We start from the raw sequence: 119319 nt of genomic DNA on the forward strand, positions 1-119319 counted from the left end.
GCCATTAAACGTAAATGTAGCAATCTCCTTGGCTTTGTCTTCTCTCGTGCTCACATGTTAAGAGTTGCACCTAGTTCAGAAATCAAGATAGAAAAGCACAAAAAGTGTGCATTCTTCACTAAATCCTGCCCCCTAGTGGTAAATGGAAATAGGAATTGGGTATGATCGCTATGCAATGGATATGGCTACATGTTTTTGGATGAGCATGTACAATAGTACAATAGTTTTAAATCTTAGGTAATTATCTATCCCAAAACAAATATGTTGTGTATTATATTACATTTGCTTGGTTGCCAAAAGCCAAGGTGAAAAAAACAACAACTAAATAATTCTGTAGATTTCAGTTAAAGGCCCAATATACTGTACAGTATGTCCTCAAATCTATTTAATAAATAGTTAGCAATAAGGCAAACTATATTCCAATAACAGACACTGTAAGGGTTCACCTTATTCATTCATTGTGATGATTTTGAGTATGAAAACAAATGAACCACATGGATCTGCCTCTAAAAAAATTAAATAACATCAAATATGAAGAGGTTACCAAAGAAAATTGGCCCTTACAGGCAACTATAGGTGGAAGCTAAAGCGTAAACTTCATAGTGGAACTGTTTTGAGCTTTGAACACACGGTGTGTAATCATTGTGAAATTCTTATTTATTTAGTATACTCATAAACCATCCAGACCTGCAGGGGGCGCTGAATACTTACATTTCAGGGAGACATGTAGACTTTAACTCATTTCATTAACCCAATTAAAATAATCCAATCATATAATGTAATATTTACAAGGCACATCCTCTCTTTAAAGTCATTTGGTTGTATAGAAAACATGAGAGGATCTTTGTCTCCTCCGCAGCCGTTCTGAAACTGAAATGCTCGTAATTTACTCTTTCTGCAAGTCTATGACATTATGCAGTGTGTGTGTGTCTCATTTTTCCACTGGCATTTAATCATGGGTACTAAAACTTCCCACAACTGAGAGTAACCTCGCTGCCACTGGTGTTAAGAATAAGCGTGCCTTTCAGGGATTTTCAGTGAACGGATGTTTACCCAGAGCCTGAATCACAGGAGAGAATGTGAAGTATGTTGAGAATCTGTGAAAAACATGCCTGAGGTGTCTGGATGTCTGTTGAATCCACACATATTTTCACTCTGAGCATCAAAACAGAATAAAAACATGAAGAGAGTTAAGGGGAATAATAGTAAGTTGAAAAGGGGGGGGGGGGAGGGGGGGGGGGGGTTGCATTCATCATTACATGTATTTTATCAATGCTCCTATTCAAGTTTGCTTGAAAACACAATTTTCTTATGTTAGCAATTTTTTTTTAAACGTTGTATTTACATTGCTGGCTCTCCTGTTTGTCAACACAGTAAATCAACATGATCCCTGGTGTCACCTCTTCCTCAGAATGCCCCCGTTGTGAGAGGAGGGTTGAGCATTGTCATCCAGGAGAGACAGATGCCAGCACGCTGTGTGGGAGACGGCTTGAAAGAGTGCCAGCGTAAACACCCCCAGACCACATGTTCTCCCAGGGCAGAGGGGCTGGCCTCTTTCCAGGCACATCTGCACACAATCCCTCAGCTTTTAGCAAGCCAGCCAAGGAGACAGAGAGGAGGCAAAGGAGAGAGAGAGAGAGAGAGAGAGAAGAGTTCCCAGACAGGGAGAACCTGCTTCCTCTCTTACAGTGGTGTCAATGATGAAAGTGATGACATCGGCGTGAAACAATAAAAAGCAGGATCACGAGGTTCTTCTCCCTGTCTGCAAAGTTAAGAAAAAAAAATGCTGTGTGTGTGTGTGAGGGCTGAGCGCCACCTTTGGAACCGTATACGTCTATATCACGCCACTATAGACTCACATGCCAAGGTCTGAGAGAAGATGTATTGCTCCATAAATCAAGCTCTTGACTCTCACACAGCCTCGCTCTGCATCTGCACTGCATGCATGAAATACACCGCGGCTGTGATTGTTCAACAAATTTAATTCTGGCATGCTCGTTCTCTTGAAAAAAAAAAAAAGCATCATCCCAGCTCATACTATGCCTAAAATGTGAATATAAATGTTCTCCCATCTGTCTGACGTCTCTAACAGCTTCTCTTGGTGGCTGCCTTTCAGTTTGCTAGTAAAGTGAGGCTTTGTGCATGTTTTCACAGAGAGGTAATTACTGAGCAAGCTATGCTGACAACACCTGAGGAATGTGGAGCATGCACCAGCAGCCTGTGTTCTCCTAACCCCCCTCATCACTCACCCCAACTTACTTCTTCCCCCATCTGTAGGCATCCCCCACACAACCCACTAGCCAGAGCCCCGGTCCAACATAAAGTTTAGCATGACATTTTTACAGGCGTCTTAGATTTGTAGATAATGCAGTTATGCAGCGTTCTTTTCTGTGATATTTTGGTTGTTCTACCAGAAAACATACCTCAGGTCTAGATTAATCTAGATTAAACTGCTCTATCAACAGTTTTCTACTGTAGTGTACAGTTGCAATCACATCAGATTCATTTTTTTTATCCGTTAGTGGAGGAAACACCATCCAAAAACCCACAGCTCCCAACGGGCCCCATATGCCTGTTACTGGTGAATTCACAGTGTGTGTTGGCTGTGTCACTCCCCAAACTGTCCTTGAGCTGTGTGGAACTCACAGCTCATCTGGCTTAACACGCACACACATATCAAAACGTTGCATAGATTGAAATGGGGGAGTGTACAACTCTGGGTGACCTAATTGTGGGCTGAAAATGGACCACGAGAAAAAAAGAAAACGTCAATATCCAGCCGGAGTGAATGATGGCCATGCAGAATAATGTTGTGTTGATGCAAATGGCACCAATGCATCAAGTTTTGACATTGTGTGAATGTATGCGAGTGAATGACAGAGAGATAGAGGGAGAGAGACAGATAGAGGTTATGAATTCAGCTTAAGCTCTCCGGTCTGTCTGACAAGACCAGGACGGAATCCCACGTGCATCTAGATGAACATAAGCACAGTGTGTATGCCCTCTGTCTTTCTATGCTGCTGAATTGTGCAGTTGTGTCTGTAATAAAGCTAGTTCTGATTATGCAAATGCCATGGCGAGAAAAAAACACACTGTATGGCTGAATGAACAATTGCATATGTTTTCCACACACTTGGGGTTAATCAGTCAGGGTACGCAAGACGAGACAAAGGGGTCAGGGGATTTAGTTGCCAAGCAACTTCTGTTGATAATAACTCTGTTTTTATTCATATGATGAGACTCTTCAACATCTAATTGGCGACAACTGACGAAAAAGCAGAGGGATGCAAGATCATTTCTGACTTGGTTATACAGTTCTCGGAGGTTGTGTTTTCGGTTCAGTTTGTCAGCAAGGCTTACTGAAGAGACGACTGGCCCAATGTTCATGACACTTTCTAGAAGGATGAAGCATGGACCAAGGAAGATCCCATTACATTCTGGATCCGAATCACAGTGCAGAAACGCAAATTACGTTTCCCTTTCGCTCTGTGCCCTTCTAGTTTACATCAGGAGTTCATTGTAAATTTGGGTCCGACCAAGAAACATGGAAATGTGGAAATTAGTAGAGCTGCAGTCATCCCCTAACATTATATAAGAAGTGTTGAAGAAGTAAATTAAAAGCTGAGTGCAGCATTTTAAACTCCACAGTATCACAGGCAAATAGAATACCATCAGGTATATGTTCAGGAAAGCAGCTTTTCACCGACATAAACATGTCCGGCGTATACAACTAGTTTTCACCAAAAGTAGCGTAATACAACAAACTTAGGACATTTAATTCTACTTTTGTCTCTTATCATATTAGATGTTACTACAGAGAGAATGAATTGAAACTACACTACTGTTCTGATATGTTGAGGGATTCATCAATAATCACAGCGACATAATCTGTGTACGCTGAACATTTAAACCTCTTTGCCTATTTTCTCCACGTCTTTCATTTTTTTTAAATGTATTCTTTATTTAAAGGCAATACTCTATCTCATAGCGCTCCCCTGTTACTCACTGGATAATGGATAGCCAGGCGAAAAGAGCTGCTAACTAAGGGGAAATGTGTTAAGTGCACCATAATGGTCTACATGCTGATTCAAAGCTTTTCCACCTTTAGGAGATACATCTGCTTTGTTTGTTTAAAAGGACCAAAATAGAAAAGAATGCCAGTGTTGGCTTCAACCAGATATTCAGATTTAGCTTTGTTTTACCTTTAAAATTGTATTTATAGTTAAAAGTGCTTTGATGCTAAACATATGCAAAGATTGTCCAGACAAAGTCATAAGGATGTGACATTAAAATATGTAAAATAACATGGTTTGATCATTTTGATGACTTGTGGATGAATGGTGACCAGGCCTCTGTAGAGCCAGATTTGCTTTGGTGCCTTCCTCCACACCTTGACTGAAAGGAACAGTGTGTAGCATTTAGGGGGATCTACACACAACAATGAAATATAATATTGCAAATATATATATAATGATTTCTTTAGTGTATTATCATCTGAAAATAAGAATCGTTGTCATTTTGTGACCTAAGAAGGAGCCTTTTATATCTACATGAGTGGGTCCTCTTCACGGAGCCAGCCACCATGTTTCTACAGTAGCCCAGAATGGACAAACCAAACACTGGCTCTACATAGGGCCATTCGCCTCGTCTAGGGCCACCGTAGTTCTACACACTTGGCACACAGGAGAAGTTTCAATTGGTTGCAATCTGCAACCTCACCACTAGATGCCAACAAATCCTACACTGCACCTCTAACAAATTTAAAGTGTCCCCCAGATAAACTCAAACTGGAAGGGTTTTAATCAATTTCTGGAGCTGAACCTGTGTCTATGCTTGGAGCAACATAAAGATCACAGACAAAAACTGAGAAATAAGGCATTGGCTGAAAATATAAAAGTTGTCGTTTATGGCCGATTCAATAAAACTAGGGTGAAGTAGTTTATTTACACATCATTACGACATTTTGGAGAAATTAAAACTCTGTATACCTTCTGCATTTATATTTGTATAAAAAAAACATTTTCTCCGAAAACAATTTCCCAGATAGTTTAGTTGTTCCGTTAACTTGCCTTTAACTACAGCTTGGAGACAGGTTCTTACTTTTCCAATAAAACAATAAATAAATCAAAGGAATTAGGGAAGATTTGCCACATGAGGATATAGAGTCGCAGTGAGTCATGTCTGTTTCCTTTTCACTTGTGCTATATTGCCTTGAGGGAGGAAAAATGTATGCGTTTGCCACTATATTATTTGCTCCAAGGTTATCATATGTGTTTATTCATCTATCTGTAAAATGTATGCGTTTACATCTATATTCTTTTGGTTCTGAGTTTGTATTATACGTTTGCTCAGGTAATCTTTATAATCTTACTTTCATACTCTTTTGTATCAAACTCAGTTCATGCCCCGGCATAGTCATATAGTCACAGACATAGGATTAGTCACTGGATTCATATATTTCATGAGGCCTAAAAATAGGTATAGGGTCCAGTTGAGACCGGCAGCATGTCACCCCCATGATGTCCCCAGGCAACAGGATGCCCTTTGTGTATAGGCCCCGGGACCAGACTGTCAGGCGCATCTTGGGTCTCTATGACCGTCGGAAGGCTGTGATGATGTAGCCAGAAGTTTGGCAGGAGCATAAATTAAGAAGAAGGGAGGGGGGGGGGGGGGACTGAGACAAAGCCGGGGAAAGATTTAAAGCCACCATCCAAGCAGCACATAGGCCCATACATAGTAGATGTATAGATACTGGACATTGGACTGCATTCCTGTTGAGTTAGCATGACCACAGGATCAGAGATCAGTAGGATCCTCTGACAGGTGTCCCTTATGATATTTATTAATTAGTGAACCAACTGTATATCTCATTGGCCCAGATGTCCCCCACCCCCCAGGGGAAACAGGATCCAAAAAACCGTTATGAATCCCTACTTTATTCATGATGAACGAAATTACTGTTTTAGAGGAACATTTAGAGCTGATGAGTAAAGGGGGGGGGGGGGGGGGGGGGGGGGGGGGGTGGTATAAAGTAAGTTACAATTCTTTGTTTTAGTCAGTTGAGTCCAGACAACTCAATTTGCTTGTATTCTGTAGTACAAATGAATCTGCGTGAACTGAAGAAACTTCAATCTCTCTTGTGTTCTGTGGGTGTTCCTTACTGAGTTCCTGGTTAGTGAGAATCCTGTGGTACCTCACCACGAGTCAGATAGCAAATAAGTATTAAGCCTTTAGATATTGAGGTTAAATGAACTTCGAAGTCCAAATCCTACAGGGTTACATGGATGAGCACTTTTATATTTCTTGCAAAACTATCTTGGTATGTATCTCCTTATTATGCTATAATGGTTGTACAGGGGGGCCTGTGGACATGACATCCTGAGATGAAGTGAGCTATCATACAGCCAGAGTGTCGTGAGTGGAGCACATCAGAGCGCCGGGAGGACCGACTCCCAATCACCACCGCTGCTCTCTGGCTGAATCTCCCTGGCTGACGTCAGCTGACTGCCTCGGCTCTCCGCTCCTCCGGACACAGCGCCGCGCAAACATGCTGCTCTCTGTGCCGCCACGGACAGGATTCAACCCGTACAACGGCTACACCGGCAAACACATCAAGAAGGTAAATAACAACACCGCATCCCACTTCTACCCTCTCTATTCCCGTAAACAGTGAGTGATTTCTCGACGCGGTGTTGCTCCGAGTCCTTCAGTTAAAAGCTGCTCGGCTGTTTAAGCTGCAGTGCCCTTGAAAGTGGATCACAGGCGACGTTTAAAACTCTCTGTCGCAACCTTTGCTGTCGGCTTTTTGATGTTGTTGCTGAATTGTTACAAACATTGTTACATTGTTACCTGTAGATTACTACAACAGTTTGCTTTGGCTTTTTGTTTCCCCCTGATACGGTCGCTGTTCCCTTCCTATACCTAGCCTGCACGCAGAGAGCAGCTTATAAATGCGCTGTAGATGCTCGTTAGGCTGCGAACAAGATCATAAAAGATAGATTTTATTCGACTTTACTGTACATTGGTGGGGGTTGTATCAACTGTGTAATGTTTCGGGGATGTTTTCATTGAATTAACCACAAGTTAGCAAAGTTTTTTTTTCCTCTTTTACGCGTAGCGATATGCCCCACCCCTTCAGTCCTACGAATGGTGACTGAGATGGTTTTTGCATGGCACTATGCAAAAGATGAAAGTTACAGCGCCCATGTAATATTACTAATGAAGATGGATGTGTTTGAATGGGATGTGCAGATTAGTTCTAAAGCAATGACAACAGAGCTGGAACAATATATAAGGTCTCGTATTGATTAACTTGTCTTTTCATATGAATAATTCATGGGGTGACATTGTTCAACCTCCCTTTCTGTGCAGACTGTCTAGATTGATTTTATTTTGTTCTGAGACATGGAAATTACAGGATTACACAGAACTGTTTTTAAGCAACAGTGAGTTAGTCAGGTCTAGGATTTGAAGCATTTTGTGTGATTCCTCATTTTTAAACTATTAGGATTTCTGCCCAAAATGTGTCCCAAGTGAAGTCGAAGCCTGACTCTCTGCATTTCTTGAGTAACGTTTCAACAAAGCTGAAACAGAATACCTCCCTCCTTCCCCGAGTTATTCCATTCCCTGCCTCGCGGCTGGCAGGAATTCAGATTGCTCATTTAAATGACCTGGAATGCCTGGAATCCTGGATTCAGACAATGTGCTAATTTCAGAGGGGGGGGGGGGGGGGGGGCTCTGCAAACTCAACATTTTCCTTAAAAGAAGATATGCTTCTTTTTTTAGCACGTTTGGCATTGTTAGAGCGTCAAAGTCACACAGAGGGACGACTTGTAAATCCAACGTCAAATGGTAACCCCTGTTCAATGTCTTTACCAACGGGAAAAGGGCGGAGAAAAGAAAAGGATTAAGAGATTTCGCCCCCCCCCCCCCCCCCCCCCCCCCCCCCTTTCCTCTGCTTTCGATTAACTCCCCCTGTCTTTTTTTCTTCCTCCCCTGTGTGTTTCACATACCTTGATTCCTTGTCTGTCAGTGGTTCAGTTCACATGGAAAAGAGAGCCTGAACATTCTTCCTGCTCCCTTCAGGGTACATGATACCTGTTGAAAACAGACTATTTTAACCATCTGTTCACGTTTCTGGTGTTTTTTAATGAAACTGGACTGAGGCAGGAGAAGGAGAGCACGGAGAAGTCTCACCTTTTAGCCACAAGACACCACGGATTTTCATCACTTTTCTTATTTGGTTCTTCCCACCGTACACTGTTTTTCTTGCGGCTGCAAAAATATAATATGTAGAGATTTTGTCTGTTCCACTATGATCTTTTCCACGGTGCCTTTTAAAGTTTCTTCAGCCAAGCAGGTAGGACTCCACACTTCATTTGATTCAAGATTTGTAAACATACTTGTTGCATAACATCAATAATGAATAGAGGTTATGACTTTGACAGTTCATTTGTGCATTATTGAAATGATACTGTATTGTAATGAAAAGTACCAATATATTGATAATTATAAGCAAAATGCATTTTATTTTGGAACTTATTCAAATAATGAATATGTTTGACACTTTTAATAAGGAATATAGTCATGTTTCTGTGGGCTTTGGAGGCAACTATATGCTTCTCTTGCGATACAGATGAATGACTTCACGAAATGTGAAGATTTGTTAGATTTTCCAACATTATCAGCTTCACAAAAGGTTTGTGTTGCCAGAATGATGTAGCAGAATGACTCACATCTCTGCTATTACTACAGAATTAAAGGCATACATCCAGCCTCACTTGGCACTATTGTTCTCTCTCGGATGAGAAAGTCGCCTGGACTCCCTACGGGCATCACCTCTGCTTCCTCTATCTGTAATTATCTCATCAGTCTTCAGCTGCTGCCTTGAGCTGCTTTCTCTGCATCACCTTGTTGGCAATTTACTGTAGTTCTGCTTCTTGCAAAACTATAATAATAATACATTGAGGCAATTTACCTTACTGCAACTATAACTGCGTACTAATTGGGGTGCGAGGACTGTATATATGTCCAGCTTCTCTGTACAGGAAGTAGCAGTAGTATGAGTGTCTGTAAGCAACTGAGCATAGATTTTTTTTCATTGGCAGGCTAGGATTAAATTGTTATTATATACTGTAGAAATAAATGCCTTCATCATGTAAGTTGTAAATGTGTGTATGTTGTATGTACACAGGAGGATTTCCTTTATTTATCAGTTCCCACAGAGCTGTGATGCCCCAGGAATGTAGTTCAATTTAACAATGACTGCTCGGACTCTAATCTTAAACCAAAACTTGTCCCCCACAACCCCTGTCCACTTCAAGGAAAGAAACACAAACATGTGTGCATTTCAGAGGCATGTAAAGAATGCTCCAAAAATGACGCTGATGCAATAGGGAACAGTGTAACAAGATTATGTGGGTGGCTGTCGACTGAAGAGTAACAAGTAGGAAGGAAATCAGTAACATGTCAGGAGGTCAGGTTTGGGGCACAGCCTAACTGAGCACATTATGCAACCTTACAAGTAAAAAAAAAAAACGAGAATTGTAATCCCACATCATGTTTATTTTCACTTCTTGTCATACTTTCCAAGCTTCCTTTTCTTACTGTATGCGTGTTGTTCTGAATGCATATTTGTTTGGCGTTACCTTACGTTGGTGTCAAAACACCTGGTGCTAGTGCTGGAGCAGATGTGGAGTAGGTGTGGATCTGACTCACTGCCATCTTTTTCTCAGAAGGAGCCTCGTAGAGCAGTCTTAATGAGACACTATACCTTCTGACTTGAGAGCACATGAGAGGGATTAGTGTTTTCCGCTAACAAGCTCAGATCCTAATTAGACAGGCCCCACTAGCCAGGCTTGGGGCAGGACTCGTTCTCTCCTGTCAGATCCCTCCTGATAGTCTGTGCGGGCCGCCTACAGTGAAGGCAAGGGAAAGCACAGGAAGAGGCTGTGATTTTAGAAAAACAAACAGTGTACTATTGATGCTTAAGAAGAGAGGGAGATTAGAGAGGAGGACCGAGATGAATGGGCCCTGTGAGTCACTGTGATTTTCTCAGCTTGACTAAAAAGACGGAATAAGTTCTGAGGGCTGATTCCTAGACAGTTTGGAAAACTTGAGGCAGATGGGTAGCGTGCATACAATAAAGCTGGCAAAGGAATCATTGGTGTTGCTATACTCATGTCAGTAGCGTATGAAAATATGTTGCTATATTACGCAGGTTTACAACGTATACGTTAGAAGAGCTATTAGAGTACACATTTGTCCTGTATTGAGGGTTTGGCTAGAAATGGCTTTATACTAACAAGGGTATATTACATTTATGTTTCACGCATACATCATCATATATGCTTAGTATGCATCTTTAATAATATGTCCTACCTGTAGATCAGACATCATGTAATGTTGCAGACATTACACTGAAAACATTGTATGAAATAAATAATCATAATAAAATAAATTTAAAACTCACTTTAAACATTCAAATATTAGTTTTAGTTTTGTGAAATGTCATGTTCCCTCATATTTTTGTGTTTCTGGAATTACACTTGTAGCTGGTTAGAACAGATCCACCGCAGAGAGATATAGAGGTCATAATTGGCTTGATTCGAGCAGTCTTTTGACAACTCTCGCTCTGTTAATAAGCTGGTGGTCCAGTGCTGACCTTGTGGTGGTAAACAAGTCATCCCATTGTTCCCTGAGGCCGAGCCTGCTGACCCTAACTAATCAAACAGTTCCTCCTCTGCTAGCAGTGGTAGCAACACCAAAGTCAGACTAAGCTGACATTATACTTCCATACCAATTTGATTTATTGCATGGTCCTACTAGTATCGATAGATTTTTCAAAATGCAATCATTGAAAACAGCTGTTGGATAAAATAATGTTTATGAGCACATCTACATTTAAGGTCCCTTATCACTGCCTTATATGTGGGTACATTTATGCTGATGAACATCGTGGCTCAGCCAATAACATGCTCATTGCATGCATGCATTGATGTGAGCGGAGTCTCTGCATACTGCTCCTTTCATGCTTACACATCCTTGAGCAGTGTACAGTGGCACTGAACTAGCAGCTCATGAAATACCAGATGGGACGTTTAGGTCCAAGTGCATAAATCACAGCATATTCAATTACATAGTTGATATATGCAGTCATCTGAGAGATTGTGGCAAAGATATATGACCTTAAAAGCATCTTCCCTTAATAAGTCAGTTTATCCAAATCTAAAAAAAAACTAAAAAACATTTGCCGCTATGCCATTCAGATAGTTAAGGCTTTGAGATGTTTGCCACCACCCCAAGACAATACTGGTGAATGGGATTTGTTTTTTGCTGCTCAAAGCACCGGAAAAAAATATATTTGAAAAAGCCAATATAAAAGTTTCTGTCCTAAAGAATGTTGTGGTAACCATACAACCACCATAGATCGCCCTGTGAACAGTTTTGATTGGAACTGTTTCAAATACTCCCAGTAAAAACTGCAGCATAAAAGCCTCTCATGCAGCAGCTTGAAGCTCAGCCACTTAAATCTAACCAGTTTTAATGTGATACGCTTGGGTTGTACATTTAAATGGGCTCACTTGCCTTCACAAGATCACAAGATATGTAATATTGAAGGTAAGTTCTCAACATTTACAGTTAAACCAACAGGTATACTGTGTTTTGTAGACAACTTGTAACAGATCTCCATGATAACAGTGTACCGCAGGCTTGTTCTTGCAAACCAATATATATTGTCTAAAGTCCACGATGACATTAAAAAAGGGTGTATGATTGTCTTAAGGAATTAATTAATAACAGCTAATCTTTGAAGATAATACATTTTATAACATTGACTATAGGGCCACCATTAATGTATCTCCTGTCCAAGCAGGGTGTAGGGACTAAATTGTTGCTGGCTGCTTGTAGATGAGAGTGATTGATTTTAACAGTAAAGGTTTGAAGTATCTGTATAACCTTGTAGCTGGTGATTTCTTAGGATTCCCATCTCTGCTAAACCAGGGCATACTCAGAGCCTGTAGTACATTGTCTACACATCCCACCCTCTCTGTATAAATTACCTTTTAATGAATGTGTGCATTTTTGTTTTGCACATTCTGCTACAGTAGACTACATTTTGTATTTCTCATATTTCTCTTTGGATGTACGAATAACATAATAGTCATGTATTATTTCACTTACTTGTTCTGTGCATATAGAAAATGTTGGTATATTTTCCTTCATATCCATCTTTTGTATTTTCCATCTCAGTCAGCCATTGTTTCTCAAGTTGTGACTAATTGTGTCTTTTAATTGACTTTCTCATCAAACGCCCGTAGTTTGAGCAAGCCACTTAGTCGACCATTAACAAAAGCACAAAATCTAACCATTCTCTTTTTTGTGGAGCAGACGTATGTGTCCCCCTCCAACCATCAGATGGCTCCTCCAAGCCCCAACAACATCAACAATAGCAACACCACCACCACCACCTCCATCAGCAATGGCAGCAGCAGCAGCAGTGGGGGAGAGCAGCTGAGCAAAACCAACTTGTACATCCGTGGCCTCCACCCAGGAACCACAGACCAGGATCTGGTTAAACTCTGTCAGCCGTAAGTTACCCAAAGACCCATTGCTCCAACTTCAACATATGTACTCAATAAATCTCTCTTTGGCTGCTCACTGTGCAAATGAACCAGGTTGCAGTTGCAGAGTAGATTTAGATAGAACAGAGTGTTGGGTTCATGGATAGACAGGCGATGACTGGCTGTCTGAATTCATCAAGGATTGCATGACTACGTATACTTGCATGACTTCCTTACACTTGAAATGGACATTAATGCTGAAGCACACCGTAGCAGGTATTTCTGGAGCAGAGAAGAGGGCCACATTTTCATCCACATGTTGTTTAAGGCCCATCATTTCATTTAGTGGCCCTGTGGAAAAACAAACTATAATTTTGGCAGCAAACTAAGACCTTTCACTTTGGCACAGCTAAGCACAGACTTTCCAACAACTAGGTACAGAATGTTTAGTCTCCCTCTCTCACGCTAATTCTGTCTGTGCGTCTCCTCTTGCTTCTTCTTCGACTTTTGACCTACATGAGTTACTGCTCCTCTGTGCCTTTGTCTTGTAGATTATCATCAAACATGTGATGACAATGCTATCCTTCTTCAAAGTCATATTCTGCACTATAAATAATACTCCATGTTGCTCATCAGTGTGAGTGTGAGTCTTTGGAAACTCTGTTGTGGGCAGCATGCAGTCAGACATCAAACAACAGCCTCATCTAATCCATCTGATATGTTTGTTAGGCCTGCAGTAGAAGACATCAAAACGAGTAGGGCTGAGATGAATGGTCTGCGTTCACTTAATTGAATTGTGGAGCCTGGTGATGAGGACCAGAAGAGAGGAGTGAGAGAAAACGAGGGAAAACGAGAGCGATTGAATAAGGGAGAGAGGGAGGGAGGGGCCTGCTGTTTTACAGCTGTCTGGAAGATATGGCTCACATGAGGCTGCCCAACCCTACAGGAAACGGCGAGCCCAGGGGAAAGGGAAAGACAAACAAGGGCAATGGCATGAAAGAGGAGGGGGGGGGGGGGGGGGGGGGGGGGGGGAGAAAATCAGGGGGGTGAATGGAGTTCAGGGTGTGTGTGTATGTGTTAGGTGGTGTTCTGTGGGGGTAGTTCTCATATTTCTGCTTTCACAGAGCAGATAAAATCACTGCATGAAATTTGTCTTTTAGCAGAACACATTAAGGCCAGTGTAATTCTCAGTTAAACTGGACTGAGAGAAGATACTGTATCCGATGATAGTTAATAGGGGACATGCTTTTCTTGACTATGTAAAACAGTAGGAAGACAAGTCGGGTAGGGAATTTGACTTAACTCAAGTTTGAACAGCAAATGTGTGCATAGTATCAGGACACCCCACTCCCAAAGCTCCCCTCCCCCACAGTTGTTGTATGCACGCTCTGAAGTGTTCTGTGTAGGGAGCGAGTGATGAGAGGACGGGATGGGGGTTGGTTCTCCATCTCCGGCCCCTGCAGTTGTCTCTCTGGGTGCTTTGTTGCTGCTCTGGTTCTCGCCCTGGTCCGTTTCTGGTGGTTGACCATGGATGGACATCAGGCTGGGCTATGCTGTGCTCTCTCACACATGGCTGAGGCTCCAGCCCCTCTTTTCGCTCTGCATCACATAGTCCAAGACCTCTGAGGCGCAAATCAGTAAACGGGTATCTCAAGTGTGTAAGCAGGGGAGTGCAGCAAGTAGAACTCACAGCTTAAATGTTCGTCATAATGTTGGTCATAGACTGGTGGGATTGCTGTGTGCCCACAGTAATAATGCATATGGAAATATAGGAGGAAAGTGTTTTATCTAGTGGCATCTGATGGCATCTCATTGCTTAGAATCAGAAATGCGCTGTATTACAATTGGATAGACATAACTCAAGTAAAATCTGTGTATTCAATACAACATGTGTCAATAACTTATAATTGGTGTATATTCTCATAAAAACGTAATAATCTTCACGGGTGACCTATGGCCACTTTGGTAGAATAATAAAGATGTAAAGATTGTTATATAAGTAGCTCTTCTAGCCTGGGTGAAATGTGGCAGTGGTGCAGTGTAACGCTGTCTAGAGAGAAGCTGGTTAGTAGAATGAGAGTATGGCTGGGAGCCAGCATTGGACAGGACAGCCAAGGAGAGGCATATCAGATTACACTGCATGCACATGCCTGGAGAGATGGGAACCGATTGACACTCTGCCGCACACCAGCATTTGCCTGCCGCATTTGCCTGAGCCAGGCACCATTCTATGCATATGCAGTGTCTATAGCTGGCCAGCTGGATAGATTTTGTATTGATAGTACATTGTGAATTAATCTGAAAATGCAGCAGAGACATTTATGTTTACCATATTGTCACTTCACGTTGGATTCCCCTTGAGTTACGATCCCTATTGACATCTGTGTAAAAGCAGGAGTGGGTAAGATATGGGAAATCTATAGTTCTTTCCACTGTGCACAAACCCACTGGACATTGTGCTTATAATTAGGGGCCAGCCAGCAGTTTGGTGACCAGTTATATTATTATTATTATTTCTAGGAAATCTGCCTTGCATGAAACCATGAATGAAAATATACCAAACTTTGCACATAGGTAACTTCCTCAACTGGCTTTGTGGGCTATTGTCCTGATAGTGGGGCTACAGCAACTGTCTAAAGTTTAAAACATTACAAATTCATAACATACACATGCTAGCACTTTGCAACTTTCACCAAAATGTAGGCCCAAGTGAGCAGAAATGCCCAGATGCTTCCAGCATGACGGGAATTACGAAGTCCATCAATGTTTTTCTCAAAAACTGTTAAACAAATGTAACCTATCTCCTCCCAAACGTGCCAGCCTGCATCTTCAGACTTGAATCGATCAATTAAACATCAAAATCTTTAAGTGTAAATAGTAATGTACGTAGCTACTGCGAATTTGATAAATCTCCAATGTTCATGAAAATAATTTACAAAATGTTGAGGTCACGGCATCAACATGTAAGTCTCACAATTTCATCTCAAAAACTGCATTTTGTTTTTACAGTATTTTGAATTTTATCCTGGTGTAAACCACTGCAGCCAATGGAAATAGAGCAGCTTTCAACATCAGTTAAGGAGCAATCAATCTTTGTCATAACAGATTGCAGCCACCTCTATGGATGAAATATGCAAATTCTCAGAATTCTGTCTTGATCATTTTGGGCACTAGTTTGAAATATGCAACCTTTCGCGATTTCCTAAATCATAGTGTAAAGTAGATATTTGAGACCTGGTTTAGGCAAAATGAACGTACTAATGCCTCCTATAGTAGACAAAAAAACACGTGACTTAGGTTTTATGATAATGGACCCTCCTGTAGTTCTCATTTGTCTTCCTCCTTTTAGTTTTTCATCTTCCTCCTTCTTTCTTAGTGCTGTGCAGCAGCTCTAATTTAATTTATGCCTCCCCCCTCTCTAAAGATTTCCCTACACACCATTTATTATCAGATGGCATAATTGTATTCAGTGTCATTGCAGTGAATCTATCAGGTGAGTTATAATTCAGTCATCATGGAGCACAATCCACAAGGGTGTGTTCAGCTTAGAGAGAAACCACATTGCCTCAGCAATGTCACAATGCCAATATTGAATTTAAACAAGTCATTACAAACACATTACAAAGTGCAGGAAAGGATGATCCTCGAGTGTAAACCTCACTGTTTTTCAGGTACGGGAAAATTGTATCCACCAAGGCCATCCTGGACAAGACCACCAACAAGTGCAAAGGTGAGGCGTCTGGTTGAAAGTAACTGTTGAGCAGAAGTTAAAAGATCAGTTCATAGAGAAATGACTCAAAAGTATCAACAGTATTATGAGTCTTTGACCTTCATCTTGACTTGTAACATGAGCTCAAAATATAAAAATTTATATTGTACAATTGTAACTAAAAACATCTGTCCTTCATGGAAAAGCACAGTCCAAACCCAACTGGCTGTCTCTTCACATTCAAACACTACTACTACTATGAGAGCTTCATGAGATCAAATTAAATGCTTGTGTCCATATCTCATTGTCATAACGTGTAGCCTATATGTCATGCTGGATGTCTCCGTCCCTGCAGGCTATGGCTTTGTTGACTTTGACAGTCCGTCCTCAGCTCAGAAGGCAGTGACAGCGCTGAAGGCGGGTGGAGTGCAGGCTCAGATGGCCAAGGTAAGAACCCCACTTAAGATCAATATTCACTGGTTTCATTTCTTGTGACTTGGTGTCAGATTTCGTCAAATTGTTTATCAGAGTTAAATTCTCAGCTCATGGGAAAAAAACTTAAGACATTTTAACAGTGACTCAGCAAAAAGTTGAATGATGAATTATTAATTACAAATTAAATGTTGAATTATTAACCTTGCAGCAGAAAGGTTGGTGCTATGCCTTAACTGCTTCTTATACATTTCTTTTTTAAAGCTGCGGCAAGCTTTTTCTCTGTCCTGCTTTCTCCCCAGGTTTTTTTCTCCCCATGTTGTCATGTTATATGAGTCACGGTTGAGGAATATAAGCCAATTAAGCCTCAGCTTGTGTGTGCGTACATATTAGCTAGGCAGTGCTCTGGGTGTGTGCTTAAATCAGTGTATTTATGGGTATTAATGCACTGTCGAATATGTGTGTGCACAAACAAGAGTGCAGAGAAACATGCGTGTACATGTGTGTACATGCGTGCATGATGTGTGTGATGTGCTTCTTAGTGGTGTCGGTGTTGAGGGAGTGTGTCCCAGGGCCTTCTCCCTGAGCTCCCCATACAAAGGCCCTGTCTGTTCTCCCTGGTGGCATCTGACTCAGTGTCTGAGCAGCTCCCCAGTCAGCGGGGCCCTGTGCCCAGCCACCCGCCCTGTCAACACACACACACACACACACACACACTATCACACATGCACTTCACCAGCCTTGCCCCTACCAGGTTATGATACACTCACAAGCCACGCACACCACCAACACCAAGCTGATCTCTCGTAAACTGGATCAGTAACACTCATACAGCTCCTTGCTCACAGAATAACTTGATTTCACTCCGGGTTTACTACTTTGTGTTTGCATCAGATTTCTCTCTGACTCATTCTGACTCATTGGCGGTTTAAATCCGCAGCAGGTCTCCTCTGCTCGCTCTCATGGGTCCGAGCTTCATCTCGAGTTCGCACTGCTGTGGAGGAGGAAGAGGAGAAGGGAGGTGAAGGAGAAATCACCTTCACCACAGGTCACAGCGATTGCACATGCATTATTCATGGCATGGAAATTAATTCACACTGCATTTACAGGTTTTTAATCGCATCTACACTCTGAGATAATGAATATGCAAAATGGTTAGAGGGTGATACAGATCGGTTATCTTACAAGATGCTGTTGGCCGAATTTAATTTGTCTGACGGGAGGCCAAAAAAAAGAATATAAGACGCCTACAAAATAGTTGACAATAGTTGATAAACTGTGGCACTTTAAGAGTTTCTTTCAGGTTTGTTACTAATAATTTCAAATTCAGATTGCCAAAAACTGCATAATTTGTCTGATTTATGCAAGCCAGCAGAGCCGGCCTCTGTAGCTGCATTCAAGGTCGGGATTACCACATGAATATTACTGCTTGAATGCAAGCGACATGTTATTACAATGACCTAGGAAAAAGGATGATAATGTTTGCATGGGGACAATGATAGCACAATGCTTTAGATGTTCTTCAGATCATTTTCAAAGGTCCAAATTGTCTCTGCCGTGATTCTGCACAGAGCTAGAGCACATAATCATTTCAGATCATCCATGAATAGAGAGCCATTTAAAATGTAATTAGGCTTTGATATCCCCTTACCTGGATCCTGCGCTTTCATTCTCCTAAGAGGCTAGTCTCACACAATGGGCCTGTCGTCTACCCTTCTGGTAATATCGTATGGGTGATGGAGTATGAGAGAGGAGCGTGAAGAGAGAAAGGAACGAGTTGGAAGAGACAGAAATAGGGAGTCAGAATGAGAGAGAAATTCAGTTGAAGTCCAGCCAGAATACCATCTCATCATCTCTGAATATCTCTTTTCTTCTTTGCCCTCATCCGTGCAGCTCACGCCAAAACGAAATCCACCCTTTACTTCAAACCCGATTCCCTCTCTGTCAGACTGTTTTTTAACTGTCTAATGTCCTGCAACTGCCACCCTTCCAAATATCAGGCACCTTCAACACCCTGTATGATCCTCTCATACTGTTGCTGGCAGCTTTTGAGTGTCTCTGTAGATTTTTGGAGGGCTCCTGACATCATAAGTCTGCCCCACATACTCGTTCATTAATCCTCTCGTGGCTTCTCACCTTTCAGCAACAGGAGCAGGACCCCACCAACTTATACATCTCCAATCTGCCGATGTCCATGGACGAGCAGGAGCTGGAGAGCATGCTGAAGCCCTTCAGCCAGGCCATTTCCACTCGCATCCTCCGTGACGCCAACGGGACCAGCCGAGGCGTGGGCTTTGCCAGGTATAAGCTTTGATTATTTAGTTACTCGTATTAGGGCAACGGGGCGAAAAGTGATTAGTGATGGCCTCATGTGCTTTAAAGAAAATATCTAGTTGCACAAATCTCAGTATTAATCTTGGTGAGAGAGCCCTCTGGTGGCCAGCGCAGGTAGAACATCCTCACCTGTAAATATGAGCACACAGCATGATACCTTGTAACCTGCTACAGTGATTGTTATTAATAAACATTTATTGTGAAATTTTCCTATAGGATGGAGTCAACCGAGAAATGTGAAGCCATCATCCAACATTTTAATGGGAAATATATCAAGACTCCACCTGGAGTTCCAGGTGAGGTGTTTGAGATGGCATCTTGTTTGATTATCTGTTGAGGAAAAGAACATTTTAAGTTGATAATACTGACTATATATCTTCATATAAAGTAATATTGTCTTACTGGTCCAGTGCCACCAGAGCCCCTGTTGTGTAAATTTGCTGATGGAGGCCAGAAAAAGCGTCAGAGCCAAGGAAAATATCTGCAGAACGGCCGGCCCTGGACGAGAGATGGGGAGAGTGTGAGTTTATTTGTGTCCGATTGACTTCTTTGAACATGCTTTATTATGCAACATTGCATGTGATCAGCCTCCTCTTGACACAGTCCTTTGTCTCTTTTCTCCAGGGAGGAATGACCCTTACATATGACCCCACCACAGCCTTACAGAATGGGTCAGTACTACCACTCTGACAAATCCCTTGTACAGCCAGAGGGAGTGTGATCATGTTGTGGTCTGGTGACTGATAACTCTGTGTCTCTTTCTGTAGGTTCTACTCCTCTCCATACAGCATTGGCCCAAACCGGATGATGGGGCCGACCTCCCTCTCCCCTTACATGCATTCCCCTATGTCCACCTACCAGGTAGTTCAGACCCTCAAAGCTTAGGTGTTATGTAGTTAAGACGCTAAACTGTGACAGACTGGAGTTTAATCAAGCCCAGGCCTGCTGTCGCACACCTATAATTTGTGAAACATTAGTTGCCAAATGTTTTAAATCTAAAAATAAAACGGCTAACTTTATGTCTCATCTATTTATGGTATGGTATGTTATGAAATATGTGTGTCTTTCTTGATCATGCAGGTACACAACCCATCCTGGTTACATCATCAGTCATACATCATGCCGCCCACAGTGAGTGACTTCAATCTTAAAGCAGTTGGCTCTCCTTCCTGTTGTTGTTGCAGGAGATGCCTTTCTCTCTATATTCTGCTGCCTTCACAATCCGTCTGACTGACTAACAGTCTCTTTGTTTTAATGGCCACTGCTTTATGTTATTTTAAGTATTATTATTATTATTTATTATTATTCTTTTTTTAATAGGGAGCAGTCTTGACGCCAGGAATGGACCACACCATGTCCATCCAGCCGACCTCCATGATGGGGCCCCTGGCGCAGCAGCTCAGCCACCTCTCCATGGGCAGCAGTGGCACAGTCAGTAGAAAGCGGAACATTTAGCATTCAGCCGTGATTGATGTCGAGCACTTCATTTGACCAGTCTATGATTGGGTAATGCAAGAAGATACAAAGGGAGAGAGAGTTTATTCACTGCTTTTAAGGATATGCCGAATCCTTTTTGTGGAGATAACTAGACTTTTATTTGGGCAAGTTGGGTAAATCAACAGAGTGAGAAGAACCGAATGGGATGTTCTTCTTCAGTTGCTGGTCCCCTTTGTAATTTAGGCTGATAGACATATAAGTGTAATTTCACATATACTTCTTGTCTAGTGCAGCTTTATGTAACAGTGTTATTGTTGTTATAGCTGTCATGTCTTAATGAAATCTCCACTCTCCTGCAGTACATGCCTGCAAACACATCTATGCAGGGGACCTACATCCCCCAGTACACCCAAGTGCCTGCCACCAACATGTCAGTTGAGGTAAAGACCTCTGTTTTCTCTCACTAGAGCAGTTTAAATCAATGTTATGTGAAGCAGTCACTCATGGATTCTAATCGCTGCTGCCTCCCTCGCAGGAAAGTGCCGTCCAACCACCTGTTGCCATAGAGACACCCACAGAACACACGACCTACACCTACCAGCATAACAAGTGAAGAGGTGGGTTGTGGTTATTGTTTTGTGTCTCTTAACGTGCATACATCTGCTACTACAAACACATCATCCTCATCATACATCACCTTACTGCGTAGGTGCAGGAGCAGCTCTTGTTTCTAATTGGCTGGTCTTGTCGCCTTGTGTCAGATCTTCCTCTGGAGCCGGAGTGACTCTCAAAGCGCTGAAACTCGGCACGGTCGACCATGCTCGTAAAGGCACCGGACACTCGGGAGGAACGCGGACTGTTACACAGAAAGGACAAAAAATAAATAAAAAAAGATATTTTCTACAAACTCATGTTTTACAATAAACTCTTTTACTCCAACAACCAAGGCTGGAGGATGGCAGGCAAATGGAAGAATGGAAGAACAGAACGAGGAGCATCTATTTTGATAACAGTCAAGTCACACACAGACACACACTACATATGTTGACATTTCTTTTATTTTCTAATACTGTTCCGGGGAGCTACAATGAAACCATGAAAAAATACTTCAACACCATGTTTTATTTTGAGTCATGTTTTTTTCCATCTTTTTGTAAGAGACACTGATTTTGCTTCACTTTTTTGTCTGATACTTTCAGGCTTTGAAAACCTGCCTTTTTGTACATAGTTTTTTGTTTTTGCGTGTTTCTAGCTTCATGTGTCCTAGTTTGATTGATTGGTGCAAATATTTAAGTGCAGGACTCGAAAGGCTCAAAGAACAACAGACAGACAGGGGGCAGCAAGTTTATCAGGTATGAAACCTACCTGAAGCGGTAACGCTTCTTTTTTGGCACTTGACTCTCAAATAATTTATAGTTCCAAACAATCTCGACAAAGCTTGAGACAATCAGAAGATAACAAAGAAGAGGAAATGTAGAGATGGTTAAAGAGAGGACTTCGTTAAAAGACCTAAATAGATTTAAAGCATTCCAGAGATTATTATCAGAAAGTTCTAAATATTTGTTCACGTTGCTCCACTTGATGAAATCCGAAGTTGCTAGACAGGGATCACATCTCACACAGAGCTGCCTGTAAATAAGAGATTTAAATGCATTTAGGCTTTCTTTTGATTTCCTTTTATCAGTGTAGTAATGCTTCAGTTATTTTAATAACAATATTTTACCAAATTGTCTGAACATAGCAATGTATGTATTGCTGTGTTTTTTGGTTTTCCCTCATGAACTTTTTCATAACAGGGGAAGCTGAATCTCCACTGCATCCCAAAATACATTTCTGAAGCGAGAAGTAGATGTTGTTGTTAGAAGTATGAAGTTGTTATTACATAGACATTGAGATCAACTGGTAAAGCTCGGCTCTGTCCTGTTATATCTTCAGAAAACACTATCAAGGTTTATTAAGGCCAGTACACAGATGCTTTAATACTGACCATTTTTTTGTTTGCATCTACTTCTGTATTTCTGTTTTTCACCCTCATTTTACATTTCTTATTTAAAGGTTTCATTAAGTTGTTTGTTTTTGTTAATTCAGTTTTAATACTTTTTAAGATTGATCCTATTTTTCAAAGATGTTTTGTTTTTATTTTTGATCGTGTGTTGTGTGCCTCAAATAGTGAGAAATAGATGTTTGCAACTGTTTTTGAAATAGTGATTTGTTTGTATGTTTGCTTAGTTCTCTAGTTCTGGTTTCAGTCTTGACGTCAAAGAGGCTTTAATGTTGGTTTGTTTTGTGCTTTTTCTTTTACAGACATCTCAGTTCTGTCTGTGTCACACATGATCATGGATTCATTATGTATGTTAGGTTCAGATGCATTGTTACAGAGTTGTGCCCCAAGCAGTTGGGAACAACGTAAGATAAAGTATATGTGCAAACCTTGACTTACCTCATCCTGCCAGAGAAATGTAGATTCAGTTTGTGTATAAGGTTCACAGGCAATAACCAACTTCAGCAGGTCCCATGGCCGTTCACAGCTGGTACTGTGTCCACATCCTTTAACTCTTCCGTCCAATGCTCGGAAAACCCGCCCAAGGTCTGACGATCTATGCAATTAATTTATTATCCTTATAAACGCAATACTACAGATATCAAAGAGACACCTCGCAACATTACTTAACATTCTGGCTTTATCTTTTATTATACATATACGTTGAGATATTTGTTGTTTTTTTTCTCTGGCTGACACATTCATCTATGGTTCATTGATTGTTCGTAAAAATTGCTGCATTAAAAGGGAACTATTTCATACCAAAATGTAGTTGTTAATATGACTGTAAAAATTTGGCAGGTGTGCTTTAATTGAACGAAGGCAGGTATGGCCACTCGACTACCCAGCTGTTATTTTACATGGACACCGTAGGTTTGTACTAGATGTAATTCACCATTCCATCCAGTTCCAGTTGTTGTGTTTGTTGCTTTCTTGGTTCACACGGTTTTATTTCCAGGACCAAATTAAACTTCACAGAAATGCCTTAGATTTGAGAGGGATAGTGAAGTGCTACTCAGATTTGTTTGGCTTGTTTTTTGTTTTGTTCTTGCACTGCTAATGTTGAAGATTGTATTGTCATCTCAAACTACTCTGAACATAGATCTATCAAGCAAAGACATCTCTATCGGACTATCTTGTGTTCCATTGTTTCTGTCCAAAACATTGAAGAAAAAGTGAATGGTGGCTTCTTGAGTCGAACAAACTATTGCTGCTAATGTTGGATTGAGTATTTAGAAATCTTGTCGCTGAAGGTCATTGAATATATCAAGTCACTTCTTAACTCATGTTCAGAGATGTCTGCGCAGTCTGTTGGTTTTGTTCAGTAAATGTCTGTCTGTGCCATGATGCAGGTCTTTGTCAATTTCATAAGAAAACCCCTACAGCTATTAAAGGTTTAACTTGGTTTGATTTGGAACTTGTCATCTTTTAAATACATTTTTTCACTGTGGTGTGTTTGCTTTTTGTTACACAAGGGACCATCTGCAGGTTTATACTTTGTAAAACAGATAATGCACTTCAAATAAGCCAACACACATCCAGGTTCTCTCATGTTTATCAAACCCAACTGATTTTGAGGTAATACACAAGTAACAGTCACAATACATGAGAATGTATTTCTAAAACGGACTTAAATCTAGATTTTTAAAAAAAACATAGGAATTCCATAAAGAAAAGGTATTTTACACTGTTCAAGAGGCTGTATATGTTTTAAGTATGTACAAAGTTAAAAATATATTGAATATGCCCAAAAGTTGCTGCAAAACAAAAGACTCTGAAATACATAAAATAGATTTTGAACCTTAATTTACAATCTTTTATCAAGACTAACATCCGTTGGTTTTTTTACCCTCCTGTTTTAGAACGTAACTAAGACCGTTTTTTCACACTTGCAAGTACGTGTGTGGCAGGTAAAACTTCCTATTTCCGTTATAAACCATACTCTGAGACAAGGCATGAAGACGCTTTAGGCCTTTTAATCAAACAAATTACAAAAATAGTCGTTTTAGCTGAAATGTTCGTACTATGGGAAAAAAATAAATAAATAAAGTTCTGCGCCCAAATACTAAGACAGGTTTTTAAGACTAGAAGCCATTCATACTTCAGTTTTCATAGTGAAGTTTATTTTCCTTTTATCGTACCAAGAGTATCAAACATGGACAGCGACACTGAAAAGTATTACCGTCGTTATAAAAATGAAGCAGCAGAAAGCGCTCGTGTCCCTGCAAGACAAGAACATGTAAACTTGGCGTGTCTGCATTGAACACCACATCGCAGAAGTCAGTACAAGCCCGACTTGAAAAACAGTTCTGGCTCGGCCATACAAAACATGCAGTGTTCCAGCTGCTAAACTGATGCTCCACGGGTGCCCCAAAAAACACCAACGTGGAGTAGAGGTCTGGGAGGCAGTGCTTGGTGCTCCGGCAACATCCCATCAGCTGAGATCAGCTGAGAGCTTGATTGACGGTAGAGGATGCAGAGTAGCAGAGCTGGTTCCTGATCTGATGAGCTGGTGTGCAAGTCTTTCCCAAAACAGGACTACTGTCAGTAGATCCTTCTGTCGAGCGTAGCTCAGCCGTCGTTACGACTCGTATTCCCAACATCGCGAGCCGACTACACAAGCCTACAACAGCTTATGGTTCAGAATCTCCCAAACCATCCGTTTTCTGAAGTAGGGCATGTGGTGCTGTGGAGTAAAGAGAAGTCATGCAAGACATTTGTAGGCCACTATCACGATGATATGCAGATTAATCTGCGCTTGTGATTACCTGTGTGAACGTGATGGGCTTGTCTTTGGTAATGTAATCTGCATATTTGCATGTGAACATTCCACAGTCACTACCATTCATCTGCTGTGGGATTTCCTGAAAGCAAAAAAAAGGGGGGGGGGGGGGGGGGGGGGAGACAAGATGTTATTGGACATTCCATGATGCAAAACATATCTGTACAGGTCTGACAGGATATTTTATTAACAACAATGACTATCTAATTACTGCTTGGACTTTGCTTTGAAAATTCTATCACATTTTAGAGTGGATTTCTTCCTACATAAGCATACAGCATCATGAGAAATGTTGTTATTGAGAATGCAATAGCATTATTAATAGATTGATATTTCACATGCATCACTGCTCCAACGACCTAGCTCACTTGTGAAAGTAACACAAAGCAACATTGTGAATTATACTGTTCTGTTAATGAGAAACGCAGTAAATTATGAAACCAAGACAAACCAAAATTGGTCACTTGACGGATGTGCCAGTGAAAGAACAGAGGCTTTATGTCACAGATGATTTATATTTATGGAGGTACTACTTGCTCCTAGAACTTTCTGCTGATAATGGAAACCCATCCAAAAATTCAAAACACATGCAGTTTCATGACAACAATGAAAACAGACTACTTCATGCTAACCGCCCTCATGTGTTTTGGACTTACATTGCGCTTTTTGCTGTGCAGAGTCCAGCCTACGGTATTCAGTTCTTTGCCCTTCTTGTCCTTACTTTCCTGTTGCAGGTATTTACTGGGGGAGAAAGTGAATTACTTTCTATACACTTTGATGGCTCATAAAATTATTTAGCAGGAGTTGCATGTACCTCTCTAAATATACATCCCATTCAACAAACAAACACATCGGATACTGAAACTCACAACAACATTCTGCATGCTTCATCGTTGTTTCCTCCCATAGAATCAAAGTAAATGACAGCCTTTTTCCGGAAATCCACCACCTAAGAGAAAGAGTTGCACAATAAAAAAAAACTGCAACATAAACTCCAAAGATTGCTACTTCCAAGTTTGCAATTACGGTGATTAAGACTTACAGAGAGGCACCAGTGCACCCCCAGGTGGACAGGAACCAGCAGGACGTCTTTAGAAAAGATGTCCATCTTCTTGGTCCAGCGGCGGACAGCAGAGTAGCCATTGCTGCGCAGCTTTGGGTAGAAAAAAGTGTTGAACGTATTGACTGATGGCAGGCCGGGGTCCTTGCTGCGCTCCACCAGCAGGTTCATGTAAAAGTTGATCACCTTCGAGATTAAGGAGGGAGAGTTTCAATTAACTGTACGACTCAGTTGTGTGACGATTATTCCATGCACAATATTACCACGGTCAAGTATTTCTTTGAACATTGTGATGAATACATAATCAAAACAGGGGTGTGGGAGTCTGGTGCTAAACGAATGCCCGCTGATCATTCACAGATCTGTGACCGTGAGGATCATTTACACCCACCTCATCATTGAGCCAGTTCAGGTTGCTGAGGGTCTGCAGGTCTTTGCGTGTAAGGCTGAGACCAAAACCTTCACTTAAAACTTCATGGTTCCCTCCTCTCAGCCCCTTGTTCACCTCAGCCTCCATCTCCTGATCAGAAAGAGACAGCACACAAATATTAACCTTTATTTTCATTAGATATCAATTTGTTCCAGCTTGACAGCCGGCAGAAACAAAAACAAAATGTGTTTTATTGTAAATAAAATGTTTTATTTTTAAATCTAATATTTAAATTGTTTCTGGTCTTATTGTTTTCAACCAAAGCATGGGACTAAAACGTGTGGAGAAAAAGAAACTATCTGGTCTAAACTTAAAGGCCAAGTTTGTTGTTTATATTCATTATAGTATTTGTAGCTAGTGCTGCTTGCTACTTTCATTCAAACAGAGTTTTCAAAATCTAGCAACCCTGGCTTTAAGTAGCATAGAGCACTTCATGTCAGCTGGAAGGAATTTACAATAAATCAACATGCACAGCAAAACAATAAGGCAACCATTTAGTCAGTCTTTACTTTACTTTTTAAAAAGGAAGAAATAGGAAAGTCAGAAATACTTGGGAAAGCCAGTCTTTTGTCTCATCTAAATAAATGATATACACAGTAAACACTGCATACTCATTAAGACACAATGACCACACCTCTGTAAAGTCGGGGAATTCGGGTTTCTCTTCTAAAGGCTTTGATTCTTCTATCACAAGAGTCAAAGGAACCTCCTTCTCCAAAGGAACTCTGACATGGACCTCCACATCTGGCCTGCGTTGCGACTCGTCAGACAGGCGCTGAGAACCAGGAACAACATGACACAGATTAGTGGGATCAGAAGAGATCGCGATACAACCGATTGGATAACACTTTAATCTGAAAGAGAGCTTCAGTGGTGGACCCTCACCTGCCGCAGCAACAGGGCAGCCAAGGTCTCCTGCTCTTCAATGTGTCTCCGTCTTTCTCTCGCCCGAGAGTCATACATACTCGTCCTACAGTGACAAAAGACACACGTTTTTCTCTGTTCAAACATAATTATCAGTCATTTATATAATCTAATACATGGGAGTGTACTTACAATTCTTTGATCCATAACTCTGCTTGGAAACATGGCACACTGTAAAAATACAGAACTCAGTTAACGTGTATCCAACATGTATGACATAAGTCATTGTTTTTACTGCACCAAGAATCACAGACGTAACATGGTGTGTCTGGGTCTATACAAATTAAATTTCGAAGTTAAGTAACAGCATCCAACGTGAAATGTAAAGACATCTACATCTTGGACATTTTTAAATGTTTAATCATGTTACACATTGCACATTAACTACAGTGAAATGTAGCTTGTCAAGTAAAGACGTAAGTAACAAAATAGCAACACTGAGTGAAGAACCATACTAACCTTGAGCGGTCTTGCTTTTTACCCTTTTGCTCATTTATAATAATTACAGAGTCACCATCATGAGCTGCAAGAAAAGACAAGGACATTACAAGCAAAGAAAGAGTACAGAACCAAGCAAATATTCAATTCACGATATCTATATTTCCATTAAGTACACACACACAAGAAAATGACCTGATGATTGTGTGTCCTGAGAAGAGTTATCCATAAGAGCAGATGGAGAGGGAGCTGCTGTGAGAGTAGCTGCTCTGCTGGAGCTGGGGTCTGTGTCCAGAGACCACGTCTGGATCCCCGGCCTATTGGAATTCCACAACGGGCTGGGCAGGTTGCTGGAGCTCTGGCTGGACATCCCTGTGGGGCTGGGGGGGCTGCTGGGTCCCTCTGAAGTTCCTCCTACTGGTGACCTAGTAGGGGAAGCGAACTGTAGCAGTCTGCGGCTCGTAGTCAGGAAGCTGGTACTGATGAGAAAGTGAAGGGTAAGCAGATGAGAGAGCAGGCACTTATCTAGATACAGTCCAGAACAGTCAAAGTGATAAAGGATAGACATGGAACTAATCAAATGTATTTAGCATTCTTATTCACGACCCACATAAATGTAGGGAAGGTTTGTAATCGGAGTAAAGATGGACAATAACTGGTAGTTCCAACTACAAAGCATACATGCGACTACCATTGAGTATCTGTAAACACCTTTCAGGCTACGCAGAGTAAGCAACTGACACAAGAACTGGAGTTTTGGATAAAACACCACTGTTGATCTTATACTTATGGAGCCACCCACTGGCCTGTGACTGCATTTAAACAGAACACCTTCTTCTGTGCCACACCCCCCCCCCCCACACACACACACCCACACTCTGTATTCCTTTGCATACTTCATGGAGGGTTTGGCATTGCTAAAATCGACTGCATTTGTATAAATACGTACAAATCTCTGTGTGACCTCACAAAGGCGTGTGAGCTGCCGTTGTGATGGAGAGATGACTGACCACCAGAGACCATGGTCAGAAGCTGCCTGTAGACCTCCTTCTCCTCTTCACAAACAGACTGGACAAGCAGAGAGGAAAACCAGTAAATAAATGAAGAGATGTAACAACTGAGTGAGCAGGAATTACATTTGTCCTGGTGTCTGACCTGCTGTGCTGTGCAGTGAAGCCTGGCATTGTGCATGCGCCCAGATGAGGAGCTGTGTGTTGGGCTCTGCACCACTTTGATGGGAAATGTCTTCTCATACATACTAGTGCAGGAGCTGCTTGCCACTCCACTAAAACTGCAGACAGAAAATGACAGTGTTGTAATCACACAGTATAAAGACACGTCATATAACAAAAAGCAACTTTTGAAATGGGAGGAGGTAAAAACAAAGACACAACGATACCTTGGTGTTGCATATGGTCGGAGGTTCAGGGGCCTGCCTAACCGTGGAGATGGGTGCAATTTTGGGGTGATGGAGGGTGACATGTTGACTGAATGCCCATTTATTTTTGGCACTTCACGATGTGTAGGACTCATGCACACTTGTCGCCTACAGACTTTTGATCCCATAATGTTCTTGTCATTGCGCAACCATTCTAGAGTTGATAAACAAACAGTAGAACAATTAACTTCTTTCTGAGAGCTTAAAGCCTGGCCAAACTTTAGCTTTGCAAAAGCTTAAGTGACAATTTTACCCGATTTGGATGTTTTCCACTCCAATGTTGTCGAGGGAGCAACGAACGTCTCATCCAGACAGTTCCTTTCAACAATCTTAAAGCAAAAGCACACATGACTTCTTTAAAATCAAGGCAAAACATGTTTTGACATCTCTACAGTCAGGCTCCAAACATTTATCCCTTACCGGCATCCCAGCCCAGACTGATGCTGATGTGGAGGGCTGTGGTTCTCCAGGCGGTGGACCAGGATAGGCAGGCAGTATATTGCTCAAAGTAGGGCTTACATTGTTTCTCATCCATGTAGCCACACTGGAGCTGTGACTCTTAACCCCTTCAGCTGCAACCTTGACTGTGTCAATAAGATCCCCTAAAGGAATTTAAAACAAGACATGTTAATACTGATTATATCGCTACATACACTCACACCATAATATGTAACAAAGTTAATTATTAATTACCCATTCGAGATTTCTTTACGATTAAGCCATCTTGGTCGATGTTATGTCCATCTTCCAAACTTAAGGAAAAAAACAGATAGACGCTTTACAGTTAATAAACACATTCCGTCCATTTCGACAAATTGAAACGTTACACGGACTCATAAATAACTTAAAAGCAAACTGGGGTCGGTCTTTTTAAACACACCGACTTGTGGTTACACACGGGAGTAATGCTGTTACAGCTCATACCATTCAAGTGGTCTTTTCCTCCTTAACGGAACATCGCCCGGTCTCCGGTGTCCGTCAGAGTCCTCCACAGCTGGTTCACCATTGCGAAGATTGGCAAAGCTCGTTTCTATCCATTCGTAGATGTGATTCAACATGGCTCAAAAGTTTTAGAAATAACGCCGCTGGTTTAAAGATAAATCGCTATGGCTACTTTAAGTCTACCTGTCTATATAGTCAAACCTAATGAAGCCAGTGCGCTTCATTCGACTGAGGTAGGTTAGCTGAGGCTGTTTCAAAAGCTAACAGTCCTCACGATTATCATTTCACAAATGAAACCTAACCGTTGGCTAGTCAGTTGAGAATTAGCTAGTTGCCTAGCTAGCACACTATGCTAACTACCGCGCTAGCTAATGTTGCTACGACGCGGCTAATTTATGGAAGTATGTTTAAATTCCAGCAGGAATGCGACAAGTCGCAACCAACGCGTTCGGAAAAACGGTTATCATTTTGAGTCCCACGCTAACTCATTTATATATCCCTAACGTGACTTTAAAAAGCATATAAACTCGTTGAAGAATATTATCTCCCGCTTCTTCCTCATTCAAAACCACAACATGGCTGATGAATAGGACGCTCAACCATCGCACATTGTGATTGGATGACTGGATGCTGTGAATCTGAGTGTACCCGTCTTCTACTGGTTGATTGCAGACTGGCGGAGACCATTTAATAATACGTCACACGCCGGCTTTGACTTCTGAACACATGTAGACCACACGCACGCAATTATTTAGCGTTACCGCTTTCATATCCTGTGTGTCTGTCGCACTCACGCACAAACACAATTGCGTGTAGATCTCGTCTTCTCAAATTTTTTTCTAATTATAATTTCAATGAATTAATCCGATTGTTATGCCAAACACATACAGCCACAAAGTGTGTTCTCAGATGCCTTAATCATTCATGAGGAGACGAACAGGTTTTGAGTATTTCTCTAATTCAATTGACAGACAGCATACATGCAAGCCAGGAAGATACCCTGTTCAGGATTAAGACCAGCTATTACCTGCCAAAGCAGCACTACATGACCTTTACCTAGCCATGGTCCTTAAATAGGCCTACCATTATCCACCCCGAGGGAAACATGAACAGACACACAGACATACACCATTAAGACAAAAATATATTATGATAAATACATTTACAATTTGTGCTATTATGCGTTCACAAATCAATAGACGCCTACTGAGCTACACATTAAAATTACCACTTGTCAGGGAAATACTTCAAAAATAGAACTATCGCTCCAAAATAAACATAGTGAGAGAAGCCACCTTATACACCGCTGAAATAATGTGAAAAGTAATTTATCAGAGGACCAGAGTGCTGGTAATTAACACGTAGAAACTGCATCACATTTTAAAGGAGGAAGTGTGTAAGCAGGTGATTACAGGAGAATATTCATAATATTTTGAAAGACACCTAAGACACCTCCATAATACTGAGATGTTTAGGCTGAAAATATAAAAAGGAAGTTAAGCTCCCTTTGTCCTATGAAAAGTGGCATAATAACATGTTTCTTAGATGGTGTTTCATGATTAACACAGACTAAAGGTACTGCTACTAAAGGTAATGTGGAAGTGTTAGGGCATTTTATTACTTATTAAATCAGAGATACTCGGTGAGACCATTCAGACACATTCACCCTTTAATAAATCAATACAATAACACTAATGTGTTGGTCAAATATAGGGTGCTCTAAAAAACAATATACTGAATCAATATCATTACATAAAGGTAGTCCAAGGCCACTTTAGACGACTTATGAATTCACGTCAAGCTTCAAAGTCACCATTTTATATCACAGACTATCTGAAATATATCATTCTGTCATAAAAAAATAAACTTCAAATGTCATGAAATATAACTTTCAAGCCCTTCCACAAAAACAGGCCTTATCAAAAGTTACATTAAATTCATGCTTGTATGGCACTTTCATCTTTATATTTGATTATCATGTGAAACCACTTCAGACCAAATAAAGAAGTTTAAATAATATCAAGACCGAAAACTATAGTGTGAACAATCAATCTTTGCCCAAACTAAATGTCTTTCATGAAGAAAAAATATATATCTACACAATCTTCATTCAAAACATTTCAGGTTCAAACACACATATTAATAAGCAAATGGCATACTACTAGTAAACAACACAACAATGGGAGTGCAATGAATGAATGCCTCAGAGTTAAATGGAGTAAAACCAACATATAGACAATACAGCATACAGTAAATATGAGGAACAAATCAAGGCAAAGATGAGTAACAATATCCTAAATTCAATGAATCATATTTCTAAGTTGTCATTAAAAAGATGACATGTCACCTATCCCCCCAAAACAGCATGGAGTTTCTCGTAATTCACAGTATTGAGACAACATTGGATATGCTTGAAAACACAGGAAAAGTATATTTCTATCATCACATTTGTGCTTTCAGTCATTAAATCACCACTACCAACAATAACCCAATGATGTGATGACTAGGCATAGTTCGAGCTTTTTAAGAGTCATGCATAATGTGTTATAGATCACATACCTCTCAAAGAGCACTGACATCTATTTTCTGCAGGACATTTGTGATATCTAAGCAGGTATGGACATAAAGACACCCACACAACTTCAGATGAACTCTCACAGTTTGTTTTATCTACGGTAAATGGAGTAAGATCACGGATTGTTTTTTGCTGGTTAAGCCAGTAAGCTAACCATAATGTGGTGTGGGTTTACAACATGCTAGAGGGGAGGGGAAGGTTGTAGACATTTTGGATGTGAACACTGACATACATCTATGTACATGTATAGCTGTACGAGAGATTCACAAAGTATTTGTGGCCTTATCAGTATCAGGCAAAAAAATAAAGCTGTTACAATTGGAAGCATTGTCGTCAAAATCATGTCTGCCTAGATTCCCATCCCTTACAGGTAAGAAAGGTGGGGCGTTGCTTTACTCTTGTTTTGTTCCGAAGATTTGCAGGAAGAAGGAGAAGATGTAGATGATATCTAGATAGATGTTGAGAGAGGCAAAGACGTACTCTTCTGGACTCATGGTGTAGCGCTTGTTCCCCATGAGGAGCTGGGTGTCAAATGCCAAAAACTGCAACAAACAATAAAACAGCAAGTAAGACATCTTTCTGTTTTTCTAATTCTGATAGAAATGGTCACACATTGTTGACTATCAGTAATGGCTTGACAGAGTATGCACCCGTACCATTGTAAACAGTATGGCTCCAAGGACAGCGTAGGTGGCATCCAACCAGGGTACCTAAATGGCAAAAGGTTTCTTGATTAGATGAGATGCCAGTGTTTTAAATGTTTGTCAGCTGCATTTGATAGAACTATGTCCTGATTGCGTGAAAATCCTCCACATTCCAGTCTCACATGACACAACTGATGTGACTGTCTAATTTGACCGTCATACTTACATATTGAAAGGGAAGGACGACTGCCAGCACCAGTCCAGACATGAACATGACCATGCAGAAGACAAAGAGCACGCCTTGGTATGATGTCACATCAAACTAGATGGAGAAAGCGCATGAAATCAAACCTATGTTAATACAACAGTGGGAAAAGCTGACATGTGAGTGATTTTTGCTCTCCATCATGCATACAGTATATCAAATAGTATATGAAGTACAGTAAGGGAACACTTGTTTTTTCCTCACCTTAGTTTGGAAGCTGAAGACTGTGACCAGGAGACAGACTGCTGCTGTGATGCCCAGACACATCACCACTGACTTGGTGTTATAGAAGCTATTCAAACGAGAAACACAACTTACTGAAAATGTTTGAAGAAATTGTAAACAGAATACACAACACAGTTTTATAAAGGCCTACATGACTGGCTACACGTACAACCTCACATACTGTAAAGGAAATACATGGCTGCCTTATTATCTGGATGCAAATGGGATCATGCTAGCTGGTCTAAAGCGGAAAGAGACAATGCAAAGTAACACAAGACAATGACATAAAACTGTGAGCAATCATAAAAGTGTACCTGGACAACATCCCTGTCATGTAGGAGAGTGAGAGGGTCTGCAACAGAACATATAATAGCCATGTCAAAATGCAGGTATTTGTTCAAATCTCTTTTGACAAGTCATAACCGGAGAGCATTACATTTTATAAAATGTATCAATAAAATAATCATTAAAGCTGTACTTACAAAGATGGCGAGCAGAATCAGATTCCATGGAAACTGTCTCCTGTAGGAGTGAGTAGAGTACGGTTCACAATCACAACACTGTTTTGTTATGTTGATGATGTGCATTTCATTTTGAGAAGTTTTAACTTACCTTGGTGCAGAGCAGCAAGATAGGGTCAGATATGTGACAAAGAACACAGCACTGGTGAACAACAGAAACATAGTTAGATATTTAGTTAGATAGAAGTCACATGAACCAGAAAACGTACAGAGTGACTGAGTATTACTGAGTTGAGTCTCACTCTACTTACTAAGAGGCCCAGTACCAGCCAGGGTTGGATTGAATGTAGTCTTTCACTGGGTCACTAAAAGGAGCACAGTCTTAAGTAAGATCACTACCCGCAAATACTTGTTCAATATTGTAACACATGAGAGACAATTGAAAAAGACTGGTCTTACGCTCACCAGAATGTGAAAATAGCCACAATCGCAAGAGTCACCAAAAGCTGGATCATCAAGATGGCGTACACCTAAAAGAAAGCAATGAAAAAATGTTGCATAGTCGTACATGTAGTGGCATGTGCTGAGCAGGAGAAGTTTAACAACATTCATTTGAGGTCAATTATAAGCGATGCACAGCATTCACAACAGAGCTAATACTATAATCAATAAAGCTTTCTGATACCTTACGGATGAAGACCCTCCTGATGTTGCGATCATCCCAGGTGAACTCTGTGAGCGTCTCAACATCATTGTAGCAAGGAGCACTGGTGCCTGGACAACACATTTTTGGTGGGATGTATATGCATAGCAGTCAACATATACTTCTGTAATCCTACGTTAATGACACACTGACTTTATGATCAAATATAGAAGGATAATGTGTTGCCATACCTGCAGTGGCTTCCTCATAGCTGGGAGGAGTTGGTGACACCAAAGCTTCTACACTGGAGCCATTGGTGGCCTTGTTTGCAAGTGACAGCTGACACAGTAGCACAAAAGATGAACAAGTTGTTACCTTTTTAGATTATAGTCTTTTACACATTTATGGTGAGGATGAATCAAATGTTTCAGATACTATCAGTGTTGCATAATGCTTTAGGCACTGTTCCCTATGTCAGCAAAGTAACTTGATACTTAGTGTGACATAACACATACTAAAATTGTAGCATCTGTGGCGCAAAGAAGCACACTGTATAATGCATATTCAGGATGAGTACAAGTCAGTCATATTGCAGCTTCACCATATCAGAAAATGAAAAAAAAGTGGGCTATCAAGATTAATGATCATGACGGATGCTGTTGTACAGTGTTGTATTACAATCACCTAAACTTGGATTGATGTGTATTGCCATCACATTTTATGGCTGAAATTCCAAGTGTTTTCCTTGCCTACAGTTACTCACAGACCAACTGCTTTCACTCGCCAACTGACAGCTCAGCTTCTTTCAGTACTTATACTTTAATTGATATTTAAATAGTTTCAGCGTCTATCTCACAACTTCAACTGAAACTTAAGCTGATAGCAGTGATAGCCGTATACCAACACATTAACTTGTAACCGTTATTAGTGCTGGTATCGTCTATTACAAGAGTTTTGATTGACATGCTGACAGATCCTATTGTCACGCAGTAGCAGCGTCCAGTTGATTAAACCCGGCTCTCAGGTAACGTGAGGCTATTAGCATGCGGGTCGACAGAGCATCGGTTTCTCGTTATTAATTAATTAATTAACTATTGAACGACGATGTTTTAAAAAAAAAACTCAGAATTTTCAACACCGTTCTTCCCATTTGGTTGACAGAATATGGGGCACAAACTGACTCGGAGACAGTTTGGCTTGACGTTAGTTAACTAACTAGAGCTACAGAAAGAAAAGGGTTGTCTTGGTGACGCATCATGGTGAAACAGCCTGTGACGCATTTCATTCATATAAATTCAGGAAACTCAACTGCTGAGCATTGAACACAACAGCACAACAGATATCAAAAATGCAACACTTTATGTAACAGCTATTATTTTGTGGCTCAAAATGCGAATATACTGCGGGACACAAAACCATGTTATTAAAATCCACTACCCAAGTTTTAGTTATTCATTAAAATGACTCAATAATCTGCAATTTGGTGGTAATTACAACTGAAAAGCTGTCATTACCATTAAGCACAATAGTCAGACTCCAGGGCTGCAGTAGAGACACGCACATCAGCTCACTGTTATGTAACAATCTAGACCTCATACAGAAAATCCTAATCTGTCAGACGTAAACATTAACTGAATCACATTAAAGCAAACGCATACCTTGCCCTTTGTCATGATGGCTGTCTGTCGCGTCCTGTTCTGTATGCCAACCAGTCAATGGGGCTCAGGTGTCTCCTTTATTAATGTCGTTCTTGCAGAGTCTGAAGGACTGGAAGCTGTGTGAAAGGACCTCAGATTGATAGTGCTGTTCTTGCCTGCTCAGACTGGACACACTATCTGACGATTCAGTGACGTAATCCCAAAACAACGCAGTTAGGACTCGTGCAGATACCCCTCCCTCACCCACAGAGTGATGTTCTAGCAGCATCTAGGTGAAGCTGCATCATAGAGAACAGATGGGACTGTACCACAGCAGCAGGGAAAATGGGGAGGATGGATGCCTGCATATAGGCCGTTAGAGACGTCCAGAGAAATCCGGAAATATGGTCTGCAGCAAAACCTAAGAGAGTGATATACAACTTGGCTCAAAAACTCTTTCCGTGTATATAAATAGGACTCTTGCATTTCAATTACCTAAAACACAAGTGGCTTCTTTCAGTAAATGTGAATAATTTACAGCTTTAACTTCTAAATGAATGTTCATTATCTATAGTATTTTTTTAAATGATTGGTGCAGAACACATTAACGCTAAACGTTTTTGTTAATTTTGAATAAAATAAAAAATGTAGCTTGAGCAGCATTAACATTACGTTTTCCCTTTAAAGAAAAGACACATTAAAATATTCAATATTGCACTATTTTGGATTATTTGGAAACCCAAACTGATGCTACTGAATACATATTACAAAACATCAATATGGCACAAATTTAAATTCCAGTTATATCCAACAATTAAATATGAATCATGTACAATACGTACGCTTTTATTTAAAAGTGTAAAGATCACAGATAATATGAGAAAATATCCCAAAGATGATGCAAAAGAAGTATTCAAAGTAAAACCAACAAACTGTACATTTCTCTCTTCAATAAAACAGACGCAGGAACAGAAAACATAGAGAAGTATTGCAAGAACTGATGTTCAGATACTGGTCTACATTTTTTAAAATACATTTTGAGCTCTCTGTAAACTCTTTTCATGTCTGTTTTAAAATATGATGGAACATCTATATATTACTGATCTTCTCACTGACAAGTGAGATTAATTATATTGTGTCAAACACTTCACCCCATCTCCCTATTGGTGCACACAATGAGGCAATACTGTGTTATCTGGAATAGTTTGATACACAGGAGTTTTGGACATTGCAGCACATTACTTGACAAATGAAGGTCGATATGGCTACGTTCCCAAAGAAGCCCCACACAGACAGGATTAGTAAAAGTATCTCCCAAAAAAAAAACACAACTAAGAAGCAACATGGTAACAAGTAAAAATATAATACAATTTAACTGAATTTTTAATCCCCCCCCCCCTTTGGACTTTGATTTCCTTCAGTCCTGTATTTGGCAAACTATAGACTTATGATCATTGGAACACATCGGGTCTCTACTTTTAGTCGCACAAAACAGGCACGTTACATTCAAAACCAGTCAAGCGTAACCAAATATGTGGTTCCTCTCCTCAGTACATGTCCCCCTCGTCTCTGGTTCCTTCCAGTCTCAGGTCTGTGTCATTTCTGCCCAGAGTAAACAGACTGACTACAGCCATCAAAGCTGCCAGCATCATAACAGCACAGCCTCCAAACATGTGTCTGGTGCCGCTACCTTCCTCCCCGCCGCCTGTTCCTGATATCTCCCCATGAAGCGCCAGCAGCCCTATGCAGGCCAGCAGGTGCAGAGGCAGTCTGAACCAGGCCAGCACACTAGCCCTCTTCTCCTCTGGGATCACCCTGCCCTGGAGAAAACTGACGGAAGGGAAATAGAGCCCACAGGCCAGCTCCAGCAGCAGGAAGGCCAGAAAGGATTCATGAGGTCTAGGTTGGCCTGGGGCAGTGGAGAAGGTCAGCATGAAGAGGGAGAAGAAGGCCATCAGCACAGCCAGGCAGAGAACATGGCCAGGCTGTAGACGATAGCGTGTGGAGGTGGCTACTCGGTACAGCAAGGAGCCGGCCATGCTGGCAGCCATCAGGCAAGAGAACACTATTCCCAAAGGAGGCCCATGAGGGTCCAGTACCGGGGTCCACAGGAAAACAAAAATGTAAAGGACACTTTCAAACAGAGCCTGCACTCCACCTAAGAGCATGACTCTCCTGTCTGACAGCAGGCAGCGCAAGCCGTCATGGCAGCTGCGTGAGAAACGGGCCCTCGCAGACAAACGGGTCACGCCTCCATTTGGAGTGCCAAGAGGCAGTTTTTGTTCGTCCCCCCCAGGACCGTCTTCAGCCTCTTCCTTGCCCCAGTCGGTTAGCACCACCCAGCCACAGCATGCCAAGCAGGGCACAGCCAGGAGAAAGGGAGCCACCGGCCCCAGGTGGAGCCATTCAGCCAGCAAGTTAGCCACCAGCCCTGCTCCCACAGCGAGCCCGTGATTCCAGGTAGCAGCTTTGGTGAAGGTACCGGGGATCCACTCCTTGGGGAAATCGTGGACGACTACATGCCGGTGCACGTACCAGGCTTCAAATGTGGTGGTGAGCAGGGATGTGGACAGACCCCCCAGGATCCGACCCAAAATCAAAACAAAGTAGTCTGTGGACAGCTTGGTGAGACAACACGCAGAGTAGGACAGGCAGAAGAGAAGACATGTCTGCCTGCGACCCAAGAATTGAGGGAGCCAGCCTGAAATTGGAGCAAACAGAACACAGGAGGCCAGGCCACACACATATAAGATGGCTATTTGGGATTCCAGGAAGCTGTAGTGACGGTAGAGTTTGTAGAGGTAAGGACCCTGGAGCCAGTCTGCCGACAAAGCCAAAAGGTATGCCCGAAGGAATACGCTCTGGAAGCGACGGAAAACTGGGTTGGCTACAGCAGGAGTGGACTGAGGGGGGACGAGGCGGCGTGCTGTGAGCTCGAGGGCAACACACAGGGCAAGCAGGAAGATGATGGCAAGATATGCTGTCACCAACATGGTGCGATAGTCGGCACCCACTTGAGGTCAAACCTGAGGTCCTGGTCCGTGTTCAAATCTCTTCCTTCTATTTCTCAGCACCTGTGGAGATACAAGGCGAACAAGTACAGAAAGAAGAGAGTTACCAGTGATCAAGTTAGCTATAGTAATTAGCCATGTTAAATCCGCAGCTAACTTGGCTAATAAGCTTTTACTTTTAGGAATCTAAGTTGGTTGACTAACACTAGTCAATACAACCGAGTTTACCAAGCCAGTTACAGCAGTAGAGTGCGGGTTACCTTCATCAATGGCAGAAAGCCTGACTTGCGTCAATTCAGTTGTGTTTACTTAAAACACGTATACAGCTGAGAGCGCCTAACGTTACATGCTAACGCTAGCCTACAAGCTAACCTGCTGCCGACGTCAAGATAAAATAGTTATTTGCGTCACTATCGTACCACACGTTTTCCCACTTCTGTAACATGATATCTTACCGTGCCATTTGACAGCAGTCCCATATCAGTTACACGACGTACAAAACATAACTAACATAGTGATGGTGTTTGATGAGCTGCGGTAGCAAACACACCAGTCACTTCCTGGATCCTGGATCCATTATTTCACCACAAGGTGGCATCACTATACTTTGCTTTCTGATTTCCAGCGGTAGGAGAAAGTTATGTCATGTGTCCACACATCCCGTGTTGCAACTTTTTCAGAGTGCCAGTCCACTCTTAAGGTTGTATTTGATTCATTTAAATTACTTATAGTCCATTATTTGAAGTAGCCCAGTTCTTTTTAAAACGGCACACCTACTCTACTGATGCTCTACAACATGCTTTAAGGATAATGAACTATGTTGTTTTGCTCTATCTGACCTGGATTGTTAAACTATGAAGGCAATCACCCCTCTTAAAGTGAACGCAACCTGATAATAAAAGTGCCTCTAACTTTATTGAGATGTGCCAGTGCACACTTTGATTTGCAGTATAGGTTAATCATTATTATACAGCCTACTATATGTCATTATTCGGTGCCACTACTGATGTAAGAGGGTCACAAGATTAAGAACCAGTGGTTTAATCTTAAATCTTAACAATGTATTGTATTTTATTCGGTCTTCACGTGTTTTTTCATGTCAAATCTTAATCTGCAAAGTAACATTTCCCTCTAAAATGTAGTGGAGAAGTACAAAGCATGCATAAAAGCAGCAAGTACCTCAATATTGTACCTAGGTACAATACTTGCGTATATGTACTTAGTTACTTTCCACCACTGGCCCTGACTACATCTTCATTACACCATTTTGCCCGAATGGACACAAAAGAGTGACGCACAAGCGGAGTAATACATAATTCAAACTTTATATAATTTTATCATTTCTATTTAGGAATAAAGATTTACAAAATGTACAAGATGTGCTCAATCAGCCACAATCAAACAGTGAGAAGACCAATCAAATAAGATCTCTCACCCAGAAATATCTCTTGTGTTTGTATGACAAACATTGGGGGCAGAGGAAGGGTGCATGTGGAGTGAGTGCTGGTGATTTCAGGGATTATGCTGGTTGGTTTCATCGTCGGATAGCAGGAATTGCGTCCAAGCCGTCTGAGAATCCCCACTACATATTCTCCTGTGCAAAGCCCCCTTGGCATGGCCAAACCCCCACCAATTGCAGGAAGGACAGTACATTCGTCTTTATACCAGTCATCTGTCCGATCCATCACATCAATTCAGTCATTGATACATAAACACTAGGGTAACATAATATTTACAGCAACAAAAATAAACAAAGGAACTACAAAACCCAACATGCATGAGGCGTCTCAATCAGTACAGCTGTCATACAATATAATGACGCAGACACAATGTTTTTTTGAGATAAAATAAAATGCCGTTGACTTATGAAGTTGGCATATTTAAAACCAAGGTGTGCCATTTTTTTTCTGGAAGATCAGTCAAAAATAGTAAGACACAGAATGCATTCTATTGTGTACAAGTGACACATTAAAATAGTGGTCTCATTCCAGTACTAATGCAGATGGTATGTTTGTGAAACATTGACACATAATTACCTTAACATTTCATATTTTGCTATGTATTATATACAGGTTCCCTTTCTCTTAAACACAGGCTGACATTGTCAATCATCTCTAATGGTCCCTAAATAATAACTGTCTTTCAGCTGCTGCCTGTCGATACTGTACGGCTTAAGGAATAAACAGAAGTGAACTGGCTTTTATTCTTAAGTACACTGGATATAATGAGCAAGTGCACAACAGGGTAATACAAAATCTACATGACCATTATTTTTTTTTTTTACTGGAACAATGTCTCTCAAGAGGTGTTGAGGTTGTATGTTTATTTGTCCCAAAACATAGCATGAAGATCAATAGTGAGTCAAAAATATGTTCACTAATGCCCCCATTTATCTTTTTGAAAACTACTCCCCAGATTGCACAATTCCTTTTTTCCTCAATTTTCAAGGAAGTCCTGTCCTTGGAAGATAATATGTGTGTGTGTGTGTGTCTCTGTGGTGTCATATATTTCTCTGTAAAACAGTTCATGGCTGTGTGCTCCATGAACAAGCGTCTCCTCATGGGTCGATGCGAAAGGCCAACAGTTTGTCGGAGTGCAGACTGTTGAGGGTGCGCAGGTCGGGCAGGCGCAGGAGGAGTTTGGGGAAGAGAGTGGTGTCATCTGGGCGGCGGCGAGTGATCAGTGACCGCAGGGCACGGATCAGACCATCCTGTAGTTGCTCCACAGCCCGCATGTCTGTGATGCCAGAACGATCTGTGGAGCACAGAGGGATGCCAGTGTGAGTGGTTAACAGACACAGTAACTACATTATTGCTCCATTAACAAATGTCACTGCTCTGCAGCTTTTGTCACTGTTTTCCGACACATTAGGTAAATAGTGCACCTCTCACCTGCAGAGACCAGCACCACAGCCATAAAGAGGGCCATTTCATCAGGTTCTAGCCCCAAGGAGCCCAGATTCTCACTGAAGTCAAACATTGCGTCCAGCAGAGAGCCCATGCCCAAGGCCCGCAGGGTGGACAGGGGGTAAGTTTGGCCATTCAGGAAAGTCACTGTACGCTCCTCAGCATTGAACAAGGTGCAGAACCTAACCATCAGAACCTAAACACACGAAAGAGTGGAAAAAAAACGGGAGCAAAAAGATAAGTTTGAGACAAATACTAAAACCAATAATACATGTGGAATCACAAAGAAGGAGCCACATATTTTAAACAACTCATCTGAAATGTATGTCATTACCTGGAAGGTGCCTGATTTGAGCAGCATGACTTGGTCTTGTTGGCTAAGCTCCTGAAATCCTGGGATGCCCTTGGCAAACTCTACCACCTCCTTGACAGCAGGAGTGAAACACTGCGAGAAGGATTCCCATATCTCCTGACTCGTGCGCTCTGCCCCTGATACAGGCCACGCATTGAGAGGACAGGCCTTAGAGAAAGACAAAGGACATAGAAAGAATCATGAGCTGTTTGTCAGACAAGATATATTACAAAGTCTTGATCTGCTTTATGCTTCCTGCACTTACCAGCACTTTAGCTCCTGAAGCTAATTTCCATGGGCAGGTGGGCTGATTTTGGGTACTTCCTGCATTGCAAAAACTGTTATGATTGGCAGAGCTGCCTTTTTGAGAGGTTGCACTGTTAGACTGATCATGATTCTGATTTGTTGACACTAAGTAGGTGTAGCGATTGTTGTCCACATTGAGGAATGTAGGTTGGTTGTCATTAGGGACAACTGGGCATAGAGTGGCAGACGCAACAGGGCAAGACTGATAACTCAGGGCGGAGGTGGGGTGAGCGGAGACTTGGGTAAAACTGGCACCCTGAGAAAAGGGAGATGTGTTATTGTTGGTAGTGATGTTTGCAGCCTTGGTTGCTCTCTCGTGGCTGTTGCTGCTGGTGAAGATATCACGGTAGGCTCTGGAGATGGCCCCGATGGCTTCTTTTGAGTGGCCATCTTCTGGGCTGCTGGAAGTCTCCCTCACTGAAGGTGAGTCCATGTCTATGGCCGCCGACTCATTGAGGCTGTTCATGTAGCTTTGCATCTCATCCAGAAGTCGCTGCTTCTCTCTCTTGGGGATGCGGCCAAAACGCACAGCTAGAGAAGACACAAGCAGCATATGTTTTGTTCCATATTATTTCAGAGTTTTTATTTTTTTTTAATTTTTTTATTTTTATTTAAAATGATAAAGATGCAAGCACTAAAATGACCCCCAAGACAAATTATTTTCTTAAAGATCAAAAGGCAGGTGCATCCTAAAAATACGGTGTTGCCATTTAGGAAAGACAGACTGCTACTGTTAATTATGCTGGCTAGAAGCTGAGCATATTGAAACATGACCTATTTCAACTTTTTATACACACGCATACATCAAAAGCATAAAATCTCCTTAAGTGGTAAGTGATTTCAAGGAGAATCATCTAAGTTTTGATATGAAACTTCCCTCTCTTCACCCATCGCCCCATCCCTCTTCCCACAGTAACTATCAGCTGGAGAGGCTATTTATAGACCCCTGCTACCATCTGCCTCACCCTCTCCTCTATCCACCCGTTTCCTTCCTCTCCCGCTCCCTCCCTCCATTTGCAAGTAGGGCAGTGGGGCAACGTGAGCGTGATGTCACTGGCACTAAGTATGTGAGAGGGAGAAGGACGAGAGAGGTGCTTGAAATGTGGACTGACATGAGAGACGGTGATGCATAGAAAGGGAGAGTATGTGTCTGTGTGTGTGTGTGCAAGGTGTAGTTAGATAAGGCAGACAAGTTGCGCTGGTGCAGCTTCAAAGACTTTTGCATGAATAGCATATTTTAAACCTTTTTTGGATGTATAGCAAAAAATGTGGATAGCAGCAATACTGTTTTAGGCAATGTACTGTTATTCTTATATGTTAAACATAAGCAATTTACATAAAAACACAAAGCTGCAGTGTTGGGTAAAGTGAGGTGATCTACTTGACACAGTAATATGCACAGTATATTGCTATGTTTATCAAAGATACGGTAATCTGTTCATTGCCAGCAGGATCCTTTGATGAGGATGTGGCCAATAATGTGGCATGAGATGAATCCCTTTCATCATGGTTAAAAAGAAGCAAATGATGCTCTGGTTGGAGGAAGAAAAGTGTGCCATCATGCCAATGGACTTATTAATGTCAATATATTGCAGAGCCAAAGTCACACAGCTGCCTAGTGTGTGACTGTGAATGAGGGTGTACTATTTATTGTGGTCTGTAGGCAGTTGCCTGCGGTTTTCCTGTTTTCGTAATGACAGAAGCAAAGCAAAAACGGGTTTCTAGGTTGTGGTCCTTATTGCTTTCAAAAATCGCCTCTAAAAGGGTCGACCTGACTCTTTGTACTCTTATTGAGTCACATATCGCCACCCTATTTTCTCTGTGCACCAGAAGTGTCAAGCATGTGCAGAAATAACACAAACCTGTTTCCTAGATTAGGCAATGCAGGGTACTGAAGGGTGGAGATGAGCAGAAACCATACTGAGAAGAAGAAGGCAGGCACACTGCACCAAGTAGGTCATGATGTACGAGTACACTATAGGCCCAACCAATTCTGTATTGTTTTTCTAGGTCAGCCCAGCTGTTTTCGTAATCTGTGACGATAGGCGATCAATCAGTGTTCAGTTTTCAGAACTTAAACTAGGTGATGTGAGCATCACGCCTGATAAAGCCTGTCACAGCGACTGACTGTTTTCTGCATCCATTGCTTAATTGTTGCCCTATCCCTCATTAATTGCAGTAAGATGTTCTATGGGCATACACAAGGTAATCAAGTTGACCCTGTTCCAATTTCCTAAAAATAATTCCTGTGTTTGCCGCAGTTTTCCAAATGATAGATAGCTTCGGGGACTTCAAGGCTCCTCTTCTCATAAATCACTGTCTGAGAGGCAGACGCAAGAGAGCTGAGGGAACATGGTGGGTATACGTGGAGGAGGATGGGCTGTACTGAACAAGAACATAGAGGAAAGAGTATTGTGGGAGGATGCTGCAAAGGGCATGAGAAAGACACCTAGAAACTTAAGCGAGTGAGACAAGGCTAGATGGTAATCTTTGGCAGTGCAGTGAGTGACCGTATAGAAGAGCAAGACAGGTGCAGGTCTGATGATAAAGTGAGAGGCTGAGCTACTGGCACGATGACCTCAAAAGACTTTCCGCAATAGATGTTTCACACAGACCTACATATCAGCACTGTGCCTCTCTCAGGCAGCCTATTTCCCTGCTGCTTTGGTTAATCAGAACACTGTGGCACTCTGGCAGAACTGCATGAGGGCCTTTCTCTTAAAAAAAAAAAAAGGAAATGTGTCAGGATGTCTCACCATCTCTTGACATGCCAACAGAGAGGCATTTCTTGAAGCGGCAGTGCTGGCATCGGTTACGGTTCATGCGCATGATCAGACAGTTCTCATTTTTGACACACATCTTGTAGTTGATGTTCTGCTGGATGCTGCGGCGGAAAAAACCCTGAGACAAAAAAAACAACAACAACAGAAAAAGCACATGAAACTGGTGCACTGAAACCAACACATTATTGAATCACGCCACATGATTTTTTCAGCGGCTTACCTTGCAACCCTCACATGCATGCACTCCATAGTGGAAACCAGATGCAATGTCCCCACAGACTTTGCAAAGCAGAACCATTCCACCCGTCTCTGAGGAAGGGTAAACCGACAGTTAGATGAACTCGAAAAACGCCAATCAAACGCCTATCTTCATGCATATCGACAACGAGGAAACACTTACTTGTGAAAGTTCCTGTGAATCCGCAAGGCCTCTTTCCTGCGATGGGGTGCGCATAGGTGTGCTGTGGAGTGGCTGCTGCTGGGGGGGAACTGTAGACTTCTGGGAACTGGAATATCAGTTTGGAGGAAGGGGTGGTGCACCCAGCTGCCCTATGTTTAAACGTCCCAATCTCTGTGAAGGTGACCTCCTCTGGAGATGAGGGCTGGGAGTGTAAAGAAGGGGACTGTGTCTGGTACCCACTGGAGGGGCTGCCAGGGCTGGGGCTCGAACTGCCAGAGGAGCCTGCGTACAGGATGACTCCTGCAGACAAGGGAAAGAGTGGAGAACATCAGACCTCTGAGCCGAGAGTTCAAGCTCCTCGTTAAAGCACACAATGTCATTTAGATATTGATAACAAGTGGCATTGTTATTAAGGTATTATTATTAAATTATTATTATGTATGCCGTGCATGCAATTGTTGGCTTAATTAAACGAATTAAGTTGCATCATAAATTAAAGTTGGCCATCCATACTCCCTTTAAACCGTTACGCTACGCTTTGGATGTGATGGGGTGGAATGTTGCACAAGTTCTGGGCAGCAGTGAACAGCTCTGAGAATTTGATGCGTCGTTGCCTCATCCATCCTTCACGGTCACGCGGATAAAGTGGGCGCTAAAAATACTGCTGGGAGCCCAGCAACAAAGCAAGCAGGCTTCCAGTAGAAGCACCAACGAAGCGCCACGTTTTTGTAAAGAAATCCTGCGTCATGCTAACGCAGCATTTATACAGGCACCATAAGTAAGTTGTCGGTCCAATGTGGTTGTTTCTGAAGTGTTTTCTCCCCCCCCCCACTCATGCGTTGTGGATGAGCTGAGACACGGCCTCACGTGTCTGCTGGGTCTGCTGCTGCTGCCGCCTCCTCCGCTCCAATAATAGCCTCGCTCGCTCCCCTGGCACCCTGCCCAGCGCCAGCTAACAGCACGACACCTGACCGGCGCCTCACATGCATGGACTGCTGACACGGTTGCTGCCCAAAGCAACTCCGCAGTCTCGTGTGGAAATACATAACGATCTGCAGTCTGATCTGTGTTTACAAACACACGCTGACTGGGAAGTTCCCCGGGCGTGCGGTGGCACCGAGTCTCTAAGCCACTGCTGTTCATGCGCCACCGACGGTCGGAGAATGTGAGTCACGTTTTTGCAAAGGAAAAGCCTCAACTGTATGGACTGGCTGGTGTAATGATATACTAACAACTCGTGTACTCGCCTACAGTTGAGTCCAGCAGAGAGACGTTCAAAATGACAAAGTGAAATATATAAAAAAGGAGGAATTCCCAACATTCAAATCATTTCCAACATCCAAAAGTCGTGCATAAGTGCAGTAGGCCTTTCCTTGTGTTAATGTGTGTTGCCCTTTGCTGCGCATGGAGGTATTTGTTTTAGCTCTAATGTGTTGATGATCCCTCACCCAGGTCATGCCAGAGCCAAAGACATACAGACACAGGCCTGAGCCTCCCCTCCTCCTGAGTTTACATGCAGACAGTCGTGGCCCAAGCCCCACTCCACCCAAACACATTGCATGCAAAGACTCACATGTACAGTGTTTATGAAGGCCCCCAAGAGCCACTGAGCTGTAAACTCTGATTAGCAATCACTTTTACAGTCTGCTTTTCAGGCGATAGAGGGATATAAAAAAGTGTCATATTCGAAAGGTCAATACACTTTATATCATGTTGATAAACATTGCAGACCCCCTTCTTCTTCATACATTTGTTGTTTTCTTGTGACCATAGCATTGCCACCTGCAAAGAAGATATTAGTTGTCATCTGGCCTCAGTCCTCATCATGTTTGAGGGAAAACATGATACTGTCATTTTCTATTCTTTAATGCAAACGTTGCAAGACATTTAAGTAAAGCTGTTTTTATTCTTAGTTTTGGCAGCTTGTGATATCAAACAACTAGCTGTTTTACATGTTTTCATTTATTTCGAACTGCATTAAATCCTTCCTCAATGCCCATGTTAAACTACCCATGCCAACACTAATCTGCCAGGAACGTGAAGGCAGGCAAAGAAACGTGAGCAGTGAGCACTTCACAGGCACAGCAGCTCCTCTCCTTCATTAACTCAGGCTTATGTAAGGTCAATATTACAGGAACGTAGAATGATGTGCATGCACCTCCAGCATATCTCAAACTGATACTGCATCACACACTCGCATGCAGTCGAGGAGTTGTATCACAGTTATAATTTATAAATACCACGATATGATTTGAAATCGAGTCTAAATAGCCTGGTGTATGGTTTGATGTTGCTAAAGTTGCACTGGCACGATGTGCTCAGTCAAACATGGATTTGAAAAACGCATAATTTTCAGGATTGTAGCCTATGCTTTTATCAGCATATCTGTTTAGGCATCGTTTAGAGAGAGCAAGCAAACGGCGCATGAGGCGGCAAAACGTGACGAGAGTGAAAAAAAAAAAAAAAGTGAATGCAATGAATCGCTGACCCACTGACCAAGCTCACTATCACCGCAGGCGGCATCAGCACAGAAGCGTCCGTGCGAGCGGGGAAGCGGCGGGAGGCGGGAGGAGGGCGCGGGCATCTCACGCGTCGCACGCGGCTTTGTGAGGAAAGCCACGTGAGGAGACTTTTGACAGAGCGTTCGCTGGAAAGACTTGAATCCGCGCTCCAGCCAGAAGCCGGAGCACATACAGTCCGCCAGGGGCTTATAATTAAAGAGCCGAATCTACTGTAATAAAGCAGCGTGCTATGCGGCGGGGTGGTCTGAATGTGCACTACCAGCAGCACCACATGCACCGTCAGCCAGGTGCTGCATCTAGTTTACCAACAATATATGAAATACCGCTGCAACGTCTTCTAATGCTTTTCAGAAAGCCTCCACTAGGGGAGTGTGAGGGGACGTACTGTATTTGTGAGTGAGAACATACAGTGTACAAAGTAATGCAGCGGACAGTGGAGGAAGTCAGTTGGTCTGCTTTTTATCATATGAGCATTTGACAGATGCAATCTAAGACCTAGTGCAATTGAGCAACCCGGACAAGAAGACTGGGCTGAACTGAGCAAATTGGTATTTGTGTTAGAAAAGAACTTGTTACAACTGACTCCCACACCAAAGTACGGTTGACCCTTCACATGAGGACAAGTATCTACAGATCATGAAAATATTGATTTTGGCAAACACATATTCCAAAATGCATGTCACATTAGCATTATGAAGATGTACAGTTTTTTAGTTTTTCTAAAATGTTGGACTGTAAACTGTTACAGCCGATCACAAACTCCCAACTGTTATGTTACAACTGATGACATGACAGTGTATTTCTGCATATGATCTGTTTGGGTCTATATTGTACGGTAGGCCTATATGGAATACAGGAAATGCAATTGTATGAATGAATCATGACAATAATCTTTTGGGGGAATAATGCATTTGCATGCAACCCCTCCAACCCAATCATCTCTGCAGGAGGAATTAGGGCTCTGTGTCAACACACACACACACACACACACTCTGTCTGTCTCTCTCTCTCTCTCATTTGATCTCGACTTTATGAGCCTTACAGCCCACCGGTGCAGCTATATTTTTGCCAAGTTATTATGTTTATGAGCTTTGTTTCTATCACTACACCGACCTCCGAAAAAACTAAACTGAAGTAATGTGCATTCCAATAACTAATTGAAACAAAAGGTCAGGGAAACCACTTCAAGGTGGTCATTTGGATTTAGATCGGTGAGAGGAAGAACAAATTACAGACTTATGGAAAGTTAAAAGATGCACTGCCATTTAACTTGAAAATAAACAATTATATTACCTGTAAAATATATAAATAGACAATCATTTAAAAAGCTTGAAATTGCCAACATGTCTCCACCACAACACCGAGCATCCTCCGAACATCAAACACCAGCAGAAAAGGCCAGCATGCAGTCTTCATCTTTATCGGCTGACTAATACACCTATTATCTGTGGTTGATCATTTAACTGCCTTGCTTGTTCCGTGACAACACTGGCCTACTTTGTCAACATGAATAGAAAGTCATAACTCGGTGAGAGGGTTTAGTGATGCCCACGGATTCGAGTAACAATGACAGTGCCGAGGGTGCGCCAATGTGCTGGAACGTGACTGCGTTTTGTAAATGATTCACCGTCAGTTAGGAGAGGAAAGCATGTCCACCTTTGGCTGACCTCGAGAAAGTACTGTCTAATACCACTTATCAGATGAAAGTCCTGCAGTTATCAACTTTTATGCTGCAGGCACTAAATTGATGGCCTTGATAATGGAAACAAACACACTTTTTATTGAATTTAGAAACAAGTTGACGTCATTAAATGCCGAATTTTCATAAACCAATAAGATGACCAACATCAGTCAAACACGTGCATGAAAAATATATTTCGTGCATGACTCACATAGGTTGCACATAATTGTCAAGTATGCACATATTGGAGCTGTGTTTTACACACTGTTCGATTAAGTATTTCTCACTTTTTAAATAATTATTTTTTTTTTTAAAGTTGAGTCAGACAAAGCTAAATACTTATCCCTATTGACTGATGGCAACAACATGAATGAAAACTGAATCATATGTCTAAATCAGCATATGGTATAAAGGAGGGTTAACATAATGTTAAAATGAATCTTACCACCACCAGGGCTGTTATCCATTTCTCTTTTTGATGTCGATCACTTTAAGCAGACTTGAAGATAGACGTCCGTAAAAGACAGGTGAGAAAGTTGAAAAACAGCTTTGCATAAAACACCTGCTCAGTTGAGCCAAAAATGGGAAGAAGTGATGGAAATGTCTCCAGTGCGCGTAAAGTTGTCTCCCAGTTAATTGTAGAGAGGTGTCCCTCTTGTGTGCTCAGTTCTGATCTGACAGAGGTGAGTTGTAAAGGCTGGTCTTCTCAAAGATACCTGGATGCCTTCTGTGCTCAGGATATTGCGCCTCGGCTCGAGCGCATGTGATGTTGCACAAGCGGAGATTAAAAGATTTTCATGAATTCCAAGAGAGTGGAGTCAGCATATCCGCGAACAGCGTCAGTTATGACATACACACCCACTGATACAAACACCCACTTCGCTCACGTTTGCAAGGTGAGTAGGAAATGTGACCGCCCGTCCCTTCGCTCAACTTGTGTTGTGTCTGTGTGGGATTTGGCTCACTCTTTGTATCTCGCGGAGTCACTTCTCTCCCTCTCTCTCTCCCTCAGGCTTTTGTGCATTTTCATTGGCGGGGATCTGGAACAGAGGGGAGTTTGATGTGCTTATTCGACCGCAGTCGGTTATGTGTTCAGTAAAGCCACGCTACATGTGGGCTCTGCATGTGCCGGGGAGAGTGCTGCCCCACTGATACACATTTTATGCAAAATACGCAGCGTGTGGCGCGCAGGGATGGAGAGATTGGTGGATGAAGCACATGGACAATAGGCGTGGCTCACCGTGACTGCCTGTTCTCTGACCACTGAGACATGCCAAACAACAAGAAGTGTCAAGTTTAAAGCCCATGTGCCAAAGGAAACTCTAGATGCGCAATTAAAACTATGTCATGCAACAACATGCTACTGGAGTGAGCCAATCATTGCAAACGCTCAATTTAGGCTAAAATTTAGATTTTAGATTTAGATTTAAATGTATGATTATTTTAGCACTGTAAAACCAAGTCCACTCTGTGTTCTCAAGGGTGCCGTTTTTTTTTTTTTTTTTTTACAGTTTTCCATTGTACACCTATTTTAAATGTTTGTGCAGCAAAAAGTTCTATAACATTCAGTCAGCAACAAACTCTGCAGCCTGCTGTGTGACTCTGAAGATGTAGGTCAACTGTGCAGAGCTTGTGGATAGCGCCTCTTAGTGGCAAATTATGGAATTGACGCATAAACTTGATCTATCTAGACTAAATATAGGTTCCTTAGAAGTGTCAATGCAAGAGTACACTTTAATGGTTTTATTGCAGATAAATAACTATAGCGTTTGAAAATCAAATTTCAAATTAGTCATGAAATGCGTTTTAAACTCTTGAGTTTTCATTCGTCAAATAAATTACACATAGTTGCTTGAATGTCTGAGATCATCAAAATGAGATAAGCAGCTCGTAAATTAATGATTTTTTATTATCACGTTTTTAAATAAACCCAATGCAATAGGTTTTATTTAACACTAACTGTTTTTTAATCTTAAACGTCAGCTACAAAGCTGTAATAAAAATGTTTGCTTTGTATTATAATGTATTTATACATTTGATTACTTTCCATCTAGTAACTAATAATTGCTTTAATACCTTGTTATCTCTCAAACATTTCTTTGATTCCCTTTCTCGTATACTTACTCGTGGCACTGTAAAGACATTTTTAACTTGATAAGCCCAAAAAAGTGGATTCTGCTCAAATTGGACATGATCACAGACAAGGAGTGGCCTGATTTAGTAGGCTCTATATTTACATACATACATCTTGACGGACTTATTTTGTCATTTTTCTGAGTAATTGTTTGCGCGTTCGCTTGAGGGGTTTCCTCCTCATCGCGTCCTCATTGACAGGACGTGTGCCGCAGTCTTTCTCTCCGTCACTAGGGGGAGTCACAGTGCCAGAAATCCCCACGCAGGGTAGCTCCCATCATCGACGCCCCTGAACTGCCGGCACACAGTGACGGATTGGCAACACACGAAGGTAATCTGACAAATGACTGAAATGATCTCTGAAGCCAACCGGCGTGATCTTTCCAAGATGATGTGCTGCGGTGGAGGATTCATCTGAAGACTGTCCCTGACTTTGTTTTGTCTCCTTCACAGAAAACTTCGGCGTGCGTGCGCATGTCATCCACTATTTATGTTTCAAACTTCTGACGGGAATGCGCTCGTTCATGAAGCCGAGGCATATACTACTCTAGGCGAAGAAGGTAGGATCGTGTACTTTACATAAATCATCTCCTTCTGTAATTAATTGGACGTGTCTAAGAATAAACGCAGCTCAAACTGCCTCAATCCGGGTGTTACTTCTATCGCCCGTGTGCGTAAGGCTCGAGCACTCATCACGAGAACACGTTATGGCAGGGCACGAGATAATTACAGGCTGCCGAAACTGTTTGGGGACTGAGCAGAACAGAAGTCGTTGCCAACATGCACACCTGCAAAGCGCTGCTTTGCCTGAGGCTTAGAAGAAAGCCTTCTTCACTGTCTGTCTTTCTGTCTGTACTGTAACCCCCTTCCCCTCTCCAACTCTCCCCCAAACAGCCCCCTTTCCTCACGCACCTTGTTGAGTTGGTGCTTTATGTGGATGATGCCAGTTAACTGAGATACTTCACTTTTATTTCTGGCTGAACCTCCTCAGTTTATGTTAGATTAGCTTCCTGGACGGTTGATTGAACTCAGGCAAAGCAAAGCAAATGAGAAAAGAATGCAGACGATTTTCCAGTAGTAGACTTTCTGTTTTTTTTTTTTTCTTCTTCTGTGAAGGAAAATAGCAAAACTAGACCCTCAACATACTAAACATATACAATATACATATTTATATAGCAACCCCACATGCCAAAAGGCAAAAGCAAATTAAAACTTTTTCATGTTTCCTGCTCAGTATTTAGTGCCCAACTTTCTCACAAGGGCAGTTTTATGTGCATGGAAAAGAAGACCTTTCCTTTTGAGCTCACAGATTTGCAGTAATTACAGAATCACTTCCATATGTGGCTCTCTGGCTGCCTTCTCGCTGCCCCCACCACCCCTCTCTCTTCTCTCTCTTTCCCTCTCCCCCCCCCCCCCTCTTTCATTTGCATTCTCCCCTATTCCTCGGTTTTTTTTCAGCTTTTATTTTTTTGGCGTCCCCTCGTGCACTCAGAGCATTTTATTTTTGTAAAACCACAGCTTAAACAAAGTTTATGATAATCAGAACATCCTGGCATTTTTGGCAAACTGCTGCGCTTTTTGGTGATTCAATTAGACCATGCTTGCCAGAAAAAAAAGAAGGAGTTTGTGTGCCTCAGTGAGAGAGAAAGGAGACATGGATGGGAGAGGGGAAATGTTGGAGAATATGGAAATATGAAAAAGAGGAAAAGCAAAAGAATGGGAGCTCAGTGAAGAATTTGAGAGGCAGGAACGGAGCGTAAAGGAGGGAGAGGTGGAACAGAAAATGAGGCAGCGAGAGGGAGGGCCGGAGTAATGCTTTTTGACAGAGGTGGGTTCAAGATGGGTTCATGGTGACATCATGGCTGATTTTTGAGGAAAGTATAGACAGGAGAGCCGTTCACCTTTCATTGGACACATATGTTGGGGAATAGGCAGAGCGGCCATATGCTGGCACACACGCTGGTAGCTGCGTCGACAGCCTCTGAATGCACCCCAAAATATGCACAAAAAGTGCACACACTCTTTTTATTTTCTCTCCCGCTCCCCCTCTCGTTTTCCCTTAGTTCCTTCTGCAGTAAAAAAGCTTTTGGCTCTCTCTCTAACTGTTCCAAGCTTTGTGCTCATTTGTTTTTGTTAGAGGAGTACATAGAGGTATATGCCCTTCGGTCCCTAACACATACATTTCTCCTTTGCCATGAGTAACTCATTTTCCTGTGAGTAGTATTCCTCTGTGTATGTTTTTACTTCAAGGCGGCTGGACTCTAAATGAGCGCACTTTGCCAGGCTGGATGAATGAGCTCCTTCATTTCACAGGATGTGTGCTTAAGTCTGTAACCAGGAAAGTGCAAGCAAGTGTATATTTGTGTGTTGTGAGTGTGTGTGTGTGTGTTTCTGCACATGTGTTCGTCCCTGCATCCCCTGCCTGTCTCAGTGTGGCACCAAACTTCACATGACATTAATCTGAATGTGGGGAAATAGTGATCTCATTACAGGCATCTTGTTACTGATTAAAACCTGCCGCCACAGGCACCCGCTCCCTTCTCACCTCCCCACCACCAATCCCATCAACCCCCTCCTCTCCCTCCTTCTACAACCCATCCCTCTCCCCATCTCACCCTGCAGTTTTCTTTTCCTCCCTCTTACTATTTCACACCCCTTTCTCTTCACATCCCCTGTACCACTGGCCCTCTCGTCTTCCCAAACCTTCTCTCCTCCCCCTCTCTCCATCTCACTTTAACCCCTCTAACCTCACTTCCTCCCTTCTCTTGTTCCCTCCATCATCCCCCCTTCCCTCTTTCCTCTCCTTTGCTGCTTTCCCTCTGCCAGCGAGCCTCAGGCCTCTGCTCCATAGCTCTGTGAATGCAAATATGTTGAATCTAAAGTGGAAACACACGACGTATGATGTTCCCATGAATATTTCATATCTTCATAAACACACCCAGAGAAGCTGCAAAGCTTAACAATGCCTCTGTTTGCCGGATGGCTTCCTGTGAGGAATTGCCTTGCTTGCGTTTGACTTTTTGTCAGAGCACACTGTGTTAGGATTGATGTCAGGGCAGTTCGTTATGATGTCACAGGCTGAAGTTAATGATACGAGAACGGACGGGGCCATAGGCCATGTTTCCAGTGGTGCCCAGAGAGAGAGATAGCACCCTGATCTATCTTCATTATCCCCCACTCTGCAGCCTCCCAGACACAATGATCATAAATCTCTGCCTGGAGCACACTTCACTGACACTGAAACACAAACACTAGTAACCTCTGACCTTCTCGCTGCTACTGCCTACACGTACTCATCCATGCACACACACACACACACACACACACACACACACACACACACACACACACACACACACATATATTCACAAGTGACATGCGTACTGCAAGAGCACACGCACATATGCAAAGCCTAAACACAACCCCTGCTCAAGCTCACTGTCATAATTTAATAAGGAGCACAGCCTGCCCTGCACACTGACACACACACACACGACTGTCATCATGTACTTAACTGCTCATTCTGACACAAATGCATGGTCTCGGTCAGCCCGATGGCATCACATTGACTTGAAATACATACTTTACAGTTCATGTCACTCTAATGGCTGATATGAAGTTATTGTAGTTATTGTCCTCTGGCTGTATTTACCTTCTTGTTTCATATTGTTTTCATATTGCTGATTTAGCACTGCTATATAAACAGTTAAGGGATTTATATTAGCCTTAGTGGCCTCATAAGCAACACATGAATCAAATGTAAACAAGATAAGGATCATCTGAAGTGCTTTTTGCAGCGGGGCTTAGATTCTGTGCTTCCTGAATATAAGGTTTCTGCAAAAAGGCAATACTGCTTTTACCAGCAAATTGACATAAAAAATGCATGAAAGAACATTTCAGTAGGCTACTGTAGGCCATATGTGGCTGTAAAGATCGGAAGCACATAGGAATAATGAGCGCGAGGCCGGGCACTGGTGTTTTTTATTATAATGGCTTGACTTTATCCTGGAGACGTATTGGGTTCAGCGTGTTTGGGGATGAGATCTCTGCCTGCATCAGGCCAGTTACTGTGTTTTACAAATAAATATGCAGCAGTTGTATCAGGTCTTAAATGGACAGATAGTTGGGAAGACCAAAACAAAAGTTCCACATGCCGCATTGGTCGGAAATTCTGCCTTAGACTGTGAGATCTGGGAGAATGTGAAGTGATGCATGGCCGATATGCCTGAAGGGCATCGTTTTAGATGAAGTTTCAGAATAAGTAGTGCATGTATAAGTTGGTTATTTAGAAAATGCTTGCTGCACTTACTTGGTTTAGATATTAATTAGACTAGATTTGTATTATGTGAGTGTTAAAAAAGCATGCATTTATTTACAATGACTTGTTTGGTTGTTTTTTTTCTTCACAAGGGGTAGTTTATCTGTACTTTGCTGCAGAGGTAAAAGCACCCGTTGAGGTGCCAGTTAAGGTGTGCCCCTTCCTCCCAGCTCTGAGGTTTGAGGTGCTCCTCATAACCAAAACAACTTGAGAAACATTACATTAAGAAAAGCAGGGCACACGCCCAGAACCGCAAACACATAAACACAGATCTGAAACATGTGATCTCATATGGAGAGAGGGGCACATTCAGAGGCACACCCAACTCTGTCGCTGCCGCAGCTGCACAGCTCTGCCATCTCACACGGGACTTCCCTGCAGCTGATGTGCCACCACTAGTTTCATGTCCAGAGTTGAGGTGATTTTAGGTCCAGAAGTCTGCAGTTGTTGTTGTTTTTTTTCCAATCATCTTGATTTAGAAAATATCCCTAACTGCATAATGTTTGGCAGGATGTTGACAGATGTTATGTATCTTAAAAAATATCAGATTCCAGCTTTGAATGCCAAATTCTGGTTTTCATTTATTCTCAGCGAGAATGTTTTAGATATTCTGTCCGTTTTGTGTCCAATACTTCCTTAATTAGTTTCACAAGGGTCCTCATGCTTTCCTTGATATTAAGTACTATCAGAAGTAGCCTCAGCAGTGGTAGTAATTGTAATGTTTTATTATCACTGCTCTGGGAAGATTGTCACAGAAACATTAGAAGCAATCAAACACAAATATGAAACACACAAAAACAGCACCTACATGTCTGTAGTGAGCAGATAGGTCAAAGGGCAAAAGTCCATCATGATTATTCCATTTTAATTGATCACACTGGGAATAGAGGACGAGATTAAATTTACTTAGACTTTCTTGGAAGAATAAATCTATTGGCTTGCCATTAAAGAATCATCTGTGTTAAATCAAAACATTCTTATTTATGTTCAGGATACTGAAACATCCTCTCCTCCTCTCCTGAAACATCCTCTCCTTAAACTGTGGATGTATTGATTAAATATGAATGATCTCAGATCTCGACATGGCTCCGCATTTCAACATGCGCAAAGAGTTTGTAGGTAAACCGACTCTTTAGCCAAGAAGACGAAGAAGAGAAAAATAATTCACCGGAGAGACAAAGAAGGGAGAGAGAATTAAAAACAAATACTTGAGCTCTCTGAGCCTTTTTCTTCCCTCCAGGCATTTTGTGGCTAGTGGAAAAAATGTGCTGTATATTTGAAGTGTTGTGTCACGTGACAAAGGAAGGCTTTATGAATCAGAGAGTATTATTTCTTAGTGAGTAAGAGAGCGAGTGTGTGCCTGTGTTTGGAGAGTGAAAGGGTGATTTTTGAGAGAGAGAGAGAGAGAGAGAGAGAGAGAGAGAGAGAGAGAGAGAGACAGAGGCTCACTGCTACTCTGTCTTTGCTGTCAGAAAGACTCTGATGAACGTACACACAACTTTTCTCCTTTTTCCCGGCTAGCTCCGCTCATCAGACCATTCCGGCAACTGCTTCATCTCTCCGTCTGCCTCATGAACACCAGAGCGTGTAAGTAATTTATACTTAAAAAGTTCCGAATCTGTTACTTTAGTCGTTGTTTGTCTTCCTTTTTCTTACTCTCTCTCTCTCTGTGTACAGAAAGAGAGAGAGAGGCTGTATTTCTTTGGGAACGGCCGGACAGTTTTAATTGAAGACAGAGACAGAGTGTGCAAAACACTTGAGAGGCTTTGAGACAATTAATTGTTGTTTTCTCAGAAGTCTGACCAGGTTTTCACGTGTAAACACTAAAAAGTCCAAACACACACGTTTGTTTGTATGCAGTGTTTCAGTGTGTCGGCTTCTTTCTGCTTTATTAATGCAAGAGTGACACTGAGTTTATATAAAAACATATGTGAGCAAGCATGTGCGCCTGCATGTGCCTGTGTGCGCATATGTGCTTATTAGTGAGTGTTTCAAGTGTTACCCAGTGCCCGTGGAGCTCTTTATTATTAGCATGTGTGTCTGTGTTAGTGTGTATACACGCTTGCATGTGTTTGATGTGTATTCACCAGAGCAGTCACCAGCCCTTGACCTGTTTTTTTTTTATATGCAACAGAACACTTGGAAAAGAAAAGCATTGTTTTCCACCTTTTAAACAGCAGAGGCGAATTCCTGTCGAGTGAGGTGTGTCAGACACAGTTTACAAGTGCGTTTATCCATTGTGTTCCCATAGTTAGCGGTGTGTCACTATGATTATTTATTATTGCTGGCATATGTGTTAGGTTAACAGGCTCCACTTGTTAGAGCCATGTGTAACACATTCCAAATCAAACAGCATTTAGGTTTGTTTGATTTGGACATAGGATGATCACGCACCTGATGTTCGAGTGTAGCTTTCTGCAGTGTGTTGGTTTATTGCTCCAGCAGTCACTGGTCACTAGGTAAACCACCGCAGCTGGACTGCTTTGGCTTTGCACCTGCTGTCCACTGCTCATTTCCCCTGGTGGACTTGACATAAGTGTGAGAGACTGTTTGATTGAAGTGAATTGAAAAAACACCCACATGGGCGAGTGAGGGAGGCCTGCTTGAACGCCAGCGATATCTGTGGCGCCCTCCGCTGTCATCTGGTCTATCAGTTTGACTCTCGAGTCCGTGACATCTGGAGTGGAAGAAATGGAGCTCATCTCTGAGGCAGAGTAATATCACTGCACTCTCCTGCTCCTCCAGAGCACCACCCGTGGGTCTCTTTATCGAGGACGGGCTGTCAATGCAGAGCAGCTTTACTTTCATGGTGTTTGGTCACAGTATTTTGCTCGTCTTCAGTGACAGTTTGGAATCAATTATTATTTGTGCTTGCTGTTATATGCTCCAGATGGGTATGTGTCATGACTCATGATCCATGTACTTGTGATCATGAGTATATCGGCTCTATCTATCGGCCTCACCAAAAGCATTCTCTCGTTGCTGTTGTTGTAGATATTTACACATCAGGCAACATACCAGCTTAAAACTCTTTAATCAATGCTCACATACTGTCTATCAGTACATATCAGCAATAACTGGTTAAATGTACTATTTCGTCCATGGACATAACTACTTTGGAACAGCAGCGCAGTAGAGTTAATCTTCTTTTTTTTAAAGCATTGTGATTAGTGGCAGTTTTTTTCAGATATATGCTTTGAATTTAGACATGTTATGGATCCCAAAATATTAAAAAACAAGAGAAACACTGATTATAATAACAGAATAATCCTGCCAGTAAAACCATCAAGGGTTTAAAGATGTCACAAAACTGTAGTATAAATTTTATATTGAGTTTTTTTTCAACAAAGTTGCGAAACCTGGTGTGTTATGTGAGAAAACGTTTCAGGTGTAGATGCACCTGAGGTTTTGTGGGATCCACTGAAACAACAGTTGGCTTATAAAAGCTCCTGCAACAGTCCTTCTTTGTGACAAGACTTTGAGCGGTAAATCTGGGAGTTGTTGATGCCTGTCTTTTTCCTGGAATTTCTATAGCAATTAAGGCCAAGTAGTAGGGAGGGGTTAGACAGGTGGTTTTAGGAGAATCGAGGGGCTCTCTGCTACCACACTATAATTAACGGGGAAACAATCTGCACACCATTTCCTATGTGTATTTTTGCAGGTGTGCTTTCTGATTGTGAGGATTTACATGTTCACCCTGCCTTCAAGCTCTCATTAAAAGATTTTTTGACACAAAGTTAAACGTGTGTGAATGTATGTTGTTTTGCATGTTGTGCTCGCATGTGTGTGTTTGGGCCTGCTTGAGTGTTGCTTTGACTCCCGAGGCTAAAAGTGGCGGCGCTGAAATCATCCATTATGCATCTCTTTATACAGAGAAAGGATTGCTTTCTCTCTGAGTTGAGGAAGGGAAACACCTTCATTGCCGCCTGTGTGAATCATTTCTTTGTAATTACAAGACAAGATGTATTCGTAGCACCAACTTTACCATTTGAAATCTATAAGATAGGCATCACACTGTCGCCACTCTGAACTTGCTTCTCTTGCTTCATTTCCTGTCGCTCTAACTCTCTATTTATTTCTCAAAATGTCTTACCATCATCTGCCTTTGGCTTTTCCTGTTGTGGTGTGTTTTCTTGTGTTGCTGGACCCACTGCTGCAGTCTCCATGTTGAGTACTCCAAAGAGTGCCACCACATCATGGAAACAGCAAGCTGTCAGGATGACTTCATCATGTCACCAAGTGTTTAATGTCTCACTGACTTCTCACTCTTTCCATACTTCTCTCTACCACTGCAAGTCAACACAGCCTGTTTTTTGACATAATATTTAAACAAAGAGAAGAAAGAAAGAGCAAAAAATAAAAAATAAAAGTTTGCAGTTTGGACTGCATAATGACACTCCCCAGTGGCACTCTTGAAAAACAATACCTCTTTAAGTGATAAGTGATTACACAGAGGTGCTTCTTTGCATTGTTGCTGGAAGCAGATCCGTGTTTGTGTGATGCCATGAGCAGGCAGATGTCAAACAAGTTTGAGGCGATGGAATGCCGGTCTGTTTGGAGGCACTGGACCGTCTGTTGCTGGGTGTCTCTCCCAGAGCCATTAGCCAGACACTTGTTGAAAGACTGGGAGCTGTCAGCTTTGCATCAGATAATAGTGTTGAGGATATTGTTTTCACGGCCAAAATACTGCTGACGCCAGCAAAAAAGATCAGATAACGCTCTCATTATGTTTCATTATTTACGTATTAATTAGTCTTTGACAGTCCAAAACAGTGATGATGACACTAAGTGTTCGTTTTGCTCCAAACTGTTGGAAACGATAGTGTCAACTCGGGACACATGAATTGTAAAATCATCGTTTTAACTGTTGACTTCACCAACGACCCGAAACTTAAACATAACCGTCTCTGCTTCAAGTCCTTTCCTTTACACAGTTACTGAAAATACATCACTTTATGATGTTGACAATTGAAGGACAGTGCCTGGAAGACGTGCACAGTCTTCTGTCAAGAAATGAGCAGGAGTGGGCAAGTCAGAGGTGGAAAACTAGTGAGAGGATTCTGTGATTCTGCCAAGCTTTCTCTGCCACGATGCATTGTGCAGTTCATTTGTCTCCAGGCTGTGAATTTACAATTCAATCCTTCCAGTAAAAGGTTTTGACTAGCTACTCTGCCTGGACTGACTGACACATTTTTTTTTTAATTATTATTTTACATCGCAGGACATTTTTTACAATTGCATATTGTGGCCTTCTTGGGAATTCAGGAAACCCAAAGAAAACGTGTGAACCCACTCAAGCTCAGAAAAGAGAGTGAGGAGTGGAGTTTGAGTTTGACTTCAAAGACAAATATCCACAAAGACAAACATGCAATTATAACTCGATATAACATCACACACAGTTACTGTACGTTTTTGTGTGTTTCCCTTACTGCAACAAGAAACGTCCTCCAGTTAGCAAAGCGGGCCGGCCATGGCACCCAGAATCCTGCTCATATATACGCAGAGTAATCACCTGTGGTTTCTTTTGCTGACTAAAAACCCCACTTGGTTGTGTAGTGCAGCGCTTCCTGAGATGCCGTGATTTATTTGTTATATGTTTGACTGCAGTTCCTATTGCCTGAGGGGCCTCACTCCGTCACAACTGTTAAGGCACAATTGTTGTTTAGCTCACAGAGGAATTGATATCATTTGTTTGACAGACATTCAATCTGTGGGAACTGTTCTCTCTCTCTCTCTGTCTTTTTCCCTCTTGCTCGATTCTACGTTCTGCAACGTCTTATTGTTGAAATCCAAACTCTTCAGCAAACAAGATAATCTCCGTCTCTCTGAGCGTGCCTCGTCTTGTCTCCGAATTGTCATCTTGATTGATTTCATTTCATTTGCTACACGTCGGTTCATCCTGATAAAATCAACTAATTACCTCAAGTAACCAATGAGTCTGCCTTAACATTATGAACTACTGCGAGGTCTGACACTCCACTATTTACAGAAACAACCAAAGTAAATTTAAACTGCTACAGCGCACCTTAGAGAGTGATGGAAAGTCCCAGTAACAGCCGTGAAGCCACTCATAGCTGGCCCTGGTGCTCTTCGCCTGCCTGGCTGCCTGCTGCCTCCTGCGTGCCCCCCAGGCTCAAGGGAAGTGGGGAGGCCCTCAATGCCCATTTGGCCCTGGCTAACAGGGGATGAGGTCACTCCAAATTCCCCTTATCCCCTTATAGCCTCAGACGGGCTGGCGAAGTTAGCCTACCACAGGACCCAACATAAAACATAAATGGCTCTGTAAAAAGCTGCCGGGATGATGTGACTCATTAAAAAACACTGGCGCCAACTCTTTTATTAATTCATTATTGTGTTTGGGGAGAGTAAAGTGACTGGGTTCTATTTTAAAAGGCTGTGTGCGTGTCTCTGTACAACTCTTTAGTTCAGTTTCTTTCGTTGTTTCATGACACATGTGCGAGCGTACAGTGGCACTGCGGTTTATTGTGCTGAGGTTTTTCCGCCTGTGTCTGGTGGCTTGAAAAGCACTTAAAGCTTAATTTTTATATTAATATATTGTTGTTTCCCCCTGTGGGAATATAAAAGTCACATGTGTACAGTCTGCCACGATCCTTCTTTTTCTCAAACATCTTCCTTTTTCTCTTTATTGTTCTCTCTTCTCCCAGCACTCTCAGACACATTGTGCTGCCTTTATGGGGCCTGGTTTGAGTTCATGAGGCAGATACCCAAATGGGCCAAACGCTGGCCAAGTCCATACTCATAACACACACGCACACACCCACACACACACACACACACACACACACGCACACACACACACAGGCGCGCACACACACACATACACTATGAACCTTTGCGTTTCTGGCAGTTTTGTTTTTCCAGGCTGTACCTCTTCTCCCATTAGGCCCACTGTGAAATCTTTAGTGATGTTTTTGTGTGTTAGCCACACAGTGGAACTGCACCACTGCACAGGGTCATGGTACAAGTTGTATAAGCAATAGAGAGATGGAAATGGGGTGTGGGTGGGGGAGTCGGGGGAGAGAGGATTGGGTATAAGGACATGATTAAAGAGAGGATATAGAGATGTGGGGGTCTGACAAGAGAAAAAAAATCAAAAGTAGTTAAGATGAGGGATAAACTGAATAAGGGAAAGAAAGAAATACAGAGAGAAGAAGGGAAAGAAAGATGGCAGTATGGCTGTGTTGGCAGGATGGGGGTGGGTGACTATCGGCGGCTGCTCCTTCCTGAAACGTGGCCACCCGAGCCTGCCTGGGTCCTGGATGCACATGTGGAACAGTTTACTGTAATGGAACTCTAAATTAGTGGTGGTTTGAAGCTGCCTGCAGCAGTAGGGTGTAATTAACTGGCTCTGTTGAAAGAGAAAGAGCCAGAAAGAGAGGCAGGGAGGGAGCCAGAGCCCTGGAAAAGGCAAGGAGTGAGGTGTGTGTGTGTGTGTGTGTGTGTGTGTGTGTGTGTGTGTGTGTGTGTGTGTGTGTGTGTGTAGAGGTTTTTTTTCAGTGCTTGATTGCATGTGTATGTGTTTCAGACTGTGTGGTGTGTTTGTGTGCGTCTTGGAAATCTCTCCCTCTTTTTCATGGGCACAGCGCCACCTCTTAGTGCCCCCCAGTGCCCAGACCCTGTCACTGTTCCTCTGTGCATTTTTCGCTCAGTTCAGCAGTTCACCGGTTCAGCCTTTAGATCTCCCCCCACCCCCTCAACTCATTTCTTTGTTTATACCGAATTCATTACCAAGATTTTTTTTCCTGTCTTTTCTCCCGGATTCACAAGCCACAGCAGTTCCAAATTCCTTGGCTCTGCTCTTTTTCAAAGCCACATTTAAAAAACAAGCTGATCACACCACCCACTCATGAAATCACGCTAGGGAAGTGAAAGGCAAAGAGAAAACATGAAAAGGAAAATAGGAGGCTTTGCCGGGAATTTTTTCCTCCTCTTGTATTAACCATCAACGGCGGGGCATAACTGCAGCCTTGTCGACACTTGAGCCCGACTTGTCTGTGCCCACTGTGTGGAGTCACACAGTGATGAGCGGGCTGCAGGAGGTTAGAGCCAAAATTACTCTGTGGGATGGGAGCCTGACCTCAAGAGAAGATAGTTGGAAGTGACAGCAGCAGTTAGCAATCAGTGGATCTCATTTTCCCTACCCTCTACCCCCATCGACCCCCTCCTCCCTCCCTCCCTTCTTCATGCTCTGGACCCCGTGTCTGGGCCTCTGGTCCTGAGGGAAAGAGGCAGAGAGGCAGGCTGCTGTGCTAGGCTGGCAGCAGGAACAGAGGAGCTCTTTATAGTAGAGTTCTGGTGATTTAAATCATATGGCATAGCCTGGAATCACTGTAGAAGTCTGGAACCTCTTCAAAACTGCAAGAACAAGAGCTCTCTCTCTTTTTCTCTCTCTCTTTTTTACCCTCCCTCCCTCCCTCCCGCTCTTCCCTGTTATAACTTTTTCCAAACTTCTTTCTTATTTTCTTTTCCCCTCGCCCAGTCCCAGCTTTTCTGGCTTTTCCTCTCACTCATTCTTTTTCTCTCACGTCTTTATCTGTTCTTGTTCCTGCCGTCCTTCCTCACTTCCTCTTTCCTTCCCGTTCTCTCATACCTGCATGGTCTGAAGTTTGCACATCCTTCTTGCATTAGAGCTATGGATAAACTATTCTCCGTCCCAGAGCGTAGATGGATCATGGTCTCAGAGTTGATGTGAGGTGAATTGTGTTTGTGGAATCCAGGGAGGATGTCAACACAGACCACTGATTGTATCGTCATGTTCAAGCCAATCACAAGGAATTATCCATGCGTTTTATGTGGTGAATTAATTCGAAATAAATAACAAATGTCTCTGCCTTCTCTTCCTCAGAAAAGTGAATTGGATGACCCATCGAAAGTGCAGTCACTGAAACCAGAGGCTTCATCGTCACTCATCCATTCCCCACATCCTGAGGGTCTTCAAAAGGACACGGATTTCAACTTTTCAGGGGATTTCCAGGTGTTGTGAGAGCCTGTTCATTTCATCCAGCGGCCTGCTGCGGACCCCGGGGTGTGCTCCGTCGCCATGGCTACCAACAGGGAACAGCAGGTGGGTCACATGACCGGCTTCCCACCTGCTGTCTACCCCTTCGCCTTCAACTCCATGAGAAGCCACTCCCCTTTCGACCTGCTGGCCAACAGCAGCCTGTTTGGGAGATTTGGTGCTGACCTGCCCAAAGAGATGGCCGCTCTCTGTAAGTCATTTTCATTACTGCGTGTTTGACTTTTCCACGCTCTCGTATATCATTTTCCATTTCAACTCTAACTACATATGTCGTCCATACCTTCATTTAAGTCACATTATACAATTTGGACATGGACTGCAAAGAGGCTATTTAAATTGCACTTCATTATGTGTAATTTTGTGGAAATGGAAAACCTTAGGGTCTGTTTGTGATATAGGACGAATGGAATAAGAAAAAAAATCCCCCAAAAGAAACCATGAAAAAAAGTCCACTTTCATCAATACAATGATTACACTACTCCTGTGGTTTCCGTATCGATGCTTGTAGATGGTGTGGTTGTGACCACAAACTCTGGCTCTGGCTCCCCTGGTGTGCATGTGTGTGTGTGTGTGTGTGTGTGTGTGTGTGTGTGTGTGTGTGTGTGTGTGTGTGTGTGTGTGTGTGTGTGTGTGTGTGTGTGTGTGTGTGTGTGTGTGTGTGTGTGTGTGTGTGTGTGTGTGTGTGTGTGTGTGTGTGTGTGTGTGTGTGTGTGTGTGTGTCTACACCTCTCATAGAGCCTTTGTGAGGCAGGCAACCCACAAGTCTGCAATTAGAGACAAAACAACATTCTTTCAATGTGAGGTGATGAGTGCTCTGAGAAGCAACACATATTTGAAAATGAGCACAATTGCAATTGAAAGACACGTCTGACATTTATTCAGAATGAGCATATCACACACCGGTCTGTAGAAAGTAAGGTGAGCAGAAAGCACAGTTCAAACAATCAGGTACCACAACAGCAGGCTCCATTAGCATCAGACTTGTAGTTTCAGACTTTACCACAGGGGGCGCTGTTGTATGCTGGAGCACTAAAATGGGATGATGTATGCAGCACAGAGCACAAAGAGGAGATTGTTGGCAATCTAGAGTGTTGATCTGTCACGGAAAAACTAGCCAGATTACACAAACTTGCCATTGCTCAAAACACCTGCTAATTTCAAAAGGCATTTTTTAAATCAGCGTCAGGATTCTAGGTCAGGGAGTATCCTCGTATGAAACCACTGCTGCATCATTTGATGCTGAGGATGTCAGTGTGAGAGAGAGGAAGGCAGAGAGAGAGAGAACAGACGGAGCAGGTTTTTTTGAGGTTAGGACATGAAGTAAAGGTAAGCGGGAGTTATTTGAAATCTTATCTGGGTGCCGTGCTAAAGGGGCGGCAGGTGGCGGTGGTGGGTGGTAGGTGGTGGAGGGGCTATAATGGGTGTGGGTGGCAACAGCTGAGTGCAGAGCCTGAGAGCCCCCCTGCCTGTGTGTGCAGTCCCCCTCTCTCCCCTACCACAGCATGCCTGAGCACCTCTCCAGCCTTTCAGCCGTCAATCAGTACTAGCCCCCCCACCCCACCCCCACCCCCTGTCCTCCTCGCTGCTGTAGCCCACCTAATCCTCAAGGTATTTTCACAGAACCAGAGCAAGCGAGAGAGAGCACCTGGGGGTAATGTCCTAGTGTGGAGGAATCCAAGAACACACCCTGCTAGGAAAACACACAGATGCACACACATGCAAACACTCCACCAAAGACACTCTTCTCTCTCTCTCTCTCTCTCTCTCTCTCTCGCTCTCTCTCTCTCTCTCTCCCTCTCTCTCTCTGTCTCTCACCCACCACAGAGCCCTTCTTTCATCTAAAAAGTAGAAACATACCCCTGACGCAGAGTGAAATCCCACCGCACTGACAGATGGATTCTTTTTGCTTTTTAAACTGGCAGGACTTAAAACAAAAACAAGTATCAAAGCACAAAAAGACGCAGGCAACCACATGCACTGGGGCCCTCATACATGACTGCTTGTACTGACACATCTACGCTGGCAGTAGTATCGTTCACAAGGGTTAAGGACTGCAATTATTCTGTTTAAACTCTGTGTCACAGCTTAAACGAGGCTGGGGTCAGAGATTAAGTCAGGATCATATAGCTACAATTAGTGCTGACTTAGCTTTATGTGTGCGACAAATTGTTTTAGCACTAGACATACATCTTATTTGTGCTGAAGCTCATTCAAAAACACATCTGAGTATCAGTTTAAGTTTCCACCAGTGGATGGAAAATCATCAACTGTCAGTCTGGGCTTTTAAAAGGTCCTTTTGGTGTATCCCTTCACAAGGAATGTTACAAGTCACTTTACTGACAGCAGTCAGCAGACAAAAGGCCTTGGTTTGGACATTCTCCAGGCCCTGTTTTTCTTCTCCTTCTACTTCTTCTCCAGGAGTTGGCTTAACAGGCCTGCTCATTGTTGTCAGGGCTGTCTGTAGGTCAGACAGAGAAAATACTTCCGCATAAAGGGAGTAGCTCTGTGGATGTTTCATCTGCGTGTATGTGTGTTTGTGTGTGCAGTTAATAGCGCTGCATTCTTGCCGGCTCCAGAGCTCCGTGCGTAATTGTTGTCAGAAAGGCAGCCTGGGTGAAACCTACCTTTGTTGGGCGTGCGTGGTGTGCCGACAGGTCGGAGCACCTCCCACGGCAGCGCTGTGTTTTGGCACCAGAGTGTCTTTTGAAATACCTGTTTTGCACAGAAGTGGGAAGAGACAGGAGAGAGGAGGGGTGGCTGTGTTTGCACATGTAGAGATAGTCGTCTTTTCTTTATTCTTAATGCATACAAAGAGAAACTGGACTCAGAAAACGTTTGTGCTTCACTTCAAGTCATGTGTGAATGAGTTGCACTGACCATGTGGCTGTGCTGCCAGACTCCCATCCTTACCACCCATATCTTTATATTTGCGTTTGTTCATCCATGAGAGGGCCTGACGGCTCTCTGTGCAGTGTGTAGCAGAGGCCGTTATCAGTTGATCCCTGTCATTATGGGAGCCCTTCAAACAAACAGTTGGAAGCCCATTAAGGCCACTTACTATGTGATAACATCACCACTGAGCCCTGAAACACCTCTATAAGCTTTCACCAATCAGGGCCGGAGCCCTGGCCCCAAAGCCAGCCACCGGGATGTTTTGAAAAGCTAGTAGGTCATTTCCTTCAGCCCACATGGCTCGGACCAAAATCTGCAGTCCTCTGCTTGGCTCGGACTTTCAATTCAGACCATGACTTTGGAGCTTTATCTTTACTGCCTCTCACGAGAGGCTCAGCTGTGAACTTTTCCAGCTGCATTACACAGTGGGATAAAACTAAAAGCATTGTATTAATAGAAAGGAATGAATAGTGTGTTGAAACTTATGTAAAAGCCGCCTGAGTCTGCTCAGTTGTGCCTCCGGTGGAGACCAAGTGAACAGCTTTTTATGTAAAGTGTGTGTTGGGAAGGGATTCACACTAAGACAAGAATCAAACAAAAGTCCTGCACACTTTAAAAAAAAAAAAAAAAAGCTCCTAACAATTTTAATTGTGTAACGTTTTGATCTAACAGAGATCTTCATCAGGTATTTTCAAATCACCATCATAAAGCAGATTAAGCAATATATAGACACAAGCACATTCATCACAGGTGATTGTGATCTGCATGATTGAGAACCAGTTTACTCTCAAGTTGGCCCAATCAGATTAAGCAATATCAGCAAAAATAACTGGGAACATCTGTCATGGGCAGCCCACTGCTCCCTGTATACAGGGATGGGTCAAATGCAGAGACAAATTTCCCCTTCCGGGATGAATATAGTATAATAAAATAAAAAATATCAATATTAAACAGGCATATATTAAATATAAATTCTAAAATGTGTCAAATATATATCATAAATCATCAAGTATCATATAATCTACTGAATAGAAAAATACATAAAGGTAGAATAATATAAAATAGTAAATAATAGTCATATAATATTGACCCAAAAAGAAAATACATTTAGATTTTTTTCAGGAATACAGGCAAGTTCAGTTTATAGTAATGGGCCCACACTTGTATTAATACCTATTTATAACAAGACAGGATATTGAGTCAAATGTATATCATGAATATCAAAAAATGATCATGAAAACTACAGAAAAATAGTAAAAGATAGAAAAGTAGAAAAAAATAATAATTACTCGCTATGCCAAGGATTTCACCCATTTTCGAACACACACACACACACACACACACACACGCACACACACACACACACAAACCAGGCATTACGTCAGGCAGACTGAAAAGGACCAAAATGTTCCAGCAGAAAAGAATATCCTCATGCAGAGTGACATAATTAAAAAGACTCATTGCATTCTTAAACACACACACACACACACAGACACACACACACACACACACACACACACACACACATAAGGAGGTCATGTTGGCTTAGGGAGCTCAGGGAGTTGCGTAAAGAAGCCATTTTGGTGGGAAATGTGCTATGAGAGGGAATGTCAAAGTGAACCTTTAAATGGAGAGGGACACGTCGACTATCAGAGTGAAACCTTCTCCACTGGATGCGGAAACGAGCACAAACAGCACATTGTACCGCCTTATTTATTTTCATAAAGGTTGAAGTGCTGGCTTTCAGCCCAGCCTTGATGGAGGTGCTGTAGGTGGGTACGTGCCTCCCTGTGGCGGTTTGGATATTGCATAATGTGTGTGCTTATGTAGGCATACTGTATATTTGAGTGAAGGGTAGGAGGGAGATGAAAGAGTAAGGGAGCTATATGGATATGAAACTGATGAGCTCAGCCCTGCTGCCCCTCACAGACACAAGCTTTCCCACAGACACAGAAAAAGTCCCTTCTCTATTTATTTTATAAGCTGTGATGTCACCTCTCTTTTAAAGATGTGAAAGGCCCTCAGAGACACCCCAGAGTTCAATTTTCAGTTTGCTCTTGAGAGCAAAGCCGATCATCTCTGACCTCTGTCAATCTCTGTGTCATCCACTGATCTCTGTTAGATTTATTGGAAGGGGCAGAAAAAAAAGGCCTGAGCCTGGGGTGAAAACAATATAGATGAGGATTTCAAAGAATTTCAGAAAAACTTCAAGAATGAGTGACATATATTTGAGATTGATCGTAGCCTCTCATGTGATCATTGCTTATGGATTATGATCATTTAAAAGACTAAGATAGAGCAGTGAAAAGGATCTGTCATGATGTATGAGGTGTATTTTCATACATATGAATAATATCATCTCTGATTTGGCATGATCACATGCCAATATTGTATTTATTTCTTAGCAAGAGTAGCATCTGTCATGTTGTCCGAGCCGTTATCAAAAACATAGAAGGAATCAACTCCAGATCATTTCAGTATGAAAGTAAACCATTTATCCACTAACGTTTTCATATTTTCAAATCATGTCAAACATAGTACTACATCAAATTATGAAATGATTTCACTATCTCAATGTAAGCAGTGCTGAGCTTTGACCTCAGCGTTCACCGCTACGAGTGTCAAAACTCTGCTCGCTGGCATCTCTGCTCCTGAAACCACGATCTACATCGCACATCAGCAATGCGAGGACTGGACCATTTGTGTGTACTTGTGTGTGATGACAGCACACGTAGCTCTGTTTATCTGTGTCCTTGATCCATCAGTGAGATTGGAGCTTTGATAAACAGCCCTGGTTTTATCTCCCATGGCAACCGCCAGCCTCAAGACGACAGCTCTCCGAGGCGCTCCTCTTCTTTTTGGAAATCGATTCCCCTCACATTGCTCTTTTTTCTTTTTCAACCATTGCTGGCCATGACTCAATAGATGAGGGGGGAAATGGACAGAAAGGCATACTTTGTTTTTCCTGTCAATTTAAAGCAGGAGGAGTTTTTTTATTGTGAAACTGAGGGGAATATCTGCTCCTCCGATGATATCCACCTAAAGCCTGTCGGCTTATGCACTCTTGAATTCCCTTACTCTTTTCTCTCTTTCTCCTCGGCCTTCACCTTGGATTTCCTTTTGTTATCCTTCTGTGCAAGTTGGAGCCAATTTGCCCTAAGTGCTGGAAACCTTCTGAAACTTTGCGTGTGTTTGTGTATTAAAGTGTGTACATGTGTGCTTGTGCCTGCTTGCCTGCAAAGTCAGCAAAGGTTGCTGGTAAAGGAGAGGCCACAGAGTTTACTAAAGCTCTGACACGATGACGGATGAAGATAAAGAGGCTACTATTAAAAAGGGGAGGGATCTGTTTTCAGATGGGCCTTTGTGGGCACGTGCAAGATGAAGGGCGCGCAATGGGCGAGAAAGGAGGGATGGGCCTTCAGAAGGCGTGGGAGGGCACACAGGCACAGGGCGGGCCTATGAGAACAAGACACGACGTTTCGTGTTTTTCACCACAGAACTAAAAGATCTTTCTTTTTTTTCCCCACACAAAACACGGGTAGTGAAATGTCATGACAGTGCAGATAGAGGGAGAGAGAGAAATGAAAAAAACTTTGCTGAAAGATGGCCAAGAATGATAGTGCTCTGAAAAGTAGCTGTGTTAGGCCTTTGGTGTGCATGTGAACAGACGCCAACATGGCCGCCGCTGAGAAATGGGCTCTCCCATAATTGTTGTTGGGATCGACGCTGGGGCAGAAAGCAGGTTCATGCGGCTGATTGAGTATTGATGGATTAGTGTAGATCAGAATTGGGGTAGGCACCCAGACAAGCATGTTGCTTCTTCCTACTCAATTTCAGACATGAAATGTTAATCTAAATTGCTTATTGAAAGTCCCCTTATTTATTGGCAAACTTGTTTAGTTTTTATATATACTACATTTAAACTTTTTAACAAATGTTCAAAACAAAGTTTATTCAATTCAATTCATGCCTCACCTTCCTGACATCCCTCTTCAGTGACACATCAGGTACCTTCCAGAGATGTATTGTGAGAGAGTGAAGTAGATGAGTGGATAAGATTACATGTCATGTCAGAGCTGAACATGTGTAAAAACTTTCCGCTGGTGGAGCAGTTGATGGATGTGATGGGTAGGAACGCTAGGATTGCCCTCTGTTACTTTCTTTAATGAGTTCATAAATGAAAAGGATGGAAAATATATGTTGGATGCATGGATCTTGTTGGTTACGTCCTTCATTAAGCTACTTTATGTGTATGTCTGTGTTTCTGAGTAACCTGAATCTGGCTGCAGTGGGAGGGCGCTCAGAACTGGTGTTCAGTGTCTCTATCATCACCGGCAATCTGTTTCAGCATGACCGCACACGTGTTCACATAAGCAATGAAAAAGCTCTGCATTCCTTTCAAAATCACCATGCTGCGTTTAGCACAGAGGCATTTAAAAATCAAGCCACCTTTATAGCCTCACACACCACTGTGTTGTTGACTGCTTGGCTGGAACGCGAATGACTGTATACAGAGGAAGTGGCAACAATGTGTTGTATACGTCTTATCTGTAATCGGCATCAGAGTGTCAGACGGTAAAGACTGATTTTCATGGTCTCCGGCCCACGTGGAGCTATAAGCAGTCTGCGACCAGCTGACTGAGCGTCCCTGTCTGATGTATAGATAAAGAGATGACACATGTCATGTCACAAAAGAAACATTAACATTTTTGAATCTGGTCTAATCTAAAGTGCAATTAAACATGATTGAACTCAGCAGTCACACATAATAACCAGTGCGTTGGCAGCCACTGAAAATGAAACATTTCCAAAAGCAGAGGTCTTTGTCAACTAAAACAAATCATGCAGTTAGGAAAAAAACGACCATAGGGAACTTGATGATATGGGGAGAGTGATGGAGAGACTTATGAGCCAGAGAGTGAGGGAGAGAAGGAGGGAGGGCAGGATAAGTTTGGGGGGAAAGTTAGTGGCCCAGTGGGGGTTTCTTCTAGAGTTCAACCTCTCTGGCTGGGGAAGGAAGGGGAGGAGGGAGGGGAGGCAGGGACCGGCCTGGGTCAGCAGCAGTATAGAGTATGTGTAGATTACATGTCTAAACTCACTCCGCAAAGCCCTCTGAAGCACTGGAAGAGTCTCAGCTCACAGTGCTGTGTGCCAACAAGTGGAGAACCTGGGGTTAGTGGTCTGAGTCTCAACCACAGTAAAATAGAAATGTCAAAACCAGTGGAGTCGGATAAGGTCCATCAATCTCCAAAAACAAAAGCGTTTCAAGTGTGACCACATGATATTATAAATCGATTGTGTTGCTGCACGGCGGTCCAGAGAGCAGCCCCGGCAAACAACGCCGATGTTACAAAGAACATTTGAACACCAGGGGATTGGCCAGTTTTTATTTTCCAGGATGCTGTTTGAAACTAGCAGCGAGAAAGAAAAAAAAAAACTGAAAAAACACAGGAAACAGACAAAAGACGAGTGTGAGAATAATGCTTGTGGATCATAAAAATGTGACTCGTGGCAGTGATGATTTATTCTGAAATGCATCCAGATCTGAACATTTTTTTAAAAATTATTGTGTAAATGGGTGGAGAGGTACAACAGAAAGAAACACATTTTTAACAACACACTGTTACATCTTTGATAGATAACAGTTTGTTAGCCTCACTGTTCTCTTCTTGCTGTCATAAAGCTTCCCCTTTATGACCCGACAAGTGGATGAAGAAACACATAAAAACTACTGATCTTGTTTACTGTTTGATGCAACAAAAGAGCTGTTAAGTGTGTGAGTGAGTCTGTGCCGGTGTGTATGCATGTGTGTATGACTGCTCTAGTGAACCAGCTTAACAAAATAAACAAGGGGATTTCAACCGAAGGAAAAGCTTTTAGGTCAATAAACATTTTAATTGAAATCATTCAAAATAGCCCGAAACGTGAAAGCATGGCTTCTTTCACGAGACAGGAAAAAGAGTGAAGTGTGAGACAGACGAGGAGGAGGAGGGAGGGCACTGTGTGTTTATGGAGAGTGTAGCCAGCAGCGCAGATTGACAGGAAATGTTGTCTTTTTTGCCTGCTGGGCTGTACCACTTGTACTGGCCTGACAGGGGGGGGGAGATGAATGTGTGGGGCGCACAGACTAAAGTCATTCTATTATCATATATCTCCCATTGTATCAAGCTGTTTGCTTTCGCCTAGCCAGAGTCCATCCATCTGCTGATGAACAGTTAGGACCAGTGACAGGCCTTTTTATTGACCGCAGACCGCCTATTGATTTTCCTTTGATTTACTGTCACTGTGAGGGCACTGCTCTGTTTTAAATTGAATTATTTTATCGATACACAGAAAAGCCTGTGTTTAAGAAAGCTAAACGTGGAAGGCAGAAATTTTTTTTGGGCTCGATGATACATTCGGGTGGCACATTATTCAAATTCATTACTTTCACAGCCGCGTCACATCTGCATCCTTGCATCTCTCTGTATTTCTTCACAATGGTTGCTCGGAGATAAATCACAAACAGGGTCAAGAGAACCTGTGAGAAGTGTGTCCAGCACATGGTGTGTTTGTATATTGGGGGTATTTGTCTGTGTAAATGCACTGCAGGGATTGAGCAAGGCAGCCCTCATTCATCACTGTTAAAAGCACTTTGGTAGGGAGAGACAGAAAGAACTGCCCATCCTCTGTTCCCTCAGACGGACAGAGAGGGAGGGATTTACCCTGGCATCTGGTTTCTGGGTTCAACCACAGCACAATGTTCTTCCTCGCTCTCTCTGGCTCTCTTTCTCACACACACATACTCACCCGGCCAGCAGTGGCTGGACTTTAATATGGTTATGATTAGAGACGGGGGCTCAGAGAAGGGAGGGGAGGGGGCTCATATTTACTGCAGGGGAATTGGGGGAGGTGCGATGGAAGAGACAGGGACCAGATCTGAATGGGACACGAGGGGAGGAGAGAGGGGAGGGGGGGGGGGGGGGACTGTGTTTGTTTGCATTCCAGGATGAAATATGAAACACGAAAGCAGTACGGACAAAAAAAGAAGCAAAAGAAGAATGGGAATAGAGTTTTGTCCTCTAACCAGATCAGTTCTTCCTCGAGTGCAGGCTCTGCTGGCCGGCCCCCTCTCCCTCCCTCTCCCTCCCTCTCCCTCCCTTCTCCCCGCTCCTCCTGGGTCCCTCTCTCTAGCCCTCCCTCTCTGGCATTCTCTCTCTCTCTCTCTCACTCTCGCTCTCTCTCCCTCTCTCTCTCTCTCTCTCTCTCTCTCTCCACCCCCTCTCAGAGCGTCATGCCGAGCCAGTTGGTTCGCTCCGCCGTGTCTGGGGCTCAGCCAGAGCTGTGAGAGGCTGTTATTTAGGTCTGTTACAGCAGACAGAGAGCAGCTCACCCAAGGGCAGGGGGGGAGAGGAGAGAGTCACGCTCAGCTCAGCTCAGCCAGGCAGGAACCAGATCTGCATTCCAGCTGAGAGGGAAAGAGGGGAAACTCCAGTATCGCCAGGAAAGAGCAGCAGAGAGGGTGACAGCGAGAGATAAGTGAAGGCAGCAGATCCAGCTAGCTGTTGCTGCTGTTTGTTGTTGTCACTGCCTCAGCGAGTGACGTGCGCGGTGGAAGCGGGGCAGGACGCAGGCAGGACTTGAGGGCTCGGAGTGATTTCTCGCTGAGGGCGGGAGGGGGGTGTGGGTGCCATGTTCGACTGCATGGAGGCTCTGGGAATGGGCCCCCGTCAGCTCTATGATGTCACCAGCCGGGGTGCATGCATGCTGCGGAAGGCGAGCCCCTTCTTTGCGGGGCTGGACCCCTTTGCTTGGACGGGCAGTGCCAGCGTTCAGTGTAAGTTGCATCCTGTTTTGGATTTCTTGTATGACACAATCATGTCTGTCTCTCTCCGTCTGTCTGTCTCTCTCTCTCTCTCTCTCTGTCTCTCTCTGACACACACACACACACACACACTCTCTCTCTCCCTCTCTCTCTCATTGCTGGCTTGCTTACCCCTCAGGGCTTGACCAAGGGGGCTGCTGTCAGGGGCTACAGAGCAGCACAGGAAAAGACTGGGACAAACAGTCTCCTCTCCTCTCTTTTCCTCTCCTCTCCTCTCCTCTCCCCCCTCACAGCCCACAGACATTTTGAGCTGCTCAGCCATCTGAAAGAAACTCTCTGCTATGATATGATGTGTGTGTGTGTGTGTGTGTGTGTGTGTGTGTGTGTGTGTGTGTGTGTGTGTGTGTGTGTGTGTGTGTGTGTGTGTGTGTGTGTGTGTGTGTGTGTGTGTGTACTTGTGCGCTTGAGCCCATGGAGTCAAGTTTCAGTGACAATGTGTAATCACCTGAGGTTTGACCTTGCCAGGTGTATACTAAAAACAAAACTACAAGTATGCACACATGAAAGAAAGAGGAAAGTAAATGGTGTGCTACAGGAAGAAGACAAAAAAACACTGACATTTTAGTTCATCGTCCTTTCTTGTTGTGGCTTTGACACTACAAGTCTGGTCTCTGACGTATTCCTTATGAACTGTTATTGACAAATAGCCTGTTTAATATTACAGATGTTAAAAGTTGTGTGTAGCCTGCTGCAGTCCTCCTAGGTCAGAGGTTTATTTATGCTTCTGGATACAAGATGGATAATGATATTCCTCTGGAGCTATGAATTAATAAGTAGATGAATTATTTAATGGATAAATGAATAAATTAGAAATGTAGAATACATGCACAGTCTAAAAAAGCGGAGGGATGTTTCTTTTTTTTCTCTTTTTCTCTGTCAGACTCTCATTTTTCCTCTCCCTTCTTCCCCCTCTGACTTCAGACAACGCTCTGACTCTAACAACAGGCCTGTCTCTGTAAAGACAAAACTGGGGTCCATTTCCATACACTTCCAGGGGGCCACTACTGCTGTGAGAGAGCGTGTGAGAGTGGAAAAGGAGTGGGGGTGTGTGTGCATAGTATGGTGGGAGAAGTGTGGAGGGAGACAAGCCAGATATGACAGTGGAAAAACAATCAAGAATACAAGAAGAGATAGAGCAGTGGGATAAACAGCCGGACTGTGTTCTTGTTTTTGGGGAGCTTTTTGAAATTGGTTCTTATTTTGTATTTTTTAGTATTTTTCTGTTTGTTCATCCTCCTGCTTTTTGTTCCTTTTGACCGCCTCTCGGGGGGACTCATCTGTCTTCATTAATCGTGAAGACACCAGTGTTTCAGTGGCTGTCATGCACACTGGCTGAGCTTTAATGAAGACAGATGCTCTGTCAGGGAAGGCCGAGGCCAGGGGGGACTCCAGCCAGCCCAGCTTGCTCTGCTTAGCTAGGGGAACCCTGATGATAACAAGATGAGATTTGTTTATTTAATCAATCAGACTTCTATGGGCTCTCCATTTAGCCCATTCACACACATGCATACATTTGAAAATTAGGCCTCTAGATTCCAGAAGTACATTTTTCTTTTGGGCCTTTGTTCCAGAAAATCAAAGAGATAAAAAAACAAAAAACAAAAAAAAAGTCCTGAGAAGCTGCCCCGAGGGTAAAGGAGCTGAGTCTAGCAGAGCAGAGCAAAGTGGAGGCTGGTGTGGTGTACTGTTTCAAGCCCTCTGTGCCCAATAACCTTTGTAAACAAGGCAGCCCTATCCCCACACGAGGAGCCATAATGCCTCTCTTTGCTGAAGCAGTTGCCCCTCATTGTCCTCATCAATGAGGCTGATGAATTGATGTTTGAGTCTGATATCTCATTAAGCCAGCCCAGCTGCACAACAGAGGGACCTGTCTGGCTCCTCATGCCACGCTCACACAAGCACACACTCTGCTCTCCAAAATAACCACAGGGTTTGTAAAGAGAGTCACCTGGCCCTGGCATGATACGCACCAACGAATTGCTGTGGTCCAAAAATAAGCGCTTTGAGGTGTATTTCATGAAAACATGGGTGTCAGTAGTTCTTTGATAATCTGTGGAAAATGCAATAGAAAAACGTTGTGCCCCTAAATCTTATACAAAATGAGTACATCCTATTGTCCTGGCAGTAAATCTCCTGCGGTGATAAGTGTCACTGTCGTTGGCCGTTAGCCCGGGACAGTTAGAGGACTTAAAAGTGTGTGGTCAGTTTTCCTGTTTTTCTGTTCACCAGTGGGAGACCTCAATGTCAGAGGTTAGTGAGAGGCTACGGGCTGGCCAATGCCAGATCTACACCATGTGTGGCAGCCTTGTCGGCTTGCTGAAAAGGAGACCCTTTCAACCAGTTTGGCTTGTGTAATGCTCTTAAGTGCCTTATACCACGTAGCTGGTACTACATCTGAGCTGCCTTGCACGTAAGGATAATGGACACTGATTTAGTCATACATCAATGAGAACTGAATTAGTCAACTGCCATGGAAGCCATTTCAGAGATGCTATGCAGACCGATTCCCTCTCTGTCAATGTTCATTTGCTTCGAAGAATGAGGCAATTACGCTTAGCAGTTCTCCAGGGTCAGAAGAAGGGGAAGTGTGTTTTTCTCACCAAAATACACTCGTAGCTTCTTTCTTTTTTGTAACACTGTTTGGATATTAATTGTGATGCTTCCAAGCGATACAATCAAGAGAGTGACACGGTAGTAACAGATTGATAGACTGACCCATCACCTTGTGTGCAATCCTTCACACACACACACACACACACACACACACACACATAGGCACATACGTCTCTTTGTTTTACCTTAATGTGCTGTTCAAATGTGAATTGAGGAGCTAATTGAAATGGGAGTATATCTCAGCAGCAATGGCAGAGAAATAAGAGCTTCCTGTGACCGCTGGCACATTCTGGCCCCCGATCATTTTCTCCCTGATGGAAGTCCGCAGTTATTTCATTATAATTACAAAAGATTCAATTAAAAGATTACAATGCCTGAGGGGGCAGGACTGGGAATAGATAGTGGTATCTTGGGTAAGGGGGTGGTGTGTGTGTGTATGACAGAGAATGAAGGAGACAGAGTACCGTGGTTGCTGGTCTAATGAGGACTTGTCAGTGCTGTTATATATACATAAACCTTGTTGATCCTTTCAAGATAATGTCAAATGAATGTGCTGAAGTTAAAAGGCTTAAGTAGTGAGCTGGTCCAAGGTCACTGAGTCGAAATTGATATGACCGATGAAAGGCCTTCACTTGTCTCTGAAAACAATTATTCTAATGCAACTAAATGAGCTGTTTGATGTAGAAGATGAGTTCAACATGAAATGCACAAAAAACTGAAACATGAGAGGAACTTTTTTTGTTCTGTAATCGAAAAAGCACCAAATGTTAGTGTGCAGTGAGTGGATAGAGAGCCCCTATTTTGCTAAGCTGCCGTCTGGGGAAAGGCGCACGAGGCTATGTATCTATAAGTGTAGGTATTTGTATGTACAGTATGTGCGTTTCTATATGCATTCTTAATAATACTCTATATCAAGAGCAGCTGTAAAAAATATTCACTGTATTATATTACTTTACAGCATGGAAAACATTTTCACAGCAGGAAGCCATTTTCAGGATAAGGACTCGGTGTATCACACCACCTTGCTAACAGATCTGTCTCAGTTCTGCAGTCATAGCCAAGGCCATTAATAGGCAGTGCCGCCTATAAATAAACAGTTTCAATCCCTGCAGTTGCTTAAAGTTATTTCCATAAGCCCCCCTTTAATGTGTTTTTTTGTTTATGCATAAATATGAGTGTGTCAACCTGTGCTTGCGTGTGTAGAGTCTATATGTGAGCTCCTATATGTCAATGTATGTGGTGTTTACGTGCCTGTTTGGCTGGCGTTGGGCACCCAGACTGCTGTGTCAAATCCAGAGACAGACAATGTGCCAGGCTGGATTCCACAGACCAGTGTTGGAATCCAGCTCTGCTCTAACAGCAGTTTATAGCCCCTCAACAGCGTCAGTCACACCACTGTAAATAAAACTCATCAACCACCGCGTGGAGGCTGAATCTGTCACATTGGACGTTCTGGCCATCTTCGTGAATTTCTTTTTATAAGTGTTTCACAAGAGTGCCTCTGCTGAAACACTCCGAGGAATCCCGTTCAGGCTGTTATGAGGCAACTGGGCCAACAGTTTGCCCTTCTGTATCAGCAGAGTATATAATGTGGACTTTCGTAAGTTCTTTCACAATAGTTTGCTGGTCACGGAGGTATTGTAGCTGCCCACCCGGACACCCATGTCTGGCTGCTACTATTGTAGCTGTTTACTGGCTGCCAGGCACATTTTCCCTTGTACAAAGGCGTTGGGAATTGGCAGGGAGTGTGTGTATGTGTGTGTGCGCGCGTTGTACTCATGCATGCATGAGGTTATTTTTCACTGGTGAGCACGCAATGTGCTGTTGTGCACGTGTATTTGTGTGTAGCATCTATAGGAGTGTGTGTAAGTCAGCTCGGAGCCATGTGTGAGCTGAGTGTGAAGATAGCAGTTCTGTTACCATCATGTTATTGACTGACAGCTTGGCTCGAGCGTTGCTAGGGGCTCACTGTTATGAGAAGCGGAGGGCTCGGACAGCCATGCCGCGACTAGAAACCCAGACGAGCCTGACTGTCCTCCCTCCGTGTGTGTGTGAATGGGCTGTGTTTACGCAGCCGACAGTGTTTGGCAGGGAGTGGTGGGCGGCCGGTGCAGTACAGCTATAATCTGGGCTCAGGGGTGGAGAGTGATGGAAGAGAAGTTGGCCGAGGGAGGGGAGGGAGGCCCCCTGGTGTTGTGTTCACTTAGACATTAGTCAAATTGTGCCTATGTGCAACTGCCATGGCCTCTTGTCTGGAAATGGTGCATGAGTTAATTTGTATAAACTTGCATTAGTTCATTCTTTTGTGTGTACATTTTGCCTGTGTAGATCAGTGAGGGGGAACAGGTGTGTGTGTGTGTGTGTGTGTGTGTGTGTGTGTGTGTGTGTGTGTGTGTGTGTGTGTGTGTGTGTGTGTGTGTGTGTGTGTGTGTGTGTGTGTGTGTGTGTGTGTGTGTGTGTGTGTGTGTGTGTGTGTGTGTGTGTGTGTGTGTGTGTGTGTGTGTAAGCTAACATGACTGTAATTGTGTGCTTAGCTGACAGTTTGGGAGTTTTTTGTGTGAAAACATGAATGTCAATGGAAAACTTAACAGATGCCACTGTGTGCATGTGTGCCCGTTTCTGTGTTCGCTCCCTGACTATGTTTACAAGTGCAGGTTATTGGTAGAAATCAGGTCAAGGCAGGAAACAGGAGAATGTGTTCACATCTTGAAAAACTTTACATACAGCTGGTCAGTGGTCAGATTTCTCTCCAACTTACTGTAATATGTTTTAACCAAAAACACAGTTTTTCCTTTTACTTTGCGCATGTGTCTGCATTTTACAATTTGTCTACTCCACAGCTGTGGAAAGTGACTTATCTATTTTATTTTCTGTTTAGCCAGACTTTGGATGTAGTAATTTTGAATACAATGCACAATAATGACCTTTCATCCCGCTCCATTGCATTCACAGCAATGCATTCCCTGTGCTGGCTCTTTGTCATGCACACATGTAAAGGAAAACCGACAATTACTGAATTGTGTGTAAACATCCCTGCAGAAGTGCATTCTTACTTACACGCATGACACACACACACACACACACACACACACACACACACACACAGGCAGGTATAGTTGGACACAAAGAAACAAATCACATGCTCTTCAAACTAGCAGATAATATGTCCATGTCTTTACTGTAGTATTGCCTGTGATTGAATGAGAGCCTGTCAGTAGGCCTGGATTCATCAGCACCATGCTCCACTGCTTGAGCACCTCACTTGCCAGAAAACACTGAGAGAAAGCCTGCCAGACAGACAGACAGCCAGTTAGACAGGAAGTGATCCAGCAGAGGCGTTAGGGGCTGCTTGAAGTGATGTATGCCTTGTTCAGGAACGCTGAATGAGTTAAGGGTGTGCTTCTGTTATGGGAACTGACTGAATGGGCATTGCTTGCTTTCTCGGTGATGTATTCTCTGAATGCTTATCGTCCAAATATCAAAATGAGATGTGTTGCCTCACATTAATGTCACATGGAACTTCCAACACACCGAGAGGCAGACAGAGAAGGAAATGAATCACTGCAGGGCCTCTATCTGAATTTCTTGTCTGTGCTCAGACAGGCTCCACCCAGACGCAGAGATGGGCAACCTGTTGGCGGTTGGTTGCCAAGCAAAAGTGAAAAACTCTGTTATGCATCATTGCTCCACTGAACCACTCAGAGCAGAAGTTTCTCAGAGCGACTCCTATGTCTGGTATGACTCAGAGTGTTGGTGCCAGTGTTGTAGTGTTTCTAAAATCACCCCGTGCGTATGTACTTCTAGTCACTGAGACGTCAGGAAACCAGTCATTTTCTGGCTGCCCTCTCACTGTCGATCTGTTTTTTTCACTTTCAGTCTTTGCTTTTGACTCTCTCTCATAGTGCTGCCTTTAAAGTCCTTTGTGAAAAGAGGGAGGAAAACTGTAGCTGTAAAGCCAAATTGTTAGATCAAGATATTAGATAGATGGCTACGCCGGGGCAAAAAGAAAGAGGAAACGCTTATTGTAGTGTGTGCGGATGCTTTGGCACATTCATTTACATGTTAAGTGGGAATGAACTGTGTTACTACTTGTGGATGTGCTTGTTCCTTCCAATAAGAGGTTTGCGTTTGCATGCTTTGGTCTGCGGTGCTTCCCCAATGAGCTGGAGTGAATACTACTGTTGTTGTTTACGTTATCCTCCTTTCCCCTCGCTTCCTCTGACAGAGCAAGGCTGCAGCCGGGGCTGGGCTACTTCTACTTTTGTAGGTTTCTATTGTTGTTGGGAGGAAGCAATAGCTATTGAACGAGTGCTGGTGGACTTGCCAGAGACAGACAGGTGAGAGCCAGGGCTACAGATGGTGAGAGGAAGTCTGGGAGGACGAGAAACAACCTGAGGATCAAAGGACTCAGGATTTGCCTCCCATGTCTCTCCTGTCCTCTCTCCTCACCTCGCCTGTCTGCCTGCCGCCGCTCTCTGTCTGCTTCCTCGCCTGCCCGTGAGTTGTCCTGTCTACTTGACATGATCAATGGCCCAAGACTGCGCCGGATTGCCAGGTTTGGGTTCACTCTGCAGTCACCGGAGGAGAGCTGTGTTCCTCTCTGTCTTCTGGTGGGCAGATGAAGAGTCAGCTTGAGCTCACCACAGGGATGAGGGGGCAGATTTTTTCCACAGATCTGCACTTGACTGTCTGCTTTTTTTCTGCACTTGCCCTAAAAGGCCACTGACTAAAATCCTTTCAATGAACGTGTGTTTCCTTTAATTTCCTCTCTCCTTTTAATACCTCCTTCCTCAGGTTTTGTTCAAGGACATTTGAAGGAAACTTTTTTTTTTTTTTTTTTGCTGGGTTCATGTGGGACAGGCAGCTCAGCTCGGTGGGCAAGTTTGTCCGTTTGAAGCCAACTCGTGTGTTTCTTGACAGGGTTGTGTGGTGCAGGAAAAGGGGGGCGCTTGCTGCCAAATGTTGGCTTGGCCGACTCCATCAAGAAAATATCAAAAGGCCCTTTATGAGGTGCTGTAAAGAAGAAAGGGTGTTTTGAGAGCACCAGCAGACTGCAAGGGTAATTCCACTTTTTAAAATGTGCCCTGAGGATACAGGCTTATCCCACCTGCTGCCTTTCCTGCTCTGCACTGCTTGTACACTTTCTTCGGGGGAGCTGTAGATAAAGACGCGCGTGTGTGTGTGTGTGTGTGTGTGTGTGTGTGTGTGTGTGTGTGTGTGTGTTGGCAGGAGTTTGTGCGCCATGTCACGTTGTGTCAGTCTCAAAAGTAAAAAAAAATAAAACAGCCATGAACATATGCCAAAACGTTCTACTCCTTATATCCGTCTGGTCTCAGATCATATGTGTGCATCATGTGGGTTCACACGTGTTCGTCTCTCTCTGTGTTTCATGACTTTCTGCTGGTTCTGACAGAAGGGTGTAAATTCCTGAAGGTGTGTGTGTGTGTGTGTGTGTGTGTGTGTGTGTGTGTGTGTGTGTGTGTGTGTGTGTGTGTGTGTGTGTGTGTGTGTGTGTGTGTGTGTGTGTGTGTGTGTGTGTGTGTGTGTGTGTGTGTGTGTGTGTGTGTGTGTGTGTGTGTGTGTGTGTTTCTCACTACTCCTAGCCAGCTTTATGTGTTTTCACCGCTCAAACCTGAGCAATCTCCTGGTCGACAGCCCAGTTTTATCATAGACCTTGTTTTAAAAGACAGCTTAGCGGGGCCTCTTTACAGGCGTGTGAGTGAATGTGTGTGTGTGCCAGTAGGAGTCCAGGTAATGAGCTTTCTGACAGCTGTTGAAAGGTGTTGCTACTGCTCAGCACCTTTTAATGAAAGCATCCCCCCTCCTTGTCAACACACACACGCACACACACATTCCTCCCTCACTCCTTCCAGCGTTCAACTTCCCCACCATATAAACCATTTCTTTCTCAGTTGTAGGGAGGTTACACTGTGAGTGCTTGTGCAACTCGACACAATAGAGACTTGATAGACCTCCCATTTAAAAGCCTGCAGGTGACTCAATTGTGTGCAACAGAGCTTGAACAGAGCAGCAGTATTATTTCGACCTGTGGGAAATGGAGGCGCATGTAAGAAGGTGTAGCAGCGAGGGACACAGAGAAGTGGCTAGAAAAGCAGTGACGGAGATCCTCCGGAAAGACTGACAAGAGGAAGGAAACTAGGCTGTTGTGTGGGACCTTGAAGCAGAAGCCTCAGAGGGATGGCAGGAAGACGTGGGCAGAGAAGGAGAGTGAAACTTGCTGGCACTACTGACAAGGGTGTGGTACTTTCTTTTCCTCTTTTACAAAGCCCAGTTCTTCATAGAAACCTTTCAGTGGGTTTCTGGTCACTCAGTCGAGCCTGTGGAGCTGTAGCCTCTGCCATGGGGTAGAGAGGGCCAACGGCACCCTCAAAGGCCCCACCTAGTGTGCCAGCAAGTCTTCCAGCCCACTGTTCGCCATCCTCTCTCAATCTGCTCCCCTTCTGCCACTGCTGTCTGTCCAATGCCCACCCCTCTTTTCACAGTGAGCCCTACTGTGTGCCTCTCTCTCGCACACTGCCTTCAAGTCTCACACACTCTTTTACTGCTCGGTGCATTCGACAAGAACACGCAAGCTGTACAAGCTGTTTAATGAAGGTAGAGATGGAGACAAAGGCCCCACATGCCTGTGCTTGCAGTTTAACACGGACAGAAAATAACTTCCACACAATGAGCTGCCCCCCCACACACACACACACACACACGCACAAACGCACACACAAGGAGGATATTTTAATGGAGAACAGTGGAGCTCACTATAGCGCACTGTTACAAACAGTCCTGCATTTGCAAATCAAATAGAGGCTGCAAAGATTGGGCAGGGCCGCTGGCTGGAGTTGCACACAACATAAACACAGAAATCTGTCTGTGCCATTCACTCATGTACTTTAATGTATGGACACTGTCCTCACATAGCCTGTGCATTTGCTGTCACATGCCAAGACTAGATTCTGGAACAGCGTCCCGCTGAAGATTCAATCATACCAACAAGTCACGTACACATAATCTGCAAGCCTATTGTGAAAGAATACTTGTAACCCTGCCAGAATGTCATATGCTGCTCAGTTAAAAGGAGTGTGTTGCAACACAAAGCACAAGCTGCATCGTCACGGTCTTTGCTCACATACATTAGAAACACCCTTTCCAGTTGAGTGAACAGCAGGCAGCTTCAGTGTTACCAGAAAGTTTCCTGTTTTTCTTTATAATCTCTTCCTATTCAATCTTTTTCCTTCCCTTTGTATCTGTCGAATCTAAAGGGACGTCAAATGGCCCAGTTGACCTGACCTAGAATTTAATGCAATTGACCTAGTTGAAGTCACCTTCAGCCAAACAGCTATTTCTGTCGTGGGCAGTTACATTTCACATCTAATGAGGTTGTTGAGAATGATGTACTGCGCATCCCACTCACGCTGAAGCACTTTAGTGTAATGCAGGGGAGGGAGGATTGTTGTTGCTTGTAGCCAGTGAATATTATCCTCCCGAGGCCGTTTGTAGTTTGTAGCCCTTGAACGGTATCCGTGAGTGTATTTGACCAGGGGATTAGGCCTGGTCAGTGCAGCTGGGCCACTTGTGCACAGAGAGCATTGAGAGAAGGGATTAGGGAGTAAACTGATACTTAGCAGGAAACGAACAGTGGCTACTGGTAACACAACTATCCCTCCTTCCTGCCTCTCTTATCCTCTTCTCCTCCCCCAACAACAGCAGCCACCCACCTATCCCAGTCCTCTCATCTCATCCGTCCGTCATCGACTCACAGGCCTCGGCCGGCGGATTGTCATGCAAATGGTGCCCCAGGCCTCGGAGCGCTGATAAGGAGGGCCTCTCATTTCACAGGGCTTTGTTTTCTAAACAGCGATGAGCTGAGTTGAGGAGACTGGGGAAAGGGGCTGCCTGAAAGGGCTCTCTCACTGTGGCGCCCTGGGGTAAGTGGTGCAGGGGATTTGGATGGAGCGGGCTGAATGAGGCGAAGTCTGGGAGGCGGGTTCAGGAGTCATGTTCTCTGGCAGGAACCAGGTTCAACGTGTTGATGGAACCTGATGTATTTTCTCTCTCATCGCTGCCTGAGTTTTCTCCAGCATGGCCTTTCTCTCTTTGGCTCGCTTTCTTCCTCCATTTAGACGGTGTCAGTCAGTGTTCGTTCCTTGACGCCACATATGGTTTGTCCTTTTCTAAGGGGTTGTCAGCACTCGGTCTGGAGCCTCATTTGCTGCTGTTATTATTGCATAAACACGGAGGTTCATGGCACGTTCAGAGGGTTTCTGCTCTCCCTCTGACCCTGCTGCTTTGTTAGATTCTGGCCAGGGAGATATGAGAACTGCTGTAGAAACATTCAGCGGGTGTAAACTTCAGGTTTGAGATTGATTTGCACATTTGGCTTCGGTATTGCTATTTAAACTAATGGAAAACATCTTTGCCTCCAGCAAAGTAAAGCTTTCAAAGCAGGAATTTGAATGTGGATTCTGAATAGTGAAATATAAAAATGCATATGAAAAACAGATGTTTGAGCAGCGGGCCACAAATGAAAAAAACGTTTTCTGTTTCTATCATTAATGAGGTAGTAGCTGGGCAGTCACAGCAGCAGTGGTACTAATGGTCAGCTTGGTCTTGAACAAGACTTGCCCTCAGGAGCAACAGGGTCTTCTCCTCCACCTTTCTCCCTTTCCCCCTCTGCCCCTTTCTCTGTTTTTTATCAAATTCCTCTTTTTATTCCCCCTTTTTTTCTTCTTTTTGAAGTCTCCCCTCTCTTGTAAAAAGACAAGCTGGTGGTTCTTGCTTCAGCCTTGGGTGTCAGAGAGAGAGGGGGGGGGGGGGGGGGGGTGTAGGTTAAGTTTAGGCTAACCCTCTGTGCTTTCCATTGAAGGTGCGGGGGGGGGGGGGGGGGGGGGGGGGGCAGTAAAAGTTAGAATTTTAGAGCCTCCCTGTTTTTTATTTTATGATTGGCTTTTTTTACGGGTTGGGAGCTACAGCTGGTGGTGTGAATAGCTGCCCAAGGTGACCGAGTCCCTATAAAGTGTAGGCCAGCCGGGCTGGGGCCTCCAGTCCAGCCATGGGACCGCCTTTATAGGCCGCCTTACGAGCCTGGGCCTCTATTAAAACCTGGCAGGGCTGCACTGAGGAATTTAGGGCCAGGAAACAAGAGAAAATAGGGTTTGTGTGTCAGGGGGTGGTGGGATGCAGTATTGGGGGTTGAAGTTTGAGGGTAACTAAGGGTGAGAGTTGAAAGAGGTGTTGCTGGGTAAGTGGATGTTCAAGTGTGCAGCGTATGGATTCCATACTTTCCCCGAGCAACATGTGTGTCCGTGAGTTTGTGCAGGCTAGCATGTGTGACGAGGATCTGGTCCTGTGTGTGTGCAGCAGCTTATGTTTCTCAGGGGAAGTATGGAATCCATACGCTGCACACTTGAGCATCCAAAAGAGCCTGTATGTGTTCCTCTTTGGAATATATTGAAGTTTAATGTACCATAGCAAATATGTGACTCAAGGTTGCTCTGACGTCACAGGTTGTGTTCCAGTTTAAAAAGTAGAAGGAGGGCTTTGCATTCATGCGTGTTCTACATTTCTCTACTCTCTGCGTGCAAGATGTCATCATGAGTCTGTGGAATGAGGAAGAGCCAGCTTTGACTCTTGGCTGCAACAGCTCACTCTGTTACCTGGCCTTATCAGATGGGCTGTCCATCAACAGCGCTCCTGCTTACCGCAGCAAAAAACTGTTTTGTCTCTGCTGTCAGACAATCATTCTTCCTTTGTTTCTCTGTGTTCACACAAAACAATAATCTCCCCAAACATGCACCTGAGTGCACCTCTCTTTCTCTCTTATGTTATCACACAAGAAAGTCAAGCTAAAAAGCAATATATGATCATGTATCTTAATCCACCTCCAGGCCCACCGAACGTAATTGTTACTTAGAATCTCTTGCTGGCATCACAAATCAAATGGAAAAGGAAATGCTGTCAGCTGTCATATCATGTTTGAATGCAGTTGAACACACTCGATTATCCACATCTGCTACATTCATTGACAAGTGCACATTTGACATTTCTGACTCGCCGTAGGACAGGGATATGTGACAAATCATGTGCTCATGTGCTTCGCTGTCTTTTTTTCTTCTTCTCCATAGCGGTGGAGACCCAGAGCACCAGCTCAGAGGAGATGGTACCCAGTTCTCCGTCTCCACCTCCCCCACCTCGTGTCTACAAGCCCTGCTTTGTGTGCCAGGACAAGTCCTCAGGGTACCACTACGGGGTCAGCTCCTGTGAAGGCTGCAAGGTGAGAAGAACCTGCCAGAGCCTTTTGAGCTCTGCTTTGTCTTTACTTATTACATACATTTAGAAAAACGCTGGGTTGCTAGAGTTAGTTACCTGCCTTTTCATCACGATAAGAAGGAAAGGGCTTTATAGTAGGCAGTCTGAAGCTACTTCTGTAATGTGGGTTAGATCGTAGTGGGGGGAAATGGAATAACTAAGACGAAAGAAAAAAAAAAAAGTGAAAAGACCCAATCAGAACATTACAAAGTTTAAAATGTTTTTCACTCTTCACTTTAGGGTTCAGGTTAGAAAAGATAGCGGAAAGAAGAGTTATTCTGAACGAGAAACAGTTAAATAACACATCCTGAATTTGATGACTTGACTATAACACACAATCGTTCAATCTCGTCCCTTTTGTCTCTTGCTTCCTGGTGCTCCAGGGTTTCTTCCGCCGCAGTATCCAGAAGAACATGGTGTACACCTGCCACCGAGACAAGAACTGTCAGATTAACAAGGTCACACGCAACCGCTGCCAGTACTGCAGACTGCAGAAGTGCTTTGAGGTCGGCATGTCCAAGGAAGGTGAGCCCTACTGGACTGGAGGAGCCCTAAGAGATAGAGAGACCAACTTCCAAAACATGGATATTCACTCGCATGTGAATATCCACAGACACACACACACACACAAGACTCTTTCAGTCACAGATCAAGACACAGTATGATATACCGAGTACCTTGGAAACATTGGCAAGCAGTTTGGATTCTACTTAGATCAGATGTTTTACCACAAAGGAAAAGCTCTGACCTGATTCACACAGTGTGAATGTATTGATCTATTAATGTTCAGTCAGAGACTCTGGGAAACTATGCAGCGGAGAGGCAGAAGCAGATGATGAGCCTACCAGGGGTGGTGATCGGGGCGAGGCTGGGCACTGTACCAATCATATGACTAATCTCTTTACGAAATGATTTCTGACTTCCTGTTTCACAACAGAACCTCGCCCCTCTGGCCAGCACAGACACTGCTTTCATTCATAACGACAACAGATCAGAAAACAAGATTTTCGGTTTTCACAAAGCTCATGGTTTCAGGATTCATCCAGTGTACTGAAATCAAAAACCCAGTTGTGACCCGTTTAGTTTGACCTTCTGTGTGTGTAATTGGCAGTTTCTTGCCCTTCACAGAGCCCGTGGGACATGTATGTGGGTGTAATGTTTGTGTGGGATGTGTGTTAAGACCGGGATCACATTGTGCCTCTGCTATTACTGGATATCCTGAGAGGAAGGAAAGTCGGGGAGGAGGAGGGAGAGGAGGCAGAGAGCGGAGGACTGGCTTATGTGCACCGGTCAAGTGGATAGAGAGATGGACAAGGAAGAGAGCGGGTGATAAGAAAGAGATAGCCAGTGTCCGTCCCGTGCGAAAGGAAATATGTTAATACTGTTAAGAGCAGACCTCCGTTGCAACTTAGTTATTTTTTCACAGTGACAGTGGTGAAAGACACAGAGCATGAGTGCTGTGGATGTTTTCACATGTGATCGCAGATAAAGAAGAGGGACATTTCGTAGCTGATGTGTGTTTCATCTTGTTTTTTCTTTAAAAAAGCGGTGCGCAATGACAGAAACAAAAAGAAGAAGGATGTGAAGGAGGAGTTGGTGCTTCCAGAGAGCTATGAGCTAAGTGGAGAACTGGAGGAGTTGGTCAATAAAGTCAGCAAAGCTCACAAAGAAACCTTCCCATCACTTTGCCAATTGGGCAAATATACCACCGTAAGTCACACACACGCACACACACACTCACACACATACCCTACACCACTGTTCACTCATACTGTGTGTGGTAACATTCTTCAAGCTATGCCGTCACTGAGGGCTCCCAGATTGCATGCAAAGATCTAAATTCACCGTAGCTTTCCCAACATAGTGGTGGTTCAACTAATTCAGTTCCCCATTAAGCCATCTGTGTGGCCTCTGAATGATTGATGCAACATGTAAATGGATTTTTTTCCCCCCCTTTGATTGATGTAAAATGTAAATATGTTGTGAGGCTCGGACACGCTAGCCCTCAATGCAGACGGGGTTGTACACCACCTCCGTAACAATATACTGATCTGTGTGTGTTCAGAACTCCAGCTCAGACACCCGGGTTCAGCTGGATCTGGGGTTATGGGACAAGTTCAGTGAGCTCTCCACCAAATGCATCATCAAGATTGTGGAATTCGCCAAGCGGCTGCCAGGTTTCACCACCCTCACCATCGCTGACCAGATCACTCTACTTAAGTCAGCCTGCCTGGACATACTGGTGAGGAACCGTTGTCTTTGTTGTTCCCTTTTGTCCTCTTCACTTGCTCTTTTCTTACAAAATCAGCTTACTTGACAGATGAGGGAATACTTGCATCTGGTGGTGAAAAGTGGTAGTGCATGAAGGTTTGCACAAATAATGCTGAGCCTACTTAATCCTTGGTGTGAAAATAGTTATACACACTAGACACGTTGAGCTAATATCTATGAGTTGAGCTACTGCCAATACTTTGTGCTGCAGAAAACCTTGTTAAATCCCCATTACATAATATTTTTCACCTTCTTGTGCTCACAGATGCTGAGGATCTGCACACGCTACACTCCAGAGCAGGACACTATGACCTTCTCAGATGGCCTGACTCTGAACCGGACTCAGATGCACAACGCCGGTTTCGGACCTCTCACAGACCTGGTGTTTGCCTTTGCTGGCCAGCTTCTACCCCTGGAGATGGACGACACAGAGACTGGCCTCCTCAGCGCCATCTGCCTCATCTGTGGAGGTACTGCAGTGTGTACACACACTGACAACATCAACTGTAAAGGAGGAAGTGGCTTTAGTAAATCTTTGTGTCAGCATTCCTTTCACTGCTTTGACAGGATTAGTATTGCAGAGAAAATATAAATATATAAATATTTGTAAAATGATTTAAAGTATATTAGAACTTTCTACAATTATTAAACTTTTCATGACAATGTACATTTCTGGTAAATAATAAAGACTACAATGTGTTTTCTGCACACTTCATCAGACCGTATGGATCTGGAGGAGCCCCAGAAAGTGGATAAGCTGCAAGAGCCTCTACTTGAGGCTCTGAAGATCTACGCCCGCCGCCGTCGTCCCAACAAACCTCACATGTTCCCCCGCATGCTGATGAAGATCACCGACCTCAGGGGCATCAGCACTAAGGGTTAGTGTGGAGAGACTAATTCCTAGAACAAATTCTGATTTTGAAAAAGGCGTGACCACTGTCATAACCAATTCATAATACCGACAAAGAGGGCTTTGTAAATAAGTCCCTGAATCTCTACTAGCCTCAGTCTTCTGGTGTTTCATTTGTGTCCTCTTTGTGGCAGGGAATACGTAACAGGATTATAATCATCTATCATCACCATGTTCTCTGCTTCCAGGTGCCGAGAGAGCCATCACTCTGAAGATGGAGATCCCGGGGCCAATGCCTCCTTTGATCAGGGAGATGCTCGAGAACCCAGAGGCCTTTGAAGACCAAACAGAGGACAACGAGAGCCCGCCACCTCCGCCACCGCCGCCACCTCCACCACCGGCCCAGGTCAAGCAGGAGGCTGAGGATGAGGACGACAGCTGGGCCACAGAGAACGGCAGCGAGCCATCGCCGGAGGAGGATGAAGACGACGATGACGACGTGGGGGATGAAGATCGAGACAGGGGCTCGGACAGTGATGGGGAGCCCTGGAGCATTCCGGATGCCATAGATGGGTCGAGGAAAGGCATTGTTGGGAGGGCGCAGTGAACAGAGCATTTCAAACATACACACACTCATGCACATACAGGTTCAAACACACATATAAACACACGCGCACACACACGTATACACACACTCAAACATACATTGAGACAAAAACACAACCTCACTCACTCTCCCACCTCAACAAAATGCTGGCCTTCCCTCGTACTGCACATCACCGTGTCCTCCACAGCGGGGCACAGCGGAGCCTTATGTGTACAGACACTTCTAACTCAGGCCACATGGTCCATGACAAGTGAACTACAGAAAAAATAAAGTAAAGGAGAGATGACCGTAAATCATATGAACTCCTGGCATAGCCAAGAGGCAAGTTACCGTGACAAACAGAACCTCTCTGAGAAAGCTTAATGTCTCTTTTTCTTCCACTGTTGTTGTTAATATCGAAATAGGGAAAGGCCAAACCAGACACCAGAATTGAGCAGTTGATTCCGATGGATTACAACAAGCACATTTCTCAAAAGACAACAAGAGTACAGGGCAAAACCAAATCGAGTATGCTAATCTTTTGTTTTTGTGGTTATTGCTTTTGAATATTGTTTTCAATTTTACTTTACTTTTTTTTCAATTTATGAATAAGTCCATACATATCTATATACCATTATATTTTTGTCTTTATTTGTTATTCTGGTTTTATATATGAATCCTTTTAGACAAGTTTTTGAAGAGCTTTCCTGAGAAGATATTCTGAGGGAAAGAAGGGTAATCAGAACTGGCTGGGTCTTCTTTATCAGCTACATATGCTTAGCTGGGGCTTTTTTGGGCACTTTGGCTCACTGTGGATGTCAATGATAATCAACCCAGAGGACTATTGTTATGTTGCAGTGACTTAATCAGTTTCTGTTATCAGGGAATTGGCATTATTCTCGTTGCAGCCGACTAATGCTGTCAGTGCGGAAAGTAAGTATCTTTGTGCCAAAGTTAGGAAAAGTCATCTTGGTAGCATGAGTTTGACTACTGGCAGGAACTCCAGCTACCATCCAGCGATCCTCACAGCAGCGCGGTCACTCACACATGCACTAACACACAAACGCACACACAAACATACATGTCATACGCACACTCCGATCTCACTACCCTCAGTTGTAGCAGATACCTGTCATCAAGTGCCCGGACAAGAGATTTACACTTGACCGAATATGTAGCACTTTTGTGATCCTCTATTCGAGTAAGGCACATCTCGTCCGCCGAGAGTAGAGTTACTGTCCGGGAGCTTATATTTCCGTTAGCATTTCCAAACTGATGACAGCATCAACTGTACAATACAATCAACCTTAGAGCACTCCCCGATGATGTCAGTAGATAAATGCACACTTTCAGCACGGACAAAAAGACATCCATACATACATACATAGCAGCATCGTGCATCAACACAACGATCAAAGACATATGCAAGTCGAAAGCAGGAATCTTCATGTAAGACATTTTGGATTCAGACTCAGGGCTTTTCAGTAAGGACCAAACTCTCGCTGCATTCAGGCTCGCTAGAAACAGGCAATATTTATGTGTGTATTCTTGACTCCGTTTTGATCAGCTCAACTCCATGCGTGTACATAGAAGGTGACAAGTCTGAGAATCAGCATGGGTGCCAGCCCGACTCTCCCATAAGGGGACATATCATCGTAGTCATCATCACTGCGCCGCCTGTGCCCGTGCTGGCACCCAAGCAGAAAACTGCCTTCTCATCCCAAAAGCCATTATATCGTCTTGTCTTCTTGTGTACATCCTCACTTCTCTTTGAACGAGCTGTGGAGGATTATGTGTTCTCATGTATCATTTCTTTATTGCCAAATTGTCTCAGAGCGCGGCTGATATACAGTACAGAGGTTTTTTTTTCTGTCTCTCTTTGAAGCAATATGAACATTCTTTCTGTAGCAGCGAGAGGTCCCATCTTCTTATGGGCAGGTCTCCTCAGTTTGTGCGTGTGTGTGTGTGTGTGTGTGTGTGTGTGTATGCGTGCGGGCATGTGTGTGTGAGTGAGTGTGTGTGTGTGTGTGTGTGTGTGAGAGAGAATGTTTTAACATGTTTTGTTTGAGTCATTGAGTGAATGACCACATCTCTCTCTCTCTCTCTCTCTCTCTCTCTCTCTCTCTCTCTCTCTCTCTCTCTCTCTGCTGGGCTGTCATGATGTCAATGATGGTAATGCAGGCAGAACTTTGAGATTATGTCATTTCATGTTTTTGTTTTTCAACATGGCCAAGGTGTTGTCCACTCTCTGTTTATGTCAACTCTTGTCATACAAAGAAAAGCCATATAAACAGTAAGAGGCACAATAAACTACTTTTGTGAGATTACTGGGCTTTTTTATTTATTCTATTGTTTTGCAAAAAAAAACGTCTGGTATGATCAGAAATGTCACTCATACAAGGAAAACATTAAGCACACAGTCCCTTAACACTGTAAAGTCGTAGCTTTCAGTGAATTGAACCATGCATTACCAAATATATCAGTAGAGGGAGCTCTTGCACCGTTACTGCAGGGCGCACTGCTTCGAGCAGTGTTCACCCTGCATGGAAGAGGAGAGCATGGTCTGCTAGGTCATGTCATGGAGCGCTGTGAGTGCAGAGGCTAATAATTCACTGCCTCCTGCTGGACAAGGACATCAGATAAAGGTCCGCTCTGAAGATTTGTTCTCTGTGCAGTTGGAGGTAGTGAAAAGTCCTATAGTTTTGTCTCACTGATGGAGTGGTTTAGAAGTCAAAAAGTAAATCTGTCTGTTAGGATTTATTTATTGAATTTTAGAAAGGTGGACAACTGAACAGAAAGAAATAGTGCATCTTTTGAAAGATGTACACCACAACAATGATGGATCAGATAGAATTAATGTATCTCAATATTAGATACATTACATGAAACATATCCGATATAAGCAGCCGATTAATTGGTCGTTCATTCTCTGATTTCAGCTTCTCAAATATTATATGAGTATGATTGTTATTATTATTGGTGTTTCAGACTAAACCATTAATCCAAGAAATATCTGGCAGATACATTGCTAATGAAGATAAACAGGTAGCAGCCCGAGTGATCAGTCTGTTTTAGAGTTCTTTCAGGGTGCTGCTTCCAGCTGAACAGTCAGTACATGGTTCAACATGGTCTCAGATTTTATTGGACTCGTGCGATATTTGATCTTGTAGAAGCATCTTGGGTCCAAAACGGAATCTGGTTTGGTAATGACCTGTGAAATGTGAAAGGACATTGCGACCTTAAACTCAACTCAAAGTCAACACATTTGTCAGAATACAATTGAAACAAGCAGATGAATAAAACAAGAATAACTTTAAACATTTTTCAGATTCCCTACAAACGTCACCAAAAGTCCCGAGTTATATTTGTCACCAACTTATTACCTCGAGTACATCAACATCACTGATAAAACCAGCTCTCTTGACATCCTGATAAAGAACAGGAACCCTCTTTGTAGAGGGCTACCAATAGTAAACATCTCTCATGTTTCAGCATACCAGTGTGGGATACTAATGTCTCACCTTGATTTTATTAATAGTTTGAGAGCGAGAGAGAATCAGAAGAGGGTGATAAACAGAGATCAGATCCTATCAATTATATGATTACTTTAATTAACTATCATTAAAGACAGATCAATAATACCAGACTGGAATTAAAATAAGGCCCATACATTACACTATTTTACAAGGAACAATCAAATGGCCTCATATACTGAGCCCCTGGTCGGTGTTGCCATGGGAACCTATGGGAGGGTTTGGGTGTGCTTGGGGGAATTTAAAAGAGCCGGGGCAGGATTTCAATATACTCATCCTTCCACATCAGTGGTGCTGGATTAACTAATTACTTGAGTTACGAAGGCTTATTGACTGGAAATAGGAAAAAGAGATGGAAATGTGTAAAAAAAAAAGGCCCCCGGGGGGGAAAAAGGTATAACTGTACAATGAATTAATAAAGGGGACAAATCTCCCTTGTAATATTCTTGCAGCCTCAGGACATCAATTATTCATACAAAAATTGTAAAGAATCCATAAAAGTAGGTCATGAGTGCGGCATATGGAAAAAATTAATTTAAATATTTAAACACAGAGAGAGAGAGCACATCCACCGAGTTTGCTCTGAACATGAGCAAACTGCAGGGATAATGGATCAGGAGAGGCTGGCTCCTCAGAGAGTGATCGGGAGGATAAAGCTCACTGAACCCAAGTGCTCTGGCACCAGTAGGAGGAAGGGGCTCAGGGTGTGATAAAGTCAGAGAGTGGAGGTGCATGTGACCTGGGTTTGATGTGATAAAAATAAACTGTGGGGTCTTTCTGTAGACTTAAAGCCATGTAGGCTACAATACTCAGAGGTGTTTGTGTCATGCGCTGGATGCATGGAGTTGGAAGGTGGGTCACAATGTGAAACAGCACATCATTTACAGTGCGTCTCCCGCTTGGTTCAGAGCAGACAAAAAGGACAAGTTCGTCATTTGTGACATGCAGCAAATCCACTGAGGGTTGGGAATCAGTCAAGGGAAGAGAAGAGAGGTGAGGGGAAGGTGAGAAACGTTTCCAAGTGCAACAGCCATAAATGTAACACCTTCCACTGTGTGAGCAGAGAGGCAGGCGGGCGATCTTAAAGAAAGGGTAATGGAGAAAGTGATGAAGAAACGGGTAAAGGTATCTGTGACGAGAGTGAGAATGGAGGGTGTGCCAGCCGGGAGGAAGAAGGAATAAACAAGGCCAGGTAGAGGAAGGGGTGATTTGGGGAAGGGGAGCGAGAGCTGGGGAAGGCGGGTGCCGGGGTCATAAAAACTCGGAGATGTGTTCTGGCCTCTGGGTCTTCATATCTTTTACATTTCTAATTAAAAGAGATAAAGAGTGAGGGAGTCATCAATCCCACAGTGATTTCCCAGTTAAGGTTTTAGAGGGGGCTGTAAACTAGGCAGCCCAGCGTCATTGATTTTATAATTAGCTATCGTCACCCCAGACTTAAGATGGAGGGAGTGTGGTAGAAGGAGCTTAGAGCTTAAAAGAGGGAGCAAGACACTGCCATAAGAGTGGGGAGGCACAAGGATGAAGATGATGAGGAGGTCAGGCCTGAGGGGAGGGTGCAGGAGAGCCAAAGGTGAGCGGAGCGAAAATCCAGCATGAAAAATGTGTGTGAAACAGGCAATGAGCCAAAGGGGGATAGGTTATATAGCTACGTGAAAAGAAATGGCATAGTTAATTACCAGTGAAATGTCATGTGCGGATCAAAATATTGCTATGATCTTTGGCCAGAAAAAGACACATTAGATCCAATAATAGATACATAAACCATTTTATTACACAGAACCCCACCCAAACCCCCGTACATGACTGATAAGAATATACACGGCGGTGTACATGTGGGATAACCTTCACACACAAAACTTCAAAACAAACCATAACCACTGGAGCTTTATTGCAACCGGAGACGGTGTCCTGACGAGGAGCACTCGTACTTGAGCTCTCAGTGGAACAACAAAAAAAACAACATTCATAAGACATAAAGTCAGAATACAACCACAAACAAGGACTATGGAGAATACATGTAGTGTAGTGTGCTATCTTATGGGAAAGAATACCAGGCTCCTCAAAACATTCCCACCTCTATACAAGGAGAATCAACATGTACTGCAACACCAGAACACCCAGTGACACAAGGTAACTGAGAGGTGACTACTTTCATAATCCTGGTCCTCCTGTTTGAACATTCAAATCAATTCCTTTCACCTTAAACACAACGTGCTGGAATCATTCCCTTTCATTAGCACCGATATCTTGCAACAATATAACTCTCATATCAAATCGTAATAGAGTCAAAGTGAGTATTTGAAAGCAGAATGTAAAAACATAAAGTGTAGATAAAATATATACGTAAACACAACACACCATGGTAATGATTAAGATAACGATGAAAGGACACGACTAACATATGAAGTATCCATATATCAACGTTTTCATCTAAAAACTCTTATATAGTAAAAAATAGGGTGCAAATACAGCAGATAAAATCAAGCATCAAAGTGTCGAGCACATTTTCTTAGCCAAGCATGGAAAATTTTGTCATACATTGCACAGACAGCTGTGTGAAAAACACCTCTTTAAAACTAAACCTGAATATAGTTTAATTGCAGCATAACTCAAGTTAATTATAAATAGAAAATCATGAAAAATGCATACAGTATTGATTAAAAGGTAGGCGGCTATTTTTATTATGCAGTATATTGCCATAGGGCGCAGGGAAAATACCAACACCGTGTCAATGCGTCAGGATCTATAAAGATGATTTTCTTTGACTCTTTTTAAAATTATTTTTAGGCACAAATTTACAACTGCGTGAATGTGAGATTTATGTACAATACAAACTGTAACAAACACTAAATATCCTAATGGCCAGCTAGTAAATCCAGAATCATTAAAAAGTAAAAACTATAGCTGATCTATAGTGTAAAGCGAATGAGCATTCATTTTATAATAATGATTATATGAAGGTACTGAAGTAGAAAGTTGCATCCGGCATCTATTTAATAGACTTTAAACACAATCTGTTCGATAAGCTTTCTTTTTTAAATGCTTGTCCGTCTTAGAGCATCTCTGCGTCACTAAATCTCTTTAACTGCATCCGCACGACAACAATCAAGTGCTCTTGCCAACAAGAAAGTGCATATCAAATCTTGCTTGTGAGTAAATGGAGGAAAAATATGATGTCATAGACCTAGATTACTGCAATATAATTCTAGCATGATGCTGTATCATTATTACTTTATGCTGCCGTGAATAGCGTTCAAAGCTGCTGTGGAGAATTTAATGCTGGAAGAGAGTTTTACCATGATTTCCAGGGAAGCCGGGGCTGCTCAAAACATCATAATTACAGTGCCTGTCATGAATCCTAATCGCAGATGTCATAAAAACGACATAACATCCATCGTTAAGCTCTCGACATTGCAATGATTCAACAGAAATAATTCCGCTACAACCTGCAAACTCTCAAACGCCAGAGCCCGTGTCCGAAAGCACGCCATTTCAAACTGAAAGTCTTATGTCAGTCATAAACATAGTGTCGACCTGCCACCACAAGCATTATGTCATTCCTAACAACAAAACAGCTAGAGCAATAATAACACAACAGTTAGGGGGGGGGGGGGAAACCAGGGTTCACGGCAGATATGATGTAAATTGCATATTACCATTTTGTCTGTGTAGTGAGTGAGCTGTATATGTGCTTGTTAGTGGAAGTAATGTGAAACCACATAAACTCCAAAAAAGTCCCCCCTTCTCCTCTTTCTTAATCGCTCGCCGTGGCTGGACGTCCACCGGTTACCATAGCGAGGTGTCGGCCAGATCACTGGAGGAGGAGACAAAGCAGAGTGTGCGTGTGTGAAAAACTGAAAGAAACACACAGTCTGGTTGAAAGAGGCAGTTAGACTAAAGGAGCGGGTGAGTGGGAGAGAGAGGGCTTTAATGACGCTGAAAATTGGCCTGTGACTGCAGTACACCCCTCAGGTAAATCATTGCTACAGCTTGCTGTCAACTTATCTGTCCCCTTGTCCTCCCATCTCGCCCCTCCCACGCCCCAACTCTGTCTCACACATCGCATCCTGACTCAACTTCTTTTACGACCACATATTCAAAACTTCCATCTTCCAGCCATACTCACCCTGTCACCATAAATAACTGGTTGCATGTGTCCGTGTGCCTTAACAAGCTTTGAATTCATCGTGTAAGCCTTTCTGTGTGAGACCCGGTGTGGAAACTCAGTACTCAGGTACCATGTTTGAGTACAATTACTTCCTTCTTCCTTTTCGAGATAGTTTAGGATTTTACTTCTCTACATTTAAGAAAGAAATGTGATACTTTTAACTCCACTGTGTGTATCTGGCTGCTGTGTTCGCTAATTACTTTGCAGAGTAAGGTTGTACAAACAAATCAAGTCATGAGCTCATAAAACATGATGCATTGCTTGAGTTTAAAACCAGCCAGCATGGCAGGAAGAAATTTGTTGGCTTGCTTGACCTCAAAGAAATTTTCAATTTAATATGCAGCCAGCAATGCAAAGTTGCATTTTTGAACATTAAATCTTCAACTGTGCTCGATTTGTTGTGATTGTCTTATCGTCACTTGCCAAACCCTTCATTAATCTAAACCAAATCCTGCTATATATTTCACGGGAAGGCAAGTAGCATGTCCATGTATCCAGCCACATTAGAAAGCAGTAGTATTTGAAATAGTTATATCAGTAGCAACGTTAAATACTTCCATGTGTAACAGTGTGATAGGCAGTGGTGGAGGAGGTACTGAGATCCTTTCCTTAAGTAAAAATACCACTTCAACAATATGAAATTACAAGTAACAGCACATAGACAACTGTAGACATCTATAATATGACAAGACGCCCCAGAAAGACACTGCAGGACATTTTATGGAGTCCCCCTCCCTTGATATTTGAATGTTGTACTTGGCTGTGTGTGTGTGTGTGTGTGTGTGTGTGTGTGTGTGTGTGTGTGTGTGTACATGTATCCTATGTATGAACATGTGAGGGGAGGTTGTACCTGAGAACAGTGTCCATGTGTTCAGGCAGCAAAAGTGCCGTTTCCTCTCCAGAGCTGTGCCTTCCACACTTAAGTGTATCAGATTCCTCCTCCTTAACATCAGAGAACAACACACACACACACACACACACACACACAGCAGCCATTAAAGCCGAATAACTTGCAGACGAGCGGCCTAATTGCTTCTCGGAGATAATGTCTGTATCAAATGATCCACTGCCCGTGTTTAACTGGTGTGCACAGCTATCAGCATGACGACATTGCTAATTTTCTGTATCACATGCAATTAGACTATGGTGATGCTGAATGGCCGGGATAGCGCGTCTCACCGAATCAGAGCTGTGCGCCAGAGTGTCAGCGTCGGTCTGGTGTGGCGAGCAGAGCGGGGCTGGCTGGTTGATGACCACTGTGCTCCTCTCCATCTCCCTGGGGGAGGGAGGAGGGGTGGCAAGGAGCAAGGAGTCCGGCTGGCCCTGCTCACACAGGCTGTAGTGTCCCAGAGGTCTTGGTGGACGGAGGGGCTGCAAAGCCTCTGGGTTCTCGTCCTCAGAGTCAGATAACACACTGCTGGGCCGATCTGCCGGACAGAAACATCGGCAAAGAAAAAAAGCGGTCACTTTTCTCCAGAGCACTGCTCCTGTCGCCCCCACAACATATGCTGTTCTGAGCAATATTTAGTGTCGCTGGTGAGTGATAATTAACTCTTTTATCGTTCACATCTGCGGGGCATACAGTTGATTAATGTGGGGCTCCATTCACCTGCATAGGGAATCGGAGCAGCGCTCCACTTGGCACTGACCACCGTTCCCATCTTCTGCTCCAGCTGACAGATGTACTCCATCAACTCCTGTAGTGGAAAATACAGCCGTCATATCACACACCAGGGCAGGACTTGCATCATGGCATCAGCAGCCATCACTCTCATAACTCTCATGATGTCCGACTTATTCAAGCTAAAGCCACATAAAATATATTTACACACAAACACAACATTGATATTTCATAAATATCATCACTGTTCAATAAACATTTTAACATTTGTTTGATTTATGATGTGTCACAGATTGGCTGCTATGCTCCTACATGGCACATATTAAAATTAAGCTGGACACTGATTTTAAAAACAATGACTACTCTGCTAGTTGCAAGCAAACATGATGGTGGTTAGCCAACAAAAACACTTTAACAGCAGTAGCACTGCCCTGAAATCTACTGATTTATATTGCACTATAAACAATTTATATTGCACAATAACAGCTAAGAAGACAACAACAGACAGAAGATTCCCAACACCTGTGACACTTACAATCCCTGTATACTTGTGAATATGTTCCATCAGTAAGCTTGAGCATATGAATACATTATCTATAATAAAAAAATATTATTCATAGGTGCACTCAAGCTTGAGAGTGGTACAAATTGTAACCAAACTTGTTCTAAATCTAAGGCTGATAATGACTGAATTACTGCAGTTGTGAGCTGATTAGGATAAAACAGTTACGGTTTACTTATTATTCCATACAAGCCACTCATTGGCCTTGGGATCAGCTGATAAGGGCACAAAGTCAGGACCTGTGACACCATATATGCAGTGTAAACACATGAACATACCATCTCAAAACAGTATATTTTTTCTCGTTTTTGGACAAACTTTCTGTCAGCATCGATTCAAGTTGCCATCTATGACTAATCACAATGTGTCTCTGACCTGTTTCTCTGCAAGTAGCTGCTCCTTCTCTTTTTGGGCAACCTTCAGGCTGAACTTTAGCTCCTGGAGCTCCCTGCGGGTTTCACTCAGCTGAACCTGCAGGCCAGATATCAGAAGCAACAAACAGTTACTGTGATTTCAGAATGACAATGTGTAGTATACAGAGTAAATCTCAGTGAAGCTAAAGGGATTGCTTGAGGTGTTTAAAAAAAAAAAAAAAAAGATTAGATGAAAAGATCGTTATACTCTCTTTTCTGTGTGGTAAATGTAGTTTTATTTACTGCAAACACACTGAAGTGTACTCGCAAAATGACCCTATGACAAGAAACACTGACTGCACTAAGTGCTTTGTAGTATTTCTCACCCGGTTGCAATCCTTTTCTCTCCCAAGCTCAACCTCCAGCTTCACTCTCTCCATCCTCTCTTCCTGCAGCCGCTCTTCCATCCTCTGCATCTCTGCGTTGAGTTTCTCGAGACGCTCGTGATCCTTCTGTCAGGGTGATACACAGACGGTACTCAGTATACAACACGTTCACCTTAGGTCACTAGACCTAAAAAACCTGACTCAACGGTTTAGCTGCAGTGCCCAATAAGATAAACACATACAGTAGAAGAGCTATGGGAAAATGTCATCTTGAAGCCATCAGGTGCTGTTTGAAACTTCATGACATCTAACTCAAAACTTTGGACGGTGATGGGACATTTGACCAAATATATATATATTGGCTCTAGCACAGTACATTTTATAAATGCTCCACTTCAGATTCTGTGTTCTGCACGGCTACAGTACCTCAGCAGTGCGCTGCAGAATCTGCCTCTCCTGGGCCCAGCGGGCTCTTCCCTCTCTCATGACCAGACTGGAATCTGCAAGCTGAAGGGTGAGTTGGGCAGCCTGCAGACGAGCCTGATGCAGTTCTGCCTGACCGTGATCCCTCTGGGACACCATGGCACTTAGATCACTCTTCAAGCCCTCTGTGGCACGCTCGTTCAGGTTCAGACGCTCCCGCAGGCTCCGCATCTCCTTCAGTGTGGCCTCGTTCTCCGCCTGGCCATAAATGGGCAATAAAGCGTGTGTTGGCGACATAATATCTGTAACTGCAGGTGAATTGCTACTTAATGCCAGTCTGGAAAAAAACTATTCCTGAATTTGAGATGCCATGGTCATGTTTTAAGTCCATTCTAGCAAAGTTTTAGAATGTGCAGACATAGAACTATTATTTAAAGTGAAGCATATCTATGAAGAAAATAGCTTAAATCACAAAGTAAAGGTATAAAAACAACAACCCAACTCCAGTAATTTCGACAGTGCGTTTGTCTCAAACAAACTCTGGTGACAGGTGCAAATACTTCTCCAGTTAAAGGAGGTGCTGAAATTAGAACAAGTATTCTTGGTGGTCACAGCACACATTTGGAGCCTAGCATGCAGATTTGCCTACTCTGCCTTTAACTATTCATTCCCACATTATTCTCAACCCTGCTTTCAATCCTGTCTCCTCTGATTTCCGAAGAGATGTCTGACCTCTTTCCTGTGGGCAGTAGTGAGTTTCTGGGTGAGGGTGGTGATGCTGTTTTGGAGCTGCAGGGCGCTTGTGTCTCTCTGGGCCAGTGAATTCCTCAAGAACTGGAACTCCTTAGACAGACTTCGGAGTTCACCTTCTGTCTGTTCCAGCTTTGTCTAAAAGAGAGTCACGATACAGACGGGAAAAGAGAGTGAGATGTGGAAGAAAACAACAACTGAGACACAGGTTTTTACTAAGATATACAGCATGTTCTGAATTATAATTACCTGCAGGCTCTTTCTGTCACTCTCCTCTTCTTTTCTCTGAGCTCCAGCTCTCTTTGCTCTTTCCTTCATCCTGCACACACATATGTAGTTACTGATGATCAAAAGTATTCATGAGACCCACATAAAACTAAGAGAGAGAAGAGAAAATAAAAAACAAAATGTCATACCTCTCCAACTCAGTCTCTCTTTCCACCGTTCTCTGAGTCAGGGTTTTGATATCCTCCTCCAGCTCTTTGATTCGCACTTCGCTCGCCTCGCTCGCATCCAATAAAGCACTTTTCTCCTGGGCTAGTGATTCTCCAAAAGCCTGCTCCTCCTAACAGACCAGAGGCATTTCACATTTTTATGAGAATTTTTAATTTATCGTGACATAGGCTACCCATATAAAAATATATTACATTTACATTTTTAATATAACAATCCAAACATTTTATTGAATTACTGGAGAATTTTATATCACAAAAGAGAGGATATTGTTTGAGCAGAGACGTGCTTTTCATCACAGAATAGGGGGACAGATATGTACAAGTATGGAAATAACAGGCAAATTGGCCCTAATCAAATGATCTTGGCCGTCATTTGCCTAGCTCTATACGCCACCTTCTGCTCCATCTCCATGTCCTCGATCTTCTCTCGACTCTGCTTCAGCTCTTCCTGCAGCCTGGCGATATCACTTTCTTGCCCTCTGCGTCTTCTGTCCCAGGCCTCCCTCGCCCTCTTGTACTCCTCCTGGTCTTTCTCCCTCTGCCTGTTTGCCGCCTCCTGCGCCTGCAGCAGCTCAGCTCGCTCTCGCAGACATTCCTGCAGTCGACCCTGACAAGAGACAGGTGGATGCAGGGAGCACACGGGGAATCACAGTTGTGTCTTTATGTGCTGGCAGTAAACAACAGTATTGATTTCTGAGCATATTTTATCAGCACTCATTCATTTACAAAGCTGATAACATGCACACCTTCACTACCGTACGTAGTAAATCTATACTGTTTTGTTATGTTCACCTGCAACAGTTCAGCTCTAGGCACTACCAGCAACATGTCTGTGCCTCCTTCCTCCCCATGGGGCTCCTCCTCAAAGGTCACCAGATCCTCAAGTGGCTTCGGAGCGCAGAAAGTGAATTGGGAGCTGCGGGAGAACACTTCCCCCTTTGCATCAATATATACAAACTCATAATCTTGGGAGCTGAGCTTGGGTAGGTAGGAGGCTAAAAGATAGTAGAAAAAAAGACGAGACATGTTAAAATCTATTTTCAGTGGAGAATAATTGTGTTTCAAAGTAACCCATTTCTTGTTTTTGAGCTCACTTCCCATCATACTGTGTTGAACAAGGTGGAAGCTAAGTGCACTATCGTTAATTAGATTATTTAACTACCTCTAATTTTGGAAGCGCTAATCACCTTTTAAAATGAGTATCTTTATGAAACAGCCTGACAGTATTTTGGTAGTGAGCATTTAGAGAGTTTACGCATTTATATGGCTTTAATATTGTAATGCATAAAACATTACATTTACAAAATGAAAATTCAACGTGTATTTCCAATAGATTATAGATTATAGATTTATGAGCAGAGGGCTGCAATACAACTTCCCACCACCAGTGGCAGCACCCAGGTCGCTCTGCTCAGGTGAGCGAGAAAAAATGGCGTTGCGCAGATTGGCGCCATCGTTGATTTGAATGGCGTTCACACAGACGTCAGTCGGAATTTCGCGTGTACAAGCTGAGGTTTCGTTGCTTTACACCGGCCTGGAACGGCATGTTCCCATCGTCGAGAAGTCCAGCTTGCCTCGAGTGAGTTCCCATTTTCATTATTAGTCTGTAAAGTATTTAATGCTCACAGAATACCTGAGATGGCACACCAAACAGTCCTCTATCAGGGACGAGTGGTGTGGTGTTTGTGAAGGACTGCAAACATTTTGTCAGATGCGCTTGTTTGCGGTCATACTGGGATTAGCTTGGATGAGGATATCGAATTTCATCTCCGTTCAGTTGAGTGGTTGGTCCGGTACAAGTTCGCGCATGGCGTCGCAGTTATTGAAGCAGGTGAAACCGGTTCCCGTTAGCCTCAGCAGTAAAACGCGTCTTCCAGTGGCTCTACATTTGTCTTCCAGAACGAGTCAACCCGGCAGCCTGCATTTACAAGGCCCTGCTGTTTAGCTTGCTCCGTTAGGCACACCTAAGTGAAGCAAGGCCCTAATTAACGTTATTAATTAAACCTGTGTTTACTCTGCAATGGCATGTCAAAATGGCTGCTGTGAAAAGGGCCTATACTTTAATTGGCGTGCTCCATCAAACTAACTACTCTTTAAACAACAACGTGTCGCAATTGAATTGTATGTCTAAGCAGGTTAAATATAGAAGTTACCTGTTCAGCAAAAAAAAAAAAAAGAAGCAAGCATCCACGTGCTGTTAATGGTGCTTTGCATGCTCTCTGCACATTGGATCCCAAATGACACAATTAAGAGCCAATCATGGATTTGCCTTCCCAGGGGAATTAAGTTTACCCTTATTGATGTGCTGCTAAATAAATGGTTTCTTGATTAGTTGTGCTATTAGCATAACCTTGCAAATGACTTTCAACCATAAGCCATATTTGTAATTCTCTGTCCTTTTTATCCCTCAACAGATCAGGCAGGAACTGATGATGCTATATAGGCCTCCTGCTTCCCACTCTGACCGCTGAGCAGCGAACCACAGCGCGGGACTTCTTCCAGCCCATAAAGTAAGCTAACCTAATATTATCCTTATCTCGCTCAGACTTCAGCGTCATGTTTAGAGTGAGTTACTGTTCGGTTTCACAACACATGAACAGTAAAGTGGCCAGATGGAAAACCGACAGGGGGGATACAGCAAAGTTTATGAGCTGTATTGTAACTTACAGCACCAGCTTTGGTCACAGTGCAAGAAACCTTCTTGTTGAATCACTGCATTGCTGACGATAAGGAACCATCAGCAGTTTCTTTAGACTTTCCTCCCTCTGCTCTTCTTCAAATGAAGAATGACATTGTCAGTACGCCAAAGTTAGTGATAAATCACTCTACTAGAGGTCAGTGCCACACCTGCTGCATGCGTGCCCCTCACACTGAATCAGGCTTATCAGTTGTCACTGTTTTGACTAGTAGTCGGAGCAGGCTTTGACAAAGGCTTTGTCTTTGTCATCCTCATTACTCAACCTCCTGCATCCTTAAGAAATTAATTGAAACCATGACAGAGACTCTACCTGTGTTGGAGACCAAGATGAGAGGGACATTTGGCTTCTGTATAGGATATTTCCCCCTTTACATCTGTGAAAATACTGTTTTTTTTACAATAGAAGTAACTTACATTTTCCTCCATTCAATACGCCAGTCGCCAGCCTTTTGTGTACAAGAGAGCAATTCAATTTACAGAAACATCAATCTCCTGCTGAAGGTTTTATGTGCAGATCTAAGCACCGTACCAGTATAGATTCTGGCTAACTATGGGAAATAAAATACAATTAGAAAACAAGGGCACGAATACCCTGGAAGTGCACACAGCAGTTGACATCTGTGCCCTCTTGATAGTCAGCCGGTGCCAGTGCCCAGACGAACGTGTGGTAGTCCTTCACTGACGACCATCCCACCTGAGGGAGGAAAAACGCGCCGTTGATGCATAGACTCTTTATTCACTTTGCGACAGCCGTCGGGTTAACAATACCTTGAAGAGCCCTATCCAGTCATTGCTGGCCCAGTTGTGCTGTGAGCTAAGTGTGTAGTGGCAGTCGACTCTGCTCTGAGGGAAGTAGCTGCTGCCCACGTTTCTGAACTCCACCCGCCAAGCCTTTTCCATGGCAACAGGCTATTCTGCGCCTACAGGGAGAAAAAACAAAACCACAATGTTCAAACTTGAGTCCGTGTTTTTCTAGTTTATTATTGAGTCCAATTTCCGGGTACAAACTGACATGCATGGTAAGATGAGCTAATTGTGTAATAGGTAAGGGGCGACCGCTCGAGAACAAACGAGACAGAGCCGACAGTCTGAGTATTTATTCAGTGTAAGAAGATATCCTGACTGAGGACACCAGAACTAAACCTCAGTGACAGCATGGCCTTTGAGCAACATGGCATATTACATGTTTGTCACTCGGGCTATTTCAGTCATTGCTATTGTACACCATCACGTGTAAGCATGCAGTACAAGGTGTATGTGGCGTCCGGCATGTATAGGGCTCAAATTCTACCCATAGATACACTTCCAGCCTGCAGTTAACCACAACACATGGAGACATTATTTATTCATTTTGTACCATATTAGTATCATATGTTTGTAACTAAAAGCCCCATTTTGGTTTGCAGTGTACATATACTGCAATTGTGAATTAACTGACTTTCCCATACTCTATATGTATCAACTGTGGAACAGTCATGATCAAATACAAGTATCGGGGTGTGATGTTTTCTATTTCAGTAAAGCATCCTGCTAATCTTGGAGGAAACGTTTCTACTGTAAATATTGCAGAACATTTTCCCGTCAAAAAACAGATCCGTGACTATACAGTAGCTTTCGGAGGGTTCACGTTACACAGCTCGAGGCTTGAGGCCCAACATTAGCACATGTCCAGAAAACATTGTGCCGTACACGTCGATGCAAGCGTGAGAACACAAACGTGTAAACAAAGCCACTGAAGCTATTTTGGACCTGTAGCCGACTCGTTAATTATCGTTGTCCAATTAATGAATGTGATGCGCGTGCAAGTCAGGCGAGACAATAACGGGCTTTGTTAACTATAAAAGACTGCGCACATTATCTCTCGAGCGTCTCGGGTATCTCGCTTACCTTTTATATCTCTTACTTCTCTGTAAACGGTCTAAAGGAGCTGTCTCTCTATCAGACACGGTAGTCGCAATGCGTGAGAAAGCATCAAAACACGATTCCGACGCGCTTTCCTCCTCGGACTCAGTAGCTCCGCTAACCCGAAACAATAACAAGAAAACAAAGCCAAACACAAGCACGACAGCTTCACTTCAACCGCGGCATTGTGGGAGCTGTCGTTCGCCACGTCGGTGAAAGTACGCTGAAACGGCTCATTTTAAACTACAATCCCCAGGCTCGGAGCGGAGTAGCCGAGGTCGCGCTGCACGTAATATGATGCGCCTCATCCGCAGCCGTTGTTTTTCTCATCGGCTGTCAAAGCGCAGAGAGACGCAGGTTGTACGGGAGAGATGTGCAGACTGACCAATGGGAATTATTATCTCTGGTGTGCGATGAGGAAAACAACGATTAGCGGGCGAAACAGCGGAGACGTGCAGAGTGGGAGAGAGCAATTTGACCCGTGTTCAATTTCTGTTGTGACAGGCTCCACATATTCTCTAGAATATGTTGTCAACGTTTATATTACGCATTCATTCCCATGCAGCTGGATATGGAAGGTAGACAATACATACACTATGAAGGATTTTTTGTGCACTTTATTTTATATTTCACTTTATGTTATAATTTACTTTATTTTATATTTAACTCTACATTTTAATATGTTTCTACTTTTTGCACTGTATTGATTGTTGGTGATTGTTTAATGTTTATGCACCACCCGTCATGTCAAATTCCTTGTATGTGCAACATACCGTGGCAATAAATGGTTCTGATTCTGGTATGTAAATTGGATGGCAGTAAAATGCGCATATGAGCTATTTATTATAAGTTATTTGTTGCAGTTTTTGCTAATCTGTTGAGTCGATGTCCCACAGGAGACGGTTCCAATTAGCAGGTTTACTGAGTTACCTGTATAACTGTGAAAATACCCTTTTGATATTATTCCATGTTATGGATTTGATGTGGATTTTGTTTTTCTTCTTCTTCAAACACATTAATCCTACTTTTGAAACATGCCGCAGTTTGCCAATTGTTTTGAGAGACTCCTCGTCTTGGAAACATGTGGGTGTACAAGTTAAACAGCATGATGAAGTTACGGCGCCTGTCAGCAGATGGCAGTATACCATCTTTAAAACTCAGTGCGTTATGCGTTCAGGCTGTCGCATGAAGACCATATTCCTAAACCATCTATAACACACAATGTATTTTCCTCATTCTCCCGAGACTGTCCCAGGGCCTCGGAGGCCATTTTATTCATTTAGGAAAATATACATCTTAAAGGTTAGTATTTAATTAGGCTGCAAGATGAGATCCTAAATGTAAAAACTGAAGGCCTACTCCCCCTCAACTTTGCATTGAAGAAGTTTGGTGAAATAAAGTTTTTGTAAACATTACAGCAGAACCACAAAGTATTGACTGGCCGAGTATCACTGTGAAGTGTATCACAGGGATTTGTTAAATTGTTTGTCCTAATTGTGAGTTTCTAAATGAAAAACATTAAATATTGGCTTTGTACTTGGGCTCAATCTGAATACATTTAAATGTAATTGCCATAAATGGCTATTAAGGGAGTTAAAACAAATCTCCTAGTACGCTCAATAGGAGTTGTCGGCCTGTCAGCACAATAAAGTAGAAACTCGGATCATAGAAGTGGAAATTAGTATATTAGGTTATCATGCCTCAGTTACCGCAGCTTAAATAATGTTCATCCTGTATTATTACAGTTATTGATGTTCCTCCCTTAGCCTGCTTATTTATCTCTGCTCATTGACGAGCCAGTCCAGTCACACAGTGCTTTACTCTCCTCAATTAGTAAGTCCAGTTTGGCTAATTTAGTCTGTTGAAGACACTATAAGGACGCTTCATGTAATTTTATGCCGACGGACAGTCGATGTGGAGACCCTATAAATTGTGTTTAAGTGGATTAATAGTGTGCTGAGCCTGTGAGCAAAGCGGTGCTGGAAGTAGTGGCTCTCTATGCCGTAGGATAATTAAATGGGCTGTACTGCGTTGACTAGCTTCTCCAGCATCCATTGTTTACATGTGTTTTAGGCTCTGATGTTAGGGAGTTAAAATATAAAAAATGCTCTATTAGTATTTGTTGCAACTTTGAAGTGGGTGTCTAGCTTCTGCTTTATTATTTTATTGATTTATTTGTTTGTTTAATTTTTTTATTAACTAGCATAAAAAGCCATATGCATGGATAAAAAAACTAATCAAATTAATGATGTGCTTTGACTCATAATGGCTTTGTAGCTGTTTCGCTAATTGTTAGGTGTTTTGTGTGTCTCTTATTTCAGAGAAGAGTACGGCAGACCTCAGTTAGCCTTGACTTTGAAGCGTCGCCGTTAGACGTTAGAAGAGGGCTGTGCTCTAGGAATGTGAGGCTTCACCCTAATGGAGACTAGACTGAAAGGTGGATTGTCCATGAAACTGCTTGATCTTGACCTGACTGCCTGCTGTTGTGGCTCCTCTGTCTGTCATAACCCCCCCTCCAACCCCAACACATGCACACATACACACTCGCACACATGTACAGCCTAGTTTCTTTCTTTTGGAAGTGTGAACTGGACTAATATAAACACTTTTATGCATTTAGGTAGAAAAACTCAACTGTTGATGCCTCTGCGTGCTGTTTTATTTATCTGCTGCAGAACTCTTCCACACAAATTGAATCCGTCATCTGCTGATTTCTCGCAGCTTTGCTTGGAATTCCTCTCGATATATAAGAAAACGCTATCGCCCCTGAGTGCTACTGCAGTTTTATTACCTGAGGTGGTCTGCCTGAATATAGCTTGCCACATGTCTTATTCAAAGGGAATGGCAGGTATGTGTCACTATAGTCATAAATCCTAACTTGCCTTCAGCAGTAATCAGTTGCCAAGGCAACCTCAAATGGGATTATGACCTTCTGTTGTGTATAGACAAGTAAACTGTTAAAGATGTCAACATCCAAGAGACGGCATTAAGGTTTTACGTCGGTAAACATTTTATTTTCTCATCATACTCAATTAAACTGATGTGTCTTCTTGTGTGCGAGTAGAGCTTTTAGGAATATTTATTTTTTTCTGTCGAGGGTGTAGTATTTATTTAATGCCATCCGAGCGTTTGTGAATAAAATAATGCCCGTCGCTGTGGGGAGGGCTGTGTGACCATGTAGCGAAGGGTCGAATACAAAGAAAGAAGGAAGCGGCAGCAGAGCGCCTGCAAGGAGGGCAGAGTGTTGGGAGGGCGGAGATGGAGAAATGGGGGGACGGTGGTATTTAGTATGCACGGCCAAGCTGCCCCATCTGCTTAGCGCAGCAGTCCCTGTCGTATAACTGTCTACAGGCCGTGGGCCACATAAAGAATGTCTCAGATTTGATGTAATTCCGCAAAATTAATGACAGCTTTACTCGGGATGGGCCGTGAGGGAATGATTAGTGTTTGATCGTCCATCTGATCAGTTCCCTTGGCTGTCTGCAGGAGAGATGCTCCACTATATGACTGCTGCCTATGGCAAGCACACACAGATATACCTATCCCAAAACCATCCCCAGGCCCCCGAGCTCTAGTTCAGGTTTGAGATCTGATTCCTGTTTCCCCTCAACGCAGACAACCAATATCCTGTTAAACTCTCTGCGCTGTGACACTTCACATCAAAATGAACACCTACTGATGGGCTGCATGCAGGTCCCACCGGTGGTGTGATTGTGTACAGGGCTGTTTTTATTTCAGGCTGTGCAGTATTTCAAAGGAAAGTGGGCCAACCACCATCCAATTTAGAGAACCGAGAGGTCACACTGTGACCTTTTACAAGATGTGCTTTACTGCAGCTGTGATTGGAATTGGGTATTAGTTTTTAAAAGAGATGGGAAAAATGGATTGGGAATTTGAGTGAAGAAATTGATCCACTGGATGAATTGCAGGAGTTGGACAAGTGGAATTCCTCGCCTCGTTTTAATTCAGCCCCACCTCAGCCGGCCCAACCCCCATTTCTTTCCCCCTCTTGGGCTGCTGCTTTTACAAGCGAAGGGGGCATTCTGTTTTACAAGTGAGCCTGGTGCGTCTCGGTGTGCTAGCAACATTAAAATTGAACCCGTCTTATCTGTGCAAAGCGTGAGGCTTTACATCAGAGGCTGTCGTGCTGCTGACACGAGGCTCCTGTGTGCTTTTATGTAATGTGATGCAGTCAAAAACCCAGAGGACAATTAAAGTGAGCTTATAGATAAACAAGTGATTGAAGACGGGGATGTGGGTGTGTGGAATGTAAGGTAGATTTGGTGGGAGGGCGGTTAACTTTGTTAACAAGGCCAAGTCCAAGAAATCACGTGTGTTTCTCAGCCAAATCAAGTGTCATCATCACTTTATAAATGGAACGATCTGGGGGAAAATGTTGTTTTCAAAGTCGTACTTATTTTGTGCTGAGTTGCATATGGCAGAGCTAATTTCCCATCTGACCATTAGTACTCTGGTCCAGTACCAAGCACAGGGAGCCTAATTCAACAAAGGCTCGGGGAGGGTTGTTTCTGCCAACACAGATTGTCGGACAGATTGGCAATCCTTCACCGTGTATGGATTCAGTGTTTTTTCCTGAAATTGTTGGTCATTATAACAAATTACTTGCAAAAACACCATTAAAGTAAACAAAAAACCTCTTGCATCTGTTTTGATGCTAGGCCTGTTCCAGTTCAATTACACCTCGCTTCATTATCCTCTGTTTTCCTCTTTCCCCAGTGTTTTTCCATTTTTGTACTCTTTTTCCATAACAATGTCTTTCCAAATGACTTGAACGTATCTCCTCTCCTTCCTTAATCGGCATCCTCTGATCACCTTCCATACGGCTTCTTTCTTGGCCCACTCCCCCTCCCCCACTGCTTTCTCTTTCTCCTCCACATTTTATATTTTTGGCCGAGCTGCGGACCTTTCTTAGCAGTGACCTTTCTGGTTTTAAATTAAGCCCCACTGCGGCATGTCTCTCTTCATAGACCACCAGTTACGAGCCTTCAGAGAACTGCAAAAAAATAACGATTCTGATGAAATGGCCCCTTTAAAAAGCTCTTCCAAATTCCTTTTACATTTTTCTTTTCCTCTTCCCCCTTTCTGGTTGCATTAATATTCACACTAATGAGGAACATCCTAAAGAGCAGCCCATGGAAAATGTGAGATGAGAAACATGCACATGCCTCCCCACATGCACATCATACACACACTGTTGCTCATTGCTAATGGGTTCTAATCAAATGCCGTGTATGTTTGAAGTGATGTATGGAAACCGGGCAACGTATGCTTGCAATGTGATTGCTTAATCAGAAAGAGACCATTTTTTAATGGATAACCCGGTTTGTGGCTTTTTAGAGGAGACCATGCTTGACATTATATGATTAATACGTTTCTATTAAATTCTGTTTAGATGATGAAGTCTTTTTTACTGCACTGGCGTCATGTTGTTACCCGGATTTTGTTTCAACACTTCAAATATGCCCAAAAGTTCACCGATTGTCAACGGGCCAGTGATGTGTTAGGAAACGAGGTGATAATAAACCTCAGTGCGCTGTCATACAGGACCTCCCAGGTGCTGAGTAAGGTTGTAATAGCTTTGTTCACTATCGTCATCCTCTCGTGTCCTGCACATAATCCTGCCTTGCTTTTGCAAAATGAGGAATCTGACTCAGTCAACCAAAGCGTGACACATAAATGCACCAAATTAAATTGAAACGAGCTGTGTTCGCTTTCCAAATTAATTTAAAACCATATACCTGTTCATTGCACGCCTGTACAGCTCAAGACAGCAAAAGCAACAGCTATCACGGGGAATAATCAGAGCAATCAATTCTTAGTTCACGCTACACAACTTCCTGATTTTCTGCTCACAGTTTGAGGAGCTTCAGGACAAAAGCCCCAGATCCGAGGCAATTCCGCGTTGCCTCAGTGCTCGCACATTGGCACTCGAGCGCTGTGTGAACTGGTAAAAGATGCAAACCACGAGGCTCCCAGGTGCATCGCAGACATCTAGCATGCTAAATATCTGGATCCGTCAGGGAGCTACAGCTAATAAGTCACCTGGCCCGTAGCCTACCTGTGTGTGCAGTGTGCTGCATTTGCAACACGGACCAAAGTTGTCGTCTTTGTTGCACCTAGGGTGTTAAACGTCTGCATGAATAAACATGAGACATTGACTGATCTACGTAGGGGAAATAGTAAAAATAGTGTAGAAACCGGCTAACACGTGTGCTGACAGCAACATCAACAAGCATGTTTATATGCCCGTGTCACTTCTCGTATGTGTTTTGGTGACGAAGCGTAGTTTGGAGACCTCATCTTGGATTCCAGATGACGAATCTTGTACTGTGTGACCTCCTGTCACCGGTTAGTCATGTAGTGTAAAATCCACAATGACTTCAAGACTCCTAATTGATTAGAAGTAGTTGTGTAGTTTGAACAGTACACTCTGTTTCGGTCCTAATGGGAAAAGTCTTCCAATGGGTGTTGTGGATAAAAACCAGGTTGTATTAATGAATACACTACTTCACTATGATATACTCATGAACCTGTGTGTGATGCAGACCAATAACCTTTATTTAATCAGATAATCTCATTGAGATCAAGATTTCTTTTGCAAGAAAGACCGGAGTAGCATAAACTGTACAACAGCATTAGAGAAAAGTTTCAAATCCCAAAGTGGGATAAGACATTTAAGTTTTTCAATTCTTTGGAGGCCATTGATGGGGAACATTAATATTTGAAGGAAGTCTTTTCCAATTCAATATTAATCTGTGCAGTATCTAGAGTCCTGAGATCTGCTCTGGTACATCTGCACATCCTTTCTATATTTAAATACTCTTGCCACTTTTATAATATACTTGTTTTAAATTACTGTTATCTGTTTGCTTGTTGCCACATTTTATTGTACATTTTAATATATTTCTATTTTTAAATGTCTTGGTTATTGCACTGTGTTCATTGTTTGTTGTTATGCACCAGTCACCAAGTCAAATTCCTTGTATGTGTAACATTCTGATTCTGCAGCTTTCACTTTGAGAAGAGATGTGATGTACAAAGGCAGCTTTATTAGAAGACCTTCACAAACAAAGATGATGGAATGTAATTCACTTCTTGCTAATGAGGACCAGCCTGCTTGTTCACATAGTGCACAGTGATTATATATAATGAAGCAAAGGGCACGTTGGTACCTTAAATTCTGGAAGAACTTGGCACCATACTGGGTTTATTGCTCTGGGAGGATTGCTATATTTAAGCACATTAGAGCTGCACTTTTTCCACTTCTATATTGTACGTCATAAAATTTCCATCCTCATCGTACCAAAAAAAAAAAAAAAAAAAGGTGTGGAAAATTCAGAGCAACAAAATATGCAAGCATCAAATTTGTGGGTTTTCTCTACTCAACAGATTGGTCCTCCCCTCTAAGGGATGAGCACACTGTAGGTTTGCATACTAATCCCCTCCTCCCCGATATGGGCTGCATAACAACATGCAGTGATGATTTCTGGGGACTCTCTCCTTAAGGTGCTTCTTGTAGTCTTGGTAACCCTAATGAAATATGGGCCAGCCCAGTTAAAACATGTGTGGTATTACCCCATTCCAGGGTGTGTCCTCCTGGGTGTCTATGAATCACTGATCTCATCAGACTGGTTCTCTCCCTCTCTTTCCTTCTCTCTCTCCCTTCCTTCGCTCCCCTCCCCCATTCCCTCTCACACTCCAAGTCCCCTGGGGCGTCTGTCTGGGATCTGCCAGGCTCATCAGTGTAGGAGAGAAGGCTAACTGGGAGCCCGTACTGGCTGTAAATCTGACCAGAGAGGGAGGGGAACCTGCAGTGGCCACACTTCCACTGCAGCTCGATAAGTCCGACAGCCCTCTCGCACACTGAGAACCTCTCTCTTGCGTCAACATGTGCAGACACTCGTGAACCCAAATCCTCAACAAGGCCGTTTTTTCTCAGGTGTTCACTGACATCAATGCTCACCTTACTTGGTGTCACAACAATTATTATTGTCTTAAACTGAGAGTGATCTTTACCATTTTTAACACAATCAGCATGCACATCCTTAATAACGGAGCATATGCCTTTTAAAGGAAACAAGACAAACACGTTTTAGAGCTTGTGAGATATATTGAGGGTGTTTTATTGTCGACCCCTTACACTATTGTGTGACAGTTTTGCTTCTTGATAAAAAAATGACTTAAACGATTCATTGATATGCCTGTATCTGGGAGAGAAGACTCTCCAAACGAATACATGTATTGTGTGGATAGAGAGGTATGTACTTTTTGTGTTGATGTATTTACTATTTCCTAGGAGGAGGATGACAGCAAATATATTCTGCTGAGGAGGTGATGAGAGTTGGGTGGCATGCTATCAAAGGAGTGAGAAGTATTCTTTAATCCACGGGGTTTTTTGCAGAGGCTATTTCAGTCTCTGAGTCGCTATAAAGCCCTGGAAGCCTCGTACTGATCTGGACTGCAATGCAGTGAGGTGGGCCCTTCTCTCTCATACATACATTAATTTAGTTGGGTGTGATACCATTCCATACACATAGACACACACCCTCCCTCTCCTTATCTGGGAAATAAGCATTTTTACAGAGTTTGAGCTGTAAAAGGAGAGGAGCAGATAGC

At 43.1% G+C, this 119319-nt stretch overlaps 7 protein-coding genes across 13 annotated transcripts; 2 read left to right on the top strand and 5 right to left on the bottom strand.

Annotated features, from left to right (window-relative positions):
* Window positions 1–6547: 6547 nt before the first annotated feature.
* On the top strand, window positions 6548–21416 carry LOC142949423 (RNA-binding motif, single-stranded-interacting protein 2-like). The gene is made up of 14 exons (XM_076091056.1): window positions 6548–6619; window positions 12391–12590; window positions 16235–16293; window positions 16628–16719; window positions 18848–19005; window positions 19255–19334; window positions 19449–19558; window positions 19663–19709; window positions 19806–19899; window positions 20119–20169; window positions 20359–20469; window positions 20835–20915; window positions 21011–21092; window positions 21237–21416. The coding sequence occupies exons 1-13, from the start codon at window positions 6548–6550 to the stop codon at window positions 21086–21088; spliced, it is 1233 nt and encodes a 410-aa protein (XP_075947171.1). The 3' UTR covers window positions 21089–21092; window positions 21237–21416.
* A 2639-nt stretch (window positions 21417–24055) lies between these two features.
* senp1 (SUMO specific peptidase 1) lies at window positions 24056–31139 on the bottom strand. Of its 3 annotated transcripts, XM_076096034.1 has the most exons (18): window positions 30513–31137; window positions 30282–30340; window positions 30009–30190; window positions 29842–29917; window positions 29550–29742; window positions 29306–29441; window positions 29100–29218; window positions 28346–28629; window positions 28172–28235; window positions 27845–27883; window positions 27674–27758; window positions 27423–27563; window positions 26750–26878; window positions 26341–26544; window positions 26168–26247; window positions 25955–26039; window positions 25285–25380; window positions 24056–25202 (listed from the first exon to the last, which is right to left on the bottom strand). In XM_076096034.1, exons 1-18 carry the CDS (start codon window positions 30644–30646, stop codon window positions 25140–25142), a joined length of 2169 nt encoding a protein of 722 aa, XP_075952149.1. In that variant the 5' UTR covers window positions 30647–31137; the 3' UTR covers window positions 24056–25139. The 3 variants fall into 3 exon arrangements, 2 of the variants coding, with proteins under 2 accessions (XP_075952149.1, XP_075952163.1); XR_012955752.1 differs by lacking the exon at window positions 25955–26039 and having other exon boundaries at window positions 30513–31139; XM_076096048.1 differs by lacking the exon at window positions 25955–26039 and having other exon boundaries at window positions 24056–25380; window positions 30513–31139.
* A 1064-nt stretch (window positions 31140–32203) lies between these two features.
* LOC142954816 (protein lifeguard 2-like) lies at window positions 32204–37683 on the bottom strand. Its single transcript, XM_076096078.1, has 12 exons — window positions 37002–37683; window positions 35595–35682; window positions 35386–35474; window positions 35166–35230; window positions 35012–35065; window positions 34852–34902; window positions 34722–34761; window positions 34554–34591; window positions 34219–34306; window positions 33976–34071; window positions 33762–33815; window positions 32204–33647 (listed from the first exon to the last, which is right to left on the bottom strand). Exons 1-12 carry the CDS (start codon window positions 37014–37016, stop codon window positions 33498–33500), a joined length of 828 nt encoding a protein of 275 aa, XP_075952193.1. The 5' UTR covers window positions 37017–37683; the 3' UTR covers window positions 32204–33497.
* A 127-nt stretch (window positions 37684–37810) lies between these two features.
* Window positions 37811–40592, bottom strand: slc61a1 (solute carrier family 61 member 1). 2 transcript variants are annotated; one of them, XM_076096059.1, is made up of 2 exons: window positions 40447–40592; window positions 37811–40054 (listed from the first exon to the last, which is right to left on the bottom strand). In XM_076096059.1, exon 2 carries the CDS (start codon window positions 39971–39973, stop codon window positions 38528–38530), a length of 1446 nt encoding a protein of 481 aa, XP_075952174.1. In that variant the 5' UTR covers window positions 39974–40054; window positions 40447–40592; the 3' UTR covers window positions 37811–38527. The 2 variants fall into 2 exon arrangements, with proteins under 2 accessions (XP_075952174.1, XP_075952182.1); XM_076096067.1 differs by lacking the exon at window positions 40447–40592 and adding an exon at window positions 40252–40405.
* A 705-nt stretch (window positions 40593–41297) lies between these two features.
* On the bottom strand, window positions 41298–51858 carry nr1d4a (nuclear receptor subfamily 1, group D, member 4a). Its single transcript, XM_076096091.1, has 8 exons — window positions 51387–51858; window positions 46739–47038; window positions 46559–46647; window positions 46312–46456; window positions 43515–44086; window positions 43232–43417; window positions 42883–43093; window positions 41298–42745 (listed from the first exon to the last, which is right to left on the bottom strand). Exons 1-8 carry the CDS (start codon window positions 51406–51408, stop codon window positions 42549–42551), a joined length of 1722 nt encoding a protein of 573 aa, XP_075952206.1. The 5' UTR covers window positions 51409–51858; the 3' UTR covers window positions 41298–42548.
* Window positions 51859–66603: 14745 nt separating this feature from the next.
* Window positions 66604–96155, top strand: rarga (retinoic acid receptor gamma a). 4 transcript variants are annotated; one of them, XM_076096106.1, is made up of 8 exons: window positions 66604–66622; window positions 89938–90086; window positions 90505–90646; window positions 91668–91831; window positions 92187–92363; window positions 92658–92862; window positions 93112–93270; window positions 93491–96155. In XM_076096106.1, exons 1-8 carry the CDS (start codon window positions 66610–66612, stop codon window positions 93847–93849), a joined length of 1368 nt encoding a protein of 455 aa, XP_075952221.1. In that variant the 5' UTR covers window positions 66604–66609; the 3' UTR covers window positions 93850–96155. The 4 variants fall into 4 exon arrangements, with proteins under 4 accessions (XP_075952221.1, XP_075952228.1, XP_075952236.1 ...); XM_076096113.1 differs by lacking the exon at window positions 66604–66622 and adding an exon at window positions 76662–77140; XM_076096121.1 differs by lacking the exon at window positions 66604–66622 and adding an exon at window positions 84007–84356.
* Window positions 96156–99112: 2957 nt separating this feature from the next.
* calcoco1a (calcium binding and coiled-coil domain 1a) lies at window positions 99113–110861 on the bottom strand. Its single transcript, XM_076096139.1, has 15 exons — window positions 110668–110861; window positions 109549–109700; window positions 109372–109474; window positions 106875–107077; window positions 106477–106689; window positions 106044–106192; window positions 105877–105946; window positions 105610–105765; window positions 104881–105135; window positions 104455–104580; window positions 104091–104186; window positions 103142–103229; window positions 102712–102959; window positions 102383–102474; window positions 99113–101178 (listed from the first exon to the last, which is right to left on the bottom strand). The coding sequence occupies exons 2-15, from the start codon at window positions 109678–109680 to the stop codon at window positions 101151–101153; spliced, it is 1959 nt and encodes a 652-aa protein (XP_075952254.1). The 5' UTR covers window positions 109681–109700; window positions 110668–110861; the 3' UTR covers window positions 99113–101150.
* Between the last annotated feature and the right edge of the window lie 8458 nt (window positions 110862–119319).

The sequence above is a fragment of the Anarhichas minor genome, unplaced genomic scaffold (assembly GCF_050575085.1).
Source record: "Anarhichas minor isolate MPS153535 unplaced genomic scaffold, ASM5057508v1 ptg000003l, whole genome shotgun sequence".
Lineage (NCBI taxonomy): Eukaryota > Metazoa > Chordata > Actinopteri > Perciformes > Anarhichadidae > Anarhichas > Anarhichas minor.

Coding starts and splice junctions, on each gene's coding strand:
- LOC142949423 (XM_076091056.1), top strand. CDS start 6,548: ATGCTGCTCTCTGTGCCGCCACGGACAGGATTCAACCCGTACAACGGC. Junction 12,591..16,234: donor CTGGTTAAACTCTGTCAGCC/GTAAGTTACCCA, acceptor ACTGTTTTTCAG/GTACGGGAAAATTGTATCCA. Junction 20,916..21,010: donor CCACCAACATGTCAGTTGAG/GTAAAGACCTCT, acceptor CCTCCCTCGCAG/GAAAGTGCCGTCCAACCACC.
- calcoco1a (XM_076096139.1), bottom strand. CDS start 109,680: ATGGAAAAGGCTTGGCGGGTGGAGTTCAGAAACGTGGGCAGCAGCTAC. Junction 105,136..105,609: donor CTACTGCCCACAGGAAAGAG/GTCAGACATCTC, acceptor ATTTATGGCCAG/GCGGAGAACGAGGCCACACT. Junction 102,960..103,141: donor TGCTCCGATTCCCTATGCAG/GTGAATGGAGCC, acceptor TCTGTCCGGCAG/ATCGGCCCAGCAGTGTGTTA.
- nr1d4a (XM_076096091.1), bottom strand. CDS start 51,408: ATGGATAACAGCCCTGGTGGTG. Junction 47,039..51,386: donor GGATAACAGCCCTGGTGGTG/GTAAGATTCATT, acceptor CCTTGTCTGCAG/GAGTCATCCTGTACGCAGGC. Junction 46,457..46,558: donor ATGCATGTGAGGGTTGCAAG/GTAAGCCGCTGA, acceptor TTTTTGTCTCAG/GGTTTTTTCCGCCGCAGCAT.
- rarga (XM_076096113.1), top strand. CDS start 76,996: ATGTTCGACTGCATGGAGGCTCTGGGAATGGGCCCCCGTCAGCTCTAT. Junction 77,141..89,937: donor GGGCAGTGCCAGCGTTCAGT/GTAAGTTGCATC, acceptor TCTTCTCCATAG/CGGTGGAGACCCAGAGCACC. Junction 90,087..90,504: donor GCTCCTGTGAAGGCTGCAAG/GTGAGAAGAACC, acceptor CTGGTGCTCCAG/GGTTTCTTCCGCCGCAGTAT.
- slc61a1 (XM_076096059.1), bottom strand. CDS start 39,973: ATGTTGGTGACAGCATATCTTGCCATCATCTTCCTGCTTGCCCTGTGT.
- senp1 (XM_076096034.1), bottom strand. CDS start 30,646: ATGTTGAATCACATCTACGAATGGATAGAAACGAGCTTTGCCAATCTT. Junction 30,191..30,281: donor CGTAAAGAAATCTCGAATGG/GTAATTAATAAT, acceptor AAATTCCTTTAG/GGGATCTTATTGACACAGTC. Junction 25,381..25,954: donor TGCACAGCAAAAAGCGCAAT/GTAAGTCCAAAA, acceptor TTTTGCTTTCAG/GAAATCCCACAGCAGATGAA.
- LOC142954816 (XM_076096078.1), bottom strand. Junction 35,066..35,165: donor GTGGCTATTTTCACATTCTG/GTGAGCGTAAGA, acceptor TGCTCCTTTTAG/TGACCCAGTGAAAGACTACA. Junction 34,592..34,721: donor TGATTCTGCTCGCCATCTTT/GTAAGTACAGCT, acceptor GTTCTGTTGCAG/ACCCTCTCACTCTCCTACAT.